The sequence below is a fragment of the Aphelocoma coerulescens genome, chromosome 2 (assembly GCF_041296385.1).
Source record: "Aphelocoma coerulescens isolate FSJ_1873_10779 chromosome 2, UR_Acoe_1.0, whole genome shotgun sequence".
Lineage (NCBI taxonomy): Eukaryota > Metazoa > Chordata > Aves > Passeriformes > Corvidae > Aphelocoma > Aphelocoma coerulescens.
In genome coordinates, this window is record NC_091015.1 from 127,980,056 (window position 1) to 128,124,234 (window position 144,179).

The 144,179-nt window shown below is 36.8% G+C and overlaps 1 protein-coding gene and 1 non-coding gene across 2 annotated transcripts; both read left to right on the plus strand.

The window, feature by feature from the left end:
* Positions 1-28,701: 28,701 nt before the first annotated feature.
* On the plus strand, positions 28,702-111,516 carry RP1 (RP1 axonemal microtubule associated). The gene is made up of 16 exons (XM_069004990.1): positions 28,702-29,340; positions 30,703-30,874; positions 33,694-38,760; positions 54,749-54,891; positions 55,485-55,563; positions 55,989-56,062; positions 57,844-57,928; positions 59,658-59,761; positions 61,677-61,850; positions 63,751-63,807; positions 96,973-97,198; positions 107,229-107,383; positions 108,019-108,097; positions 109,146-109,291; positions 110,691-110,767; positions 111,360-111,516. Exons 1-16 carry the CDS (start codon positions 28,702-28,704, stop codon positions 111,514-111,516), a joined length of 7,434 nt encoding a protein of 2,477 aa, XP_068861091.1.
* A 30,655-nt stretch (positions 111,517-142,171) lies between these two features.
* On the plus strand, positions 142,172-142,277 carry LOC138106946 (U6 spliceosomal RNA). Its single transcript, XR_011149210.1, has one exon. It is a non-coding gene; the product is annotated as a U6 spliceosomal RNA (small nuclear RNA).
* The last annotated feature ends 1,902 nt before the right edge of the window (positions 142,278-144,179 follow it).

Genomic DNA, 144,179 nt, shown 5'->3' on the forward strand with positions numbered 1-144,179 from the left:
AGTTTGTCTAGCTTGCAGCTAGAATACTATGTCCATTTTTAGGACCCCAGCACAAAAAAGACAACAATAAACTGGGGTGTGTTCATGAAGGGCCACTGAGGCAGCCAAGGAGCCTGTTTCATGTGACTTCATTGGGACAGTGTGTTTAAGGAGGAAAGGTCTCAATACTGATTTTCCTACACCACAGGAGAAACACACAGCCCTCTGACAGAGCAAAGAGATTCATTTCCCTGGGCAACAAAATGAACCATGAGATTCTGCCCTTAGTGTAGATGTGGTACTCAAGTATGTGAAACTGCACTTTAAATTTAGGATAGAACTTGTCTCAGGGCAGATTGCACTCCTCCCCTCACTCGCTGGTGACCTCTCTGCAGGACCATTTCTATTATAGGACTCTCAGACCATTAAGAGATTTTTGCATTTATGATATATTTATAGCTGCTGTAAAAAATGAGCCCTGATGTCATCGGGGATGAGAAGCTTTCTTTCACCTCCGGGTGGCACTGCTTAAAAAATGCTTCTGTGCTTGAAAGATCTCTGTAGAAACTGTCCATGACACGTTTCACAACTACAGTACGTGGCCTCATCATGCACAACAGATAAACTGGTGAGACAAGCTTCTGATCACAAACCACAGACACAGAGGGAGCTCCAGGGTTTTGTCACTTTACACCCATTGTCCATATGCCACAGTTTCAGATTGTTGTTTTTCTGAACAGACATTATTAGTATTAGGATTGCTTTTCTGTGTGTTACTTGATAAAAATTTTACTACAGTTTTTACATGCACTGTTTATATGAAGTTATGCTTACCTGCTGATAAAAGATCAGGGAGGAAACAAAACAGGAAATACCATTTTGATCATCTATCTGTTCCAGACAGACACTGTGATATATGCTCTTACATATATCAAATATTATTCCCTTCCACTATCAGGGAAAGACCAGAGTTACGTCTCCAAGATTCTTAAAAGTCATAATTCACCATCTGAAAAAAAATATTATGATATTAAAAAGGATTTCTGGTTTTCAATTTATTTGTGTCTGGCTTGCAAGTTCTCAGGGCACTGCTGGGTTAGTCTCTTCAGAACTGCCCATGTTCCACTGCTCCACAATGAGTGGAGATGCAGTTATTCTCCCTGAAAGCTGAAACTCTCACTTTTTGTGGTATTTTAAGGAAGATAACATAGGCTATGAAAACCACAAGAAAACTGAGATCACTGGTTGTGTTGCCTAGACACAAACTGTACAGATACTGTCACCTCTTGTACCTTGGCTTCCATAATCCCATCTCAAGAGCAGGTCCTTTCTTTAAAAGAGAGGAAAGGTTAGGGCAGATGCAGAGCTGTGGTGTTCCCCAGATTCTGCAGTCATTTACTTAGGTTGGGTTTATTCCTGCATTTGAAATAGTCTGTTACTGATCTGTTGATGGAATGCAGAGGTAGGATGTAGGAGGAGGTCTGAAGAAGATCAGATACTCAGTGGGGGAAGGAGGAATTCTTGCTCCATTTAAAAATAAAATCTTATGACCTGAACCTGCTACTATTTATTTATTTTAATGGTAGATCACTGTAAACTTTGGAACTCTTAAAAAAAATTAATATAGGTTTAATTTACTTTATGCTTCTCTGAATTTTTCCTTTTCTTCTGGTGCTGGAAAGAAAACCTGCAAAGAATATTGAAAAGAGAAGAAAAAATACCACAGGATTTGGCCAGGATATATAATTTGGTATCTCATTCTTCAAAACCAGTTTCTAGTTCAGACAAGAAATTGTTCATCTACACACTGAAATATGGATATGTTGTATGGTGAATTTTAGGCATTATATTATACTCTGATTCACCAGTATGTTCCTCCATTTTCATGTAACTGGAGAAAATTAAGTGAAACAATATCCTAAACTGCAGTGCTTCTCTGTAACGTTCTCAGTAATACATTATCATACCTGTCATGTAATTCCAAATGAGTAATATAGCCCTTTGTTACATAATTTCATAATTTGCCTAGATTTTTAGGCCTGAGTGTAGGATTTGGAACTGCTCCTAAACTCTCCTAAATGTGATCTTGGATTTCCAGAGTTCCTGAGCCTTCAGCAAGTCACATATTCTTGAAACAGCAAAGCTCTTTATCTGATATCTAACTTGAGCAAATAAGTCTGTATCACTGTGGTCAGAGGAATATGACATTTCTCAGTCACTCTACCCTCAAATAATTTGTCTCTCTGGAGCCTTAATCTCTGCCTTTTTCCACATTTAATACATCTAATATAGTTTTGCATGAAAATATCATAAAGCTTCACTAACTTGTGTTTGTGCAATGTTTTGTATGATACTTGTAAGCTATTATATGACTGTTGGAGGTGTAGAATAAGGTCTTAAATAAACAATGTTTTCAAAAGCTTAAATAAAAATTTTCTCCACAGTGTTGAACTGTATTGCAAAGGAAAACATTTGTACAAGGTAAAGTTTACAGTACAGAAGACACGGGTTACAGGATATCATTTGCATACCACTCAAAGATTAACAACTGAAACTATGATCAGGGAATAATCAGGCTGTTGCTGAAGTATTCAATGTGTGTTTGCTGTTGCTATAGGTGGTGTAGAACATGATACTGAACTAACATCAACATCTGTTTTCAGGTAGGGCAATAGCATTTGGAACACACTGTGGCTGGGATGTGTGTGAGCAGAAAGAAGCAGTATCCATCACTTAAACACCATCTGTGTGACTTTGGTTATTCTCTCACATATTATAACACTTCAAGGATCATGGTTGCTAGAAATTTGCTTTCCAGAGCATCAGGTAATACCTCTTTCACTTTTTTCCTGATTATTATTTCTATAGAGTGATAATATATCACAATGGATTTATATTCTGATTACACTGCAGCATATTATATTTGTGGTTGTTTGGCTTTAGTTTTTTAAAGAGATTGCGCCAAAATATTTGTTTTTAACATTTTGACAAATGTTAATTTTTTTTAATGCATACACTCTTCTACCTGCTATTTTCTCTGTCAGACTTAGGAAAGATGTGTACCAACACTTTTAAATTTGACTGGGTAAGTTAATCACATTACTTCATGTATGGTTTTCTTACTCTTTAATTCCATATCCACAGGATCACAGGCCTGGCAACTTTCTTTGACTTCAGTCGCAGCCTCTTTTTTCACCCAAAAGAGACTATTTAAATGCTTAACTTAGGTGCTACTTGAAAAATTTTATGTTAGTGATTATGAAAACACCTTCAAAATAGATCAGACTAAGAGATGCCACTTAAAAATTATAGGTTAGCACATTCTGCTAGAGCATGAGAAAGAACAGTTCATGTTATACTTTGTAATTGTCAACTGCATTTTTACCTATTCTAACTTTGCATTTGTAGTCAAGATGCAATACTTTGCTTTACTGAAAACATTTTTCAGGGTTGTAACCAATTTCCCCATTTGTGCATCTCAAATGAAATTAAAAGAGTTTAATTTGCAGAAAATTTGACTTAAAATTTTTGAAGAATCCTATAAATGATATTGGGATATAGACAAACCTAAACTATTGGCTTACTAGCTTAGGTGGTAAATTTTCTCCCATGTTTTACTGAGCTCATGAAAAAGATAGTGTCTAATACTCAGGGGTGCCAGCAGTGATCCTGAGCACAGTAATTGTCTATTTGGTCCTCTTTTTATTCTGTCGCATAGTGTTATTGCCTCTTGGCTGAATATGGGATTTACATTACCAAGGAATGGTAGCTATCTGTCAGTGCTGTTTTATAGTATTATAAATTCAAGTTCATGGATTTTTCCAGCCTGGCAAAACATATTAGGAGTATTCCATCCAAAATCCATGAGAAAGACATTGCTGAGTAGCAAGATACATCTTAAAAATTTTGCTTTCAGCGTTAGAAGAAAACAGACAATAAAGCCTCTTCTTTCTCTCTAGGAAAAAAAAAACCTTCCTGAAAGATTTGCAACAAAGTGCTGCATCTTTGTGCATCCCAAGCTCTTACTCTGGGAGATTGCATCTATGGCTGTGCACCTCCTTTAGGAATAGGATGACAAAACACACAAGCTGTGGCTCTGTGTGATTATTGGAGGAAAAACTTGGAAAAACCTCCTTAGAGGCCAGATATTTGCTTTAGAAGCTTCTTGATTCAGACATCGCCATATTCATGCTGTATTAGTTGGCCTTTACCATGAATTTCCAGTGATCTTTTTGAAACGTTCTGTTTTGAAAGGAGAAGAAAGTTATAGTCTTTCCATTGGAACTTATAGGGTTTTTTTTAAATTACACAAATGTTGCTCTACCAACCTTTCCCAGCTTTCACACAGCACGTGCTGATGTAGACCACTCTTGCCTATGCAGGAAAGCCATAATGAATGTTATGAACAGTTTAAGCAGTAACATGCAACTGCAGATGTAGAGAAAAGCCTACCTACAACTGTGAAATCAGGGTCTTACTGTGCTAGGCACTGTGTGAACAACTTGTTGAACATGATTTCTGTCTCAAGTTAAATATGGAGAGGCAAAGTGTGACGAAGGGATAGAAGCTTTTTACCTGCCACACCCTCTAGATCCTAGTTTTTAGTCTAAGTGACATGGTTTAGAAACATTAAATCATGAAGAAGTCTAAGGATTAAGGTTGTAAAGCAGACTTTAAAGATCTAAAAAGGTCATCTAATTGATTAGGGGGAACCTCTTCAGTCAGGTACTTTATCTTTGTTTTGTAGAGCATGAAGCCAGTTTAGCCTAAATCAATGAGGTATCAATTTATGGCTAACACATACAGTGGTTTCACAAGATAAAAGATGTATTTGATTGAAGGAGCTGCTCTGTGTAAGAAATCAGTGTATCAATTTTAATAGTATTAAACTGTTGCAAAAAAATTCTTGTATACAAGCCTTCAAAGTCCCAGGCTGGGAAAACTGTGCCTTTCCTTACATTTGGACTTGCATCTTGATGTAGAGAAATGTTATCCCCACTGCCAGTGAACAAAGATGAAAGAGCATGTTTGGATGACACTATCACTGATCTCACTTTTGGACTCAGTAAATTAAAATGGAAACCAGTGCATGAATGATCTTAGCTTTTTATATTGCTTTAGAATGACAGACCTGACTTGAGATTTTTTTGGAAGTAAAACTTAAACGTTTTTTTAGAAAATATGAAAATATTTGTGCCAGGTAGGACAAGAAACAGCAAGAAAAGCCACTAACCACTCCACAATAAGCAGTAGTAAATGCATTTTACTGGGATTGGGATGGTACAGACCTGCCTTATTGCAGAATTGAATTCAGCAGTACAATTTTATTTTGATTTTGCTCCAGCTATGCTATGCAGAGATAGATTTGAAGTTGACATACATCTCAAAGCTGAGTGTATAAACACAGCAAGTTTGTGTTTGCCTTTCTAGACAAACAATTCTGGAGACTCAGAATTCCCCTGTGAGGTTCCTAGATCCCTGTCTGGGGACTGCAGATGCAGTGGCTTAAGTGTCATTGATATGATTAAGAGGAAAATATATTTTACTTCTTTTGATTGTTCTTTGGGATGATTGCTAATACTAAGGGGAATGACATAGCCATCTTCATGGCTGAAGTTTGAAGAATGGTAGCAAAACACACACTCTCAGATGTTATTATCTTCTTTCCTATGATATAAACAATTCTATTTACTCATCAAAAAGAAAGTGGCTTATTTGTCCAGTTATGACCCTTTAAAAATGTCTTAAGGAGCCCCCTCCTTGTTGAAGTGAATGTTCAATGCATTCACTTCTTGTGCCATGGCAACACGTGCTTTCAGTTTCCTGGTATGTGTTCTACTGCCTTGGTATCAATTGTGTCAGCAGCACCTGCAAAATAAGCAGTATCCTTGGAGACTGTAAAGTGAACATGGGAGCACCCTATAGCTTGTGTGATTGCATTTTGTGTCCTGATATGTGATAAAGATCACCCAGGAATGGCTTGTCAACTCATAGTTGTACAGTATTCAGTGGTACAAGTTGCTATGCATGAGATCTGAGATTTGACCCGAATGATAGCACAGAAAAAGTATCTTGTGCTGTGCAAGGAACAGATTATGTTGTAACAATAGAAATATGACTAAAAATAGATGATATAAGAATTGTAAGATTGAGTTCTGTTTTTCTTGTTTGCCTTATGCTTTCCTTATAAAATGCTTCAAGCGAATAAAAAGTTGTAAAATTTCATTTTCTTTCTATCTGATGTGCACATTTTGTGTGGACAGTTCGAGCAGATAACGCAAAACCAACAAAGCAAAACTTGAGGACACATGGAAGAATTACCTGCTGATGGCTTAAAAGCACTTAGTAAAACAGAATTTATTTCCCAAGAAACTGAAAGTGTGCACTGCAGCTTTATTTGAGACACATTAGAGTATAATTTTAAAAAACATTTTAATCCTTATAGTTCTTTTTCTGTGTCTGTCCTGCTCTGGTGTTATGCTGGCCATAATCCTCCATATTTAATGAAAGCCTCTCCATTCAGTGGCATATTTCAGGAATTCTTTTCTGGTCCATTTAATCTCTCCCAGATCTTACTGGTGGGAGAGTGAGCAAGCAGCTTGGATGGTGCTTGGTTGGTCTGAGATTAAACCATGACAATGGTACATTTTTCACTGTATTGGAAATTGGTCTGTTCAGATCTTAAATATGACTTGATCTGTGTTGTGCCTGTTTAGTAGAGGAAAAGGAGTAGCCAAAAGGAATGAGCAAGAAAAGTAAATTAAAATAAATTCAAACAGGAATGATACTGAGAATAATTTTCTGTTTCTCACAACTGGGCTGATGTAGCTTTCAGGGAGCAAATTTGAAAGCAAAAGTTGAAAGGCTGGGGTTTTTCCCACAAAACTTGATATTGTGAAAATCTTTATCATACCTGTCATGGATGCTCTAATGTATAAACAAAAGACAAAAGAAGGAATAAAGAAAAGCTAATGGAGAATATATTCATCAACAGCTGTTGAACACTATGGTCTGTAAACAACCTCAGACTTGGGATACCTCTCATCATTTGGAATTTGACAAGTTAGATGGGCCAGAGAAAGTATCTGTGATAGATGCTATGATTATGGCCTTTCTACCTAAGACTCTGCTGGCAGTGGTCAGAGATTCTTGCTAAGATGTTTTTTTGGTCTGGCTTAGCCCCAAAGGTCTTAAGCTCAAAGATTTTTTTCTTCCCAAAGATGAAAAGCTTGCTTTTGCCACCCTGGCATAGGAGGATAGTAGCAATAATCTGGGTAGTGTTGCTGTGAAGGTCCAAATAAGTCACGCTAATTTATCACAACGACTTAAAGCTCTTTCCTCCACCCCCAGTTTTTGTTGCTGACAGATGACCCAACAGGATTGTTTTATTCTATCCACTTACCCAATGTGTCTGCTGATGAAGGATTTCTGAAGACTACATGCCAAGGTAGAGCTGTCCAAGAGATACCTTCTACCACAAATTGTTAGGGTGAGCCCTTTGAAACATAGCACATTAGCAGCAACCTTTCCTTTGAAGCAGCACATTCCACATAATTTCTCTTCTGTACATGCCTTCTCTGCCCCTTAGCCACAGCAGTCTCTGCTGTGTTTCGTGCCATCATTGCTCATTCTGATACATTCCTTTAGTAGATTGTAGGTGATTCAGTGCTGGGCCTTAGCTTTTTAAATGTCACAGAGGTGTCATGAATTTTTTCTGACCCTCAATAAGAACACAGTCATCAGGAGTAAAAAAAAATTATAGGAAACAATCGAACTGAGAAGCCCAAAGACAATGCAACAACATAAGAAAATACCTCCCAAAACTTCTGTATCTACTGCCTACAGTTTCCAACAGCACTTCTATGACACAGATCTTTTTCCCAATGGTTTACCTTTGCCAAGCAGTAAAAATGTTGTACTTTTTCCAACCGTTTGAATATGCAGGCCCACTCATCTTAAAAATAATTCAGCTTTGAGTTTGTCTTTTTGTTCCTTTGACAGCTCTGTTACAAAGCAGTGTTCTTCTCAATGTGAGGGTGCTTTGGTCCCCTTCTAAATGAGTACCTACTGAGCATCTTTTGTCAGTCTCTTCAGTCAGCAAAGGTCCTATTGTTATACAGTGATCTAGGTCCCCAAATTCAGATGGTACATTCTGACAAATTCAGACCATAAGTGTGTTTTGTTCTAGTAGGAGAGACAGTGTAATATGTTCAACATTAGATTTGCGCCTATTCTAAATATATTTTGACCTCGGTTCTCTGCAGGAAGGTGCTGAGGCCTTTATTCTAACAATAGACTTCACTGTTAGAATCAGGTACCTAAATTTCTTTTAAATCTCAAAATTTACAGGGAGAAAAGGTCAAATCAAGAGCTGAGAATTCAAACTCCAAAATTTTAAAAACTTAAAAAATTTATTTTGTTTTCTCTTTGTCAGCAGCCTAAATTGCAATTATTTTCTAAAGAACAGTTTTATCAGTTTCTGAGAATCCCCCAAAGAGAAGATTCTCTAGTGCATTGTAAAATTTTAGATAAAAGGATTTTATAATTTTTACATTGTTTAAGATACTGTGCTTTTAGAGCACCACTCCATGTGCTATTTTAGTAAATAGAATATACTGTCTACCAACTGTGTAATTTTCTCCTATTTAACAACTACACCAGTCCAGTTTAAGAAACTTGCTTAATCAGTTTCTTATATATAATTAGTCATATCAAGAATGTAGCTGTTTCTCATTAGTTTTGTGTTTGTGCATAATATCAACTCTGGTTTGTTACCATTTATGTAATCTTGGGTTTGAATTTTGAAAATGTTTGTGAATTTTCATTTTGGCATTTTTATGAAAATAGTTAAGACAGAAATGGTGTAGAGCTTCATTTATTGAAAAAAACCCCAAACTTTTGAAATTTTTCTGCAATTAGAAAACATTCAAAGCCTGCTATGGATAAACAGATGAGGGCATGTTTCATAGGAAGCCTGAACGGAGTAACATCTAGAAAAGTTTGGGCAGGGGACAAAGAATGTTGTTGAAAGATGCTACACTAGACAGCTCATGCTAAGTTTGATAGTAGCTGAAGGTGTTAAAAATTGCACATGATCTGCCTGACTTGACCTTAGGCTGTGATCTTGTTAACCACTTAACAGTTTTTTTCCCTTTAATTCTGACTTCAGGTAGGCCAGGCTATAAACATAAAGCCACCAGATACTTAATAATTTAATCCACTGGGTCTTCCTGTCAGATCAGTTTGTAAGGTATGATAATAGAAGCTGAACCATTTAGATAATGGTGTCTTATATCAACACAGGGCACAGTTCTGCATGTTTGGGTCATTTATAATGCTACATTTGTTATCATGTTTCCCCAGATCACTGAGTAATATCAGTTTGTGAATAAAATCCTGGGTAACTGAAGCAGGGCAAAATGGATACTGCTGATACAGGTGAACAGGAAATACTGAAAAGCTCTTGCCTGTAATGCAGTTTTCTTCACGTGAAAGTTGTAAATTCATAACCTACCTTTTAGCTTTGTAGTTGAGAATTCCTTCTGTATTCCCAGCTGATTCTAATTTTCTTGGGACTTGTTGGACTGTGGCCTGAGTGTTGGTCTGTCTGTAGGTAAGTGATGAACCTGGACATCACTGCTTGGGAAAGTGGCCTGCTGCTGAGATCTCCTCAGCAGTACCATGTATGGTGAGCGTGCCAGCTTGCCTTCTGCTGGCTTCCCATAGAATTTTCACTCAGGTTACCTAAAAGACTCTTGATGGCCAGGTCACAGATTATCTTAAATACAGATTAAAGCAGTAACATCTTTCATGTGGAAAAAGGAGCTCTCTTTAAAAAAGGCCTGGATTGTGATGGAAATAACACTTTTTTAGACTTTGTTCAAATATGTGAATAGAACAACTTCCACCTTTCTGACTTTTCATCTTCCGAGGACAAATTTCAGTAAAAAAGACAATTTGTTTTTCAGCTGAAAATTTACTAAGTATTTGTAGAGTTGAGAATAAAACAAAAGCCTGATTCAAAACCTGTCATTAAGGCAAGAGCCTGCATCATGCATACTTCTGCTTTTGGGAAGAGGAAAACAACATGTGGCACAGGAAAATCAAAGTATTCATTAGAATACTGGGAAATGTACATGCACTGTCTTGACAAGTACAGTTTCGTGCCTTTGATACGATGGACAAATATGCACATAAAAATTACATTTTGGCTACTGGAAACTTAAGGGATTTTGATCAATCTTGAATATTTTATTCAGACACAACAAATTCCAGTTTTTGTAGTAACTGAGTGGAAACTTAATGGAAGGGGTTTTTTTCTGTGTAATTTTTTTCCACCTGAAATTATTGTCAGTGCTGCACTTCTGTCAAAATCCCAGAACATTAGATTTACTTTATTACACCCTTCTCTTGATGAATGAGAAATGCAAGGTGTATTTCCAGCTACACTTTTAGGCAGACGTTTTGCTTGAAGTACGTTTTATCAACTTATAGGAGAACTTAAACCAAATCAAAATGTATTTTGTGGTTTAGCTTGTGACATTAAACTGTTGGCGTCTCTACCGTGGCAAAATGAAAAGAAATAAGTCTGTAACCATTTCATAACAAGGGAGAGTGCCTGCTAGGACAGATGGCTTACTTGTGTTCAGATAAATAATCTTTTTTGAAGCAGCAGGACACATAGCAGCTTAGATGATGCAGATTCTTGGCTTGCTGATTAGTCTTTCCAAAACTAACAGATCCAGGATTTGAATGTTCATTAGCCTTGTTGCATGAGCTGCTCAGACACCAGCCTTTAAAGGCTGAGACTGCAGTTGTTTCAGTGAAAAACGAGAATCAAAGGGTTGTGAGAGTTGCCTGCAGATTGTTTAATGATGGCTTCAAAATAACAACAAGGGTAGAGGAAAAAATAATTAGCTAATTTATTCAGATTCTGACACAGCTTTTGTGTTGTTCTCAGACTGAGCTCTGTGGTCCTTAAATTCCAACAGCTGTTATACAAACTTATATCCCATGACAAAGCCTATCCCTGTTTTTCTTTTGCAGGATTAAAAACTGTGAGTGAGCATGTGCTAGATATCTAACGTCCTTAATTCACAATTTTCTGTGTTAACCCCCCAGGCAATAATACTCATAACAAATGCTGCTGCCATTTGCACCTCAGTTTACTTGCTGTGTGATTAAGGATTACAATGAATTTTAGAGAGGATTGTTTGGATTTCTGGAAATGGGCTAGCAATAGACAAGTTGCTTTCTCTTCTATACTAATGTCTGTTTAAAAGTCTTTGCATTCCAATCCTCTGTCCAGTGTCACTCTGTGGAAAGATGTCGATAGGTAACTCCAGCAGCAATGGAGAGGAGGAATTTCTCCTCCTCCCTTTCCTAGAGACAGCTCTTGCTTTTTGGCTGTTTCTGTGGCCCTGACACCTTGACCCTCATCTGATACATTTGCAACAGAGAAGGACACGTGAAAATATTATTTTGCCTCTAGAATGTTACCTCGATGTGGATGAACAAGTAATGCCTTAAAGCAGAAGCGTCTGCCCTGCTGGTGAGATTACTTAAGTTTTTTCCCCTCCCAGCTGGGAGTAATTTCATTACATTTTGCAGTAAAATTGTACTGGTTGGCTTTCTGTAGCTAAAAGAGATAAAAATCCTGAGAACAAAGTTTACTTGGCAGTGGTACATATTTAATGTGTGAAATGTATGTTTCCCAATCTAAAGATAGAAGGAAAAAGTAAAAGAAAAAACGATTCCCAGAACAAGAAAGACATGGGCTTTCTGGCATGAGTCCAGCAAAGGGTCACTAAGATGGTTAAAAGATTGGTGGAGCATCTAATATTCAAAGAGAGGCTGAGAGACCTGGGTTTGTTTAGCCTTGAGAAAAGTCAGGGTAGGCTGTTCATGCATATAAATAGCTGATGGTCAGGGAGTGAAGAAGATGGAGCCAAACTCTCAATGGTATCTAGAAAAAAAAGGAGCACAAATTGAAATACAGGAAATTCCACTAAAATATAAGAAAAAGCCAATTTTAATGTGAGGGTGGTGAAACACTGGCACAGGTTGCTCAGAGACAGAGGCATCTCATCCTTGGAAATATTCAAAAGCCATCTGGGACATGGTTCCAGGTAACCTGCTATGGCTGACCCTGCTCTGAGCTGTGGGTTGGATTAGGTGATCTCCAGAGGCACTTTCCAACATCAGCTGCTCTGTGATTTCAAGTCAAAACCCTTACAAACTATGTCTTAATGGTCTGTTTCATAATGATCTGAATGGGCACCAATATCTGCTTGTTTGTATGTCTAAAGAAGCACCTGTAACAAGTAAATCAATTTTTGATGTACAGGCAATTTAGCCTGGTTATTAAAGGACTAACTGGTACTTGCCTTCTTTTTTGTAAAAAGGAACAATATTCTTTATTCTGTATGTGTAATTCAGTGCATTTGACTGTATGCTCTAGCCTAATTTTGCATCTATTTTGGAGTAATGATAGGCTATAACTGCTTTTATAAAGCAAGAATTTGCACAGAAATAATATTTGAGAAAGGGGTCTGCTCTGGGATCTCGGGTGCTAGAAAGCTGGAATATTTCCAGAATCTTATAAGATCTGTGTTTGTGTTATGATGTTCACATGTAGAAAGCTGGAATATTTCCAGAATCTTATAAAATCTGTGTTTGTGTTATGATGTTCACATGTAGAATCATAAATACATTTGCAGCTGTGCAACATCACTTTCTAAAATAATCCTCTAAAATTTAACTATCAACTCAATCTGAACAGATGCAAAAGGAGCATTTTTCTTTCTTTCTTGCCTGGCTCAAAACCCAGTATGATCAGTCATGTGAAACAAGTAAATAACTGTTTGCATTATATGTAGTTAAAGAATAATGCTACCAATCAATTCTGAAACTTGAGCCTGCAGTTCTATGTTGGTGTCACAGAAGTATTAATTCTCTTGAAGCTAGCATTCCTTCACAGGCCAAGTCAGAGTGAAAACCATATGAAAAATGTTGAAGTTTGCAAGTGAGTACACTGGGAAGTGATTTATCAGCAGGGAGGGAGCTAATCTCTTTCCAGTTTTTGTCTGGAAATTGATGGGTTTGTTTCATAGATAAGGCTCTGACATCAAAGACAAACTGAAAAGAGGCACTGCAAAAGGCTTATGGGTGTGGACAGTATTAGTTCTAGCACAGGAGCAAATTTTGTCATCAGTTATAAATATCTTGATGAAGTTAAGTGATATGAATAATTTTATATGACATTTCAAAAGTACCCCTTTTTTAGCTGCTCTGTCATTCTGATATTAAAAATATGAGCAAATACAGAATCACAAATGACTGAAATTACATTTTCTAGATTTATATGTTTTGAAGTTGTCTTTGCCAGAGGTTGGGGCTGAGATAGAAAATTTCCTGAGCATTGTACAACCTAGAGCATTTTGCACTATGTTGGATTGCAGAAATATAGCAAACTTTATGCTTTAACAAGTCAGTCTCCTTAGGTGTTAACAGAGAGCTCTTGAAAGCATTAGGTCAAATTCACTGCTGGCATAATTTATTTTACCAAATCTCTCCTTTTTAGAAAGAAACAGCAGGTTTCTGGAGGAGAAGCCAAATTGGCTTCTTTTCCATATACAGATTTTGCATCAGCATTTCTGTTAGCTGAAATTTACTCACTTTATCTTTGCTTCCTAGAATGGACAGGGTTGCTCCCTTGTGTTGCAGATCTCTCAGGGTTTTTTTTTTTTCTGTCCCTGTGAGGGACCTTGTTTTGATATAATCCTTTCTTTTGTGGATATTTAAGTATGCTATAGGAGTTTCTACTTTAGGACACTAATAACAGAATAAAAGCCTAGGCAATGCAATGCTACTACTTCTTCATAAACTTTGGGACAAAGATTCTTTTTCTCTGTATTTGTCCATTGACTTCTCATTAGGATTCTGAACTGAGTAGGATGTAGTGGCTAAATTTGATTCTTAGACAGGTGTACATTTGCTTTGCAGTGACTTCATGTGACCTTAAACTCAATTTTCTTTAAATAGAAAATGTTACCTTTTTAAATTGAAATGTATTAGTTGATTACTGACATTGTCATGAGGAGGAAAAGATTCAAGCAGTGATTTGACACATACTTTGTATAAAAGAGACATTACCCTTTATCAGCATAAAGATATTAATCCTTCTTTCAACAACGTGCACTAATAATTTTGAAGAAGGACTTTTAATACTGAATAATGTTCATTGGCTTTCTTTTGAGCATCTCTGTTACCACACCTATGCACTCCTAAAGTAATGCTTTACTTTTTCATGCATCAGTAGTACTGAGTTGCTTGTAGATATTAGTTGAACAGCATGCTTATAATATCACAGAAAGATCAAGTGGATCTTCTCTTGTTGTTGTAATTTGCTACAAGTCCCTGGGCATTTAGGAGAGTAAGGCCAGCTTATGTTAGCTGCCATGGGGCAGGCTCCCAGTTATGCAATTTTTATGCTCTTGGTTTAATTGTTAAGAAACACAGCATTTGCTTTTTAAGATGTGATCACAAAGTTGATTGTCCTGTTAAATTCATGTTTTTTTCCCATCATGCAAGACTTTTGAAATTTCAGTTGGTTATTTTTTCTCATATCCTGTGAATCCAGAGTTAAAGTCTCAAATGAGGGGGAAAAAAATTTGGCATCAACCAAGAAAAAGTTCTGATCAGTTTGAAATATTTCATTTAAATGGTTTGATATGTTATTTTGATTGTGATCTTTTCTTATTTTACCATTTTAAAGATATGGTAAGTTTCAAAAATAAAAGTGTGTTCAAACCAAAGAACTGAAATTTCATTTAAGAAATAGCAGAATAAGGTATTTGAGAACTTTTTTTTTTTTTTTTTTTTGAGAATGTTAAGTATTGGAATGCATCAAACCAAATTTCCTCTGAACAGTTTCAACTTAGACAACTTTGAGCCCAAAGCCCTTGGTCACAGTATTAGTTTCAGTTACTTGAATGGGATTACTTGGCCAAAGGACACAGTTTGTGTCAGTTTGTGGACAGGTTGTCTGAAATCGACCAGTACCAAGGGAAATAGTGCTATAAGTAAAGATTTCCTATTAGAAGAGTGAGGATTTTAGCTCTGAATCCTTTTGAAGATAACTAAAGCAAAAGTATTTTCAGCCTCATTTGTCCCTTATCTACATCTGCTGCCAGCAGGCATTGTGTTTAGAAAAGGAATATTTATGAGGCAGTAATTCACACAAAACACCTTGATTTTCATCTAGATGAGCTGCACAAGCGAGGAGATGCAGTTTCTGAATTCAGGGATCTGTGTTTCTCCTGGGGAGTGGCAGTGGGTTAGCCACTGCTAAGAGCCAAACACCCACCCAGCTGCTCACCCACTCCTCCTCAGGGGGCAGGGGAAGAAAATAGGATGAGAAAACTGGTGGGTTAAGATAAAGTTAGAGAAACTGCATACCAATTACTGTTGTGAGTAAAAGAGCCCTGACTTGGGGAAAAAGAATTTAATGCATTGCCAATGAAAATAATTCAGATAGTGAGAAACAAAGACAAGCAATGAAACAGCATCTTTTCTCTCCCTCTTCCAGGCTCAACTTCACTTTCTCTCAGATTCTACCACCCACCCCACAAGCAGTACAGTGAGGGATAGGGACAGGCACAGTCCATCTGTAGCAGATCCTCTCAGTCTCTCCTTCCATCTGATACCCTTCATCTGCTCCAGTGTGGGTCCTGCCATGAGCTGCAGTCCTACAGGGGAAAAAACTGCTCTGGCATGAGGTCTCCCCAGCCCACATTCAGATCCCTGCTTCAGTGTGGGCTGTTCAAGGGGCTGCAGGGGAATTTCTGCTCCAGCATTTGTAGCACCTTCTCTCCTTCTTCTCTTGTATTGTTGCCTACACTGCTGTTTCTCACTCCCTTTTTTTTCCTCCCCTGCCTGTCCAGCATTTTTCCTTTTCTTAAATATGTCATCACAGATGTGTGAACATGATGGATTCAGCTCTGTCCTGTGCTAGGTCTGTTAGAGCCGACAGGAATCACCTGTGTCCAGTACAGAGTAGCCTCAGCCTCCTTCCATTCCTCCCCTTATCCCCCCTACTACCAAAACCTTGACATGGACAACCAAAGCATGAGCTTGTCTGCCTGCAACCCTGACAATAGTGCTTTTAAAAATAAACCAGGGGATATATCTTTGCTATATGACATAAAAGGTAGCATGGTCTAAGACAGTTACAGAAGCAACAAAACTTTGAACTTGACGGAATAAAAAAGCCCTTCTATTATCTAATAACAGTCTGTCTATCTATCTATCTATCTTTCTATCTATCTATCTATCTATCTATCTATCTATCTACCTATCTATCTATTCTGAGTGCACATATATAAACAATTTGGCCCTTTTAAAAGGACTGTTATTACTAACTATTAAATATCCTGTTTGAGAGCAGGTTAATTATGAGTCATTATTATCCCTTCCATGATTCTGTTCTCTAGCTTTGAGATTTAGACTTCTGTTCCCACTTAAACTGATCACGTGCCATATAGAATGAAACTGAATTATTGATGATAGATGAAAGATAAATCAAAATGTATCAGTTCAAAAAAGCTCTGATATATTTAAAATTAAGAAAATTCACAACTGCATTGGGGATGGGCAAAAAACAGTGGTAAAATTCAAGCAAAATAATGGGAATTAAGGGCCTGAGGTATGTGTGGAGTGGACTTGGGTATGGTTCTTGTTTGGCACATTAGTTTACTAGCTGGTAGAAATGGTTCTCACAAATTAAAATGAGCCTATTTTGAATTAGCTCCTTTTGTAGTGTGCAGACACTTTGCTATTACTTAGTACTCTCTCATCTTACCTTCTTGCTTCTGCAGCTATTTTAGGTTACATCTTGATAGGGAGCTTTTTTTTTGAGTTGCAAACAAGTTTGTTGTTATTTATTGCAGTACAAACAGCATGTATGTTAGGAATTATCTCTCAATTTATATTTTTAGTCTGAGAAAATCCTAGGAAAATCTGTAATTTAAGGGATATCAGTGGCAATAAAAAGAAAGTATCTAAATGAAAATTTGTTTTTTAACTCTGTAGTGAGGTCACAAAATAATTACTTTTCACCTCCATTTCCTTCAGTTTCTGAAAGGAAATAAATGTTAAGATTATATTAAGATAATCCAGAAAACACTGTGAAGAAAACCTTTTACATTTTCTTTTTCTCTGTAGTTCAAAAAGGCAAAGGAGTAGCTCAGTTCAGCTTGAGGTTATACATCTTACAAAAATGATGCAATGACTGTAATAGCCTCTGATATCACCACAAGAGCATGGACGATGTGGCGTAGCACGTACTGCGTTTTTCAAGCAGCAAGTCTTCTTTCCAAAAGCAAAAATTAAGCCTAAAATAACATTAAACCACTAAGACAGTCTAATTGCTTAGAGACAGTTCGCGTGACCAGATTATAGTACGTCACTTCTTTTTAGATCAGTCTTTTCTAAGTAAACAGACATCCTTCAGCATCTGAGCATTTCCCTGTGGCAGTCTGCTGAGGAAAACCTGAGAAGAGACCTATCCGACATGGCTCTTCCCACTCGCCGTGATTTATTTGAAGTCACAGGGATTGCTTATCTGCCGAGATAGAGCCGCAGAGCCTGCGCCCGCCCGCTTGCTCCAAGTGGAGGGTCCATTGTTCTGTCACGGCACTGCAGAGATTGCCAAGGGTTGACCTTGGCTGGTGACCTTATCAGAGGTGATTTTGCAAAAATTTACTAGTTTATTTCAGTAGCATTGAAATAATTGTCTGCAAGTTGCTTTTTTTTCTTGATACGTTCCAAGTGAAAGCCACGAGGATTGTGATTCCAAGCAGAGGTCGCTCCGAAGGGGGTTTTGTGCTTCTGAGGAGTTTTTTATTTTTTTATTGTCTAAGGCCTTTGCTGCCTTCAGATTCTCTGAAGACAACGATGGTCGTGACTGCAAAAAGCGAGTGTCAGCTGCTGCTCTTCTGAAGAAAAGTGTAATTGCATAAATGTGACTTTAGAATCCTATGGAAGCATGGCAAATATTTTACTATAAAGCATTCTTTCTTTGTCACTTACGATATGTCATCATTACCAAAAGGTTTCAGGAACTGATCTGAATCTATTGCTCCAACATCTCTTTAGACAGTATTAGATCTGTATAAGAATACTGTTTTCCTTCAGTATGATCTGACAATCTGAGCATTTTTTCTTAATTAGTGTTTGAAATTGTCAAGAAATTAAGAGGCAATAATAAAAGTTAAACCATTGAAATTCATCATTTCTTTATTTAGAAAATAATTTGAAAATAGATACTGTTCAATATTCAGTAGAGTAAAGATGAGAGCATAAATATATTTCAGAGTAGCACAATATAAAGCAGTTATATCCTGAAGGGGAGTGGAGCATCTGAACATACCTCCTTTCCAGGTGCAGTCACATTCACAGAATCACAGAATCACAGAATCACAGAATCACAGAATCCCGGAAGGGGTCAGGTTGGAAGGCACCACATTGGGTAATCAGGTCCAACCTCCCTGGCATGGGACTACAGCCTGATGGTCTTTGAGCACCCCAGTGAGGGAGACTCCACAACCTCTCAGGGCAATCTGTTCCAGTGCATGGTCAGCTGCATAGTGGAGAAGTTCTTTCTTATATTCAGGTGGAATTTCCTGTGTCAGTTTCTGCCTGTTGTTGTTCTACTGGTTGGGACCAATGAGAAGAGTCTGGCTCAAAAACTAACAGTTGATGGGAGAGAAAAAATTGTTTTGTTTGTCTTAAGTGAAGAACAGTAGTAGTAAGAGGAAGGAAAACATGTCAAATTTCTGCTGCAATGAAGTAGCAGGAGCAGAAACATTATAAACCTGTATTGACAGCCAGGCCTTTCCATCACTGATCTCCTTAGTTTTTAATGATCGGCGATACATTGTTTTCTAAGTTAACTCATCTGCTTTTTCTTGGCTTTGTGATATTTTATCACTGGAGAAACATCACAAGGATCAGCCTGGAGTTCAGTCTGATGAACAGATCCTTTCCATTAAATGGAAAATGGACAGATCCTTTCCATTAAAAATTATATGTAGTGGATTATATCTGTGTCAAGCACAGAGTAAATGATTTGACTAAATTTGCTTAAGAGATAAAAAAAAAATAGTGGGTCACTTATTCTTTAACTTGGCCAATGTATGCTTTTTTAAAAAAAAAAAATTAAAATTTTTATATTTTATCTAGTCTAATATCAGGGTCTCACATGATGAAACTTAGAGTACTCTTTCTTATATTTTCCTGAAAGAACTTGAAAACAACAATGACACTTTTTACCACTCTGTGGTCATGTATTCATCTCACAGACTTCCTACTAGCAATATTTTTATGGCTTTTGGTAATTTAATTATAAATTGATTAAAAATTAATAACTTCAGTACAAAAGTATTTTATTAAATTAAAAAATACATAGTCTTGTTAATGAACATTTAATTAAAATGAAGTAGTAAGTTTTGTTCATGTATAACTTTTAGTCAATATTACTGTGTAGAAAAATTTATTGAAAACATATGGGGCTTCATTCAGACAAGGGAAAAGATTGATACATGGAAATTTGGTGGTGAGAACAGTTAATATGATTTGATTATTTTTGAAGGAGGTGGACATTGCCTTTCTATTTTTTGTTGAGTGTATGTCAAAATATCTTTATCAATCTAATGTCATCTTTTAGTACTATTTAGTACAGGCCCTATGGCAAAATTACAATGCAGAAATACAGGCTGAAAGTCTTCATTTAAAAAAAAAAATCATGGATCTAATTGGCTCAAAATCCTATATATATATATAAGATCCTTTGGTAAAACACCAGTTCAGCATATGAGGGAGTTTAGAGGAATGTATTTCCAAAACAAAATAAAATGGAAGGGAAACAACAGGTCTGGGAATATACAAGGAAGACACTGGAAAATTACTATTTAATCTAAAAGATATAAAAATAACTCAAGATATTTGAGTAGGGCTTTTCTGTGAGTGTAGGTGTGTGTTTGTGTATCTGCACATACCTAGCTAGGCATAAACATGCATATGCAGAAATATCTACTTATAATGTTTATATGTAAGTGAGAGTAAATGCAGACAGAGCAAAACCAAGTTATCTTGGAGCTACATTTACAGAGGTGGTGACTGACTCCAGCTTTAAATCTCAGCATGGGAATCCTGGGTTGATACTAGGAACATACATTTAGTTCCATTTTTTACATCTAATGCTGCAAGTATGACAGCCAAATAAAAGTCAGTAGTAGCACTTGTATTTTCTCAGATCTTCTCGCTTGTACCTACAGCTAACACAGCTGAGCTAGACTTGTACTGGGGATTCAGGAGCAGTGATACAGTGCTGGAGGTGGTTGGGTCGTTTCATCTGGGCATTCTCAGGGCTGAGTTAGGTACTTTGGCCTCTGAATCCTGGGTTGATATAGAGCCTTTAGATAGGGGTCTGTATTTGGCACTATTTTTATGTCTGTCAAAAAATGGGTATCGAAACCCAGGCTTAAAATTAGGTGTGTCTTTTGTAGCTGTGAAGTCTGTTGAGGAATTAGATGTTGTGCACTCATCAGTCTGTTCTTGTACACAACCTGGACAGGAGGAGGAGCACTGAGCTGGTTCACTGGCTTGAAGGCTTAGATGTAGGGACTTAAATCTTTGCTCTAAATCAAGCACTGAACTGGATCTCTAGAGTGGAAAGAGATCTCTTTAACTACTAGCCAGAGGGATGGAGGACAACAACAGCTGGCTGCCTGGGCTGTGAGAGGGGGTGGTCAGGTTTCTTCAGACAAGATTGGCAAAGCAGTGATGAGCTGGGCATTGCACCAAAGATAAGACATTAAGCAGCTTAGTGTTGTCAGAGCAGGAATAGTTGTACACGTGCCCAACAACAAAGCTGTACTGTTAGCAACTTGGGAGCCTCAGGAGCCTGAGCACCTACAGGAGTAGGCAGCAGATCAGAGCAAGGGTTTGAAGATGTAATTTTTTACTTTGAAACTTTTTACTTTAATTTTGTAGGAGGCAAAACTCTAAAACATCTAAGCCACATCTTTTCCTCTTTTTGACCTCAATTTATGAACTCACTCCCTCTAAAAACAACCTCTGAATGCCATTAAGGAATTAGGACCAGATCCTAGCAAAAGGTTTTATGATGTTCTCCAGAAGGAAGCAAAAGTTCTGTCCCTCATAGTCACTTGTGCTGCTGGAGTCTTCTTTAGTTTATTCTTCACAATGTCTCCATGAAAGAGGAAAGTTGGTAAGGCCATTGCATGGAATTTCAGATAGACAAACTGAGGCACATGCTAAGGTAAGCTGATAACAACTTGGCCAAGGAACTCATGTGCTGCCTGCTTAATTCTTTTCTTTGGCCATGCTCTTTGAGAGATGCAAAGAATAATAGTTATAAATTAACAGATTGTTAAGAAATACAAAGAAGGTAAAAAATAATAAAAAAAGAGATTGTGTGACAACCCTAGCTGTCTTAATGAGTGAAATTTTCAGTAAAACATCAAGATTTTGTAACCAATACAGTAAGAAACCAGTCTTTAATTAGCTGACAGCACTGACTAGATTTGCAGTTAGTTGTGACACGACTTTTTACAAATCATAATGTGTTAAGGTTGGTACACAGATGACTGTATTATTAATTTGGTGAAAGGACTGGGAGGGTCATGAAAGCAAATATTCAAGGAAGAGAAGAAACTCTTGAAATGTTGTAGAAGAAGAAAATCAGGAATATGGAAAAATCTCTAGTCACTTTTTTCCAGTTTAAAGAATTTGAGATGCTCTGTATGCATTCACATATCACTGCAGTGACTTATGTATATGCAATGCAAGCAAATAAAAATGCAGTCTAGGAGGGCTCTTTTTTTGGATGTTCACTCACAGAAAAATATGAGAACATGGCTGACCCTTCCCTTCAGTTAGTATATACTGCAGAGCAGAAGGTAGTTGTAGATGATTAAATACATCTGAGGCAAGAAAATAAGAAAAAAGTCTTCTGAGAATGGTTATGCATTCAAATCTGAGATAGGCTGTACACTCCAGAATTAAATTCTAACTCACTTAAAGATGATGGGTCAATTTGTACTTCTTCAAGGCCAGACATTTCCCAGTGGAATCTGTGTACTGAACACAAATGGGTGTTTAGATTTGAGTTAAATGTAGTGGTGGTCAAAAACCAGAGCAACTCAAACAGGAGTTTTTCAATTCAGCTAACTATCCAGGCAGAGTTCTCTTAAAAGCAGAGCTCTGCTTTTATTTTGTTTTGCTTTCCTCCCCAGAGGCATACTTCTTTTTCCCATTCTGCATCCTCAGCTGTTGGTTATCAAATCTCTGTTGGAGAATTTAATGAATAAAAGTCTGTGAGGATTAACTTGATAAGGAGTTCATGTATATCAAACAGTAAAATGCTGTTGTAATGTGAGGGTTCAAAATCTTATCAGTAGTAACATATTAATAGTGCCACATTTTTGGAAAGCTTTGCTGGAAAGGATGTAAACAGGCTGGGCACACTGAAGGGAACTTGACCCAGGGCCCTGCTTCTAATGTGATAATTTCCTTTTTAGCTTGATAGCAGTTTCCTAGTTCCATACCTTACTGTGCAGTCCAATTAAGAAAAAACCCCAGAAGTATAAGAGGTTGCAGGGACTTGGAAATATAAGGCACGTTATCAGCATTTTCTTGGGGCACGAGATCAACAGCAATAGTTTAACTGGTGGAGCAGCTGCCCTTTCTGAAGAAGTGACTCACTCTTGAATGATAAAAATACTCAAGTGTTTACTGCTGCTCCATATGGCTCTGACTTAAACAAAGGGTGTCGTTCAAGGGCCATAGGATTGCCAGGCAGGGAAGTCAGAGCACACACAGCTCTGACCCTGCTCAGACTCAGGATAATGCTGCAGAAAAGGCTGCTTATGTTTCTCAACCTGAAATGCTGGTTATCTGCTAAGGAAAAAAGGATATATCAGCAAACATGTGAATGTAATTGCTAACATACTTTTTCCTTCTTAAGCATCACTTTCCTAGATATGATAATGGTCTTGAGAAACACTGAGGACTTGTAGAAGGAGGTGGAAAGTGTTAGGTTATATTTAGGTACTTGTAACATTTAATCAGTTCAGTTACTGAAGCAAACTCCATAGAAAAGGAGGCCAAATAGGTCAAAATCAGAAAGAGTAGTGATAAAAATATTTGTTACAATTATTTTGATGCTGTGTTTTGCTGGTCTCATACAAAGAATTTTGGAGTCAATTAGAAACTTTTGACTTTGAAAGCTTCCACTTGAGTTTTGGTTCAGCTCAGGTTGGGCTGAACCCAGCAGGCCAAGTGTTTGCTTCGGGTGCTGGACTTAGGCCTTTTGCCTCACAGGATGGTGTTAACTGCAGGCACTGGACCTTCAACTGGCCATGTCTCTGCCACTGCTTCCCAGAGAACAACCTTTGGAATCAAAAGGAAAACTTCCACCAATGCCTGTGGTCATTAGAGTAGATCCTTTGTACTTATCTGACACTATGTTCACAAAGAGCCAAACATGAGTTTGCCTCTTTTTGCTTCTTTCCATGAGAGACAAGAACTGAAGTTAGTGACAGCCTCACAGTATGGCCATAATTTCAGTTATTGCCCAGTCAATAACCCTTAAAAAATGGGACCAACAGGGATATTGACTACAGGTTAAGTGCAATATTTAGTATCAGAACCTAAAACTGAAGATGTTTTGGAGATAAACAGGCTTGTCATTTGTGAGAATGACAGCAACTCAGAAAAATTGTAAACGTGCTTGCCATTACAATTTTAATCAGTGGTATGTTTTCTCATGTGGCCTGATTTTGCTTGCCTAAATTTTCTGGACTAATTTTATATTTCCCAATTTTTCTTTGTAAAAGGTTTATATGTAAAGAACAACTGTTCTCCACATATTAAGGCTGAATTATTCTTGAATAACTTTAATAATTTCATGGGTATCAGCCAAGCAGCCCACATGAATGGATGAAAGGTGTTTCTGTGTCAATGTTGATGCTTTAAGATAGTGATAATTTTTTTGTGGCTTGTTAGCTTTAAGCCTGAATAAAGCATAATTCTATTGATGCTCTTTTTACTGTAAAGTTGATGATTTTTTCTATCTTTTCAGAATATATAAAGTGTTTGGAGTACAAGAATGAATGCAATGGGCCTTTAAACTACATATGTCTGGACACAAGCTTTGCAAGCCTCTTGAAGTCTTAGAGAAATAAGAGGCATTTGCACTGTCAAATGGTGACACTTGACTGTCATCTTCACCAGGTCCCAGCAGTATGATCTCTTGAGTCCCCAGTTCTAGTGATACACAGAAGCTGCTGATGGATTAGCTATTTATTGAAAGTGTCTTTGCATGCACTGGAAAGTTAATGAGGGTAGCAATGATATTTTAAATCCCACACTGTTGAGAAATCCAACCCAATATAAATTCTTGTTATAAGCAGTTTAGTTTTAAGACATAAGAATAGAATTTGCACTTTTCATCTTCTGAACAAATGTAAACAACAGAATACTGACTAGAATACAAGCACATTAGCTAAGGTAGATTAAGGACCTAAATAATTATATTAATATATTATTTTTAAAAGCAATATTTATAGCAAAATATCTGTAAAATTATAATTTAATCTTTGTTCATACCTATGCATTTTATGAAAGTGGAACTGAAGTGGTATTTTACAACTTCTATAAATGTTGAATACTCTACTAAGGAGACTAGTTAAAAACTCACTACAGCATGTCGTGGTAGCATCTAATGAGCAGTGTTTTTGTTACTGTTCTACACAGCTAGTTTTGAGAGCTTGGTGTAATCCCGATTAAGCAAAGAAGCTCCAAATCAGATTATACTTCTGGTGGCAATTAGATGGAACAGTTACCATCTGGGAACATAGTATTTCCACTGGAAAAAGAAAAAAAAATTTCCACATTCCATGGTATAGCTAAGATACAGTTAAACATAATCCTCCTGTCTCTTCCTGAACTATATTCACACACATTAATAATCATTGCCCTTTTTCCAACATGTAGAAATAAAGAATGTCTCATGGATGACAAAACTCCTTCAGACTGTAATGTTTTACTAACTCTTGCTAAAGAAACTGTGGAACTATTTTCATTGTGTTATCTGAACAGAGAAAAATATGGGAGAATATTTAGCACAAAGAGGATCAACTTGAGGAAGTGAAAGAAGGAAAGCAAGAATTAGGGATAGCTAATAATTAGAGATAGCTAATAAATAGTCTCAGAAGGTGAGTGGTAGAAGCTCCATTTTTAACATATTAAAAATTTTTATCACCAAAGAATTTAGTTTGGATGATAAACCTACTCTGACAAGAAGGTAGATTAGATAACCTTCATTCCCCACCCTCATTTTTATTTTATGTGGCTTTGTGAGTCTCTTGAGAGATATAAGTAAATAGAAAATTATACAAATGAAATATTTAGAAGGTAAGCAGTGTTTTAACATCATATGAGAGGACTTGCTGGGTGAGATGTTAGACATTCTGCTCTGAACAGTGGCTGCCTGTGCTGAACCTTGTCTGGTGATTCACATTAGCTGAGATTAGGCAAGTGGATTATGATGTTTTTCCTGGATGAGCATACTTGGACTAAGACAAAGACAATCACATCTACAGTTTATAAATCTCTGAAAACAAGCAATACTCTTTTATTTACATAGGACTGGAGGTGAGTATGATAAAATCATATGCAATGCTTACCAGCTCTGTGGCATTGAAGGTATTCTTATGTATTTAGAATGAAGTGTTCCACTTAATGTCTTTATAGAATTTAGCTTTGTGCATAAACATTGAATGAGTGATTTTGTTTATGAGAATGCAGGGAAAAGGATTAAGTTCTGATGTCTGTTTGATTTTCTTGGAGAATAAATTTCTCAACATTTTAGTTGCCAAAATATCTTAATAGACATCCTGTTTCATGTAATATCAGCTATTTCTTAATTTTAGAATAATATCATTTATGCATGAAAATTGATAGTATATTTATGATGACATTAAGCTATTACAATATGGTGGCTTGTAGCATGAAAAAGTAACTTCTCCAATAAGTTGACTGTTCATTTTTGAAATGTTTTGCATTTGTAAAACGCAATTATAAGGTATCTGAAAGATGCATAAGCAATTTTTGCCATTAAAATTAATGCTAGAGACATGGTGTGCCGAACAAAGGTGTACCATCAATTTTGCTAAGGAAAACTTATTTTTCTTAGTTAGTTTTGTAAATTTAAATTCTTTTGTATTTACACTGAAAATTGTCTTTTTTTTTTCTTGATATGTATATTCCCTCTTTGTCTTGGATTTCGGTGCTTCCACAGCATCAAAACTAAGTCTAATAGTTATCTTTATGTAAAATATATTGTATTTCTCTTCCAAACATTGATGCTTATGTAACTGAATGTTTTGCACAAGCCCAAGTATCTAGAACAGCTTCTGAGCGGCTAATTCCAAAGTGATTAATGTCAGTGGTCTCATGAGAAAATCCACCTATGTTATCTCTTGTAAGAGTGAATAATCAAACCATACAGTTAGAGAGGAGCTGAGGAGCTGAGGAGCTGTGCCTGTTCATTTCTGCCTCTGGGCATTGTTGATAATAATACTTTTCCCCCAGAGATCCTGGACTGGACTACCACACTCCAGTCTTGGCCAGTTGAAATGGAGTAACATGATGCTCAGTTCACTCAAGAACTTTACTGCTGTCATTGCTGCTTTCATTGGAGTAGAACATTTGCTCTGCAAAAAGAGTAGGAAAGTTTGTGTTGCAGCTAGCAGCAAAAACACCCTTATAGATTTCCTCTAGGCATATCCAGCTAAGCAGAATGACACATGCAGCATAAAATGTCAGGTTCAAATTGACTCCCTAGTCTAAATCACCTGTCAGCCTCTCAATATAGAAGTATAGTGAAAATTTACTCAGCTAATGAGTAGATGTGTCAAAAAAGATGAGCAGCTGTAGCTCTCAGTGGTTTCAGTTGAAGTGGAGCTCCTCCCCCCTACAGGAAGTAAGCCATTTCAACAGCCATTGTGGACTGGGTTGCATAAGTTGCTGCAGCCAGCCTTGAAAATTTCTTCCTGCATATTCCTTAATTAAATGGTTTTTTTCTTTTTAATTTTTTAGGGTTTTTAAAATTTATTTATTTTAAACAGAATTGTGATTACATAGATCAGTTTTGGAGTACATCATTCTAGTGCAGACCTGCTTGGCTAACTTTTAGTTTTAGCACCTAGATGAGTATATTTTGCAGCATAAATTATGTCTTAAAAGGATACATTTCTTCCTGTGTTCTGATCAGTGTTCAAAATAATCAACTCCTAGTTCAGGAAAAACAGCTGAATCAGTGCATTATTGGAACAGCTGTAATAATACAGTAAGATAAAATCTTATCAAATCTGACTTTATTTGAACCTTCACTATCTTGAAACATAACTTTTTCTTATCAATTTCAGATATACGTAGTATTAAAATAATCAAAATACTGTTTTCCATAGCTTCGTTATGAAAACTATATAGTGTCCAGAGATTGTTCTATTACTCAATATGGCAGCTATATCAAGGTGATATCATTAAAGAATTGAATTTATATTATTTTGATGATAAATATTTACTGAGACTGCTATGTAGCTTTTCAGTAAAACTCTACTAAAACTGTTTCCTTGTGGCTAATTAGTTGACAGTTTTTAGCCTGTGTTCCAGTCAAGGCAAGCCAGCCATTAAGTTATTTTAGTCACTTAAAGGGTTGTCATTATAGTATCTATATTTAGATTGGATTAAAATTGAAAGATTGTTGTAATGGTGCTCTATTTACAAGCATGAAGACTATCTATATGGTTATCAGAAATAATTTGTTTTTATAAGACCAGTATTTAAATGTTCTCATTTCAAGGCTACTTCTCCTGAAGAATACCTGAAATTTTTGTGTCTTTTTGAGGGACTTAAAGACTTTTCTTTTACTAAAAATTCCTTATTTTGTCAGTAGGTTTTTTTTTCCTTCAGTATAAATGTGAGTGTTGTAGTAGATAGGCATCGTGAGATATAAAACTTAAAGTAGAAAACCAAATGATCTGTCAATTTATGATGCAACTTCACTTTAACACATTTTTTGAGCCTTATTGTGGTATAGTTTACAGTGCAGTAAATCGGGAGACGTTTCTCTGACTCCAATGGTTTTGCCTTGGTATGAAACTAGAACATAAGATCAGAATGAATTGCATTGTCTTTCAGTTTAGCTACTTTGGACTAAAAAGAGCTCATACCAAAGCACAGATTGCTCCCTCCTAGTAAGGACTTTTCTTAAATATCTTAAATGTGAAATGTCATTAGCTTCATCCTCAAGGAAGGATGGACTGACAAACCACCTCCTTCTAAGGAAAGGTCTCTTGTACCAAAATTATAACAGATTCGAAATGACATTGGAGGGTTTTGGGAATATTTGCAAGTAGAGGTATGCTGACTTAATCTGACAGTATTGGAGTCTTTGTGGAATTTAGTGATAACAGCTTGAATCCATTTAAATCCAATGATTTTTGGCACAACATGCTGCTGTTGGTTTCTTATAAATCCTCTTTCTGCACCTTTCAAAATGTAGATCATATTTTTACTAGTCATAAGAAAAGTTTAACATCCTTCTCCTCTTTCTTCCAGATTGCTGTCAAAATGAGTGAAACACCTTCAAGTAGTTACTCAGTGAATCATCCAAACTCATCTGAGAGTGAACAGAGTTTATCCACACGCCATTTCAATGTTACTGAACCTGTTGTGGCAAAACGGATTTGTTTCTATAAAAGTGGAGATCCCCAGTTTAATGGAATCAAAATGGTAGTTAATAGCAGGTCTTACAAGACATTTGATGCCTTGCTGGATAGTTTATCCAAACGGGTCCCGTTACCTTTTGGAGTTAGGAATATTAGTACACCAAGAGGGAGACACAGCATCACCAGTCTGGAGGATCTTGAAGATGGAAAATCCTATATTTGTTCCCATCAGAGGAAAATGAAGCCCATCAACCTGGAACAGGCCAGCAAAAAGCCACTGCCCTGGCAGATCAGCAGGCCTGTCAGCGCTCGTTGTCGAGCTGTGCAATTAGCAAGGCAGAATGAAGATGGGTTTGGCCATCGAGAAAGTAGGATAACAACTCCCAAAAAGATGCTTGTTTTCAAAAATGGAGATGTAAGACTTAGGCGCACCATAGTTTTGGGAAAGAAAAACACACAAACATTTGAGGCCTTTCTGGATTATATGAGTGAGTTAATGCAATATCCAGTTGCGAAAATCTATACCACTGATGGCAGAAAGGTGAGAATATCGATGTGTACTGCCTTTTTAAAAAATAATTTCTCCTAGATGATTTTAAATTAAATAAAAATTGTATCTTTTATAAGCTTGTAACATGGTCCTGATGTATGATCTGATGTTCTAAATTTCATCTGTCTACTTTCTATGCTTTTTCCCCCTTCAGAAGGACTACTAGCTTGGAGGAAATATACTGGAATCTTGGGAACAGAGAGCAGCTAGTGAGGACACATTTCATTTTAAGCAAAATAAAAACCCCACTTTTATTTCTCTTACTCAGGCCTCTTTCAGGCTTGCTTCTAATTCTATACTTTTACCCATTTACTAAAAAACTTCCTGTAGTCTTAATGTTGTTTATCTGGGATTTTTATGTCTTAGAACATGACAAATAGCATCTAATGGCCACACATATTTTTAGCATTGCACAAGTACAGAGTGATTTGCCATTAATGACTTGGAACTCTCTCACCTGATTGCCTATTATAGTTTTCAAACCATGGACCAGGTTCTGTACCTCTAAACTCAGATGGTGCAGCACTAATAATCCAGATTTTAATCTTACATAGTATTTTTATAATTTTAACTCAGTGTTTTTTCTGTCTGTTGTTTAACCACAGAAGAACACTGATGGTTACTCTTAACAGGTATCTAGAAAGAGAATTCCATGCAGAACTCCAAGATCTCAAGGGAAATCTTCTGTTAGCGCTCTACTTATTGAAATTGTGTATTGGGTTGGGAAACTGACCATATTACCTACTAGTTAGTGAAGTGAAGTTTGTAAGCATTATCTTGCAATATATTTTTGGAACATTCAAAACTGTCAGACAAGGCTTCGGAGCACCTTGATCCAATCAGATCTGCTTTGAGTAGAGGGTTAGACTACATGACCTTCGGAGGTCTTTTCCAAAGTATAACGCTCTGTGATTGTGTCCTATTCCTTTGTGGAAGTATGAGTCAACTGCTTGTGCTGTATTCTGAATTTTTCCTCCAAGTATGTCTTCATATGTATACCTACCTCCAAATGCATATTCATATTTCATGGCTATGAACAGTCACTGTGCAACGATGAAACAAAATTACATGTACAAACACTTAAATTTTAAGAAAATTTTCATCTGGATCCAAGTTCCTTCTTGAAGTAATTATCCAATATATTTATATAACAAGATATATCCTCACAGAAATAGGAATTGCCTTATAGGAATTGAAAAATTAATTCCGTTTTGTGATACATATTTAATAGTCTGCTGCAAATGAATGTAGAGGCTAAGAAGTGAAGATATTAAAGCTTGAAAGGGATAAACCTCTTACATTATTTTTTGGTGGTTACTAAGGTAGAGAATTTAATGTTACTTTTTTTTCCAGGTTCCTAATCTTCAGGCCCTGATATTGTGCTCTGGAGCTGTAGTTGCAGCAGGGAGAGAGCCTTTTAAACCAAGCAATTATGAATCTCTTGAGTATTTGCGGCCAGCTAAATTGCTTGGAATTGGAAATCGTGTGTACCCAAAAGCAAATGCCAAGTCAGAAAGTGAAAAGAGTAAGTTCTTTGAATTCATTAGTATTTTATTAATTTGTTTATCTCTCTCAGCTTAAGACATAAACAGTAACAATCTTACTAGGATCAAGGATGTTCAGAAAGGCCAGTTGAAACTGTTTATATCTGCTGTGACTCCTCTATAAGCTTATGAAAGATCAAAGTGTTCATTTTCTTTTTAAAATGCAAGTTTCTGCTAAGTACTCAGCTAGTACAGAATATTTTGTTTCCAACAGATTTACTTAGAACACGGATGCAAACCTATGAGTATATTTTATTTTAATTCATTTGGTTTCCATTGTTACTAATTTTTTGATGTCAGAATTAATAACAACAATGCTAAAAAAACCCTTAGACTACTTCAGGCTGTGACTGAATTGATTGGGCAAAACTTTTGTTCAGTTTTCAGAACTTAACAAGTGCAGGTTTCTCTTGTCTCATGCTCCACATAAATAAGAAAACTAGTACAGCATCCATCTACTCAAAAATGCATCCTGTTTTTGAAGCTGCTTTTGCCTAAACAGAGTGTTGTCCATTCCTACATCCTCATGGCTGTTCTATATATTTTTTGAATAAGTTTGGGAAAAGATACACAAATATGTACTTTCCCTTTGATTACTCACAGAGTTGTGCCACTGATAAGGTCAGGAAGAGGGTGAAGTGGCCAGTGGATGATCAAGAACATGAGGAGCTCTTGGAGAGAAGCTAGGCTAGATGAATAGCCTGAAGTTGAGAGAAATGAAATCCTGTAGTACCAGAGCTTTAAGTCCTGTGGGAATTCTTGACATTACAGCATCCTGTAGGGCTGAGGTACTGTCTACAGGAACTTGATTAATCAAGAGGTGCTCTGTACTCTTGCTACAGCTTCATGCTGTAGTGCAGAACCCAGGGAACACTGTAATTTTTGCTGTACTGGGACTTTCCACGGTAACCCTGACAGTGTAATGGAGTACATTAATATATAAGACATTTGATTTCCATTTGCTTGAGGGAGTTCCATTTACGTTCCTTGCACTTTATTATCTCCCCACCAAGCTATTAATTTTAGTTTTTTTCAGCCTTCATGAACTTTGATTTGCACAGCTTGAGACCTGTTTGCACAGCATAACTAATGAGTCAAGAGAGAATGAGTAAAAACATTTTGAGAATGAAAGTTCTGCAGAAACAAAAATCCTAGCCAGATTTTGCTTTGAGACAGAATGAGCCTTGCAACTGTAGAAAACCTGAGTTGCTGAATCTGATTATCTCCCATTTCTAATTCTTAGTTAACAGCAATTACAGAATGAGGGAGGAAAAACCAACCCTCTTTTTGTCTTTAATCTGAGAATTTCAAAAATATCAGGTGTAGGACATATCACTGATGATATAAAAGCAAGGAAAATGAAATTTCAGGATTTTTGTTTCAATTCCATTTCCTGAGACAGAGAAGCAGAAGTTCTGGTCTGTATTAGAGGAATTAGTGCAAATGTTTGTTTCTTACTCAGTTCATGGTAAAGCATATGCTTGAGAAACTTGCAAGGCAGTTTGCCTGAAGTTATAAGCATATCTCTATAATGGTAATATATTACTGTAAAAGTCTTGGTGAGACCACTTAAACAAACAAACAAAAAAAAGCTTAAATTCAAGAAATGTAGATAAGTTAATATTACATGTGTTAAAACTCTTTTTGCAAGTGAAACCTGTCTATTAAATGGTGGATCATATATATTTAGATATCAGTGGCAGTTTTGCAAACCTTTGTGTGGGTTTACCCGCACTGTTTCCCTTGCACATGCAGAAGATCTTGGAAGACAGCAAAACTTTATTCTTATCTCATGTTCTTTTAGCTCTCATCTCTTCAGCAGCAACTGTGAGAGAGAAATGAGATAAAATTTTTTAAAAGACCCAAGTTATTGCAGAGTTATCAAAACATATTGTGGGAATATACATTGTGTATGCTAACACATTTTGGGCCACATTCAAAATTCATTGAAGTCTAGAAGTATTCTCATTGGCTTTGCTGAGTTTTGCACCATTATCTACAGTACAGATACCTACCTGTGTTTCAGAATATCATGATTTAAGTTCGGATTTTACAAGGAGTTCAAGAACTTCAATGTTTACTTCCTTATAGAGGGCCAGTCGAGAGGACATGATATGAGCCATTTCCTCACGTGTCAGTGACAGTAATGTCATGTGTCAGTGACATTACAAAGAGTAGTTACTCATGTACAATAGATTGTTAGATTAAGCCCAAGGAGATATATGTTCACCTTGACTGACACATTTTAGTATTAACTGTAAGAACTAATAGAAAATGATATATTAATGATCACTAAAGCATGAAGAGGAAGTAAAGCTGGAAGCTTGCAGCCCAAACAAGTGAGGGCGTAGGAATCCATTGAAAAGCTCAAGGCAATCTCAGCTCTCAATTAAGTATAAAATGAGATCATCTAGTACTTTTTTAGGCTTTGGAGCTTCAAATAAGACTATGGTTCTGGCCTTAGAAAGAACTTATTTTAAAATGAGATTAAGTGGACAAGTATTTAAATGCTTAATTCTTTATTAAGACTTTCTTATATTTCTCTCTCCAAAAACTTAGATGAACAGCAAGATTAACCATGGGTTTTTTCCATACTTTCTATTGCAAAATAAATAAAAAAATAAAGTCTGTAAGATTAACACACTTCATTAACATCTTTAATACTAATTTTTCTTCTTTTTTCTTTTATCTTCCTTTGTTGCCTGTTTGCTGTCCCATCATCTGGATCCTTATCCATGGTATTTGTCTGCTCTACTTTCTACCTACTGAATCTGTGTTCCTTCAATGTAATTATTGGTAGTGAGAGCTGAAATGGACTCTAGCTCAAGATCTCAGATATTCTCAGTTTCTTCTGATAAAGGATCCAGCAATGATAACAACTCAAATGATAACAACTCAGATTCTTCATATGCTCTTGACAGTCATAATGGGATAGAAGGAAATCGGTCAGTTATTGGTGAAGACTTATCTGTGGCACAGTATCAAGATGACATTGAGAAATCTGTTCACGTTAATCAAGATGGCAGTATCACAGTGGAAATGAAAGTTCGATTCAAAATTAAGGAGGAAGAAACCATTAAGTGGACAACCACTGTAAGTCGTGCTGGCCTTTCTGATGACAAAAATATCTCCATTTGCGAATCTTCTGCAATGAATGTGGAAGACTGCTCATCCAATGTAAAGGCATCAGACTGTATAAACCCAAAAGATGCTCCATTTTTGAAGAGCTACAATAAAGAAGAGGAAGACTTGTTACAGCAATCCAATGAGGAAGTGTCAGACAAAGAATCAGAGTCGGATTTGAAAACTGCTGATTGTAATGTCTCTGAGAAGAGCAATTCTGCAGATTTAGATGTAGGCAATGTACCTGAGGAAGATATCAGGCCTCGCTTTTATAGGCCTCCCACCCCTGGGCCAAGGCGTGTTAGACAAAAGAAAGCAGTAGTTGAAAGTGTCACCTTGGTATCTGAGAAAGAGGTTCAAGAGAAGACAATAGGACAGTTTTCCTACAGTGAGGAAATAGAGAATGGAGAAAAGACATCTGAGTATTGCATGGTAGCTCACTCAAGCAGAAAAAAATCAAGTGTCAGCAATCCAAAGCTTAATGAGGTGAGTGACGATGGTTTATTAAAGCTTTCTTCAGAAAACATAAAAGAAGAAATGCTTTTTAAAGTAAGCCACAAAAGTAGTGAGTTAGTAGAAACCACAAATAGGAAGACATTAGAAGTGCCTGATGAGAATGAATTGGTACAGAATATATTGGAGAAATCAGCTGTGGGACAAGGTGCATATAGTAGTTTGGTATCAACCTCCAAAGCTAACAGCAATGGTTTCATACCATCATCAAAAACTTATCAGACAGCCAGGCCAGGCACAGCAGATCACATCCATAAGTCATGTGATATTAAACAAATAAAAAGATCAGTGAGTTCTTTCATTACATATTCAGAATTATGTCAGTCAAAAGAAGAAATAAAATGCCAAGCTGCTGATTTAATAACTATTTCTCAAGATTCAGTGCATTCAGCCTGTGGTGGACATAGCCAGATGAAGATGATGGCACCTCCATATAGTAAGGCCCCTACTGAGAAAGTAAATCCAACAACTGGATTCTTTCCTACTGTTTCTGAAAGTGAGAATCAAATCAGTGCCAGGACTGAATCTGTAATGAAAACACTCATTGAAAACAGCCAATCTACATCATCCCTCACCAAAAAGAAGAAGAAGAAAAGAAAATCATCTAGCTTTCTAGAGCAAGGTACATATGAATATCAAAAGCATCAGGACATTTCAGGGATAATTAAAAGTGAAGGATTGCATATCACACAGGAGTCCACAATAGAGGCTATGGATAAATATTCTGAAATGCCTCAGAAAGAAGGAACTGAATATTTTATAAAAAACAATGATGGTTTGGCCAATTCTCAAAAAAGCATGTGTCCTGAAGATGAGTCCTATCCCCAGGACTCAGTGGAACAAAATGGATTATCATCATCTAATAAAAAAAAAAGAAGTAATAACAAGAAGTTGGCCAAGGTAAAATTGAACTCAGGGAAAAAAAGTAGTATAATTTCATCTGCAAAGAGTGAAGATGGTCTAATGACAGCTGATTCAAACAATGAATCTGAGCTCAGTCAGGATACACTTAGTATTGAGAAAGAAGGCACACATCTTATAAGCGGTTCTTTTGAACAGACACCTCACTCACCAGTGACTTCAAAGCCATTGTCAGAAGTGCCAAAGAATCTTAGCTTTGAAAAAGAAAAGAATAATTTGGAACATTTGTCATCAAAGAAAGAGAAAAAGCAAAAGGCAATGAAGAAAAATCGAAGTAAAGGTGTAGATAAGAGAAATATGTCAGAGAGTGCCATTACACTAGAAGCTCTAAGCCAGGAGGGTTTTCAAGGGGAGGTTGTTGGACATTTGCGTGAAAACTATGTCCAAACTTGGCTGAAAAACTCATTATCAAATTCTGTCTTACCCCCAATAAAGAAAAAAGAAGGGACTGTAGAGAATAGCAATGCCCATTCTTCTGCTAAAGAAAATACTGATGCTTCTGTAGAAAAAGAAGCTAGATTTATCACAAATAATGTGCATGTAACTGGAGAAAAACATCTACTTGAAGATAATCTAACAAAAAAACCATTAAAGCCTATTGGTAAATTGAGAATTTCAGAAGACTCAGCCAAGGATTCAGATGAAAGACAAACTGGCTCTTGGATTCATTGTAATACCTCTATAGTAGAAGAAGCCAAATATTCACTAAAGTCAGAATTTCATCAGGATGGTAAGCTACATTTGTTCCATGAAGCACATGACAATGATAAAAAGATGGCAGAAGTTGACATTCAAATTACCAACCTATGTCACAGAAAAAAATCTGAAGTTGCTGTACAAGCTGATTGCACAATTGTCAGTGAGAAAATTGGAACTGATGTTCAGAATAATTGCATGTCTAGCATGTTGCTGCATGAACTACAATCAACTTTGCTTGGTCTGCAGAAAGAACATAGTGGATGTATAGGAAAAGCTTGCAGCTTTTCAGATTTTTCTCCTTCAGCTTTTGGGTCTTCCTCCAATGCTCTCCTAGCCTGGCTACTTTTACTGAATCTGAGAGAGCGTTTGACTGGGACAATCACAGATGATATGCAAAAAAATGCCTGTAGCTGTTCTGAAATATTTACACAGCTAAAATGTCTGAAACAAACTGCAGCTATAGAACAAGCTGATGAGCTGAAGGCTGTCTTCTCACATCTCCAACAATCAACAGAAAATAAGTTATTACACTTTAAGAAGGAACTTGAAAAGCAGGACTCCACTCATGAGAATATGACCATATCTGAAATTCCTAATGGTATACATTTGAATGAGCATGAAGAATCAGTTGACCCCTGTATTGCAATGGACAATGTCAATTCTGAAGAAACTCTAAAATTAACTGGGGAATCAGAAAGCTGTTTTGATATAGAGAAGGATCTTTGTAAAGAAACAGAGACTTTAGACATGATTGCTCCCAAAACACAACTAGATGGTCAATCTGCCAATACTAATTCAAATACCTGTAGCCTTCCATCAGCTATAGAGACACCAGAAAGAAATGAAGAAATGCCTGATAGCCTATATGAAAAAACTCAAGATACATCATTCATTAATGAAGAGTCAGAATCTTCAGTAGAACCTAATTCCACAGTTCATAGTGTAACTTCTAATGATAACAATTTTATTTTAGATCAGGATACTTCTGAGTTAGAAGGTGAAAAAGAAATTGTGCATGTTACTGCTGATAAAAGTGAAGATGAGGATGTTGATCCAAAGTCAGCAGATACTGACAAAACCCCAAAAAACCAACTTACACTAGATGCTGAAACCTCTGTAGAATATAATAATGAGGATTATTCTGTACAGGATGACAAGGAAGATGCAGAAATATCTGAGCAAACCTCTGAGAGGCTATCTACAGTCTCTCCCTTGTCGTTTCGCTATGAATCAAAGCAAATTACAGAATGCGACATGACCGAAGGAGAACAGAAATTGCAAGTAGAAGAAGTGGAGAATAAAATGTGTTCTGACACTTCTCCATTAAAAAAATGCTTAAAAAGTCCTGCTACTTCAGACTGGTCAGATTATAGACCAGATACTGAAGAGAGTGATTATAACTTTAGAGCATCCAGTGACTTGACCAATGAAAGTGGGGAGGAAGCACTTGAAAAACATTATAATACTGGCTATGTAAAGAGAACTATTGAACGACTCTATGGCAAGACAGAAGCTTCATTTAAACCTGACTTTCATAAAGGATTTCCTTACATGTCAAAAGTATTTCAAATGGATACTGAAGGATTCCACTCTGCAGTGGGGGAAAAAATAATTTATTTTTCTCAAGAACCTATGTCTTGTTCTGCAGAGAAACTGTCACATTCTTCACTACCATCACAAGAATATCCAGTAAATGTAAACAAAGATGACAGTATATCAAGAAGAGGAAATACTCCTTTACCAACATCACAATCTACTCCTAACAGAGAAGAGACAAGTTATCCTAATGACTGTTTCGGAGAATCTCCAAATCAACATTGTCAACCTAGCATTCAGGCTAGCGAAGATGAAGGAATATTGATAGATAAAGGTAAATGGCTTCTGAAAGAAAATCATTTGATAAGAAGATCACCACCTGAACGTATTGGAATGTATGGTAATCTAGATACAACATCAGTTGAAACTAACAGTGATGAAGCTCCTTACTATCACTTTGGCAATCTGGATCAATACCCCGCCCTCGATGAGATCCCTTCTTCAGAACTTGAAGACATGGTAAAACCCCCTGAAAATTTTTGCAGCTACTTCAATATGCCTCATAATAGTGATTCAGACCCCTTTCAGGATGAGTTAAATACAAAAGGCAAACGTAGTCGCAATGGTAAGATCCTTCCTGTAGCAACCAAAGAAAAGACTGATCCATCAGCCATGGTAGGTTCTGCTTCCACACAGGCTGACACCAATTTTCCAGCTTTTTCATCTGTAGAATTTAGATTGCCTGATAACAAGGTGCATCCATTGGAAAAGCCTCTAAATGCTGTACCCATACAGTCTCAGCCAACTAATGTTAGTAATGTTGATAGAAGTGCTCTTCATGAAGAAGATTCTCTGGATAGACTCCATGCTATATGTGGCCAACATTGTCCAATACTGATGGTGACAGTAATACCAGTTAATGAGGAACAGAGAGGCTATGCCTACCAAAAGGCATCTGATATTGAGAACCAGCTGGGTCTGTATTTGTTGGCCAAAAAGAGCGAACATTTGGAATGGTCAGGCCAAGACCTGACAGACAAAAATAATTATGTGACTTTGAAGAGTAACTCTATCAGTAAGATAGCCAATAATATCTTTAATAGGTTTTATGCTGATAACACCTTAGATTTTATTAGTAACTTTGGAATACTTGCATCCTCAACTTTGAAAGACACAAATAATTTAGGAGAGTTACATATTACCAAGGATAGGAATGTAAACCCCATGGACGCCAGAAATTGTCAAAATAATGTATCCAAACATACACCCAGTGATCTTGTCACAGGCACAAATACTGAGCTACCCAATGGGAAGACAAAAATATGTGAAACCTTAAGAATAAATTTAATTTATATAGTTGGAGAAAAATTTTCTCCCATGTTGGCAGATCCAGCAGAAACCTGTCATTCTGAAACATTTCTGAAGTGTGACACTTCTTTAAATAGCATTGAACACAAAACCTCTGAAAATATGAAAAACAAAAATGCCTTTCCTACAGAAGAGGAAGAAAACAAAGAAGAAGAAATGTGCTTTTGTACACTGAACAGTGGAAACAATAAAGATGAGAAAGACTTCTAATAAAGATCTTGGAATTTCCATTATGTTAGATTAGTGAAAACATCTTCAGAAAAAAAAAATCACATAATAAACTGCTGAATGGCACAAGCAATAAAACTCCCAGTGTGAATAACTTGATAAAAATGAGTCACAATTGTATATCACTGCTGAAATACAAATATTGATACATTTTTATGGGAACCACCATACAAAGAAAGTTGTTCTTCTAAGGCAATGATTTCTTGGTTAGAAAACAGTTTTTCCCTGAAATATCTGTTAAAAGGTAGTTATATACCAATCATCTAATTTTAGGAAAATGACGGCTGCTTGTTTTAACAGAGAACTGAAATTTGAAATACCTGCCCAAGTTTTAATATAAGATTTCTATATTCCATGACATTTGAGAAGGAGCTTGAAAACTGTCTTTCAGTAGAAATACTTTTCCCAGAATGAAATCAACTGGTACGTTTAATTTGAAATGAAAAGTAGGAAATACTATTCAAATGCTGCAATATAATAACAAGTAGGAAACAGAAGTCATTTTAATTTTATATAGATGTACATTATCAAATTGGTGTTTGAGAATTAAAGGCCAGCTGCAGAACACATATGTGAGTAAAGAGATTTTTCCACGTAGGATCATCCAGACACCAAATAAAGTTGGCCTCTTTAACCCAGAGGACACTACAAAAGGGGCATATTTAGGAACTGAGAATAGAGGCTGTTTGTTAATGGACTTCCTGACTGCTCTTGCCATATTTCCTTCTGAGGCAGCACTACTTACTCTTAAAATTGTTCTACATACACTACAAGTTTTTTTGTGTGTTCTTATGTAACCTCTGTACTTTAAAGATTGTCTATGTGTTTTGGTGTTGTTTTGGGTTTCTTTTTGTGTTTTCTTTTTTTTTTGTAAATATATTTTATTTTGAGAATCCAAGGCATATGCAATATGTTCTAGGTTCTTTCAATCTGTTATTAGAGTTATTTTGGATACCTGTTTACAGCATTTTTTTAATACTGCATGCACGTAGTAATCACTTATATGGTTTACAATTTTCAGTAAGCGATGTAACACATGAAATTGGAAAATATTTAATATATATTGTGGTTAGGTAGTGTTTCAGTTTTTGATTAAATTTTAATTCCTAATACTGCATAGTACCTTGCTTCAATGTCAATGAAGTCAGAGATATACCTGACAAAAGAAGGTGCAACTTTTCAGGGAGAGGATGAGAATTTTGCCATTCTGTACTCTTGAAGACTGTATCTAGAATAACTAGCATGTACATGCTGTGATAAGCCCTGGGTCATGATCCTTTGATTATCCAGATTGGGGACCTAATAAGAGTCCGACGCAAATTCCTCTTGGCCCAGAGGCTTTGATTGTGCCCGTGTGGGACAGAAGGCACGTGGAGGGGAAGTAGAAGTTGGACGTGAAGCAAAAGGGGTTTGTAGCACAAGTAGGAAACCTAGAAGCACTCTTCAGTTTTTAAAAGTCCAGTGGCTGATATATTTCCCCCTAACTAGCAGTTATGCTTCTGTTGTTTGAAGAGGTGTATTCCATGTAATAAACTAATGTTATAACTCTAAAGCAAAGTGTATTGTCTGATATTTTTCACACCAAATAGCTGTGTGTTATTTCCTATGCTGGTCTTGTTTCTGATGTTCTTCTGTCCATCTCCACTTTTGGTGTCCTCCTTCACATGTTTTAGAACTGCTCCAAGTGAAGATTCTTAATGGTATTTTTCCATCCCTTTACATGTCGATACAGAAATAAAACCTGTGTTTGGAAAATGCAACTCAGAATTACTAGAATCCATCTAAATGTCATGTAGCATTCTGTGCTGTAAATAATGTCTAAATGTTAGGCAAATCAACAGCTATATTTGTCTCCGTCACTCACAGTCTTTCTGTTGGGTTCACAGCACTCTGTGCTGCATTCATAGAACCTCAGTGTTTTCAGATCAAGGCTCAGGAACCTTTAATCAGATGCTTATTACTGAGTTACTGAAGGTTACTGAGCAAACCAAGCACTTGAAACATGAGATGTGAGGTACTCCCTTAGGTGAAAATTAGCAGAGACCACAGCAAGTGGTGAAATGAATATTAACTGAAAGACTCGGTTCTAATTTCTGTATGTTAACTCAAAGAGAAGGAATAAAATGGTCACCTTAGAGCAGGACAAAAGATTGACAATGAGATGAACCATAGTGTCATACAGTTTATATATTCATCAATTGTACAGGGAAGATCACAGAATTGTGGAATCATTTAGGTTAGAAAAGACCTCTGAGTCCAACCATTAACCCAGCATTACAAAGTCCACCATTAAACCACGTCCCCAGGTGTCATATCTACACATCTTTTAAATACCTCCTGGGATGGTGACTCAACTGCTTCCCTGGACAGCCTCTTCCAATGCTTGACAAACCTTTCAGTGAAGAAATTTTTCCTGACATCCAATCTGAAATCCAATCTAAACCCTCCCTGGTGCAACTTGAAGCAAAGATAGAGTATATTAGGTGTCTGAGATGTCCAGGTAAAATAAAATTGTTTTCATAGTTAAGACTGGAGAAGGCTGGAGAGAGAACCTCAGAATGCTAGAGCAACATACTGATTGACAGAGGCAAAAGAACCATGAGGAGTAATATGAGCTACTTTAATAGGATAGAAAAGAATTCAGTGAGCATTCAAGGGATTTATAGAGAGTATGCCATACATCTGAAAGGAATTCAGTATATGTCTTGCCATTATTAAAAATGAAACAGTCAACATAACATACAGATCACAGTCCCAGGAACTCTCAGGTTATCTAGTTTAGCTGCTTGCTAGAAGGAAATGATACAATTAGGTAAGTAATTCCATTTGATTACTAAATCTAATTTAAAATCTTTTTCTCTGTAGTCATTACAGCTTCCACCAGATAGATGTTCTAGAGCTTGAGTCCCACTTCTGATGTCTGTCTTGAATGTTTTCTAGTTTCCATCCTCAGCCTACTCATGGTTGGTTTATATACATGTGTCCCAAAGCCATCACTGTAACTTACTTAAGTCTTTTTCCTCCTTGGTATCTATCAACAAAATCAGACATTTTCTCGACTTTTTCTCCTACATAAATATTTTCTCCATTTCCTCTAATCATCATGCTTGTAGTCTCTGAAATGCATAAGTCATATTTCTCTTAATTCTAAGGATGTCAGAGGTAAAGAAGACCATTAAATTGTTAAATGTATCACTATTAAACAAGTAACTTGATTTTTATAGTACTAGTGATATCAAATACCATTAATCTAATTGCAATGTTAATCCACTGTAAGAGCTATGGGGAATATTTAATACAATTTCCTTACCTTATGTCACGGATTAACCCCAGTCAGAACTAAGCCCCACTCAGTTTCTTGGTTACTTCCCCACCAGTGGGATTGGGGAGGGTAAAAGAGAAAAAACTCATGGGTTGAGATAAAGACAGTTTAAGAGATAAAGCAAAAGGTGCACACACAAGCAAAGCAAAACAAGGAATTCAATCATCAACTGATTTCAGCTGTGGGAAAAGCAGATTACAACAATTTTTGAGGAGGCTCACACTGCTCTGTTGATAGAAAATGTGTTTCTGTCTGTTACTTCTCTTCCTTAGATCTCACAGTTGTTATTTTTAACTTATACTTTCAGTTTAATATGTTCCAGCTATGAAAAATCTGGAATTGATCAAGTTTAACTTGTTGATAAGAGTATTCCTCAGTGATATCATTTCCCTTAATTCCATGCCTTTGGTACTTATCTTCCACTGAATGAATGGTTGGGGTTGGAAGGTGCCTTAAGATCCATTTAGTTCTAACCCCCCTGCCACGGTCAGGGACACCTTCCGCTTAGACCAGCTAACTCAGAGCTCCACCCAACCAGGCCTTGAGCACTTCCAGAGATGACGCATCCACAACTTCTCTGGGCAACCTGTTCCAGTGCCTCACCACCCTCACAGTGAAGATTTTTTTTCCCTAATATCTAATCTAAACCTGTTTTCTTTCAGTTTAAAGCCATTCTCCCTTTTCCTGTCACTGCATGCTCTTATATATAGTTCCTCTCCATCTTTCCTGTAGGTTACCTGCAGTAACTGGAAGGCCACCTCGAAGCCTTCTCTTTTCCAAGCTGAATAAACCTCATTCTCAGCCTTTTTTCCTAGGAGAGGTGCTTCATCCCTCTCATCAGCTTCTTGGCCCCCTCTGGATTTTCTCCAACAGATCAAAGTCCTTCCTGTGCTGGTAAAATTTCAGTGGATTCCAAACAGGCTGTTACATCTGTGTGGCCGATCACACCTTCGCAGAGACACAGATCCATTCTTAAACAGTTCTTTTTCAGCAGACCTAATTTGTTTTTAGAGTCCCTAATGTTTGAAGTGATGAGTGCCAAGGCTGTCATTGCACAGCACTGCATTGAGCAGAGCTGATATATCCTAAGTAAAGAGAACCCCAAATTTAATACAATTTAATACAATATTTCAAAAATGCATTTGAAAGGTGATCTAGATTCATTCAAATTTGACTTGGTCATATAGGACATTTAGAGTAAAAGATATGAATGCAACCTGACATTTCTTGACATGCCCAAGATAGTAAACTCAACATTTGCCTGCTGTAATTCTGTGAAACACATATTTCTGTGTTCATTGACATGATATTATTCAGAATTTTGGTTACTGAAATGCATTTTATTTAAGAATATGGAGTTTAAGTAATTCAGTGAGTCTTTTTATCTTTTGATAGCTAGGAAATGGAATGTGTCAGTCCTGACCAGTGATGTGCCATCTGCAGGAACAAGCTCAGAGGTTTATATTACATTGTATGGGGATCATGGCAGTTCGGGTCCTATTTGGCTTGATGGAGAGAAGGGAAAATTATTTCAGAGAGGCAATGAAGACATCTTCACAGTAAGTAATATATATTCATTGTGTTGCCCTCTTGCTTCCTGCCAGATTGCATGACATTTCAAGCTCTATGTGATGAAAAGGCAGCTTTTTTGTACATTACACGTATTTAGAAATGAGAAACAGGACTTAAATGTAGAGCTAAATTTAGCATCCTTTCCCACTCACCTATCCAAGCTTATTTGATTCAACACGTTTTTTGTCTATTGAGGAAGAACTACTGTTTAATTTGCATTGTGCCCAAGAAAATACCAAGAAATATACAGCAATGGGTTTGGTTTGCCAATTTTTAATGTTGTGGGGTATGCCCAGCTCCCACCCTGGAGGGACGTCTGCTGAGATAAGGAGAGTGCTTAACCTCCCAGCAGGACTCCCTGGAAAGGCAGCTACTTTCAGTAGCAAGAAGACAAACCCAGAATCCTTCGGGAGACCCTATGCAGATCCTTTGTAGCCCATTGGCCTTTACCCTCTGACACCCACCCCCTGTATCCCTATAAAGCCAGCCCCCTGCCCCTGCGAGGGCAGAGATGTTTGTCCCTGGCCTCCTTTCATTGAGTGCAGACTAATAAAGCTGCCTCGTGTGGAACCAGCCACATGAGCCTCTCGTCTCTCTCTGGTCTGGCCTGGAGGCTGCCCTGCAGAGCTGAGCTGGAATCACGAGCTGACAATCACTAAAGAGCTGACAGCCTCTGCACAGGCCCTCCTGCCAGCAGCTGAGGGAGGACACCAGGCCCCGGGAAGACAATTCCTTTTGGGACCATCTCTTCAGACCGGTCACAGCTTCCTCGGTCAGAGCTACTGACCTCACACCAGCTGCATTAATGGGACTACAATATTAAAAATTAAATGAAGAAGTGAAGAACTAGGATATGGGGTAAAATTTTAACTTTGTTAAATACCTGCTGCTTTATTGAAATAGTGGCAAATTTTATACCTGTGGTAAATCTGTCAGAAATTGCTTCTGCTTCCAGTTACACAAAACAAATTCTTCCTCCTTCAGTCTTGTAATGTGGTGATTTAGGTGAGCCAGAATAGGTCTTTTATCACTATCTGCATAGCTTCAGTGTTTGTATAGGATTGTCAAGGGTTGTCTACGGGTGTCTGCTGTAGGGCCATATGACAAACTGGTGCTTCCATCATTAGTATTCAGCATAGCAACTTCCCTTCTGAGAAAAGGTGTTTGATGGCAGCATTGATGCAGAGCTCACCTTTTCCAAAATAGCCCTGTAGATGTTTGGGATGCAGGAAGTGCAGTTCTTATCCCTTTTCAGCCTATGGAGTTTCTCAAAAATTCCAGCACCAGTGATGCAGAATGCCATTCTCCATCTGTGATATCAAAACCTTTCAGATTGAAAGGAGTGGATAAAAAAAGTAAGGTGGTCCTAACAGATGAAAAGACCCTCTTCACCACTGATGTTGTTGGCTGTTTCCTGTTGCCATTATTGCAATTAATTTCATCTACAATGACTTTTAAATACAAAATATGGAGGACAGTCCCATTGTTTGGGATCTAGGGTTCCCCTGTTAGGCAAGTATCCATAGCACTGAATACAGTTAAGGAGAACCTACTCTGAAATTTATAAAAAGAGAAAAGACTTTGAGTGCATTGTATGTGCACATAACTGTGCTCTGTCCTCACTGCTCTGTCTCTTTATTGTTTATAACAGAGTTCAGGGAAATTCATGATACAGGGAACTCAGTTCACACCCCTCTATACAATGTCAATGAAAACATGAAAATTAATTCTATGGAAAACAACAGAAGGACAGAAAATCAAGCCTACATTTTTACAAAATAAATTATACAGCGAGAAGGGAAGACACTGATGGTGTACTTCCAGCTCCTTGAAGATAAGCTTTCTATTTCTATACTTAAGTTCATACTAGTTGTTTCAATAACCTTCACACAAAGTTATTCCCTCAGCGCCCTGTTATCTGTACTGGACATATTCATCCAGCCTGCCCAAGAGCTAATTTTTCAAATACAGCTTTTTAACTTGATTTAATTGAAATGATTTTAAAAAAGAAGCATCAAAGCTGAACACAATAGTTTCCAAAAAATTGTAAGGCATACACTCCTGGAGGGGTAGGGAGAAACTCAGAGGTGTGTGGGAGACAAAAGTAATTTTGGAGCACATCACTGGTATAGATGCTAAGATGAGATGAGTTTTAAGGTCAAGACACTTTTGCTTTTTAGTCATACATACGGTCTGTATTCGTCTCCCACTGAGGTAAATATTCAGTGGGGAATTACTACAGCAGCATCCTGAAGCTATTTAAATGGAATTGGTAGGCCAATGGGATTTTTTGAGGGTTGTCCTTTAGAAGACCCAAATGTCTAAGGATTATCTGAAGTAAAATAAGTTGGAAAGGCTTGTTTAAATACCAGAATATTTAATTCCTCTAATCAAAAGTCTCACCTTACTGTTACTAAATTAATTTCTATTGCATGTCTTTTCTTTTTAATAACTGTTCTTTGTTTCAATAGTTGTGTTTCTTTTACAGATCAATACTAGAAACATAAGACATCTCTACAAAATATGTAAAGGACATACAAATGCAGGAAGCTCCCCTGCCTAGCACTGTGAAGAGGTAAAAGCAGCGAGAAAGAATTTTATCTGCCCAAAAGCTGTCACTGTGACAGTGGATTCAAAATATGAGTAAGAAAAAAATCCCTGGGATGATATTAGCCTCATCAAATGCTTTCACCTTCATTTAAGGGATTACTTATGAAGGAATGGTTTTGTGTGGAATTAAAGCAGCTTATGATGTCTGGATTGGCTGTTAGCAATTTAATACATCATGGTGCTTTAAAAATGTGTGGCTGGGCAGCAAGGCAGACTTGTGTCAGACTTAGTGCTATAGTCTTAGTCTTCTACAGTCTTTGTATGCTACAAAGTGCCTAGAGATTGTTTAAACCCACAAAGTCATTGAACTCAGTCTAGCCAAGTTCTCCCCAAATCTGTGGCTGATGCTGATGCACAGCACCAGACCTGCACTGAAAATGTTTCTAGTTCTGTGTCTCTGATAGAAAAAGTCAATAAGAGGTTCTTTTCCCTCTTTATGTGAAAAATATCTTGATGCAGGTTAAGCAAATATAATAAAGCAAAGAAAATGAGCTAGTTCCATTTCAAGATTTGGTTGGGAAGCATAGTATATAGGTTTCTGGACTGGAAATTAAAAGATCTGAATTTTATCTTTAATGTCTGATGTGACATACTATGTGTGCCAATTATATGCTATGCATGCCTGAAACCCTTCCATCTTTGTGCCAGAGTTCCTCATCTTTCTGTTAAGAGACTGCAGTTTATGAAGAGCTTTAGAAGCTGCTGGCAAACTCAATGTTAAAATTGTATTTCATGGTATATATAGATCTATCTAATGCAAAGTGCCCACTAAAGTCAAATATTCATTGATCAGTGCTCAAACTCTGTGACTGTTTGATGTTTGTTTTTATCTGGGACTGTGAATCAGAAGGAAATGTTAACTGAAGTTTAGGCAAGATCCTGTGAGTTCATACCTCTAGCCAGTTCATGTCTACACTGAAATACTACATGGTAGTAGTAAGAGGTTTCATGATAGAATTATAGGGATTATACCTCTTTCAATTCAGGTGATGATTGCCTGGTTATAAATCCTAGGTATTAATTTTCCAGCTGTACTGAATTTTGGGGACAGACATTTAAATGGAGGGACTGAGGAAGTCTGACAAAAAAATAAAAGGAAAGAGAAAAGTGAAAAGTTGTTATTCTCCTTCTTTCCACCTAGGATATATTAATTGAAATCAACAGTGAAATTTTAAAAACCTCAGCACTTCAGCATGTTCCATTAGTTATTTATTTATAAATTTTAGTTGTCTCTTTACGGACTCTCAGTCAATCAGACACAGTTTTTAGGGTGTGATTCTTCAGCCAGGGTTATTCCCTCTTTGCAACTTTGGGGAGAAAGTCAAAGAAAAAAGAAAATACATTCAGTTGATCAAACCCTACAGGTAGTGTTTTTAATGGTTTAGAGACAAAGGAGTACAGCCATTGATTTCTAGACTTCACAGAAGAGAAACAACCTCCAGACACTTGCTCCTTGGGAAGCCTACATTTTTTTCAGGAAAAATTAAAATTAAAAGAGAATGTTATACAACTGCAGAGCTTTTCTGGTAGTTAGGCACGTTAGTCCTCCATTAGTGTCCCATGGTTTCTGTGCCTGTATCTGTACTGAGATGATATCAGACCAGGAAATAGCCAGGAAGGTGCTGCTTCACTAATCCAAGTTTCCCTTTCAGGTTTCATCAGCAGATGTCGACAGGCCAAGATGTGCCAGGTTTTTCAGACAAGATGAATCTTTGTCTTTAAAGTTTAATATTCAAGCAGCAAAAGAGATAAAAATGTTTCCAGTAATTCTGAGTTTGTTCAATATTCAAATTAAGGAGATTAGATTCTGCAAAGCACAGAGTGAAATTACAAGTAGGAGTGTCTTTCCTTCTCTCTGTCCATCCAAAATCTAGTGTAGATATGGGTATAAATTAGCATAATCAGGGACTATTAGAATATACAGCAGCCTCTGAAGTGCTTACTAAGGAATACTTTGAAGTGCTAAATAACCTCCTTTCCTCCTTCAGCTGGTGTGCATATGGTCCTTTTGCTGCTACATGCTCGAAGCTGGTCACAGAAGAAAATGATTTAGGGCATTGTATAAGCCTCCACTGGTTTTGGGGCTGGCACTTTCATGGTTTACTTATGTCACAAGGAGTGTTGAACAATCAAAACCTGTCCCTTTAATTCCTGTCCCGATAAGAATATAAGGAATAGAGATACAAGCATTAACAATCCTCCCAGTGAGAAGTTCCATCTTTGGGAAGCCATGCCACCTAGTGCCAGCCCCCGTGGATGTACCAGCTGGAACAACAGCTGTAGTTTGTGGGAGTGCTCCTGAGCTGACAAAAACCTGTTTCTTTTTTGCACTTGAGTTACTCTGCCCTGAGCTTTCAAATATGACTGAGTGAAAAGTCAGATTTGGGCATCTGGATCCAGGGAGCAGAAATGCTCCAAACCCATGGTTTTGTGGTCATCCACAGAGCTCTACCTGCACAGATTTCAACAGCATCCCACATGTTTCATGTTCTGTTCCATCTGGTCTGAGATCAGCAAATTAAATTGGAATTCTCGGTGCTATTTAGGTGTGATTGCAGAACCTTTTCTCAGGGGAGCAGTTCTCTTTCCCTGCACATCGATGGCTGGCCAAAGACCAGGCTGGTGGGGAAATATCTGTGGAGCTTCCTGTTTAACAGCAGGGTCAGCCTATTCTTCCAGGTAAGCACAATACCACATCAGCAAAGTCAGACCCCAGACTGATGTCGATAGAGGTGAGTTCATTGTTTTTCATCAGGCCCTTTATTACTTTCTGGCTGCTACAACACTTTTTCTGCTTTGTTTTCCTCTTGTTACTGTGCATACTCAGGTAAAAAGTTAAGAAGCACTGGAAAAGGAATGAGAGAGTCTTTAATGCTTTGAATTGCACGGATTCTTTGAGTAGACGCTTTGGTAAGATTTTCACTGCTTGTGTTTGGTTTAAAATAAAGGCAAGAGTAAAGAGGTGTCACACATGTAACCACCATGAAGCCAGCATATGAGTCACATCACAAACTCTGTTTTCAATAACTGAGGATTTTAGCTCCACTGTTACTATTGTAGCTGCTGTTTCAACTTCTTTCTGGTAAGTGGCTCAGACTTCCAGAATACTTTTAATTTCTGGACATGGAATAAAACTTTCAGAATAAATATTTCAGGAGGCTATAAGTGTTAAAATGTCCATTATTCACAGAGAGATTGTATTGTAATTCTAAAGGTGAATGATGCCAAAGGATATGGCAATTATTGGGTGCTGCTGCTGCTGCACTGTTTTAGTGTCCTGCTCTACCACACCAGTCCCTGTCACCCATGCTGGATGTTGCTATATGACCCCGCTGCTTGATCAATGGAAAGGGGCAGGAAATTCTGTGCTTGTTCTTTCCTTCTCTCCAACTGGAATTGTCCTTTTCTGTAAAACTTCTAAGAAAATTACAAGGGCATAGCAGGATCAGTGTGTCCTGGGAGAGATGTGGATGAGGGAGCAAGAATGCTGTGGCAGATTCTCATCCTATTGGGGTGTGATGCGAGAGGTGGAAAAGCCATAACACCACTGGTATTACTCGTGCTAGGACTACACTAGAGTAAGACCCACCTGGAATATGTCCTCTTCTCTTCCCCCCAAAATCAGCTGCAGAGGACAAAATTAATAGGATGTGAGAAACTGCCGTTCTAAGTTCTCTAAAAACTACAGAGCCCCTTTTTCAGAATATTTAACAGTTTAGCAGTGCTTGGTGGTATGCCTATGGTTCCTTGTGTTGATCTTGCCAAATTGAAATTGTAGCAGATTTTTCAGTGGTAACAGCTATTGGGGGTGCCAGCTAGAGGAAGGGGACAGGTACAAATAAAATCAAGGGGCAGAAGTCCAGAAAATGGCCCATGCATGTGGGAAAACATACCATGGACCTGTTACTCTTGTAATAAAGATATGGGTGGCTTGGACTTATGCCTCTCTGTGATGACTGAGCTCTGAGATTAAGAGCAGAAAAAACAGGTTTGTGCCACAAAAGTATGTTTTAAGCGAAAAAGAATTAATGGGAGATATTTCCTCCAGTGATGTACTTTGCAGCTGTAAGTGGCTCATAAAATGCTCTAGAGAGAGGCCCATCCATATTAACCACAATGATTTTTGATCTTAGCTGGTCATGATCTTCACAACATGTGAAGCCTCAGAGGCAGTGAGCCTGCTTCCCCACAGGTTTGGTCTTTTCAGCCAGGAGACTAATATTGTTTGTATAGAGGGGCATACAAGCACACTGGTATAAAAGTCAAGCACCTCCCCACCCTTTTGAATAACAGCTAGTTAATGATAATTAACATATTGAGTATGCTCCATTCCTCCATTTGCAGTGTCTGTTCTTCCCCAAATGTTCTCTTGTTTAAATATTCTGAGATGCAGATCTCAACAATCTCAGTTGGTTAGAACATGGTGCTAATAATGCCAAGGTGGTGGATTCATTCCCTGTATGGGCCATTCATTTAAGAGTTGGATTCAATGATCCTTGTGGGTCCCTTCCAACTCAGACTATCCTGTGATTCTCTGAACCTCCTAATTTTCAGGCTCTTTCTGAGTAGCAAGTTTCCTTGTTTCTGAGATAAAGATAAAATGAAAGATTTTTATTATCAAGTAATCTTCGTGTATGAAAAGCATAAAGGCACACTTACAACCAAGCTCTCAATCTGCATTTTGTAGTTAACAATTTCTCCCTCACACAAGGGAGGAAGAAAAGAGCTTCTGTGCATTTCTACCAGCTTCAGTGTAAAAGGGGTCATGCAGAAGGCTTTGGAGAAGGCAGTTTCATCTCTGACTTAGTAATTGAAAGACCGCCTCTGTGTCTTTTTGCCAGTGTTATATTTCTGCATGAGACAGTGGAAAGGGAACACAGCTTTTAACTTCAGAGAAGATAGTTTGATAACAACAGTGAAGGGGTCTGGATTCAATGTGAAAGAGAGATGATGAGAGGCACTTTAAAACCAATTTCTGAAAAAAAGAGGCTGAAACACTCTCTGATTTAACATTCTTTTTTTATTCAAAGGAAAAACATGGGAATTAAATTGTTAAGAGCTGTTGCAGAGAGACTTTGCTGCTATAATGCTGGAGGACTGAGCAGCATTCGTTTGACATTTTATCTTCTACCATCCCACTTTTGTCCCTGTCTGCTCATGGTTTATGCCACAATCATTAATTATATCCTGGGAATAAATCAGGGTTACACAGTGTTGGTCGCTGGTGGACCTTTGCTTTTCTTCTTGCAGAAATTGGAAAGTAGGTAAGTGTGGGGTATGCCCAGCCCCTGCCCTGGAGGGATCTCTGCTGAGATAAGAGATATCGCAATCACCCAGCAGGACTCCCTGGAAAGGCAACCAGTAGTTATTGAAGGAGGAAATTGTAGCAATAGAGAGGATTGTTGTGGTCCTATGCATGGAATTGTTGGTCTAGAGAAATTAATTCTCTGCCTCTGCTGTGGTCTGTTCATGGGGCACCTGCTCATGTGGGTGCTGCAAAGAAAAAATTGGGCAAGTAAATAGATCAGGTGGTGACATGTGAAATTACATGCATAAAATGCAGTATGAATTAACAGCTGCTAAATGAAAACTATTTTGAGTATTGAGACATGCATACTCTGGGAAAAATAGTGCCGGATTCTGCTGCTAACTAAAGAGTGTCAAAAGCTTCTCTGTGTTAAATGTGGCTGGCTTTTGCCCAAAAAATAGCTGCTCTGAAAAAAAACGTTTTACCTCCTTGTGCTATCTTTCATAACTCATAGGCATGAGTGAAATAAATCAATTTTGTAAATAATCTTATACACTTATACCTTCTAATTTCAGAAATATATAATTACAAATGTAACATTCTACAGTTACAGAGAAAATTAGATAGAAAGAAAACGGTTCCTTAATCTTTGTTCTGTGCACTTTTCCATGCAATACTTAAAGCAAAGAATCATAGAGTTGAGTTGGATATATATCAATATCTCAAGCTGGAAGGGACTCATAAGGATCATCTAGTCCAAATCCCTGCTCCTCACAGTACTATCCAAGGCTAAACCATATGGCTAAATTATCCAGACACTTCTTGAACTGTGCTATGCCCACTTCCCTGAGGAGTCTGTTCCATTGACCGAGCACACACCAGTGAGGAGCCTTTGTCCTAATGTTCAGTCTGAAATTCCCCTGACACAACTTCATTCCATCAAGAGAACCACAATTTCCTAGGATAAGAACTGTAAGCATTATAAATACTTATTATAAAGCTGGGATGAACCCTAGGCTTATGAGAGGTAAAAAGAAGTGTAAAAATTTGTGAATATTGCTTGAACTTTTAAGTTATCAATTTTAAGCCTCTATACTGGATTTATTATTAGCATATATCTGTGGTACAATACTTTAGAGGAGTTCAGAGGCTGTCATCTCAAAATGAGTTAGCTGTCATGCCAGAAGCAAACTACCAGTAGTGTTCTGTGTGGGCACATTAAAATAACCTGTGCAGGCTGTTTAATGTTTTAGCCAAATTGTTACCTCTATCCAAACTGAATTCTTCAAAGACAGCTTGTTTAGTAACATACACCAAAAATGCCATGTAAATAAATGAGAGATAATCATAAAAAAATTAAGGATGAAGGGAAAAATTGTAACACTGACCAGCCACCCAGCATAATACAGATATGGACTGATGGTGAATAAATTTTCAGTGCTTATTAAAGGAAGGTGTTTGGCCATCAGAAGAGTGAGATGTGGAAGCAACCTCCTTCAGAGAATAACATAGAGAATTACAAGCTTCATAATATGTTTCAAATAGAAACTTTAGAGTAGACATTTTCTGTTGTCTATTCTTTAGAATAGACAATAGAAACTTTCAAATAGACAATTGTATTATGATAATGTAGATGTTTTTTCGGATCCAGTGGCTCAGAAACTCTTCTTGCAAGACAGAGAAGCACAAGGACACCTACCCTTGGAAGAAGAGCTTGTGTACCAGAAAATGAAGTTTTTTCTTTCCTTTTCATTCTCTCTGTACCTCACCTAGTCTAACAAAATATTGTTAGTGTATGTTGGCATAAATTTTGCCATTCCTGCGATAATACTGAAGACTATAATTGCATGTTTTTATCTCAATTCTGAATTTTATGGAGTTCCTACCTCTGCATTATAAGGACCACAGGTTTTTTATTGGTAGATATTTTTAGGAATCATAGTCTTTAGTTTCATTAGATTTTGACTCAAATTTACTTTTTTTTGCCTTATCCATTTTTATTAAACAAATGATTTTTTGAAGTCCTAGTTTATCCCTCCTAAATTTATATACTTTAAAGAATTTCCATATGGAATATAGAGAGGTTACTTATCCCTGTAAACACTCAAAGTCAGGTTGGACATGGCTCTGAGCAACCTAATGTAATTGAAGATGTCCATGATCACGGCAAGAGAGTTGGACTAGATGGCCTTTAAAGGTGTCTTCCAAACCAAACCATTCCATGATTCTATCCTATAGCATGAATTGGTAAAATAATAAAACAATACAGTTTTCTGGGTTTTGAGGTCCTAGAAGACTAAAATTATGGTGCTAGATTTTGGACTATTTTGTTAACCAGTGCATTCGGAATGTTAATGGCTCCCATTGCTTTTTACAGCTTTGATCTCACCGCTTATGGTGACACATTGGATTTACATAATTTACTTTTCAGTTTGTGATGATTTCAAATGGTGCTGCAGGACTAAGGCATATTACTGGGCTTTTAAAATTAACTTCTGTTTGCATTCCCCACAAATGACAGCCCGGGATACAACCATAAATGTAACAACCACAAAAAACATAAAAGCAAGTTTGTATACTATTTTATTGAATAGAATTTTTAAAGTTTTATACCCCGCCCTTGACACAGATGTATTTGGACTCTACAGCCAGCTAGATGTTATTGTAACTATAGTAGTGTTTGTGATATGAAAACTTATCATCTTTTATTGTCAGTGACTGTCTATGAAGTGTGTGTGACAACAGGAGACCTGTGGAACGCTGGAACTGAGGCTTATGTCTGTATTTCTGTCTGTGGAGAAAGAGGTGATACAGGATCAAGAGAGCTGCTCAGGTCACAGAAATTTTTAAAAGGACAAGTAAGTGAAAGACAGGGCATTTTTTGATATCTTTGGCTGGCTTTTCTCTCTCTGGTGGGTGGTTATTCCAAGAAAGGTGCTACTAGAAAAGAGATCATTACTGCATTCCAATGGCTTCCCAAAATTCCCTAATTAAGTTCTAAATACTTTCTAAAGTTATACCAGTGTTTTTGGAAGTGAGAATTTTCATTTATAAAATAAGTAAACTGTGTACTTTTGGCTTTCATTCTTCTGAAAATTTGATTTATTAAACAAAGAGGAAAGGAAATTTGATTTTGTATCTGCATTTCTAATGTTGAAATCTGCTGTAAGTTGTAATTGTTTAGCCATTGAAGCGCTCAACAGGTTTCTCATTCCTGACTCTGATCCCATTCATTTGAAAGGCACTACTCCCATTAGCAAGGTGATCAGGCTTTCTTCTACTTCTGTTTTGGGAAACCCGACCTTCCTGGTTTGCTCTCACTTTATCAACAGCTAATATTTCAAATGATGGTCTTCAAAAGAGTCATAAGGGTTTATGGCTCTTCAGAATCTCGTGGATGAAGAACGCTCTGCTTTTTAGATTTTTCTGAAATTTTGTTGGTTGATTACAGACCAACATCTTAGCTGTTGAAGCTGTGCACCTTGGACATTTGTACAAGATTGTTAAAGGACACAGCGGGCTTGGATCAGGTCAGAAATCTCACTTTCACTATACTCTCAACCATTATGTTAAGGACACCATCTGATAGTAATTTTTTGCTAATCCCTGTAAAAAACTGTAAAGAGGGGGAATGTTTTCAAGTTAAGACATTGATTGTGTCTTGTATTAAATTTAAAATGATGTATTATAATTTTAGATGGAGTTGCATTATCAGTTGCACTGTAAAGATGCAATTGAAGATTTTGGTCACACTGTCCTGTCATTAGACTTCCAATTAATGGTGAAACTTTAAATACTTGCAGTCACAAGTCCTATTTTTCAAACTCTTGAGCCTAAATACTGTAAACATAGCAACTTATTTGGGGCCATCATAAGCTGCTATCTAATGTTTTGATGGTTTTTTTATATTTTGATTGGCAAAATGAATAAGTCTCATATGATGGCCATGTTAAAGGAGGGAGGGATGTAGCCAGGGAGAGACCCAGCACCTTGCAGGCCCATAAGGAAGCTCTAGAGTACCTAGAGCAGGTACTGTCTTCTCTCCAGCCATCAGGGTAGCTGTGACTCTTGCAACCTGACAGTGGAGCAGCAGATTTTGCAGATCCAATAGAAGAGAGAAAACTAGGATATCTAGCATAATTAAATACATCAACTTTTCTCTCATGAACAAACTTTTTTTTTGTTTCACTTTATTTCTTCTAAGGAAATTGATGGTTTCTGGACAAAGTTGTAATGAAGGATCCTATAGCAGATTTGGATTATACTTTTCTTTGTCACAGGTTGGTGGTGTTTGATTTGGGTTAGATTTTTAGTAAATTTGTAACTACTCTTAGTTTTTCTCCTGAAATGTCCTGTGAAGGGAACTATGTGTTTCCTAAGAAGTGAGCTGAGATGGTCTGATTCTTTTTACAGCTCTAGGAGTTGTATCTGCCCCAAACCTCTGGTCCATTTGAACTAAGGAGAAAGAAACAAAAAGTTCTGTGTCGGAATTTTCCATTCTTGCACCTTTTGAACTATTTAAGACAGATTTTTTCACACATTTCCTGTATCCAACACCTTGTATCTTCATCCATTCATCCATTCTTCCATGTCATACAATGCAAGGCTTTTCAGAAGAGTGGCTGGCTGTCTCTCTAGCAAACTGTTCCTGATTTACTGAAGTTAGTATGGAGATTAGCTTGGAGTTCAGTGAGCTCAAGATCAGACTTTAAGATCCTGCGAAAAGGCAATCACAAATTCAGCTAGCTGACAACATCTCCTTTACTCATTTGCTTTGCAGCCTGTCACTGAGCTGCAACGTACTTTGAAGCAATTCTAACTTCCCTGCCTTTTCCCCTGCAGATGCTGCTGCTATGAATCTTCTATTCACAGCTCATTTACAGTTTTATCTATGCCTGATTAATTCTCAACCCCTTGTAGAAAAATTTTAATCGATAAATATCAGTGCAAATATTACGAATGGTAAAGTCCAGTCACTTAAGAGTCTAGCTGCATCTTGCCAGTGGCACCCCAATTTTATTTCCTGCTCTCACTACTCTGAGTGAATAAATAACTGCCTGAGACAGCTCGGAGTGAGCGATGTGCACACTGAAACTGATTTATGTGTGAGTAAGGGCTTTCTGCCTATCAGATACAGCACCTCATCCTTGCCTGACCTAATTTTGAGTCTGTATTCTAGATGAGATGAACTGCTATGAAGAGATCTATAATGCTGGCTTCATACATAATTTAGGGAGAGTTCAAATCCATTTCAGGCAGAAAAATACAGGGTATATACTAGTTATTGTTAGAGCCTGATGCCGTGCTTGCTATCGTGCTCTGAGTGTGTGAATGCTTTTGAGTCAAATGGAGTTAACTTACATAAGTAGATGTGTACAAAGGCATTGTAAAAGCATAGTTCAGACATGGTGGAAGTGTTGCCATTGTTGGATTTGCCTCCTTGTATGTGGATTTTCAGGGCACAGAACAGTTTGCATCTTGCCATAGCCTTATTGCAGACAGGAAGAACAAACATCATAACCACTGCAAAATTCATGATTGACCTGGGATGAATATGAGCTGTCTGATTTGTAATAATTGGATTAGGCCCTTGTACCTCAGTCCAGGAAAGCATTTATTTATGTTTCACCAATAACAAGAAGAAAAAACATTTTTTTGCCGGTGTTAATCTCTTTTCACTAAAGACAGATTTTTATGTTGCTGTTTGTCAGCCTTGAGATTTTAATGCATAGGACAGCAAGTATTAAGTGCCATGTATACTATGGAAGTTGCCAATCACAGTTATTGCTGAAAATGCTCCTGGTTCTTAGGTGGCTGGACCAGAGACGGGAGACCAGGGCAACAGGAATGTTGCTAGAGAACTGCCTGTGACAGATGCCCACACGTTTCCAGGAAGTAAGTGAAAATTGGTGGGGAGGAGAACTGTCTCAAAGGGAATGAAGGATCCCTGCAAATTAATTACATTGTTTTTATCTGCATAGGACAAGAGCTGGAACTCAAGAGAGAAGAAACTGTAAGAGTATACATTTTTACCTAAATTTAAACTGTTGAATTTATGCTTTGAGTGTAATCAGGTCAGTTGAACACTATGTATGACAAATTCCTGTGTATCGTCTTCTCATAAGTCTTTCCTGTTTGTTGTTTACAGAACTAGTGGGCTGCAGAAAAGTGGAAGTTTCAGAAAGGCATGACACTTCAATTTTACAACAGGCTTACCTGTGGCTTTGTTTGCCTTTACCCAGATAGCAGAGTTGATGCTCTTGGTGGTAAAAAAACAAATACGGTAAAGTATTTTCCATGTGGATGTATGCATAAAAGATACAGGAAAAAAAGACTTTCATATAGAGACTCTTAAAATAGATAGAAGTAGATAATTGTAGTAAAAATAGATAGAAGTAGATAATTGTACTAAACATTTTCCTTACTTAAAACATATACATGTACTCATGACTGTAAGTACTCAGAAATTATATACCTAATTTACACACACACACAAATTCTCATATGGTGTCTTGTTGCTGGCTTTCCTTTACCAAATAGAAACTTCTTGTCATCTGCAGTTTAGTGCTTCTACTCACATGGCAAGGTCAGATACAGTCTTTTGAAACTAGATTCATCTAAGATAACAAGTTCAAATTTAGGTAGGTTTCATTAATAAGCAGTATACATATATGTGGGTGTGTACACATATATTTATATATATATATATGTAAATTCATTGTAAATTCCTTCTATTTTTGTAATTGATTTTACTGGCAGTCTACCAGTTCCACCTTTATCAACTTTCATCCTACTGCATTAGTAACACTTAACTCTAATACATGTCATATTAAGCACATATATTTTGTTCCCTTGGTAGTGATGGAGCTGCTTGGTCTTTCTGACATCTCACCAGGGACCTTACACAGATCTTTTTGGAACTGATAGAATCTTTCAGGACACACCAAAGAGTGCATCAGGAAACCACAGGATTCCTCCAGAGACAACTACATCTTGCAAAAAGGCAATGTAATGGACTGGTAGAACAGTCGCTTAAAAAATCGCTGTTGTCCTTGGGGACAATAAAAGTCCCTTTTTACCTTTCATCAGTATTTTACCTTTCATCAGTATTTTACCTTTCATCAATATTTTGTAGTTATAAGAGTTAATTGTTTGCAAAATTTGCCAGATTTAAAATTTTAGAAGCCATGAGCTATGTTGCAGGATTTGCTTTACAAATTCTAATATGGATGTAGAGAAAATGAAATCTCTTACCTGAGAGCTTTATGCTCCCTACACCATCTGTTATTTATCATCTAAATTCATTGCTAGAGCCCAGTTCATTATGCTGGAGTTCTCAGCTTGTTTTTATGGATTTTTTTTTAAACATATGTGCTGATAAAAAGAAATTTGTTCCTTATCATTACCTCTCAGGGCTTTTCTCCTCAAGACAGAAAAATAGACAGTAGTCCCTAGATACCCTTTCCTGAAAGAATGAGAGAATTTATTGATCAGAGAGGTCAAACTGTTGAGTTTAACACTTAATTAATTCTTTCCCTTTGAAAATGATAAACCATGGATTCTAATTAAATGCAAATATGAATTAATATACTTACTTCTAACATTTTTTTCATTTAACTCTTAGGTCTTTTTGACATAAATGTCAAAAGGAGAAATATATGTATATTCAGCAGTCATCAGATGCCATCTCATGCTCTTGCTCTTGTCAGAGGCCATGTAACTGGAAAGGTAGGGAATGCTGTTACTGATTTCTGCTTCATAAAGGCATGTCATCGTCTGATTAAAAAAAAATAAGTTTTTAAATCTGTGTAATAACTAATTGTATTTCCAATCAGATAAGGAGTGAAGAATTGCAGAACTGAGCCCAGGAAATTGCCAATAAATAGGTGAATTTAGACATAGGGCTTTGTTTTCTCACAATTTACTTTTTATTCTTCGGTTGATTTTTTTTTTTTTTTTTTTTTAAATTCAGAAATATCAGACCATTCCAAGATGTCATTTTTATTTGTTTGCCACATGTTGACAAGCTGCCTGGAAGGCCCTAATATCACCTCTTTTTCAATAAGGAAAAGTCCGCAGGCTTGATTTTAAATGCTCCTTTTTCCTTTGTGATTTTTTTTTTTTTCCTAAGTAACATGCCAGTCATAAGACAACTGTTAGAATCCAAGGTTTGTTTTAATGCATTTTGATTTGTTTCAACCCTCCTTCAAAGTCTTACTATGACCTTTCTTCCTCAGCACTTGTAGTATACAGATAGGTAAATGGAGTTGTAGAATTCAGTTCCTTCTGATCATAGAATCAGAGAAAAATCCTGAGTTGAAAGGACCCACAAGGATCATGGAAATCTGACTTCTGGCCCTTCACAGGACAGCAGAAGAGTCACACCATGTGCCTGAGAGTGTTGTCCCAACACTTCTTGAACTCTGCCAGGCTTGGTGCTGTGACCACTTCCCTGGGAAGCCTGTTCCAACCACCCTCTGAGTGAGCCTTTTCCTAGTATCCAACTGTTACGACCTATCCCAGGAGATGAGAGTAATTCAGGTTGTTGTTAATAGACTCCTTGGGGTTGATTAGAGTGAAAGGACACTGAATGATCAATGTGTGTAAATATATGCATATAGGGTTTATATGAGGAGTGTAGGTGGGAATGCCCAGGTACCCCCCCTCCTGCAGGGGAGCTTTCAGTCCTCTGGTGAAAGGCCTCAGAAAACAGTCTGAGAGTGCTTTGGGAGTCTTTGATGGTTTATGACACCTGCAAGACAGGACAGCTGTCTCTCAGGCATTGGAGCAACAAAAAGGCAACACAAACTTGCAATTAGCCTTATAATACATACTTAATACATACTTGTTTCACAACTCCTTCTAAAATTCATACAATTTTTCCATTACTTTTAAAGGTATATTGAATCTGATAGACAGTTCTTTTACACCTTGAAAATGAAAGATTTTCCTAGAAATAATGATTCTGTGTAGTCTTGAAAATTCTAAGAAATATTAGATGATGTAAATCAGAAGTATTATCAATTATTAGAGGGATTTTTAGCATTTTACATGGATTAAAATTCTAGTTTTATTTAAATATGAGAATGATGATGAGTTGATAAAATATTTAAATATGTATTAATATGTATTGATAAATGTGTTGATAAAATATTAAATTATGTATTTTATACAATGGGAGCATAGAGCCTGCCAACCTGAACAGGCAAACATGGAGAGCATGTTGCTTTACTCTTTCACGCTCTCTAAGGGCTTTCTGTGAGAACAGTATAAATGAATGAGGACAAATGCAAAGGCAAGAGAAGGTGGGCTTGTGGCCAAGAGTTACCATGGTTCATTTCCTGTCTGTGTCACTTTTATACTTCTTTGCCACATTTATAGGCTATGACACTCTCGCCAATTGAGGCACCCAGGCGTCTTTCAGATCTGTGTCATCTTACAACGAACTGTTTCTGTCAAATTCCACAGAGTCCACAAGTTTAGTCCTTAAGTATTAGGACTGCAGATCTGAAAAATGATTTTTGTACTGGACTGGTAGTATTGTGGGAACTCGAACAACACAGAAACTATATTGTGATACTCTCTGGTTTGGATTTTGCCATATAGTTCATCTAATTTATTATTTCTTCTTTGACTATGTTAGAGCAAAGTCAAGGCATGCTGTGAGCTCCATGTTCACCTTCAACCAAGTGGTTGTGCCATTCTTGAGTCAGCCAGCTACCCAGGTCACACTGTGGCTTTCAATCTCCAAGGCAAAGTAGCTGCTGAAACAACAGGATATGCTGGCCTTTCCGAAGAATTTGTTGTGCGTGTCAAGGTAAGGTGGGCAGAAGGAAGTTAGGAAGACTCTTCTGAAATTTGCTGTTGTAAAGCAGATTATCTAACCGAGTGTCAGAGGTTTGCAAGCTAAAAGAGGGAGCCTCTTCCACGAGGTGGAGCTCAACTACAGTTTAACAGGTAGGCGGCACTCGACAGGGTTCCCTTTGCTGCTCTCCCGGGACGAGCGATGCTGATACTGCAGCTGGTACATGCAAATAGGGTGGGCTGTAACACCGGAAAGATGAGACCCTAAACTTCCTAGTAGATCTTCGAAAAGTAGTACACCAGAGCTGCTGTTGGAAAGAGACAAGTTCCTTAATTTGCCACTCCCCTTGTGCTCTGGATGTTGTGCTGTGCTGCTGAGCAAGAAAAAGCATGGATGCTGTGCAGTAGGGAAGGATTTCCACTGCTCTGGTTACTGCCTGCACAGAAAACAGCAAATATTCAAAGACTGGAGATATACTTGAATTACCTGAGACCGACTCTTTTATATTTTATACAAGGGCATGCATGAGTAAGTGCTTAAAATAAAACAGTAGGAGCAGCATCAGTATCAAAGTTTAATATGGAGAAAGGCTGTGCTGTTCACAAAGGACTTTTTGTTTCTGATCTAAAGGGTGTGTTTCAACATGGTACCATCATTCTGCTCAACACAAGTCTCTGTCCCTTAGACCTGATGGGAGCTGCAGTGGAGCAGGTCAGCAGCAGCAGGAATCCTACTGGAAGGTGCATAAAATCGGTTCTGGACTCTGCATGTTTGAAAGTGTGAAAAAACCAAGAATGTATCTGAAGATCAAAGATGACCAGTGTGATGGAGCAGTAAGCAGTTCTTGTTTGTGTTTCCCTCTGCAGATAGTTTGAGTGAATTGTCAGTGATAAGAGAGAATCTTTTTTACTTGCTTGGATGAAAATGACATAAAACTTCATTCGGATTTAAAATGTTTCAGATCTTTTCCTTCATTTGCCAAAGAAAAGATAGAAAAATATAGCAAGAGAAGGTGTCTTGTCAATTTGGCAGTTGAGTGAATCAGTAAAGGTCTGATTATATTTTTAAACTATTGAGAATGTGGATGTAGTTAAAACTTATGTGCTGCTAGAGAGATGACGAAGATAAAACCTCTTAAAGAATAACTAAGATGTAAGCAACTGTATACTTCACTAACTTTTAAAGTGTGATTCTGTTCACCTAAGTTCAAATTCTCACATTTATGTGAGACATATTCTTGCATAAGTTTTATTTGGGAGTAGAAAACTGAATATGAAATAGAGCTGTGTAAGTACTCAAATATAAGGTGCATGAGAGCTTTTCCATTGCCTCCAATACACTTTCAGAGACAAAAATATTTGATCCATATTTTGAATATAGGCTTTGTGAGTATCTTATTTTTCAGCAGTGCTCTCACCAGTGGATCAGGAGGTCTGGATAAAAAGCAACATTGGGTAAAGGTTTTGAAATTAAACTTGTAAGTGCTATGAAATTGAGGAAGAATACAAGTTATATAGAATTAACAAATCTGTGCTATGTGTAAAATTTGTATAGAAATATCCTATGTGTTCTGAAATAGATATTTTCACATTCCTTAATCTTCTGAAAACTGTTTAAGTGGGAAACTCCTTTGAATATATCCTAGCTTTTGCCTAAATCCCGACATAAACCAGAATGCTTCACTTGGTCTTTCACTTACCTAACTTATATGATTCGTTTTTTTGGTCATAAAGGAATAAACAGGGATTAGGTGCAGGCATGTCTCCGTGTGTGCAGTAATGTAGCATGTCATGAAGAATGTAAAGTTAATCAGAAATAATACTGTAAAGAAGTAATAATTAAGACTTAAGGAACATCCTCCAGCTATGTTAATTTAATTGTTGAATTCATGTTTCTGCTTTCAATTTCTTAGGGCACAGGTGATGAATACTGTCATTTTAAAATTGAGAAGAATTTGGAAACGGGATCTGTGAGTCTGGGATAGGTGCGATGTAAAGGGATATATGTTGGTCTTCTGCCAGATGACCAAACCAAACCTGTTGTTAATACTGGAGAGAGAAATATTTTTTTCTACCCACAGATCCTCAAATGCATGTGATTTCTTGATAGTCTATGGTTTTATTTAGTGATTAGCCTTTCAAACTGGTGAAATTCAAAGCAAAAATTTAAAAAATACATTGGCACCATTTCCCTTGTTGGGTTTCAGTAATTTTAAAAGTGAAAAGTTTATTGTATGCACCATTAATTTCTCCTACATAATCGGTTAAGTTCATTCCTTTCTTTTTATAGTAGTAATAATAATGATACAGTAGATATCAATTGTTTTACTACTAAGCGTTTGAAAATGGGAATCAAAACAGGTGATGAGATAAAGATGGTATTGACTTCCTGGGTGTGTTCCCCATTCTAGTCACAGATTTTGGAAGCCTGGGAGATGCTGTCTTGCTGCCAGCTCTACCACAGTTCTTCCTGATTTTATAGGGGAATTAGTAGACTTTCAAGATGGCCTACTTGGCAGTGTTCAGTTTGTTTTTTTGGTGGCGTGAAATACATTGTACTCCCCACCCAGTATATTCATTATGTTGTTCTGTCCCATAGTCAGATTTGAGAGCTATTGCAGTCAAAATATTTCCTCAGTAGAGAACTGACCTAGTCAACTAGCCAGGACTCAGAAATTAGGTCTCAGCACCATCTGGATCACTGTCATTGGGTAGCCTGCTTGCCTTTTCCCCTTCAGGAGAACAAAGTTTTTAATTTGGTGAAAAACTGGCTACCAAAGATAGCCAGCTGACTTAGATTATAACTGCAGGAAACACTATTCTACAGGAAACATATCCTTGTCTGGTGGACTTCACTACAGAGGTCAGGAAATGAAACAACTCATTCAATGAAACAACTGGTTGAAACAACTCTTGAAAAGGCTAAACTGGGCATCAGTTTGCAACTGAGAAGTTGGTCAGATTTTTTCCAAACATAAGCAGAACAAACTGATTTTGAATGCTTTCACCAGCAAAAAGTATCAAAACATACAACCAGTCTTACTAATTTTTCCATGTATATTGTGGTCAAAGCATTAGGAAAGTCACTGTAAGCACATCCCTACTGTTCTGTCCCTGTTTGCTGAAAGGTGACAGGAATATTTTGATCACTGTGCCCTTGTAGAAATGAGGAAATTATTTTCCTTTATTACCTTTTGAAAGAACAGTGTTTTCAATAGAAATTTTCAACAAGGCAGTGCTTACTGATGCCATTAATTATAGCTAAATTTTACTTTGTAACAGGCTTCAGCCCTCCTGAATCCATGTTGCTCACTAAAAGGAATATAAAAAGGAGCTAATATTTTCTATGCAAGCAATAAATACTGTCTGTTTGACATGTTCATATTAACAGTATCAATTTGCTTTATATTATTCAAAGGGCCTCTAGCAATTTTCATTTCAGCATTCCCACTCTTAAGAAATGAAACATTTTGGGGGTGGAGAAGGTTATTTTGGGGAGAGCTACATTTTAACAAGTCATTTTATTCCTACACAAATGTTAAATTTTTGCTTAGATTTTTAAAACATTGAATGGACTTTAATTAGTATGTCAGGTTTTTTCCCATTTTTTGTGGCATCCTGCTAACAATAAAATCCTATTGCTAGTAGCTGTGTAATACATAGAGAAAAGTTTTTGATGTCTGCTGTGTGGAACAACTATGAGATCTGTTATTAGCTTCTGAGCAAGAAAAAGGAAATGGCTTGTAGCTAGTGACAGATTTTACATTTCATTGTTTTAGTTGTCCAGGAAAATGCAGGAAAAGCCTATGGGAGCATCTGCAGCACCCAAATAAGAGAAGAGAGTCTTCAGAGAATCTCAATTCCAACCAGCAAATGCCCAGGAGCCAGTACCTCAAAGGCCTTCAACTCCAATTGTGGTACATGTTTTATGCTTGTGCTCTGTGCAAGTTTGAAGAGATTTACCTCAGGAAGGACAATGAATGGCTTTTCCAGATTATCAAATTATGCAAACTAACATACAACATAAAATGCATTGCCAGTTACTCTTTTTCTAAAAGGGGCATTGGAATGTGGTTTATTAAGGCAACAATCACCAGGTTGAATAACTTGTTGAATAACTTCATTTTTATTTTTTTAAATTAACTAATAATCTATTGGCTATTTCTGTGGAAATTGTGAGGTTGATATGGTGCAGAGCCCAATCTAAAGCTCACTGAAAGTAATGGAATATTTCTCATTTATGCTCTCATACTCATGTTTTCTGCTTATGGTTTGCTGGAGGAAAGAGGAAGCGTTGCATGCTTTGATGCATTGCATGCTAGATACCTATACCTATACCTATACCTATGTTTTGGCAGGTAGGAATAAATAAACAATGTTCTGGTCATGCTTCTGGAGTCATGGTCTAGCAGATGCATTTTTCTAGAATAAAATGCATCTCTTTAGCTAAAGAAGTTGCATAAATGGTCTAAGACAACAATTTTTGGAATATTTAGCATCCTAGTAACCAAACTGAGGAACTAGACAACTAAACAAAACAGTGACTGATACATCTCTTAAAGAGTGGGGATGATCATGTTTGCTTCCTGCATCTCTTTTATTTCAATATACTCAAAGACCCTGACAGTCCGAATTGTGTCATATCACCATGAAAAGCAGATGGACTAAATGGAAACTACTGAGCTCCAAACAGCCCACTGAGGCACTTTCACATGGTGGAAAAATATATGTTACTTTGAAAGAGCTTTAAAGACAAGATTGTATTGCAACTTCCAGCATGAGAGACATGCTTATTCAGCTACAGGTATTCTCAAAGGCATTCATGTAGCAAATAATTCGGGTGGGTTGCTGATTTGGTTTCAAACTTGATCCTCAGACTGTTTCAAGGTGTACATGAAAAGTCTAGCTATGTGAACAAGACATCAAATCTGGCATACTTGTTTGTAGGATTTAATGGGAAGTATTAGGCAGGATTTTAATTAAATTCAGTTCAACCAAAGTATTCTGGTTAAATTCCAAGCAGAGGTGTGAATCACTATTAATACTTAATTCTTTCTGGTGGTATTTTTTTCCATTTTTAGCTCAAAACACCCAATTTCTAATTTTTCAGACTTCATCTTGTATCATTGTGTCACAAAGCCTTCCAAAAGTGTGGTGGGTTGTCAGCAGATATGCTGTGTCTGAAACCCATGGCAACAATACACAAGCCCATCAAACCTGTTTTCAAAGAAGCTGGATGTTTTTAGGGTTGGATACAAAGGATCTTTTTATAGAAGCAATATCTTCCATGAAATTGGTTACATAGAGTCTATAGCACTTTGTAAGTAGTTTTTCTGGCATTCATAAGTGTAGATTCTGCTTATGGAAAATGAATAGAAATATCAAAGTTACTCTGTCTTTCAAATAAAATGGTCATTTTTTTAGTAAGATACACTCACTCAACATATGTCATTTGACATGTACAGGTGAGCCTTGAGTTTTAGACTGATATTCATTAAATTCTCATTTGCTTTTTCTCACTCCCAGTTAATATTTGGAAAAGGGCTATCCTTGTACTGAGTGTACAATCGAGCAGTAGGCTTAGCAGGCAAACTCAGAGCAGATTAACTCTTAGGCTGACCACTCTCATTGTAATGTCTGTGTCTGCTAACTGGTAGATGTGTTTTGGTTTCTGTTTTCACAAACACTAATTGATTTAGGATTCATTAAACTGAAAACAGTGCTACAGCATTTGGGGCTTCTCCTGTTGCAGCCTGAGTTCAATGTTCCTCAAAAAACTTCTTTCACTGTACAGAGATGATGTCAGGTCCCAGCTTCTACTTAACAGCTCAGATGTCATTAGCTGCCATGACACAAATGCTGCCTGTGACCTTGAGAACATCTCTGTGAAGTCCTCCATGTTCCTTTCCTGTATGTCTGCTATTATCAGTTGCTATTAATTTTTTAATATATTTTACTTATAGGATACAAATAAAATCTGATCTCATTTCCACTCAGTTAACATTGGAAATGATGGTACACACAGGTATAATAAAAATACATCAACTTTATTGCCCAAACTTCTTCTCCAGAGGTTAATTTTTCTGATGGTTCATTTTAAAAGTGTCACTCAATCATATGGTCTTCTGAGACAAGATAATTTTCTTATGGTGATACATTTAGGATAAGTTACTAAATTGAAAAAAGTTATTTCTGTGAAATTGTGGGAAGGGTTGTGACTTCATCATTCTCATGCAGGCCTATTAGAATTAATTTTTGTCACAATAGATTTACAGCATGGTGTCATGAAATGTGTAAAATCCCATGAGTAATGCAGGGCAACCATCAAATCCTCTTTTCAGACTGGAATATTTTTAGCCTGTAGCAAATCAATGCTACCGATTTCCATTTGTAAGAAGAGCCAGTAATTTATGAAGCAAAAAGCCTTCCAAGCCTGTGAATTGTTTGTTCATTATAATTGTTCCAAGAGGTAGTAGTTTGAGGTTGCAGTATCTGCTTTGGATAGCAACTGCCCAAGTATGTAATTCTTCTCCTAAGCACACAGGGCAGCATGGGATTCCTTATGTTTCTTGAATACATGTGCATTTTATGAACACTTTAATCTCTTTGCTGTAAGAAAGATGTGGTTTTAGACAGCTGGAAGGAACTCTAGCTTTCAGAGATGCAGGTGAGAAGGTAGATAACTACAGTTACAGAAAATTGTATAGCCAAGTTCTCAAAAATATTTATCATACCAAAGCAATTACTTTGCTATAGTTCTGTTACTTCAGGCACTGAAAGACAAGTGTAATTAAGTTTTTATTCAGGTAAACTCAAGCTGTTTGCCTCTTGCTTTATTTTTGGGGTGTGGATTTTCTTTTTCCTTTCAGAATAACTTGTTCTCAGTCATGATGGAGAATACAAGAAAAACAGCCATTATTATGACAGTAATTCCTATTCTAAATCACTATGACCATTCCAAAGTCATATGACCACTGTTAGAGGCACTGCTGTAAAAGTTATACTACTAGACTTCTGAATTTCTTAAAAATTGATTAACCAAATATTAGAATCTTTACCAGTGTTAAATTTACTGTGATTCCAGAAGTCAGTCCTTATTTATTATAGAACTTTTTACTGGATCCTAATTCCTTTGCAATTCCTTGTGTAAATATTTTAAATCAGTTAAGATATCACTGCAAGTGGATCATAACTCAGTTTTGGTACTTTAGTTACCATGTTGATTTTAGTACAGGACAACCTGGTGATCCAACCAACTGTGTAATTCCTTTTGAGTGCAACTTTTAAGAAAAAAGTGCTGCTGGTAGTGAGTGATAGCTTTTGCATCACTTGTTTTTCTGTCTGGTTTTGGTTTGATTTTGTTTGGTTGGGTGCTTGGTTCAATTTTGTTTGGTTGGGTGTTTGGTTCTTTTCCTTTGATGTAAGGGTAGTGTAATAAGTGAAGGGAAAAACTCCATCCAGGGAAAACCAGTACAGTATTTTAATCAAGCAAATAAAAAAGGAAAGGACTCTAATACTACTACATAACTTATGTAGTGCAGCAGAAACATCCACAGTGATGCATTGGGAATTCTTCAACAAATTCATATCGGTGGCACATTAAAAAGTTTTTTGCACTCACATGGAAAGGTCTCATGCGAACAATTTGGGAACCCCTGGAGGACACAGTATATTGGCAATGTGTAGGTTCATCTTTTCAAATTTGGGGCTTTTAACTGCCTCTTGTGTCAGAACAGATAATAAATTCTTGGCAGCAAGGATTCCCTCTTTTGGAGAGGGCTCCATGGTCAGTGGTCCCATTACTGAAAAGTAGTGTTCCAGACATCCGATGTTTGTAAATTCCACTTTGATTAAATTACTCAAAACTAAATTCCTTTACCCTAATAGAGTCTGTTTTTCCATATCTCCTGTGCAGAGGTGTTGTTTGACATCTCTGCATTATGTATATTTCTCTTAAGGGTGGATGGAAGATCACTAGGTGCTGTTCTAAAGTGAAATTTATGTTTTACAACATTATGTTTGCTCAGCCATTAGAGCTGTGAAATTTATTCATAAAGTGCTACTGTGCTGCTATTGTCTCATTCACGCAGAGCATGCTTGAATCCAAATGATGGCACTGCGTAAGTATGGCTGGGCAAGGCTATATTGAGGTCTTTTCTGATTTTTTTTTACAGTATTTAGTGATATTTAACTTGAAGAAAGCTAATTTCCTGATTTATTTTTAAATTTGAAATGAAAATTGTCTATCTTCCCAGACATGTGACTCTGCTAATGATGTCCCAACGCAAGGCATTAGAGGAGTATTTCTACTTGTTTCTAAATGTCAGACTAAGGAGCCAGAAATGTCAGTTTAATGGTCATAGTTCTGCACCGTAACATCCTTACTCTGTTGCAGAATACATATAAAGAATATGATGATAGCATGTGTGAGAGATAACTTGTTATTTTCCAGCTGATTCTTGTAGCTCAACTAATCAGGACATTTTGGTCTAGACAAGAAACATAAATCAATCTTTCTAGACTATCTCACTTGGCATGAAAAAATACAATCCCCCTGCTGTTATGGCCTCCTTATGTGCTGAAGTTACAACAGTGACTGGCAGTTTCATGTCCATTTTCATCTCCCACTAATGTTCTGTATTTCACAGAGGAAATGAGAGATCTCCAAGGTGGTGAGTGTCCTCTTCCTTCAGGTGATGAATGGAAAGTGTCAATACTGACAGGAAATGCAGGAACTGAAGCAAGTGTCACTCTCTGGATATATGGAGACAGAGGATTAGCTGGACCAATAACTCTTGGCAAGGACAACAGGAAGCAGCTGTTTCTTCCCAGGCAGGAAGATGAATTTCAGGTAGCTAATGAAGGCTAAGAACATTATTTTAATGTTCTTAACCTTTCCCAGGATTTTCCTGTCATGTGAAAAGAAAAAATATTTTTCTCCTATATTTACTGCATAAAATAAATCTGTATCTAATCTCCATGAATTCTGTGTTGAATCAGCTTGTTATTTATAGTAAGCAATAGAAGAAATAATCTTTCTTTTAAACCCCCTCCCACATATAGTAGACCAAATGGGACAAGTGCAGAAGTAAATTGATTTCTTTAAGGCAATTGATTTGAAACTAGCTTTAAAAACTATTAATTCTGAAATAAACCATGGCTGATACAAGACTTGTATATTGTTTAGAGATCTTTAGTAATTAAATTTTCAGGCATGCAGTTTTCAAAGCGTACTTTAAAATGTATGCTGTGAAACTGGTTCATTTAAAGAAGAAAACTCATTTTAGAGCCGCCATATTATAAATGACTGAAATGCCAGAATGTTTACCTATGGAATAACTAAAAGTCCAATAAAATGTATGTGTTACCCTGTTGTGAAAACACTGGGTTTCTGCTTTTATTTAAGAATAACCCCACGTCTATTGTAATAAGGAAATTATGTCTAAGTAGGCTGAGAAGAAATTACCAAAGTAGCTAAAATTTCTGTTTTGCTTAAATCTCTGTCTGAGATGCATGTAACATTGCTTTCTTCAGATGGCTAAAGTAGAAGTTATATGTTTCATGATTTTTTTTCTGCACTCATCAACTCTTCTAATACAATCTTAGCACAATCCAAGATTGTTACTGTCAATGATATTAATAATAATACTCTCTATGAATAGGGCATAGGCAGGGAGATAACCTACTGTAATGTTCATTTTCTAAGCATGTAGGCTATGGATTATGATCCACAGGGAATCCTGTTCTCCTAATTAGTGAATAATTTATAAGCAATGTTGGATAATGGCATGTTTGCAAAGTTAATCCATATGTTCAGAAGAGACAGACTAATTTTTCTTCTCTAAAATAGATATGGCCCATTATGGCTGTGTGCTGCAGATATTGATCTTGTGAGAGTGCAGGATCTTGCTCTCAGCACCTGGGGCTACTACTATGATTCGTTACATCACATTGACACTATTGCTTTCAGGCATGAAACAGCAAATGTCACTGAAGTGCTTTTCACTCTTTGTCTGCAGTAGATAAATCCACAAAGAAAAAGGCTGTGAGTAAGAGCTCTTTCTTCTCCTCTTCCCTTTAAATTTTATCCTGTACTCTAACAGGATAGGTCTTGAAATGAGGATAGGAATGTAAGACATTTAAAAAGTTACATCTTCTTCTTACCATTTCTATCTTTGAACTTTTATGTTTTCACTGATATATTCTAGAACAGAGGATACAAAATTTTATTTTTGAAGTAATCAACTTAATCATAGCCCTGGCCAGGAGTTCTAGGAAGAAAACAGCTTCTGAAAGATAGTAATAAATCCAGCAATTAGGAATCAGGTTAAAGTTATTTAACCTTTCATTTATCAGCAACATGTGCAACTATGAAAAATTTGAGTAGAACTAACCTAAGAATTGAAAACCATTCATATGTGGCCTTCCCTTTCTTACCTCACCCATGTGAGTTTTCATTGCATGTTTAATCCATCCTGAGACTGTGCACGAGAAAAATCAAGACTACCAGAGTGCTCCTTCTGGAAGAACTATGCTTGTTTTAGGCAGAAGTCACTCTGCATTCTGCCTAAGTCTGCTACATTTTGTTTTGTGTTGTGTTAACGCATGAAATTATCATGCAACCTTTTTCTTTATTAACCAAAAGTCCAAAGAGGGATTTATTAGAATAAACAGACAACACAATAGCCTTGTATGTTTGGTGAACACCAGCTCTGTGAATGACAAGACCATATCTTGAGAAGTAGTTTGTTTCTGAAATGGGGGGAAAGACAATAGCTGTTTTTTCTTATTCAAGCTGAATATATGCTCATATTTTAGTACTGCTTTAATCCCAAAGTCTCCAGGTTACCTCTAAGAAGACTACTTTTAGAGAGCAATATTATGTAGCATAAGCAAGGATATCAGAATCCAACTCAGAAGAGCAAAGCAAAGCCATTTTCTTAAGCCAATGGAAGAGATGGGAACTATATTGTCACATCAGTGTTGCAAGCCTGGTGTTCACATTTATCTGGTTAATGGAATTCAGGTTGATGTAACAAGTATACCAATAACAATAACATGCATGAAACCCACAGACTTTTTCTCAAACAACCATTGTGAAATTTCAATGTGCATTTCAATATTCAGGAAATCCAGAGTAAAAGTTATTTGCTTTTAGAAGTCTTTGACTAAGCATGGCAATGCTGTGACTATAACAAAATTTTCTCATATAAAAGCACTAAGAGTCAAAAGCTGGTACGGGAAATGAGGCAATTATGACCTCTGAAAGGAGAAGGATGTTTTTTGTTAATGAAGGTAAAGAATAAGTAGATAGTATACTAGTAGGAGTTTTTAAGAGAATGAAAATAATTTTTGTACAATGTAAATAGCTTTTTGGATGTAAATGATGGAGAGGCATAGGCTGTTGCCAGTCTTTTATGAATAGAAATATTATTTGATGACATAATAACATACTTACTTTTCCTTTCCTAAAGGTACATTACAAATTATCTAAAATTATTTATGTTTGCTTTAAATACTGGCTAAACTTCAAATGAACCCTAGATAAGTGAGGGTTCATTTGAAGTTTTGAAGATAGGGCTGCATAGAGTATTTTTCATAAGTAAGATCACATATAATGCTTGAAAGTGCAAAGAAAGTGCAAATGAAAGCAAATCATAGTCAGAAAGCAAAGGTAGTATCAGTGACTTCTGAAGCTTTGCAGATGTTCTGCCAGCTTTTGGGAGCTATTCTTTAAGGTCTCCAAAAGTTTTATACCCTTCATGTTGGTATGCTAGGGTTTATGGTCACGTAACTGTGCAGAATTGTGAAAGATTTGTGACTTGTGTTTAGAGGATGTAATTTTGTTTAGAGGATGTAATTTTGTTTAGAGGATGTAATTTTGTATTGCTCATTGCTCTCATCGTCAACCCTCACCAACGTTTTTTACTCTTGAAATTTTGAAGAGTTCAAATACCTGCCAAATCGTTTTCCTGGCAAGCATTGTGATTCCACTAGGCTATAAGATGGTCAAACTGGGGTTCAGACAGAAATCTGCTTAGGCAAAATAGAAGCAGTCTGTTTTCTGAATCCTGTAACCCCAAATCTGCCAATCTAATATTATGCATTGTTCCTGAACACTCAGATACTACAGTGCTTCAGATAAATCTATAATCAATTGCAAAGATAAAGATGTAATTCTGTGTAGTTATATATTGTATTGTTCTGACTTTACTCAGGTTAAAATAAATAGCATTGGGAATATCTACAAAATAAGAATTAAACTTGATGGATTACCAAATGAACAACCTGAGTGGAACTTACAAAGGGTGAGATTTATATGGTGATTTTGTTCCCATTTTATTAATTTTTATGTGAACTAAAGGCTCATCTTTGCCTAAAGACATAGCTTCATGAATCAATAAATGCTGATTGGGATAAGTTCTTATTGCTTTGCGCTCTTAGATTGCTTTAGAGATGACAAAAACACTGATACAGTTCATCTCCTAAGGGATGGAAAATGCAGGATTATTTTGCAATTATTTCTAATTACTGCAGACAGCAATTTTATGGTATTGATGTGTTTGACCAAATTTTGCTTTCTGAAAGTTTGCCATACTCTTCAGTGTTTCTGTACTCTTCAGTGTGTGTTAGGGAGGTTCTAGCTATAAATTCCAGCTATAAATTCTAGCTCAAAAAATTGAAAATGAAGGAGCAGCAATCATTCTCTGGTAAGTGCATGCAAGGAATGAACAAAATTTGCTGAAAGGTAGGCTAAGCAAGTTATAATGGGCCCCACTATTCCTCACAATTATGAACATTTTCATGGAAAAAGAAGATGCTGTCTTTTTTCAATTCAGTGAATTAATTATTTTTCTTTGCTTTGTTTTAACTCTATTTTTCTCATGATATTGAGGGCTGCCCACCAGATTATTCTAAATCCTTTCTAACACTAACACCCATGTAAAATTTATTTCAGAACCAGAAAAAAACCTTTTTTGTCTCTTATGTTGAATTTATAAAGGACACAAGTTTATTCTTTTTCAGTAATCTTAAAAAGCTTGATTTGGACAATCAGAATTAGGCAACAACAACAGATTTTTACATTAACCCAGAGGTCTTAACTGAGACTGTAGTAAAAATGAATGTAAGTATAAACATTTTAGTTGCTGAAATGATTGCAGGAATCCCACTTTCCAGCCTGGTAGTTACAAAATATTTCTTTAACATTTTGTTCCAAATTTCATGGAGTAACCCTGGGATTTAAAACAGTTCTTTTCACACCAAGAAATAAACTGTGTTGAAAGCTGTGTTTTTCTGAAAAAGAAGTTAATCTATGCAATTGTTATGAAACAGCAGGGGGGGCTCTGCCAATAAATATTAGAGATTAGGAATCAGTGCTGCCAATGTATTTCACGTTAGAATAAATACATACTATGTTGTTAAAAGCAGTGTAAATTTTACATTAAATAATGTTTTATTGGAAAAGTGAGATAAAGACATCTATTGCCCTGATTCTCTAAGTGCTAGAATTTGGATGTGAGCACTAGTTTTCATAATTTTGTTTGCAAGGCTTATGCATATTATATGCACACTCAGAAACACAACTGCAGAAAGATAATTTTTGATTTCCTTTTGCTAGTCAAGACCTCTGGAAAACCCCTGTAGTGAGTATTGTAATTCAAGACCAACAAAAACTGCTTTCATAAAAGATAATAAAGAGTGCTGTAATTATAGGAAACAAGTAAGGCAGCTATCTTACTGTACAGCAGCAAATAACTTGAGAATTTGAATTCTAACCATCTCAAGAGGAATATAGAGATGGTGGTGGTACACATGTTGTCTTTTGTTCTGCTGTAGAAGAGCGAAAGACAATACAAATTGATTTAAGGTTTCAATGTACTTGCCAAAGTTCAGAAGGATGTAGATGATGAGTTTCATCCTGTTTTCATTCTAAAATAAAAAATGTGTGTCCATCTTTCCACATCTTCCAAAAGCTCAGTCTCATGTAACAGCAGCTACCAGAAGGTTTTCAGTCTTCAGTCCTCCAGGCAGTGTTACATAGAGGTGGTTTACTGATGGAAGCCAGACTTGGTGGTATTTCTAATGGCAAACCACAAATTTCAACTGCAGATTTGTTTGTTGCGTAGTAGTGGCCAAAATAAAAATATTTTCATACTGCAATTTTGTATGTCGCATTTACTGATTGTGTTACTGTTTTCTGAGATAGAAAAAATATACAAAAATATGTTTTGTTGTTGAAAAGCAAAGCACAGGAGAGAACTGAGTCATAGCTGGAATTACTTCTCCTTCAGGTGATACTGCAACATCTAAAGAGCAAGAAAACACTGAATTTTCCAGAAAACACGTGGTTATCAAAGAATAGTGATGATTGAGAATTTCTCTGTGAACTTCCAGTAGTGGAAGCTGGAAAACCTATCTATCCAAGTATGTGTGTACCATTACATATGTATTGGCTGCCTGGTTTGCAGTATTAGTACCAACTGAATTGTGGTCCTAGCAATCTTAAAAGCAAATAGTTTGACTGATTTCTGGAGAGTGTCTTCCAGAAAATTAATTGCAAATTAGACTTACTGTCATTGTTATCATTAAGCTATAATAGTGAGTAAAATTAATTGTGAATACATGTGGATACAAAAATGCTGCTAGCAGGGATTTTCTTGCTAATTTCTAAGCCTGTGAGAGACTTTTCTCTCTCACAGAAGAGGTAGCAGGGAATGTAACAACCAAGCCACCTGCAACCTTGGAAAGTCTTGTTTATGGTATAGTAGGAAAATATTTTGACAATGGATGTTTTAGGATTTTAGCCAATCACCCCAAGGGGTGGCTGATCCTTTGTCCAATTAGACTATGAAGAAAAAGTCTATAAAAGAGTTTGTAAAATAATTAAATAAATCAATCTTGCTGCACAATTCCTGCCTGCTGGATCTTCTCTCCTCCTCCTCCCTATGGCTGTGGGACACGGTGATATACCATAGGAACCAGGCCTGCAGTAATAATTACATATAACTTGCATTTTCTTCTTTTGGTTATTTTTGGAAATTGTTTTATACCATGTTTATGTCCACACTGGTGGTGTGGAGCAAGCAGATAGAGATTCTGCAGTTTATTTATGTATCTATGGAAAAAGAGGAGATTCTGGTCCAAGACTTCTGCATAAAACTGGTACACCAGGGACATTTCAGAGAGGAATGGTAAGTCTGAAAGACAATTTGCTTAGCCATATGAATATAATTAAGTATATACAGGTTCCTAATAATAATAAAAAAACCAAACCACAGAAGTTTAGATAAATAACTTTTAAGAACTAAGGAAAATAGCCTTCTACTGATGCAGGAATTAATTGAGTGAAAACATAGGCAGGAAAAGGGGAAGAAAAATTATTTGAGGGCCCTGCCCTCAGATGATGAGAAGTGCTGCCTATGAATTCAAAACATATCCTTTCAAAATATGATGAATTACAGCTTGCTCCAAATAAGTGTACAGAAATTGTTCCATGATTTCACATCTTAGTAGGTCTGTTTGTTATGTATTTCTTTTAATGTGTAATAGTAAAGTATTGTGACTAATACAAGAGAGACTTAAAGTAATTTTTCTTTCAATTTATTACCTCCTATCTCTTCAATGAGTAAAATATACATAATCCTGATTTTCTGCAGTATGGTTGAATTTCAGGAACTACTGAATTTAGTGTTAACTCTGCCACTGGCCTTCTTGTGACCTTCTATCGAGCCTGTTTCTTCCTTTGTGATCTATTGAGGATTAACACTTGTATGTATAACCAGTGGTATCAAACTGCTAGTGGAACACTTAATTACAAAATAAAAAGCAGTATCTAAAATGCTGGAAATAACCATAACCAACTGGGAAACTTTAAATGTATCTATATTATTTTAAAATATATATTTTTTTCTATTACTAATGTATGAGAGATAAAGTTCTATTCAAATGAAAATTCAGAATTTAAGTGGAATTTTCTAGGGAGCATTATTCTAACCAGATTGATATTAAATTCAGCGTATTATTTATACAGGGACTAAGGGGAATTGTTCAAAGTGCACTTTGTTATGGAAATGGGTGAGTAAAACAGTGGATTGTTTGGACTAGCAGAGCAGGGACTGGGACACATCGTTTTATGGCAGAGGTAGTGGAATGCTGGCTTGAACAACTTGATTTCATCCCTGCCACAGATAATCTGCATTATATTGGGCGAATTGGTTAAAATAAAACTTTCCTGAGTGACCACTTTTTTCATGCTTATGTGTTGCTGCATAACCAGTTTATCTTTTCTGAACAACCATAGTGGTAACTGAGTTTAAATAGAATTCTGCTCTGCACCTAGTAAGATCTTTGAAATGCTAAATATGCCAGTAAATTAACCCCTCTGTTTCTCAGTTGAGCACCCACACCACTTTGCATCTTTGACAGCTTTTGGCAGTAAACTCTGTGCTTCAACTGTGTAGTAAATTGAAATATGCAGATGGCCTTTCAAAAAAGAGATTAAGCAGTTGCAGAAAACCAGGGTGCTGTGGAAGAAGTGCAAAGGTGAAATCACTGGGGAAATCAGTTCTATTTCACTGAGCTCTTCGGGTGCTTGCAGTAAATAATGCATAGAGTCATAAAGATAATGAAGATAAAAAGAGATACTGAAAATCTGCCATCCTCCTGAGCACACTTTGAGGCAGGAATCTTTCAGGAAGACTAGCTTGTGATCATATATTATCTATACACAAGGGATAAGTAATCTTGCACAGGCAGTCTCCATTCTGCCATTTGCTGGGGACTGAGAACTTTGCAGATATGAATTTTCCAGTGTATTTCTTTCCTTCATTTTCTTTTTACTGAGCAGAATGATCTGGACCATTACATTTAGAGGCAGAAAGCTCTCTGCTCTTTACTGTGACAGAAAATTATCAACCTGAACCTGATCAGCTTCACGCTCCTATGAAAAAAATCTTTTCCAACTATAAGCACAAGCCTAAATGAATAACAAGGGGAAAATGGCATGTCAGGTTTCAGTTTCTTTCAGTAGAATAAAATGTAAGTAGAGGAGGTGAAACAGAAAAGAGAAAATGATCAGAAGGTCTGTTTAAAAATAATATAAACCAAGGAAATAACAGCTTTAACTCTTTCTTACATAGAGAAGATTAATGTAAATGACAAGGTATAGAAAAAAAAAAGACGGGTTGTGTGCAGCATTTTGCATGATGGCTGTAAAAGCCTAATTTATTTGGGATTATTACTGCATCCTGATTTTGGTTGTGCTTTCTTACTTACTCTGACACATCATCAAAAGACATTTAACTCTTGAGATCCAAACTCTTTGATTACAGTCCAGCTGTCATTAAAACCAACTGAAATCTTTGTACATTGTGGGAGTTGATCGGGCTTTTAACACTTCATTTTTTGGACTGCCTTAGTGGTGGAAAATTGCACAGTGCTGTCTCCTCTGTCTTCCAGGTCAGTGTTTTTGAAGTGGAAGCTGTATCTCTTGGGAAGCTGCAGAAGGTGCTGTTGCACTGTGAGGCCAATACCTAGTCCCAGCGTTGGTACTGTGGTAAAGTCATTGTCAGAGAAGCTGAGAGGAACTCAGAATATGTTTTCAATTGTGAAAGGTAGTTTTTACAACAATATTTTAAAATATTCTTCAATATGTATCACTAAAAGTATTATGTCAATCAATTTACTAAATGTGAGTTTTTCAGGCAAAGACACGCTTGGATTATTTTGCAGTTTCATAAAATCCACAAAATGTTTTTTTCCAGAACAGATTGCTTGAATTAATGTTCTGTATGGTCCATAGCAAAGGTTAAACACTTATATTGAGTCTGTGCTACTAGATTTTAAAGTATAGCCTTATCTGACAGGATCAGTGCTGTAAGTGTGATTTACCTTTCAGGAAGGAAAGATAAAGCACCCAAAATGTTCTAAATTAAGTGTATTTCTAAATGAGAAAGAAAACAGATATTCCATCCAGAAGTAGCATTCACTCTCTTTACAGCATGGCTGGAGAGACAAATATGAAGCCCAGAACTATTTCGTCATTGTTCCATTTAAGTTATTAAATGAGCAACTTAAAAGTCAGTTGATAAATACTGCATTTTGCATGTTTAGAAAAATATGGCAACCCCACATTTGGAATTTCCAGTCTGCAGTCTATCTCGTGGGTATGTGCATGATTCAAGTGAAATAAAGAAAGTTAAGAGAAACAATATGACTTTTTGACAAGGCACTGAAATGAATAATATTTAATTAATAATATTTAATAAATGCAGGTTGCCTAGTTATTTTTCTGGATTATAACGAATAGTTTACCTAACCTTGAACAGTTCCTTGCAATTCTTGATGTCACATCCTCAAAAACAGAAATAAGGGTCTTTTCTCACCTTGATCAAACTCTCTAAAACTGAGGTTTTCTTCAATCTGTAGCAAGTTTACATATAGCAGCATAATACTGAGGATTTCTCTGGGTAGATTTGGATGCAGACCAGCTGTGTTTGCTAGCTGTAGTTGCTACCTTTCTAAAATTATAGGTGGAATTTACAGTGTGTCATAGCTAGATCTAGTGAGTTACATGGCTTAGGAGTGATGAATGGCTGGACACTTTGCTGTATTAATTCTGTGATAATTAACACCAGATGTGGATCATAAAAATTTATTCTGTGATAGAGTGTGTTAAAAAGAAGCAAGAGTTTCTTTTTTAATGTCTAACTTCTCCACAAGGAAACCCTTCCATTGGAAAGGGATTAAAATAGGGATCAGGTGGAGCTTCCATGTTGGCCAAAACATACCTGTACTCTATTCAGGGAGGGAGAAGGTTTTTGCTCTTCAGAAATCTAATTCAGTAATCTTCAACCTCACATTTATTTTATTTTACATAGATATTTTCTGATCCAGGACATGAAAAAAGTTCTGTCTTTGTTCTCATTTAACCAAGGGAACATAAGCATTTTATCTGTCTTAAAAACCTGATATTAGTTTCTGATCATATAACAGCTTTTACTTGATTTGGACTATACAGTATTTACTAGTATTTACTGATACATTTAAGCATTTGAGTTTTCAGAAGATACCTCTGCCATCAGTGTATAGCAGAAGTGATAGAAATAAGTAGTTGTCTAGTAAGACAAAATTTATTTCTTAGGGATTAGCTCTTATATGAATCGGCCAACTAATATTTTCAAGCCAAAAAATAAGGAACCTTTGTAAAGGACTTTTCTTGTCCAGTTTATACTGGAATCCCAGCAGGCTTCATAGGAGACTGAATGATTTAGGTCATTCCTATAGAGTCCATGGAAGTGGACCGAGGAAATAAAAAACAACAGCCCAGAAGATTGCTCCATCTCTTTTCTGGAAAAAAGAGCCGATTTTTTTACCAAGCAAGAGGAAACAAAAGCTGTTGGTAATCCATGTTCTGAATGAAAAGCTTTCAAAATGATACATAGCCTAGGGTAACATGACTAAGACACCTAACATATGTTTGTCTTGATTTGTCCCTTTTTAGACTCATCGAGCTGCCCTCAATTAATAGGAGGAATAAGAAAGAGCAATATTGGTTCCATCTTTGTTTTTAACACTGAACTGTGATTTTAAGAAATATCTCAATAGATATGTACAAACTATATTTACCTCTCAATCCATAGTACTGAAAAAATGTTCTGTGCTATAGTCTTCTGTTTAGCTGTAGAAACAATTACAGTAGTGCCACATGAGTCTCTTAATCTCATACAACTGTATTTTACACCTATATAGCTCTTATTTTTGCACAAAAGATGTTCTTTGTTGAATCAAATAATTTCTACTTTAACATAAATCAAATAACTAAAATTTTAGGAGTAGAGATCCTTTGCTGTTAGGTGTTTTCAGTATGAAAATCAGATATGGATCATTCAGTTATATGGTAATACAAATAAAAATTGATCCCTACCTGCTTTCTTATTTTATTTGTTATTCTTAGATGATTTCCATTTATGTCCCAGGGTATAATCCATTCAGAAATTGAGCTGTACTCTCAAGGTAAGATTTATTGTAACTTCATGGAAGTAAGAACAGTAATTAGTAATTCTTTTTCTCTGAAGAAATCTGGGCAGATTTTACACTGTTAATATCAGAGTTAACAATTTTGCAGCTTCCTTTGCAATATTTCTGAGAGAACACAATTTATATAACTGCTATAGGTGATAGTGAGAAATTAATGAGGGAATTAATGAGAAAGAGTTTTCTCATATTGGCTAGAAAAACTAGCCAAAACTTTTTGATCTCTTCTTTCAAACGTTTTCTGTAATGTTAAAGGATAAATCCTTCATTACTGATTTTTTTTTTTTTTGGCAGAGTTTAAAAAAATCAACAGCTGAGAATGCAAGAAGCAAATGGTAAAGGCTGCTCTTATTTTTTGATTTTAATGAAGACTGTTTCTGTTTCAGAACTAATTGCTTTACACATTTGTTGCCATTTGTATTTATTTTAAAGCATTAATTATAGGAAACTATTTGAACATTTCAGTAAACTCTGAACTTTGTATTTTAATTTAAACAATAAATAACTTTGCTTATGCTTTCTTTTTATTCTGTCATTTTTCTTTCCACAATGTTACTTTTATTTCTACTTCTTTGAAAAATTGCTATTATTCTGGTACTTATTGGTGATCTATCTTAATTTCAGTTTTTTAGAGTTAACATTTTAAGACATAACTGTTTTTCCTGGCCTGTATATAGGTGTGGTCTCAACAATAGTTTTTCATTTTCTGTTTTACTTGTGATTTCATATTTTTTCAGGTTGACTTTTCTGTCCTTGCAACCAGAGCAGATTAAATTAAATTTCTTAATAATATATTAGAATTTCTCAGCTGTGAGAAGTGCTTCATGCTGTAGGTTGAACACTGATCTAAAAGGCACTGTGAGAAAGCTTGAAAACGTTTATTAAAAATTTGTTTTATCTATCAAAATATCCATGAAGACCCAAATACTTGTCCTAAACCTTGTTTCTATGACAAGGGGTTAATAATAAATTTTTTGCCCAGTTATTTTACAAATTATATTGGAATCCCACCGTGTAATAGGCTTTATTTTGAATCATAAGTATCTTTGTCCTTCTTCCTTCCTGTGCTTTTTTCAACAGGGAGTAATTTGCTCTCTGTTCATCACTCTTTGTGCTTTAGCTGTTCTGCACACCTCACTTTTGCATGGCCTGCTCTGAGAGATCCTGCTTTCCATAACTCAAATTGGTCTGCATTGTCCCTTCTGCACCTACAGCTGGGTCTCTGGGCTGTGTCATTTAAGCTGTGCAAAGGTCTCAATCAGAGTGAGGCAGCTAAAAGCTTATGCAACAAATAGGCTCTTGTTTGGGGCACTTGGTGACATGGATCAGTGGGAAGGAGACTTGAAATTGTATATCCTGCACCCAGAGGGACTGCTTCAATTCCTGGTTTAGTGGTTGATCTGAGAGTTTGTTCACTTACTTTTTTTCTCATGAGCTTTTAAATATATCTCATTTTCATTTTATTTGACTTTATGTTGTCAACAGAATTATTTTTCTAGGAAGTAGAACTTCCCAGTGTACTGTAATATTTCTAATGATCTAGAAAAAAAAAAAAAAAAAGATACCTAGAAAGTCATCTGTGGCAAGATACCACTATCTGATGTCCCCAGGGATGTACCTGGTGTTAGCTTGCACCTTTCCTCTATGTATGCTAAATGAAAGTCATGTCATAATACATTTATCTGTATTCTTTTCCCCTCAAAGTGTGTTTTTTTCAGTCATTAAAGAACTATTCGTACTCTACCTCATCAGAACAACCCCAGCTTTTTGTGCCGACAAGAATTATGTTTTTGTAATACTTACTGTTTCCCTTTTCTATTTGGAAGCATGCAATGCAATGCAATGAGGATTTCTGGCATCAAAGAGATTAGAAATTTAAGGATTCTTTTCCTATACCCACATTGTCCTTCAAACACAAGTCCTTTATAATTCAGAAGAAAGGAACAAGCCTCAAAGTCAATATAGAGGAGTTCAAAACAAAACTCTATATTAAAGTTCTTAACATGTTTTTGGGGAAGTTTGATTCCCTATTTTACCTTCAGAGAGGTAGTTGTGTTCAAAATAATTTACAGATACTAAGCTTATCCTTGGGAGGTAGGAGCTGAACTAGCTAGAAAATACAGCCTCAAGAGTAGCAATTGTATCATTTCAGAACCCCGTTGCTTGACAAAAGACAAACTTTAAGAGGGTAATACAATAGAAAGGGCCATCAAAAACACTTGAGGCATACTTAATCAATGAATATGTCAAAAAGAAAATATATTTCACCTGCTTTAAAATGAACATTTGTTTCTGAATGGTGTTTGAAATTTTAGGAAGAGTAGTGGGTCATATTTTACCCCTTGTCTGCACCATTCTTCATAAGCGCCTGTAAACGGAATTGTCCTTATTTTCCAATCAAATGGTTCAAAGGAACTTTGTCTTTAGGAATATTATATTGTTTGAAAATGGAAAAGGCTGAATTTTTTTGTAAACAAACTGTTTTTCTATGAGGCAGAGACCCCTTGCCTTACGCTCTTTGTTTCCACTATCAGTGTAGAGAGGCTTTTAACTCTTCTAATTGATGTTTATCCTTTTGTTTTTTGGTGCTACAGTTCTTTTACCAAGAAAGTGAGTCTATAGAGAAAGCTGTGAATATGCAGATTTTCAAAGGCACAAAATAGTTTCTTACAAGCTGGAGTCTGACAATTCTTGACGAAAATTGGATGGTTCCCTTTGTTTATAGAATTGTAGAATAGTTTGGGTTGGAAGAAATCTTTAAAAATATCTAATGCAGCCCCTGACGTGAGCAGGAACATCTTCCACTAGACCAGGTTATTCAAAGCCCCATCCAGCCTGGCTTCAAGCACTTCCGGAGATGGGACATCCACAACTTCTTTGGACAATCTGTTCCAGTGTCTTTCAATCTTTATCGTAAAAAAATATATTCTTCATGTCTTATCTAAATCTACCCTCTTTCACTTTAAAACCACTCCCCCTTGACATATTACTACATGTCCTTGTAAGAAGTTTCTGCTTTTCTTTTAAGCCCCTTAATATATTGAAAGGCTGCCAATAAGCTCTGCCTTCCTGGAACCTTCTCTTCTCCAAGCTGAACAACAACCTTTCATCACAGGAGAGGTGCTCCAGCCCCTGATCATTTTCATGATCCTTCTCTGGGCCTGTTTCAACAGGTCCACATCCTTCTTATGCTGGGGACCCCAGAGCTGGATGCAGTACTCCAGGTGGGGTCTCATCAGAGACACAGGGGGAGAATCCAATCCTTTCCCTCAGTCTGCGGGCCAGGTTTGATTGGACAGAACAAATGAGCTGTTGCTGCCTTCTGAATTCCCAGCTGTGTATTTATGTGTATTTAAAATGCTATCACCTTTCCAAACCAGACATCAGCTAGACCTCTAAAGACTTGGAAAACACGAAATCAAACTTCCTGCTCCAGTTCAATTTTTGTGGGGCAAATTACTGAGTGATAATGAGACTGGCTCAAGATAAATACTTCTGTCAGACAACAGATTTAAATCATGCAGGCATTACCAGACAGCTTTCCACTAAGATAACTGCAGTGTACGCTATGGCATTTATTTATAAGATGACTGTGGGCTGGTATTTCATTTGTTGTTTGCCTTGAACAGAATGAATTTAAGTCACTAAGTGGAACTTGTTTCACACAGACAAAAGCTGCAATCAATGAGGGGTGGAGAATCGTACAATCCCAGCTTTACAGATGTAGAAAAGCATTTTACAATTATGAATTGTTCTTCTTTAAAATCAGATTTATATTAAGCTGCTTTTGAATATTTAAATAACTTGTGTACATTTTATGGGAGCAGACATGACATTTTCGTGTCAGGGAGCTTTATATAAATTGATTTTCTAATGAGTCTTAATCTAGTTCAGAATTTTCTACAAAACTTTATTTTTTTCATGTTGATTTCAGTATGATGCCTCCATCCAGGCAAATGCAGCTCTGTTCATGTGCCACATCAACCTAAAATGAGAGGAAATTGTACTTAATTGCAATGCTTTGACATTTTTTCTGTTGCATTTCTTGGTTATACTGTTGTCATAATCCAAATTCTGGGTGTCAGTCTGTTTCTGTGTTGACCCTCAGGGTTATTGCTAGAAATCTCACTAAGCCCTGTGTTCATATTTCTGGCTTTAGTGCGCTGCAAACCACCTTGATCCTTGATCCATAACTTGCTTAAGATGAGTTTGAATGATGTAGGTTTTGGCCAATCCTCTGTTGCCTCTCCTGACGTCATTACCTTTTAGGAGCATTTTAGTCACTCTCCTTGGGCCAAACTATGCTTTCACTTATATCTTTCAAGTAAACTTCTTCATATAAGTTACATTTTTAAAAGCATTTTGATTTTGCTTTACAGAAGGAGCCTGGAAGATAACTGTACTCACTGGGAATTTTGAAACAGCTGGCACATCAGCAACAGTATCCTTTTACGCTTATGGGGAAAACAAAGCTTCTAGTCCTATTATTTTGGGATCTGGGAAACAGCAGCTGTTTAATCCCAACAGTGAAGAAATATTTAAGGTACAGTATGGCTGTTATATAAATGCCAGAGAATTAAAAACATATGCAAAATAGTTTTCCTCAAAACTAGGCAATAGAGGTAATAAAAAAGACTCAAGGAAACATGTAAGGATCATTAAGTATTTCTGAGGGAGTGGCTGACTTTTACAACAGTGAGTTTTGAATCAGGAAATATGTTCAGAACTGCATCAGGCAGACATGTCTCTCTCAGAATCTGTATCATACTTGAATCTTCTTGATGAAGAACACTTTTACACTGGTTTACACTAGTTGTTCATTTGAAGAAGTGAAAAGAACTTTCTTTGCATTTATGTATTAAGATAGTCCTGGTTATGGATTGTTTTGAATATCCATCTTTGGAAGGTCCACTGTAAATTCTTCCATGAACTTTCTCAGACTTCCACTGAAGTACACTGTAGTGTGAACTTTTTCTTGGAGAAAGCAAGAGGGAAAGGGAGGATGACAAGAAACTAGAGGTAAATCACAGAGATTAAGTCAACTCATGATTTAAACCAGTGTTATCTTGCTTCTCCAAGCAAATGGAGACATTTCTCTCTAGTGACAAAACAATCTCTGAGATGTGCTTCAGAAACATCACATTCCTCAGGACTTCTATAAGATCCTGTAATTCCAGCCATTTCCTCTAGTTCATGCAGTTCATCAGGAAGGGCTGTACCTGTTGCAGTAGTTAAAACTGTGATATGTCACTTAGGTTATATAACTTATGCATAATAAACAGATGATGGGGAATCAGTAACAGGACAGAAAGTATCTTTTGATGCCAAAATGAGCCAGACAGAAACTTTCTAGCACAGTTTTTTTAAAAGGAAGCTTTAACTGATGCAGGGAGCTGCAAGAGATCAGTGTAATATAATGGAAACAAAACACAATCATGCCTCACAAAAAAAATCAAAATACCATATAATTTCAAAATCCCTTTAGTCACACATACAACTGTAAGAAATGACAGAGAAGTGGCCCAAAAAAAGAATAAAACCAAACTGTACTGGATTGTCTCAATAAAAATTGAGAAAAATAGTCTGATAGAAAGCACAGTTAATGGTGTAGTAACTTGGATACCTAAAAGTATAGGATGAATATTCAGTAAAGTTAAAAATAATGAAAAAAGGAAGTTATTAAAACCTGAGTAAATCAACTGGTGCTCCTTTATATCCTCCTGAGATTTCATTCTAGAACTTGATTTTGATGTTGCTTGTATTGCTGTATAAAGCCAGTGTAACTTCATTAACCTTGGCTATCTCTGATTAAGGTTTTTGTAAATGAAATTAAAATCTGGCCAAAGTCCATTATAACACAGGTATAATGTAACAAGGCTATTACCCTTGGAGATTTCCCTGGGATGGCAGTACATGAAATTCATTGAAGGTAATTTATAGTTGTGTGATGGGGAGAATTCTTGTTTCTGACTGGAGTCTGGGGTTCTAGGCTTCCACAAGACAGTCATATGTACTCTGCACAACTTTTACCCTTGTGGCTTAGCAATTTTTCGTACCAGATGGGTATGTAAAGGATGAAAAATATGGGAACAGAAAAAAAAGGGAATTTAAATCTGATGGATTTCCCTTTCTGCTCTGAATTGTTCCTGTGTGTTCAAAGAAACTACTTCTGGGCTGCAGTTTTCTGCGTCTGTTACTCTTCAGGCATAATTTTTAGGGCATAATTTTCCTGTTGAGAGTCATTCCTTCTCCAGTAGAGGGATATCAATCTACCATAAGTTACAGCTTTCATCACAGCTCTGATCTGTTTCCTGCATCTTCCTCTGGTGTCATCACAGTCCCCGAGTATTTCTCAGTATTTCAAAAATACTGATTTTGGCAGAATGCTGAGTTGCTCAAGACACTGGAGCTTTAATTATATTGTAAATTATGTTCTCTGGGGCCCTGTATTCTGCATCATCATTCTTTGAAACATGGTGAATTATGTCTTATGACTGTACACACTGTTTGATAAAGAAATTCTTTTTAAAAGTATTTTTAATATTTGGTCATGCCAAATATTCCCTTCTGTGTCAAAGAGAACTAAGCAGAAGACTGTAAGCCTATTATCCTCTCTAAAAGCCAGCTGCCATCTCTCAATTTTTATTACTTCCGTACAAAATAATTCCGTACCTTCGGGTACAAGTTCTGCTGTTCTAGTAATAATGAAGTGAGTAAAAACACTGACTAGTTCAGTAGATCTGCTTTCAAAATAATGCTTGCTTTAGTGATAGTGGCAGGATTTAGCATTTATTTAACAAGACTTTTTCCATGATTTGCTTTGTAAGTTTGTTTCATTATGAGCTCTTCAGTCTCTTTAGGGCATGTCGCGGGTTGGGTTTGTAACCGGGCAGAAACACCAATTTAGTGTAGTGGTTTGGTCTAAAATACTCATTGCTGTTTATCTTCTGTGAGATAAGAATTAGGAGAAATGCAAAGCAGGCACCAACTTGAATGAATATAAAGAAGTTTATTAACAGACCTAAAAGAAGAAAAGAAAAAAATTATACCACCTTTAGAACTCTCCTCCTCCCCCCACCTTCCTCCCGTCTCCCACTGACAATGTAAAGACAACCCTTAAGATGTTCAGTCTGTTTACCACTTCCATAATAACCTGGTTCAGTCCATTTAGAAAGAGAAGTCTCTTTTTGCTCATGCTATGAAAACAGTATCACACCGAGACAGCCACCCACTTCCAAATATTGTTCAGTCCATTTAGGAAGAGGAGTCTCTCTGCTTGCAATGTGAGTCCCTTCCCCCGACTTGCAGCTTTTCCCGCAACTGCTTTCGAGGGTCCACTCTTGAAAGTTTTCTGGGGTACAATTTTAAGGTTGAGCTGTTCAGAAACAAAGAAAAACAGAGGCCCTTCTCCTTCCCTGGGAGCAAAGGGTCATCTTCATCTTTAAAACTATCTCTGGAAGCATCTCTAGGAATTGAGGTTTTTCTCCTTTCCTCTTTGGAGCAAAAAGTCCTCATCTGGTTCATCTGGTTCATCTCTCTCTGTCCAAACTTCTCATGAAATTACAGCTGCGTCAGCATCTGCCTATCTCAGCGCAGGTGCTTCTGCTTATGAGTTGAACACTCCACCCCCCATATCTTCATGAAATTACAACAGGATACTCTGATATATCATAGCTTCACAACAGACTTTCAGCTTTAAGCATCTCCTCTCTCTCTTCCCTCAGGTTTTCAGCTCTTCACAGCAATAAAAGGGTTAATCTCACCTCGGCCTTGCAGCTGGAATGTGCCTTATCGCTGTTGGTCCCCTGACCTCTGCCGGACAGAGGTGCCGCTTTGCTGAATCTCGGCCGCAGTGGAGGGGGGGGGTTCCGAGCCGCTCCGGCTGCCCACGGCAAGGCAGTGGGGGGGGTTCCACGGCTGGAACAGGCCCATGGCTCCAGGCTGGCCGTGGCCCGGCCCGGCCTGGCCCAAGCAGGGCCTGGCCGGGCCTGCTGGCCCCTGCACGGGGCCTGCAGCCACCTGTCCCAGCGCCGGAAACGAGAGAGAGCTGAGGTGGGAGTTTGTCTATTCTTAAGTGTGTATCACAGAGGTGGTCACAACTTTAAGTGGCTTAAAGAATTGTCCATATTCAAACTGGCCAGCTGATAGGTTCTATCAGGTCCCAGAGGAAGCTGTAAGCACCCCTTAGCAAGGATATCCCTTCCGGGACTATGCTTGCTAACCTATGACAGGGCAGTGTTGGTTTTATGAAGCTCAACACATTGTCAATTTTGTCTTAAATAACACTATATTAAACTACTAGAAGTGCTGGAATTTTTCCTAAGAAATCTTCAAAATCTTCAGTTTAACCTTCTATTTTGTTGGTGGTGGCTGTCTTTGTAAGGAAGGTAGTTTTTCCATGTTTGCTAATAGAGAACATGAAGTATGCATATTTTTGGAGCATTGGAAACTGAAATCCATCCCTGGCGTGAAATTTGCTGCATGAGCTCATTTTTCTAACTTTTAAAGCTGGTGCTGCGTCCATTTACATGATTTAGAGTTTCTTCATCTGCATAAACAATCCTTCAAACACTCCTATGATCTAGGGCAAATACCAGAAAGTAATATAGGGAGTGAAAAGCAGGGGTCCTACTCATACTTGCAGAGATACTTAATAACCATAAAACTTAATAAATAGTGCTCCTATGATGAGACTGATAAAGTGTTAAATCCAGCCTTTTTCCTTCCACTTTACTTTTTTTGTTAAGAACTGTGTTCATCAGGTGCACCTTTATGCTGTACTGCATCTTAGGAATGTGTTACACTTAGAGCTTTATCTGTTGTTTTTCATTTTGGTTTCCTCCTATTTAAATAAAATTATCAGTCATTTTAAATAACCTATACATGAATAATTAAACTCCTTTCTTTAGATTCAACCCTACAAACTCTAAGAATTTGTTGTGGTTCACTGTGAGTCTTTCGTTCCTGTACTCTGGATCCATAGTCATTCTTTCATCAGTCAAAACTGAGATCTCCAAAGATGAGAAACAGTGAGAAGAAAACTAAATGTTGTAAAAATAGGTTGAAACAAATCCATTTTCATGCTTTTGCTCGTGATGTTCAAATAAAAGAGGCTGAAATGAGCTCAGTTAGAATCTTTCCAGAGTGGGTAGATTACAAAAGTGAATATAAGTACTAATGTAGCTATCCACTCTCTTTAACCATGGGACTGACAATGACTAAATGCTGGACATCACCTGTGTCCTGCTATTTTCCAGCTGCTCCTGTTTTCCAGAGTGACCATTTAGGTCCAGAACTTAGAGAAGCCCAGGCTTTAGTCAGATATGTTTAAGGCAGCATAAAACAGTCATATTCATGACTGTTATTCCACTTGAAACTGTCACTGCCTGTGAAATGCGTATGATAACAAGATGCACCTCATCCTTTACTGAGATAAAAGGGAGAAATATGTAAAATGGTCTTCACCAGCTACAGGCTGTGCATTAAACAAAATTTAGCTTATTCCAAGAAACAACAGAAGGATTTTAAAGAGCTCACAAAAAATCTTGGAGAAAAACACAGCTCATCTCATCTTCAAGAAATGGGAGTGGGGAACGTGGTGCTACTTGTTCAGTAATTAAGAGTATGTACTGCAGTATTGAGTGTGTGTATATATATGTATATACATACTTGCTGTTGACATAATTTAATTAACCCCACAATAAAAGAGAAGTTCTTCCAGAGCTTGAGTGGACTGGAAAAGAAAGTGTTTAACAGTCACTGTGCAATGAGCAGTATTCATTTACCCAGTCTATTTTTGTGACCAAAGCAAGTATGAACAAGGAAAAAACAATGCTGATCTTTGTGCGACCTTTAATCCTATTCCTTACATGTCTATATCCACCATTTTTCATGACACTGTTATGTTTCTGTGTGAGCATCTGTGACATACTCTAATTCTTGAGTTAGTGTGCAACTGTGCCAAGTTTTTTGGGCACAATTAACAAATTGGTTGAATTCAGATATCTGGAAAAAGCAAGCAGCACGGGTGGACCCTGGGTACTGTACTGGACCCTGGGTATAAGAGTTATTGTATTTTTGGCAACAGTTATTAGCTGCATGTTCACAATTTAAAAATATCATCTACTTCAAAAGATTTCTCTATTATATGCCAATGCTGTACAAGTTAAACTAATGCAGTCAACGATTTTTCTTTCTTTTGGGAATCCAGCTGCTGTACATGACTTCCCTGAAATTCTGTTAATGAAGTGGCCTTACATGAAATTAATAACTGTCTGTCAAGCATATTCTCTGGTGGGTGTGTTAGACACTGGGATTTTGGTGCAGCTGCCTCTGAAGTGTTGATTTATCCAAATGATTTTCATGCTAGCCTGAGTTTATCTCAAAGAGATTGCAGGATACTTTCTGCACAACAGGAAAGCAGTGATATTATTTTGCTTATTCTAGTATATAAAAGAGAAAAGGAGTCATTACATATAATTTTTCCATCCTTTTATGGAAGTATCTTTTCACTGAACATTTTTTTGTTCAGACAAGGAACTTCACTTTCACTTAGTTAAATATCTTAAGTACATGAAAATAGGTCATACCGACTCCACTCAAAATATCACAGGCGTGCTAGGGACCAAAAAGTGTATTTGCACAGCTCATTTAAAAAGGGAATTAAAATTTAGTCCTTGCATCCTCTTTAGGAAGAACTTCTTGCTGACAAACCTGGATTTCAGTTTATGCTTAGAGACAAATTGTAAAATATGAGCTTTGTTAACTTCAGTTTCAGGAAGTAAGGCCAAGTTATTTAATGCATGATTTAATGAAAATGTTCCCATTGCCTTTGGTAAGAAGATGATTTAGTTCTATGCTTGTTCAAAAAATAAATAGTAGCAATGAGCAAAGGATATAGGTGTATTGATTAGCAGGTCAGTCTAGTTTAACTGCTTGCAAACATTTAGAATATGGCTAAAGCAAAGATGCTGTGTGTGAAAACATGGCCCTTTTGAAAGTGGTGGACAGTTTTTTGAATAATTTTTACTGGTACTTGTACTATGAAATATGATGTGTTGATATTATTGCCTGTGACAATGAAGAAAAAGGCTACAAACACAATAGAATTACCACCATCGTTGTAGTCACAATGGTATTTTTAAGGTTATTAAGTGCTGGCACTCTGTCACATAAACAAGGTCTAAATGAGGCCCATCCACTTTAGCACTTATTGCAGAGCTGAACACAAACTGGTTGATGCATCAGATGGAGTTTCACAATCAACCAGCAAGTTAACCATAGATGATGATTCAGGTGTTTTGTAAAATCTTTTTCTCGGAAGAGGTTGGCACTAGTAGATTTCTCTAACAGGCCATTCTTGAGAAGGTCACCATACCTGATGTTTGTGGCATCTAGATCCTTTTACCTCAGTCTGTGTTTCCTTGTCCCTGTTTGTTACCTCTGCAGTTTAGGTTTTATTTATGTTCTATAGGTGGCTGGTGTAAGCCACATCATAATGGCATTTCAATTTCCCTCCATGTCCAAACTCTACTACATCACTATAGTTGATAATTTTTGGTCTCTCAATTTAATTTTAGAAAAGTACAACTAACCCAAAATTAACACAAAATTTTAGAAAAAAAATATAGCATTTCAGAGTTATGCCTTTTTTGACGATCTCAAAATGTATGAAGGGAATTTTGCAATATCCCTGTAAGAGACATGTAAATGTTGTCCTTGTGGTATAGTTGAGACAGTGAGACAAAAAGGGCTTGTGAATTTTATAATGTTTTTCAGGAAGCCTAAAGCAGATCCAGGAATAAAATCTAGCTGCCTGATTTTCAGAGTGATGCTTTAATCCTGGAACTTATCCTTTCCTCTTTGGACATTTATTGCAGGTCTTTCAGAATGGCTGTTTCCATATAAAGAGGAATGTTACTTTTGCAGCCGTGGTGCTGGAACATCATAGAACAGCTAGACTAAGGTTTTTGTAAGCAGGTTGTTTATGAGGGCGACAAAGTCAACTTTGTTCTACAACTTTTTACAAAATGTTCTGGCTGTGAAAGTAGATTCCTAAATGCCAAGTTGTGTTCAAGTCATGCTGAAGTTCAAGGCAATTTATTCAACACAGGGAAGGAAGAAACAACCTCAAGACACTGTTTATGTTGTCAAAAGAATATTGTTAGCTCTACTGCATTATGAGAATATTTTCCTCTGCATTTCACTGCAAAGAGCAAAATTTGACACACATTTGACAGGATTCCAATTGACAAAATCTAACGTTAGCAAGTCAATACCACTGAGAGACCAATGTTATATCTGATCTGACATCAAGATGAATTGTTCCAAGCACCAAAAATGCAATTGGTACTGAAAATAAATTTGAAATTTATTATCTTTCAGAACATCATATACAGTTGATTTCCCTTCTGCCATTGCCTAGTCTCCACCCAAGAATAAACATGACTCTTTCCCTCAAGATCACCAACAAACAATTATTCAGAAAGAATATTATGCAAAAATATTAAGCTTATTACTAATCATGTTATCAGATGGGCAGTGTTCTGTGTATTGAGTTATTTTTGAGATTTTTCAGACTCTGAAATATGCCATTTACCTGTAAGTCCAGCAAACCTGTAAGCCCACCATTACCATTCCAAAAACCTTTTAATTTGTAAGTCAAGTAGACAAGGATGCTTTATACTGTTTCTCTCCTTAGTTGAAAGCAAGCAAATATACTTGACTTGAAACTGGGCAAATTCCCCTTTAGCACATGGTCATAACTTTCTTAATTTGGTTATACCACAACTGCTTTTAGAGTGCAAATGTTAGGGAAGGATAGGAAGTGTAGAAAGACACAAGAACATACATGTTTAGAGATGCTAAACAGGACTTCAATTGATCTAACTGAACTAGTTGCAACTAGATGCATCTCCTGGAGAAACCCAATGGTCTGGGTAGTGCTTTCTGTTCTCTATCGATTTTTCTTGAAACTTCATTTGATTAGATTTGATGGATTGCTCTGTTGCTTATCCAGTAACAGGAAGTCCCTGCATGCTGATATGGTGATGAATGGGTTTCATCATTTCCCTTTCCTTTTTCAAATTGCTTCATATTTTGTTCTTTATTTTTTTTCCTTTCCCCCCTTTTTTGATCAGCTCTCCCACATGTGCTTATTTTTGTGATATTTTCTCCAGTTGCACCAGTGTTCTGCCAAACATCATCTACTATGTGGCCAGCAGGTCAAGGGAGCGAATTCTGCCTCTCTATTGTGCTCTTGTGAGACCCCACATTCTACATCCATCTCTAGGGCCTGCAACATAAGAAGGGAAATGGATCTGCTGGAGCATAGCAGGAGGAGAAGGACCAGGAGGAGGTCTTTGCAAGGGGAATTCACCTGGAATCATATCTCCCATCTTAGACCTCCATCTGAAACAAAAAATCCACTTTAGCATAATGTGATAAATCAATATAATTTTAAAAGTTATAGCTTCACTTTTGAGCCAGCTCATATGATATCTATATATACTATAGATATGCAGGATTTGCTTTATTGATGTTTCAGTTTGCTTCTTAGCCAAATGCCTGATTAGATGCTTCAGAAATTGAAAGGGGCTCTTTGACAGAGTTTCCTGGTCCTGAACAAGAATCATGGTAATGATTATTGTATACAGTAATCTGTGATGGCTGTGATGCTTCTCTTTCAACAGGGGTTAAGCCAGATTTTAATCATGGACATGAGGTCACAAGGTATCAGTGTTTTTTTTACTAAATTGCCCTTTAATACTTCTGCACCACAAATGGCAGCCAGTGCCTGCATCTCAGGAGAGCACCAACTTTGTTGTTCACCAATACCATACTTGACTCAGTTTGCAATAAAGGTTGAGAGTTCTAATATATTTTTATATTTATTTGCATGGCAACTTTAGCAGTCCCTTGCCCACTGCATAGGTCTCTGTTTTGCAGCTGAGTGACAAATTTTTTAGGGCAACTTAGCCAATGTCCTGGCTGCATTTGTGGCTAGTTTCAGAGTGCTTTTTATCTGTTGCAGTAATTCTGCTGTGAGTATTAGCAACATGTCTTTGATGTACATGGTTTTATTGCATTAATGCTATAATTGTATCTTCAGTTGGCACATCTTACTTTAACATACTGTTTTAATATAGCAAAACCTACTACAATGGTCATAAGCGTGACTCTGTTCAGACTTTTTACTGCTAGCATACGTGTCATGCTCTCACCCTATGAGACTGAGTTGTGCCAGGCTTGCCTCAGGGATATTTGTTTCCTTTTAGTTTTGATGTGAAGTAGTACAGAATTGCTATAATAGTAAAGGAAACTACTATTTTTTGTTGTTTTTTACTTGTTGATTTTTTTCCCAATTGCCATGACCTTTTGAACACAACACTGATAAAAAAGTTTAAAAGAAAAGATGGAAAGTGGTTAATCCTGCTTTTGTGCTTAGATTCCTGCCATCAGGAAAATTGCCCAAAATACTCCTGCAACCCAAAACTTAGTGGGTCTTATTTCAAGGCTGCAGTATTCAATGTAGCATAGTCATGTTTTATTGTTTAAATGTGCTTCAGAGTGGCATCAGCACTTACAAAAACAGTTAATGCTGACACCAGTGCACATAAAAACAGGAGTCAAAGAGAAAAGTAGCAGACTGGTAAGTGGTAGGAATAGTTAATAAGGCTCTGCTGATGATGACTGTATGGACTCGTGCTATTTTGTGTGGCAATGACTGAACTTATTTCTGCTTGTTAAAGTATTTGTCTAGAAATAGAGATTTACGTTTTAACACTAGAAATTCTGTGAAGATTCTGTGAAGAGGTCTAGAAACAGACCAGATTGTCTGAGCCCTTTGCTCACTTTACATAATGCAGTACTGAACTCAATAAAATTACACTTGCAGACTACTCCATATGCTTTTGCTCTGTGTCTCTGGGATTCATTGTATATTAAGGCTTAGTTTTCCAGCAAAACCCATTACTCTCAGCAATGTTAGCTGCACATTTAGCTTGCATGCCCAGTATAAGAAGGATGACTAAAAGACAACAGTGTAATTTGTTATTAAAACCTGGATTTTTTTTTTTTCTTTTTCATTATTATTGGAGATTAATCTCAGAGGTCTTGGGCAGCTATATAAAATCCCCATTGGCCATGACAGCACTGGAAAGGATCCCAGCTGGTACCTGGAGGAAGTCAGACTTGAAAGAGTAGTCCCTGTTTCTGATGAAGAGATTTATCTCGCCATAGAGAGCTGGCTTTCCGAAGACAGGGATGAAGGTGATACGTGGAGAGAAGTGGCAATAAGAAACCCTGCAGAGGAGCTTTTGCCACGTACGTGCTCAGTATTTTAGATCATGTGTTCACTAGCCATATCCTGTGAGTATATGACAGTTTTTCCTGTTTCTTCCAGGGCAGCCTGCCCAAAAGCCAGTGTAACCATGAAGCAATCCCTTCCAGATAATTTCTAGCTCCGCAGGAGAGGGAAGTGATCATTTAACCCCATTCCTTTCCTTCCCAAAATCAGAATGATAGTTGTGGTCAGGGCATCTTACCCTATAAAATTTTTGATTTCTCAGAGTGCCCATACATCACTGATAAAAACTGCTCTTTAGAGAAAGACATCAGGTAGGAAATCAAGGTATGTAATGTCATGTGACACCCAGTTCCTTTCAGCAAATTCCAGATCATTCTTTCTTGTCCTGCATAAAACATACTTTACCAGAAATCCATGATCTGAATCATCACACGTGTGTTTTTTAAATCAGGCTTGAGTCACAGCCATTCACATAGAAATTGTTAGCTGCAGGGTGATGCTTTGGAACTTCAAGGTTTATGACAGCTTTGATGCACTTTGTTCTCTTCAAGTGAAGTGGGAAATAGGCCATCATATAAGGTTATTATTTAAAAAGTCCTGGGCCTTTATAGAGGAATAGGGATTCAGTATAATCATTATGCATGATTTTTTTTTAAAATGGATTCTCTTTACATTAATAGAATAACAACGATGCAGCTGAGGGCCAATAATGTCTGACAGTGTTAGGTCTTACATAGATAGGTACTACCATTTAGTGAATTGGATTCAAACTGATGCAGTGAATTTTGCAAGGTGTCTGGGATTCCGCATAGAAAAAGATCATCATGCATTTAGTGACAATCAAATAATTTCAGAAGAAAATATCAAAGTGAAAACCCTTAAGTCAAAAGAAGATAATTCTCTGAAAAAAATATTAAGTCTGTGATGTGTGAATGTTTTATTACAGAGGACAGAAGATGCTTAGAAACATGTATGACCCAGCTCACATTTCTGCTTTGCTCTTTTTTATTTCTTAATTTTTTTTTCAGAATCGTTACTGACTTCAATAACAGATTTCAAAAAATGGGACTGATCAGAATGAACCAAGTCCTATGATCACTGACATGTACCACAGTACTGTATGCCACTCACAGTGACATATATGTCGTTTACTGGTACAATAGAAAAATAGTGCAGAAGCCAAATAAGTTGTATGAACAATCCATTCAGAATCAATAATTCAAATCTGCATTATGCAGTCTGAAAAACCCATTCATAGAAAAGTACTAATATTCTGGTCAGTGCACTTTATTTATGTATTTGTATATGAAAAATTGAGTCAGTTCTAGCAAAGGCTCGGAATATATTTAAAATGGCACATTTATTTAGTCTTTAATCATTGTATTACTGCATATTTCCCTGTGTTTGCAGGAACATTATCTTTATTAAAATATATGTTTCAGTATGTAAGAAAAGATAAATTTCCAAAAGAACTTGGAAATTTCCCAAAAATTTAAGTTTTACTAATTAGTTATTGATTTTAGGAACATTTAAATTGAACATCAATACAAACTCAGCAAGGAGTCCAAAGCATTTCCCATTTATTTTCTCAAGAACAAGCAAATGAAACACTATCCATTTTCATTTCCCATTTAAAAGCTAATTGCTTACAAGTACTGAACAAACAACATCAAGCCACTTTCTCCAGCAGAAGAAACTACATGGTGCTGATTACTTAAAGAAGTTTTGATATGATTTAGTAGTTTGTATCCTGTACTTTCAATTTAATCTGTTATCTTCTGGTGATACTAGATTTGCTTAAGTATAAATGCATGTCCTGGAAACTTTAAACAAATCGACAAATGTAAACTAAGTGCAGAAGGCATTGGTCTTTTAATTGCTGTTCTTAAACACTTACCTCTTTGCTCAGCTTTCCTCTTAGAAGAAAGGGTAATTTTTCCTTACTCTTTTTCTCCCTTTCCCCAACCAAAGTTTTTAATGCAATCAATATGGATCCAAAGCCTTGGAACAGATTTTTGATTCCTTGGCTTTCTTTTTTTTCTACCATCTTGTCTTAAGATATGAATTTTTTTCCTGAATCTGTTAGCTTTTCCTTACCTTTCTCTCTGAACTTGCTTCTTTTCCATTCAAATTTCTCACCTTGGTAACCCCTCTTCGTTTTTCTGACTGTCCCTCAGCCACTTCAAAAAATTGACAATAATCTGGTCTCCTACTCCAAGTGTTGATTTCAGTTCTTTCTCAATCCCTCCATCACTCCTGTCTCAACTTCCTTCCCTAACTTGTGTTTCTTGCCCCTACCATGCATGTCTGCCTTTGTCTTTCCTTTTCTTATTTTTGCCACATTGCCAAGGCTTCTGGGTCAGTGGCTCCTTTTTCTCTTCCTATTACATCTTCTCTTTTACTTTTCCAGCCCTGGAGATTTAGAAAACTTCACCTGATCTGTCTTTGAAGTTGTCCCTGAATTCATCATGCTGTTGAACTGGGTGATCCCTGGAGGTTCGCTCTAACTTGTTTTGGTTCTTTTTTTTTCCTGTGATTCTTCTATGCAGTTTTGTGCTTTTTTTTTTTTTCCTGCCCTTTTTTTTTTTTTTTCTGGCAGTTCCAGACACTTTCAGTTTACCAAACTTTACAAGTATTGGATTTTTTACTTGTTGCTCTTTTGATTTGGTTGCATCCCCTAGTTACACTGTGATGCACAAAATAAAAGTTGTTCAACTATTTTCTAAGTAATAGGTATTGGAAATTAGTAATCATGCCCTGAGCTGGGTATATCTTAATCTTTTCACTCAATGAAAATAAGATAAAAGACTTTGAGTGCTTTTGACTTAGCTTTATAACACAGGAGTATTAGGGGAATCAGATGAGATGTGGCAGCTCAGTGTAGCTCAGCCAGGCTGCCACAGCTGCGTGGCCCCAGGTCCAACCAGCAGCAAGGCGCAGCACGTTCCCAGTCAGCACCCACAGAGAGCACAGGTATGTACCACACACCAAGGCCAGCTGCACAGATCACCCAGACACACAGAGCAGTTGCCCAAACACAGCACCAGCAGCCTCATCCTGCTCCCCTCTCTGCCTGAGCAGGATGGATGTCCAACAATGGGGCTATATATGAGTATAGATGTGTACAAGGTAGATCCAGAAGCTGGGCTCACACACCCTGTCTGTTCTGCAATTGCCCCTGGATCCCAGTGTCCCCAGTTGCTGGCAACTGGACATATGAGTCCCTGAGGCCACAGCCCTGCTCCAGCTGCTGATGCAGGCCATTTCCCTCATGCCCACCCCAGCAGGTCTCACCCCTAAAAATACCCATACCTCAGAGTGTCTCCGGCAGCTGAGCGAGACTCCCATGGTCCTTCCAACACTTGGCTGCTCGTGTGGTCTTGCACTCAGAGACATGGACCTCTGACCCCTGGCCCCACTCCACTTGCTGACAGTTTTATTCCCTCCAGTCTCTCCAGTTGCTGCCATGCAGGACTCCCAGTCCAGTTGCTGGTACTTAGACTCCTTAACCACGGATGCACACACACACAGAACAGATGTGATCTATTTTCTAATACCAGTTCCTCCCCAGGTAACCTAGATCCATCTAATTCCCTGACTTCAGTTCCTCTCCTAAATGTCTTGTAAGTCCTCTGCAATCACAAAATGCTGTTCTCCTCTGCCCTATATTGCGTCTGACACCCTTGGCATCAAACCTCATCAGTTTGATAGATGCTCCAAACTGTTTCATTGTGGTGGGTTTCACGCCCAGATTGAGACTCCATGGACAGCCCTGCAGGGGCTGGAAGATGGTTCCCTTTGTCTAAGTCTCTATAGGTTTCCCCCTGCCCTTGTGCACCTGTGATTGTGGAGATGGGTGCACAGTTCCTGTGATGGGCTTGGGAGAAGCCAGAGCAGGGTGTTGCCTGGACTTCCCCCTGCCTGTATTCTTCTGTACATGTACAGACCTTTATCACACATCCTACTATGGGCTGTCTTCAGATATGGCTGGACTTTTGTTCTAGAGGGATACCTGAGGCAAGAGGTACTGAATTTTCTTACTGCTGTGTTTATGTGAACATAAATGTCAGATGAGGATATAAATGGGTAAACGTATCCTGTTCTTGTTCACATAAACAAAGAGTAACTGTACTGAAATGAGATAAAAGACAAATACTGAGACTGAGGCAGGAAAAATTCCAGCTCCAAAGATTTAGTATTCTTTTCCACTTGGAGAAGTGTGCAGGCAAATACAGAAAGGTTAGAAGGTGGCCACTGACTGAAATAGTGCAAAAGATGACCAAAGCAAATAGTTATAACACAAGTATTATCACTACAAAATTTTTATTCCTGTTTTATCACTCGGGAGTCACCAGCTACATAGGTAAATAGTCAAGCTTCTCTTCTTTATTGTAAAATTCATTAGCAAGTGTGTTTTTTGAAAACTGATAATTTTCTTGTATGTCATGAAGAATACATATTTTAGACTATTGCTCCAAATAGTACTAGTGGAGATTAGATAGCATTTAGTAGAGATTATAGTGAGAACTGTAACTCTAACTGAAATGTCCTAACCTGATATTGTTTTTATATTTGTATCTTCTAAATTAATGTATGCACCACTTCTGAGGAAGATAGTCCCTCTTAACCAGTGTCAGCCATTAAGAATTTTTTCTCTTTTACCCTTAGCACTGCACTAACCCAAGTCTTTACCTTTCTGTCATGGCAAAATGCCAAACACCCTTTGTGATACCCAGGTAGTAAACACCAAGTGATAAAACCTGAGGTACAACATTCCTGTTTGACTGATCGAGCCAAAATGACCATTTAATTCAAGTGGGCATGTTATATGGAAAAAAGGCAGAACCTGGAGCAGTACTGTGCAATACCATTCTGTGATCTTCATACACCAGCATAAAGGGAGGACTGAATAGTAACAGTTGGACAATTTTAATGTTGTGTATCATTTAACATCTCTCCAGGTTTTGTGCTCTTTGACCAGATTGTCTGTTTACACTGGCAGCCTGGTGGGAGTGGATTTGCTTAGTGAAGTGCTTAGTGCTAAAAACCCACTTAGTTAAGTGTCCGGTGTCCTCTTCATGGGAGTTTAGAGGGAAGTTACTCCAGGTTTGTTCTCGTCTGCTCCCACAGACCGACTGCCACTTTGTGTCAAGATTGTCATCATTGTGTTCATGGAATGTTTTATCTGGTGTAGTTTCATCCAAGAGGAACCTAGTTCTTTGCTCTAAAACCACTCCATGCTGCACATCAGAAAGAAGGAAGAAGAGACAATGGGGGGATTCTGTGGTAGGCAAACCAGTGTCATTAGGCACAGACAGCTGAGGATCTTCAATTCATTTGCTCTTAACTAGAATTCTCAAATAATGACTGTACTTTTCTTTTAGTAGAATTACTTTGAAAAGAGCTGGCAATGGGACAGCAGATTGTCCTAAGTCAGCAGAAAGAGACCCGTGTTTCTGCCGTGAAAGCTTTCGTTTTCATATTCTCAACAATAAATTCATCTTTAATTCTATCAGGTTTGTTTTCTTCCAAAACATATCAAAATATTAACTTAATCTTTAATGCAAAGCAACTGGAGGTGTTTGTTTACTGGTTATACTTTCCAAAAGCAAGTGTCATAAGTCACTGAGTTCTGTACATCTTCAAAAGGAATTGATAATTTTATACTGTGCCTGCAAACTGGGACCAAACTATCTCTTGTCATTGGTGAAGGCTCACACATATATCTACTTTCTATATTGGAAGCCCTGATTCCAGTGCCCAGAATGGGAAATCTGGAAAAAAGGGTTCTCTAACTTGCATTCTATTGCCCTTAGTATGCCCTTAGGTTACGTCTTCTTCATAACCAGGAGAACTTCCTTTCTCTCTCTCTTTAGTCCAAGGTAGTTAATTTCTTATGTTATCAATAGATGCCAGAACCTGGAGCTGGGATTTTAAAAACACCTGAAGCCTCATGATAGTATCTCAGGAGATAGCATTTTTATAGACTGAGCAACTAGAAATTTGGTACTGGTACACTTGACTGCTCATGTGACTCCCACAGTATTTTTTATATATTTGGTTCTGTCACTTCTTGGCACAGTTATTATACTGCTTTGAAATCTGCCTTTTAGAAACTCCTCACCACTTTGCCTCCCCTTTTTCAAATGTTTCCTCCATGCATCCATGTTGCACATTTTTCTGTTTGGTTTATAGAGCTTATCTAAGGTTGCCCTGTGAGCAATTTGAAGATTTCAATCACTTATTTTCTGAAAGGTCATTTTCTTTTTTACTGAGTGCTAGCTGAGATTTTTTCCCTGCTATTCTGTATTAATTAATCCTCTTATATCCTTTATCAAAGTTACTGTGTTTTCCAAGACATTTTTTCTATTACTTTGATGTGCTCCACATTGGAAAGATGCCTAGATATGAGTCTCACAGGTCCCTCACAATGCTGAAACTGTTTCCTGACTTCTGTTGAGTGGTTGGCTTTATGAAATAATTTTCAACTTTTTTTGCCCCCCTTTTTTTTTCCTTTGAGTTTACGTCTCTCTGAGGTTTTTGTCATGCCATTTTTCAGCTGATGTAGCTTCACTGAATCAGCATATAGTAAAATGAAATTACTTTTACAGAATAGGGGATCGGGCTATACAGCTCTGATTTTCAGAGTTTTTGATATGGCTTTTTCTTCCTGCAGTGAAGGAAGTCTCCATTGCAGATGGGCCTGCAGCAGGGGCCTTAGAATAGGTTAGTTACTCAAAAGAAATGAAACCACAGTCACAAAGGCTGAACACATTTTCTAGGATCATTTTACTTTCTACACAACAAACCATGTTTTGTCAACAATATACAGAAAACTACAAATGGAAAAAATTCACATATGGTGAGTCTTTTTGTCTCAGCAGTACATTCAATGGGTAGGTTTGTCCTCCAGATTTGGTCATATTGTCCCATCAAACAATTGGGGTACCTTGCCTTATCTGTTACAGAGTGGCACCATCGCTCTTGTTCTTAGTTTTAAGCAATCTACAACTCAAGAGCCATTAGCACTAGCACCTTTTGTAGCTGTTCTGCAATCTAGAGGAACTATATGATAAAATTTGAAAAATGTGTATCCTCTCAGGCTGGCCTGTGCCTAGATTTCCATTTGCACAGAAAAAGCTTAATGTCCACAATCTATTTAGTGAATATTTATTTGAATGTGCAGGCATTTCACCATAGTGTCCACGTTCATTCACCATGCTGTAATTAGGCATGTGTGTTTTGGACAATATTTTCCTTGCTTAATTTTTTGTGTGATTCCTGTGAAATGCATATACTCAAGTTAAGGGGTATAAACATTCCTTTTATTATCCTAAGATAATAGCCTGTATTGTAATAACTTATATTTGTAGAAAAAGACAAGCTGGTCTTTTTTTGTTAAAAAGGTTCCTGTATAAATAATGCAGATTGTGTAGCTTAAATAAATGTCAGACCTAACATTTTACAGATGATGAGAGATGTATAGACACAAGAAACTATGGAAAATATTTTCCAGGTTTTTGCATTGCAGGATGTGCACGCTGTCTACTTCAGACTGATTTATTTAGGCTGGTAGCAAAAGAAAGCTGTATTTAATAATTAGATCAGTATCATCTCTCTGGTTACCACAGAGATGTACAGTGCTACAAATTGAACTGTAATTTATCTGTTAATATCTTTTTGTTGTGTTATAATTACCTCTTGTTCTCTTCTTGTGTATCCTTCCTCCATAATGAAAGGACTTGTTGATATTGTGTTTTTTTTAAACATTTATTGTTAAAATGTTTCTTTAAAAAAAAGCCTCGAATATGCTTTAAAATTGTGCTTATAGTTACCTAAATTATTTTTATTTTTGATCATGGAAATTACTTGTAGTTTTAAGTAATACAGATACCAGTCTTTTTATGTAAATAGCCATAACATAAGCAGTCTATACCCTTTCCTTTCCTCCTATAGGTGTTTTGCATTTTCAAAACTAAAAATGTAAGTAAGAATGTAAAAGTGTGGAGGAGATTTCATGTCAATATGTCACTTCTTTTACTACCTGCAGCATCTTGCTTCATGGGTAGTATAGTCTTGTTACTAAAATTTATGGTCACAGATTATTACAATTTTTAGGGGTTTTTTTTCAAAATGTAACCTCTCCACACTCCTAAAGATTTTTCCCATTCATGATCAGTGTGGCTTTTTGCTTTGCTGCACATTTACTGTCATAGTTTGCTGCCACCCCTTATCCTCTGCCCTTTGGCCAGCTATGATTATATTAACAGCCATGATATAAAATGTAATTTGGATATATAGCTCAATTACGCTAATTATCAAGTCAATTTATCTTTGCTACTTGCTATTCATATCTACAATTTGTTTTAGCATGATTTTTTAATGTTCAAAACTTTGAAACCAATTTTTATAAGGCTCTGCCAAACTTTTGAAGGTGTGTGTGTGTTAGTGACGTCAACTATACATCACAGACAGTGTTGATACATTAATGCATGGATGTGAGAGCTGCAGTGAATGCTTGGGATTACAGAAAATAATAAAATTAGGCAAGGAACACCACTCCTATTTAGAGGCCCAGTTATAACAGTGATAAGTTTGGAGACACTGTGTTTTAGGATAATTTTACACAGATTAAAAGAAATACCCTAATTTGGTTAAGCATAGAGTCTATCCATCAACATTTCTCCTATCTTTGAATACATATGGGGCTATTTTTTTCTCTCAAGTATTTGCAGCACTATTTTACTACTTCTCCACTGGGAATCAGAAATAGCTGCTCGTCAGTGATGCTGGATGACACGATGTTTGAGTTTTATAAGCTGACTTGGGACCCAGTGAATAAAAAAATTATGGAAGTATCAGATTCTAGTAGCTACTTGGTGGTTTAAGGGCAACAGTACTTTAACTTTAGTACAAAAACTTCAGTTTTTGTAGAGCATTGTCCAGTTTCAAGCATTTTGTTATTATATTATGTTTTTATCTTCGTTCCTTCTTAAAAGGAACTAATTGTGTTTGTTAGGACTTCTATTACCTTTCTTCACTTCCAAGAACTGTCAAAATTACACATAAATGAAACAGTAATCTTCTCTGTGATCTGCTACATAGCAGCAGAAATGGGCAGCTGTGATTAGAATAGAAACATTGCATGGAAAAATTGCCATTAACATGTAAACAGGAATTATTATCTTTTAATAATAACAGAGAGAAAAACTGAAATAAAATATAATAGTATATGATCACTGCAAATAATTGTTAAAAATAAATTTGCACATCTGGATAGTTATAAAAATAATATTAGTGTGGTATAGAACATGCTAATACAGTAATTCTAAATTATATTCCAGAATTCTTTGAAGACATATGTATTTTTTGTATGTAAGACTTTGCTCTAGACTATAAGGAGAGGCATTAAAAAGTTGTAAATATATTTTAATTGAGAGTTGTTTTTGAAAGTGCTCTCATTCACTAGTGACAGATGTTGAGACCTTCAAAAGCAAGATGACTGTTCATTTTTTATAGGTGTGGGAGCTGTTCATCTGCTTGCGCACCTTTGTATGTGAGGTGAAAATCTAAAACCCCTAGGATTTGTTATTTTTATTCCTCTTTTAAGATGAAATGAAGGTCCACAATCCAGATAATTGTTTTGCACAAATCTGGAGGTTGAAAATGCTTTGGTACCAGTGAAAAGTAGCTTTTATTTCAGATGATGACTAGACATAGATAGGTGGTCTCCAGATAAATTGCTAAGAAAGACTTTGTGAATTAGGTCCTGAAATCATGAATAGACAACAGGCAGTAAGAGAAGAAAACTGAGTGCTTGCTTGATGAGCTGCTTTGCCCAGCATAATGTGGTTTTTCTAAATCTTAATGTTTTCATATTTTTGTGAAGAGAATTAAAATATTTGAACCTAGAAGTGACAAATTCGTGGATAGCTGTTGCTACTTGGAAACTTGAAAATCAGTACAGTGTTCTGGCAAATTTTGATGAGGAAACTTTTGAATCTTGCGCAAACTGCAAGGATAATCTCAAGTTTTTTCTTCTTTTAGTGTTGGTGTATGAGGTCCATGTATACACAGGTGCTAAACTGGATGCTGAAACAGATTCCAATGTTTATATCAACCTAATTGGGACAAGAGGAGATGCTGGCAAAAGGAAGCTTCACAGATCTAAGAATAATAATGTTAAATTTCGACATGGACAGGTGAAGTAAAAACTGCTTCTGATCAATAAGAGTAAATTATGACTAGAAAACTGTTTCATCAACAAATAGAAATATCTTTTTATTTACAAAGTTTATTCAAGCATTTACCATTTTCCTTATTCAATATTGCTTACATAACTGCATCATAGGGATAATTTCTATCTGCTTGATCAACCATTTGCTAAGAGCTTTAGGTATTAGAATTTGGGTATTCTTGGTTATTTGTATTGCACATATAGCTAAAATGGTGACAATAGCATTTATGTTGTCCTGAACAGATCACTGTGAATTTTAGAATCAAGTTCTAAATCTGTGTTCCTAAGTATGTTTTCCAATCTTGGTGAGGCAGATAGGGCTAGAAAATATGATATAGACACGACCAAATAATCGCTTGAAACGGATCATTGTTTCATGCCAAAGGTATTGGTGCTGACTATGTCCAGTAAATTTCAGGTGTTGTTCACTGTAGAAAGTTTTAAAGGATCCTCTCTGTCTGGTCAAGACCAATATAAAATTACTATATTCATGTTGGAAAAAAAAAGAAAAAAGAGAGAAAAAAAGCCTTTCTATACTGTTAGAGTCAAAGAAATAGCTATGTTTAAGACTTTTATAATTTTCCTTGTATGATTCCACAGATGGATATTTTCTGCATAAAGGCTGTCTCACTGGGAGACTTGGAGAAAGTTCTGATTAGCCATGATGGAGCTGGTCCAGGTAGGATTTAACTTCCTAAAGACCAGTCTGTTTTCAAGTCCTTTTTAAACCAAATGCATTTTGTTTATATTGCATCCTTCATAGAAAATGTGACAGAAGGTCTTGCAGTGATAAAAAGTCTTCCTGCAGGTTGATCCCTGTGATGAGATGATGAAAAACTGTGGTAATGGGCAGGAAAAATGGCATGAGTTTAATGTCATATATTGTCATTCCACTCTTTGTTTTCAAGATTATTTATAAGAAAGCATGATTTATTTGCATGTAGAAAACTCTCAGAAATGTGGCTCACACTGGTAAGATAATCTTTCTTTAGACAAACAGTGAAAACTATCCAGGATGGAATTAAAGATATTCAGGAGCTGATTTGCTACCTGACAAAATTTGAGTAGCTATAGCACAATGTCCTTGCTGCTTTGGGCAATTGTAGAAGATTTGATTATATATTTGATCTGTGCAAGTCAATGTAGAGCTGTTCCAGTGAGTGACCTTGCATTCAGCTTGCAGGTTTTCAGAAAAAAAAAGAGAATTTGGTGATGAGATGAATTTTGGGTATCAGCCCTTGAAAAAATGTGCATCTCTGGAATGATGTAAATGAATAGAAAGCTAGCATTTAAAAGCACCAAAGATGTAAAAATTGCAAATATGTTTGCAGATTAATATCTAGGAAGAAGCTAAGTGAAGAGAAGGATTTTTAAGGCAGTTCAGGGCTCCACTGATAGCAGATTTGAAAAGCCCTTTTACCCTACTCTGTTCTGAAGTGGCCCCAAGCAGCACCCATCTTGCAGACTGACTGTACTGTCTAAGGCTCTGAGCAGCTTTGTGACTATTAGAGAAATAGCCAGAACAGTACAGTCTTGGAATGGTTGTTTCTTGTATCTGTAGTTCCACAGAGTTTGCTGCCCTCAGCAACATGGATGATTGTACACCTGAGAGCTTCACTTTGTAGTAACCCAAGACGTAACACAAAAGGCAGTGTGGTGGAGCCCACCTTCCCTCTATTCCCCACAGCACCATACCATGTTCTCTTCCCTCATCTCTCCTTTAATAGGAAGTGTGGATCAGCACTACAAACCTGTAACCCAATTCAGCTATCTCAAGGTGTTCTTTGACACTGGAGTTCAAATCTGTGGGTTTAAAGAACTGCCTAAACAGGAAAATGGATTAAATTCTATCTGTAACAAAGTATATGCCTTGGTAATTCAGAAGGCTGTTCATTGTGCTCAGCACAGACAGATCTCACAGACCTCTTTTGGACTGTAGCTCGACATAAACCTAGCCTGAGGTGACTGAGGGGGAGAGACTCAACCTTTTGAGGGTTGAGACAGAGGAAGGAAGGTGAATGAGGAAAGTAAAGGATTTTGTCCTAGAGAACAGGATTTGCTCCATGGACTACCTGGGGATGCCCTTCTTATGTGACAGAAACTGCTGCCTCCTTGGGACTTCCAGACTCAGATGCAGCCAAGGAGGCAAAGGATGATTGTTTGCTTCTGACCAAAACATCCCTCATGCTGTTTTGCTGCAATGTGCTGATAGGTAACAGTATGAGCTGGCAAAACCTCATAAGCAACATGGCAAACTGTGACTGGTGCAGGCACAGTGAGAACAGGATGTTTGAGAAGGGCATCGCAGGACAACCAGACCAATCACTAGGATGGTCATTGGAAGAGATCTAAAATATCAGCATTGGTGTGCCAGTGGTTACTGCAGTTAGGGAGGAGATGAATTCAGTAGCCCAGCAGACGTGAGATGCACAGCCCCATGCCTGCTGGTCTCATAGTAGCAAGGCTGAGTGTGTGCTCCCAGTAGACATGCACACAAACACATTTATAAAACACATATGTGTGTGCACATGGCTGGCCATGCAGATCAACAGACAGGAACTCAGCAAGTACACAAACAGTACAAGTGGCCCTGTTACCCTCTCCAGCTGATCAGAACAACAGTCCATCAATGTCAAATATAAAATTACATTCGTACTTTTACAGTATGGATGTAGAAGGCCTCCAGTAGCTGGCCTTTGACAGTCAATCTGGTTGCTGGCCCTGGATCCTTGGATCCTCAGTTTTGTCAGTTACTGGCACCAAGACATACAAAGCCCCTCCAATGCTGCAGCCCCACTCCATCTGCACGAGAGCATAAGTTTTAAAGATTTGCTAATTAATATTTTTATATATGCAGTAAGGCATTCACTCACAGAGGACCAAAATTTCCAGCTTTCACACAAATCTTGATTATTGGCATAAACAGATTTGTCCCAGCATCTTTGTGCCTGATTACAGGGAATCAAAAGATGTAGGCTGGGATGTGAATGGTGTTGACAGTTCAGAGATGTATGCATGTATTTTTCTCCAAGGGAAAAAACCCCACCCCTCTTAAAATTAAAACAGGCTAAGGCAGACAAGAATTACATCTCTTATGAAAGACAAAATGATAAAGCTTTCATTCTGTTAATATATCTTATTTATTTAGATGAGATCTGTCTTAATATGATCTCTGTTTCTGCTGGAAAAAGATAATCTGGGCCTTTTTTCTTAAAACTTATTTTAAAAAAAGTATAATTTCACATGATAAACTTTTGTCATTTTGACACAAGTGTGGATGGTTTCTGGATAAGATTGTCATCAAACATAAAGGAGAGGATGCTCAGGAGGTTGTATTTCCTTGTAATAGGTATGTCATTCATGGAGAAAAAGAATTTGTTACCTGCCAGCAACATAATGAAAAAATTTTAGAGCAGATATGTGCACACAACCTAGATGTTTGAGCAATGCTCCGGGTTTTTCAACATACAAGTGATGCAAAATATTACAATTGAAGACAAGGAAAAAATTCCTGTATTGGCATGGGAGGGAATCATAGCCAAATGAAGAGAAGCCCCAAACCAAACATTGTGTAAAAGGAAAGGTGCATTGAGCTTTTTTTTTCAATCTAAATTTTACAGTGATCTTGTGAAATGAAATAAGCTTTCTGTTCTCAATCTTTTAAGAAGTGTTGTGTATAAAGATCTGAAATGACGTAGTTGCCATCACAAAAATATGGTGGTATGACTTGCACAGCTGAAGTGCTGCCAGGGATGACTATAAACTCTTCATCAGGGAGAGGCAAGGAAGGAGAGGAGGTGGGGTGGCCCTGTGTGCAAAGGTGTTTCTTGATTGTCTAGAGCTTGATGATGGTGATGATAGAGTTGGGTGTTTATGGGTAAGAATCAGGGGGAAGGCCAGTAAGGCCAGTGTTGTCATGGAAGGGTCTAGGTCTGTTACAGACCAGCCAGCCAGGAAGAAGAGGCAGATGAAGTGAGCAGCTGGGAGAAGTCACCAACCGTTGGTCTCATGAGGGACTGCAAATACAATACAGCAGAGAAGGAGTTTAGGAGGTTCCTGGAGCTGGTGGAAGAGATCATGGCACAGCTGGTGAGGTAGCCAAGTAGGGAAGATACCCACTGGATGAAGGAAAAGCTGAGCCACCTAATGTGTTCTTCCCCTCAGTCTTTAACAGAAATACCAGACCTCTGAGCAAGAAGAAAGGGGTGGGAAGCAGAAGGAATTCCCCACAATCCAAGGGGAAATAGTCAGAAACCTGCTGCAGCACTTAGACATATCCAAGTAAATCTATTGGGCTGGATGTGATCCACACAATGGTACAGAGGGAGATGCACCCAGGTCTCAACAGCCCCATGCAGTGCTACAGACTTGGGAATGAGCAGCTGGAAAACTGCCTGGTGGAAAAGGATCTGGGAGTTCTGGTCAACAACTGGCTGAACACGAGCCAACCTGTGCCCAGGTGGCCAAGAAGGCCAATGGCATCCTGGCTTGGATCAGCAACAGTGTGGCCAACAGGACCAAGGCAGCGATTGCCCCCTTCCCTATATGTGCCACTGGTGAGGCTGCACCTCGAATCCTGTGTCCAGTTTTCACCAGAATTTGCTTTTTACTTTTAGAAACTGCTAGTGATCTTTTGTTTCTTAGGATGGAATGAGGAGAAGGTCTCAAAAGTTAATCAAGTTATTTATTGCAGCAAGAGTTGAAATACAGTGGAGTTGAGACTTCATGCATAAGAGATTTATTCATAGGGTTTAGTTACATGCAAGAAATGAAATGTGTTATGGATCCTTGGGTTTAAACAAATACAACATCAACATGGAGTCAATAGAACAGAAGCTGATAGCGAGCACATATTTATTTATTTTTAAATAAGTGAGGTTGTTGGAGATTGGGAAATAATACGTGAACAAGGGAGTTCAACTGAAGGAGTATAAATGTATGTTTGCAGTGAAATGAAATTGCAGAAAAACTCCTTAAACTCATCAGTATAAAAGAAAAGTAAAGTAAGAACAGAAGTTCAGTTTGTTGCTGCAGACATGCAAAAGTTTTAGAAACTTCCAGAATAGCAGGTTTTATACATAATTTTAAGTACAGTGAATATAACTAACCACTGCAGGTTATATAATTCCCTTACATTTACACCTGAGTCTCTGAACCAGTAAATAATTAGTATTTCTTATAATGTACTCCATACAGTACTACAATACTTCATACAGCTACCATAAAATTTGCCTGGAGCAAATCGAACCAAAATCTTTTTATATGAGTAAGGCCAACTGTGATGAAGGTATAAAAGAAAATTTGATCTTGGAAGTAGTTTCAAGGTTATTTGATAAAAGAACTATAAAAAATACTATTTGAGACAAAAGGTAATGGTCAGATGATATATACTATACTAATAATTTTTATTATTTCATTATTTTTGTTTTTGTAATGAAAGATGGTTAGATGAATATCAAGATGATGGGAAGACTGAGAGGGAGCTAACTGCCAATAGTCAGTATTTTGTTAAAGAAAATTTGTTATAACACTAAAGTATATGTTATATAATGCCTAGTTATTTCTGAAGAACCCTTCCAGGTAAGACTGTAGCTTAAGAAAAAGTGATAATAAAGCTCGCTCACAATTACATTTCTTGTTCATATTTTAGAGGATGGCAGTTCAATGAAGGCATTCCTTAAAGGTAAGAGCTGTTTTCCAACCATTTTTTTCTACACCACAGTTTTTGCTGTTTGAATTTAAATCAGTATTGTGAGAAATATGTGAGCAAGTGACCTCATTTGTATATGTGTTGTCTTGTATATCAGCTGCAAGAGAAAATGACAAGTTGGATGGCAATAGTCTACAGAAAGGACTAGACAGACCTTTATAAGCAGTTGAGAAAAACATCAACCATTTCTGGTTTTCTTCCTATTTCTACTACTCTGTCCTGAAATCAACCAGGAATTCCTCCGAGAAGAGATTCAAGTGTTGTTTTGTTTACCCCAATGTCACTGTCATTTAATACTTGGGGGCAGGTCCCCTAGCAAACATCAGCAAGTTGAAAAATGTGTTGTGAAGTGTCAGTGGAAAAATTTTCAGGTCAAAATTCCAAAGTAGCCTTTGAAATGAGTCCTGCCAGAAATAATGCAAGCTTAAATTCCAAATCCTCCAGTGAAGCTAAATGTAGTATATGCATTCAGTTGGCTAAATCTTCTTGAATTAATAAAAAGATATTAATAAAAGGCTCCCCACTCAGCTTTCTGTTTTCATACCTACAAAGACAGTCTCATCCCTGTAATGCACTAGTTCCTCCCAAGTGTTTAAAATTTGAGATACCATCTCCATGTTTCTTCCTAACCAGAAACGAGGAACAGACTGACACACACATTTTTTATGAACATTTAACTGTAAATGGCTATTCCATGCAACTGTGTCTGGGAATTTTATGGGAAAAACTAAACTGAAAAAAGTAGTGTTTACATTTGTCTCTTGAAACAGTGACTTGCTTTCTGTAGGATGAGTCCTAGTCTCTCAATCTAATTCCAGTTTCTAATTCCAGAAAATGGAATCATTTGCATTCAATCAAACACCTTTATTATTCCACAAAATCATAATTTTGACAAGAGGAGACTGATGAACTCAGGTAAGTAAAGACTTTCTCACACAGAAAGTTGATTTTCATTAGTGACTTGGAATTGGATTCTGCATTCTGCTAAGTGCACAATTCTGAGAGGCAACCATAATATCTGTTTCACCTTATGTTCAGAAAGTAGACTATATTTTACTACCAATTCAAAATTTTTTCCAACAGAGCTTCATTCTTCATTATGTTATAGTAATCAGGCACAGATCCACAGGCTGCTCAGTGCCTGTGAGAGTCAAGGGTGATCAGACTCAATATACTGATTATGAGGAGGAAGGAGTGGCTTATTCTTAACCAGCTTTTGAACCGACTCACTGTCTAGATGTCTAGGAGGATACAGAGGTTGTTGAGATCAGAGCTTTTGAAAAAATAAGTTACAGAAGAGAAGATTATTTTTAGGAAGTTATCTGTCAGTTAGCTATGTGACAACTTAGCTTGAACTGCCCTTCATCCATCTTTGTTTTACCTGTGGGCTCATTCCAGTGGGGAACTGAGATAGGTTAGAGACAGGACTTTCATGCCTTATGTGAAAAAGAGGATGATCAGGACTGATTTTTCACAGTTTAATTTTTGCTATCATAATAGTGATCTCATAGACCTTGCATGACTGAGCTTTACAGGAGGGTAACAATCACAAGTGGTTTGGAAAGATATCCTGTAGTCAGCTCTGTGTCATTCTCTCATGACACAGTACCAATGCCAGGGCTGGTAAGAGAACATTCCAAATATACAGAGTCCTAGGAGAAAAAATAATTCCCTTAGATTCTCCCAGCACCTGTAACAGTGAAGATTTACGTGGTAGAATAGTGATAAGCAATCCCCTTCAGAGTGGAGGTGAAAACTTTCCATGTAACATATGTTTACTGAATAAGAGGCAAGTGGAAGTTCTGATGTTAGGGAGCCACTGTTTTAGGCACTCACCTGGTCATATTCTGTATGAGCTGCACTCTTCAAATGAGCTTCAGGGAAAGTCATAAAAAGCTGATTTGCATAATTCTGTGTTTGCTGATTTTCAGGATAAGATCAATGTGCTTAGGTCAGGTCTAAGGCACCAGTTGCAGAACAAAATACTTTATAAATCACACTGAAGGTCAGAAATCTCATTCACTTTGGATGAGGCTAGTAGCCTGTTCGACCACCTAGCCAAAGAGGAAACTTGACTTGAAACTCATCATTGCTGGGTAGGTTACTTGAGGGCTCTTTGTCCTTTTTCAGCCAGGCTAGCATGATGCCAGCTTTAATGAAGTATAAATCCCATATCCCTGTGACTGCTGCTGCTGGTTATGAATTCTGCCAAAATGCAGTCTGCCCATATCAAGTTTTCTCAGTAACCTTTGTACATTTGTACATAACAGAGAGGCTCTGGCAAATCAGGCATAGGAATAGATTTATTTGTATGCCTCTGATTCCTCCTTGTATGTTTGATGCAAGATAACTAGAGAAAGTGTATTGCCCTGATAGGGAAGGCAGATAGGTGGTCTCAGCTCTCAAATGAAGTTGATTTGAGGGATTTGAAGTTGATTTGAACAGGACTTTATGTCACTCTCTATAAGTTTCCTACATGGTAGGGGTATTTTGCTACTTTTACCTTCTGTTTTCTCTATTTATTTTCCTTTTCTGCCTCAAAATAGATGAAGTATCTTAATAGCACATACAAAAGAATTTTCTCTCAAGGCAAGGAGAAAAGACACAATATGTTCCAGTGATATCCTCACTGCAGTCAGCTAAAAGGATCTGGGTTCCTGTAATGTGATCCCTGTAGGGTGTCCTGAGGTTTTGTGGGTTTTTGTGGGTGGTAAATAAAGTATTAATTTATAAATAACAATAACAGAGTTCAGTTAATAGATATTTCTATGTTGGCTCTTCTTGTGTTGTGAAAGGTTTTTGGTATTAAGGCAGGTTTTTTTGGTATTAAGAAAGTTCATATGAAAAGGGAAAATATCCAGTAAATTCTGCTGTGACTAATTTTTTTTTTAATTATTCCCTTCCTTGCAAGTACTTGATAATGGACTAAGAATAATCACAGAATTCCCAAATTTTAAATGGAACGGACCTGCTTCTATAAAGCAACAACTCTGTGTTTGCTTTGCCAGATGGAGGTGGAAATCCCTAAGAAAAAGAATTAAGCAGACTGACTGCTCTGCCTTAAGCAACACAAATTTCTACAATCTTCAGGAAATAAGCAACCTACTCCTACGTCTTGAAAAGTGTGAATGTCTTTCTAGGTCTTTCGACCAAAAAACACCAGAGTGAAAAAAAACCTGAAATAGTATATTGTAAAACCAGTTTTGGCAATCCTTTAAAAACACATAATTTACTCATATTTTTAAAAAATCCAGAAAATAAGCCTTCCTTTTTCAGCTTTCTGAATTATGTTATGAAATGTTGACTTCAGGTTTTGCCATACCCAGATTTTTATGTACAGAAGTCATTGCAGGTTTGCTTTTCATAGTTTTACTGAAGGAACTCTCAGGTTCCAGACTAGTGGTTAAAAGAATTTCTGGCAAGAAATTGTTATGACTGATTCCATTTAACTTCTGAAAGTCAATAAATGATCCCTAATTCTAAAATATCTCTGTATAAATATCTGTAATGTGAATCAGATTCTTGGTTATATCATTATAGAAAAGAGAGAATTCTGAGACTTTTTTCCCCCCACAATTCTGTTTTTTTCCCCTACAATTCATTTCAGTGATTCCCACATTGATGTCCCAAAGTAAATGGCTATAACTTTACACATAAGCTATGAAAGTACAGTAACACACTAATACACTAATCACTCTGAAAGGAAGTTAACACAGTTCAGTAATATCAGGGAAAAGTCTCTGTTTTAATGTGGCCACATATACAAAATGCAGAAAATGACCTACTGAAGTCCAGCTATCTCATTTCCACAGATTCACTCCTGAAGAGATGTGGAAATCACTGAACACAATAAAAACTTGGCATCAGTCTTCTGTCTCATGTATCCATACTCACCAAGTAGATGTCTAAGTGAATAGAATATTAGACAAAGAATTTTCTGATTCTTCTGGCATGAGCAGGTTAAATGAATTTGTTGAACTGAGAGAAAATGCAGTCAGTCTGTGTTAGCTCACTTACCAAACTGAAGAAGCATTAAAAGTAAGTGTGGGAGAATAAAGAATCACAGGCACTAAGAGACCTTAAAGCTGTAACCAGTGATTTATTCCCTGGAAAGCTCCCAACTGGTGTCTCGGCCTTCCTATTGAAATAATAATTAAACACACAATAATGGATATTAATTAAAATAAATCACCTTGCCTGAAATACGTTCTCTGAACATGCTGCCTCTCTGAGGAGGGAACAGGCAGTTATGCATTTGTGCTTTCTCTTAACTTAGGGCTTGCTCTCTCCTGGAGCAGAGGGATATTGCAAAGAGAAAAAATAAAGTTCCAATTGGGAAATACAGAACTGCAAAATTATCTTAATTTCCACTCTGCTGTGTTCCTGGGGCAGCCTTCAAAATGGGGCATGGTTAGACAGGATAAGAGATTCAGGGCTATGTTGGGAGTCTTTGTAAAAATTTGAAGCTCCTCATAAACCCTTGGAGTGCTCAGGAACAGCAAAAGCTCAAACAATGCTTGACTTCACCAAGTGTGACACCCTGAAGAGTACCACATGCCAACCTGGCACAAGGAGATAAAATTCAAAGCTGGCATATATATCAAACAGCAAAAGTTCCTCATTAGGCAAAGTGTGGATCTTCTACACACTACATCTGACTCATTGCTGGAAATGACCTTAAAAAAAGAGTTCAGATGGAAGGATCCTTTCAGCTAGTGTGTTACTCAGAAGACTAGCTGAGAGAGGAGTATTTGCCTGCTGTTTTCTAGCTGAGCCCAGAAGAGTCAGCGAACAGTCAGATGTAATGCAGAAACACGTTCTATAAAAAGGGGAAAAACAGGATTAGCTAAAAAACCAATATAAAAAAGAGGAAAATTATAAATCAAGGAAGCCAGATCAGGTTTTCGTCTAGTTTCCATCTTTAGGCAGGCAGAGGAAAACAAAAGGTAGGAAAAAAGCACACAGTTCTGTAAGAAAAAGTCACATCCTATTTATTTCTGAATTAAATGATTCTAAAATTAATTTTATCAATATATCATACTGTAGGCTTACACACAATCACGAAATAGTTCTCTTTTATATCAATCCCATTAGCAAATGATTGTATTTCCACAGTATTAGCCACAGTCTAAACAAAAGCTTTTAATCTGCTTCCACTATTAAATTCCTTTTGCCATGCAGAATCAATTGTCTTTTCAACAAATCATTCCTTTGAATTCAGGGGATGATTTACCTTCAAGCACTTAAGTAGCTTCCTAACCTATGCTGTCCATCGAAGATACTGTATTTTTCCCACACCTGGAACAGCTTCCCAGTTGCATACTGGACTTTTAACACTGTTATGAGTACAGATGATTTACCAAAAAACAACCTCTAAAATGCCCAAGACATGAGCTGAGGGCAGTGCAAACATCCTTCAAAATTTCCTGAATTTTGTATTCAGCCCTAATGAGTGATCTGATCTGACAAATGAGCAGACTGGACATGACAAATTAAGTCAGAAAAATCTGAGAAAAAAAAGGTTTTCGTTTAACTAGTTGTGTATTAACCAGCAGGTCTTACAAATGGATCACATACAAGTCTTTCAAAATGTTAATTTTCTTTTCATGTTACATAAGAAAATGTTAAGAACTGAAATTTATTAAAATAATTACTGTAATTTAAGTAACTATTTTATTACAAAGAAAGCAAAAAACATGCCTAGGCAAAGTGTCTTTTTTCTGTTTCCTAGGTGTTAACTGTTTTCAGACCCACTTCAACAGTTGTCTTGTGTTTATCAAGCCTGAATTATACTTATCTTCCAGAGATTTTTAAATTATTAAGTATTTATTTATATTAAATGGGATGTAAACTCATGGTAATATATAATTCTTTGTTGTGATAGTAACAAAGTCATCCATTGCTCTCTACCATTGATACTAAAACCGTTTAATTGATGCACTGATGCTAAAAATGTATTTTTCCTGTTTTAGCACAACAGTGGAGAATGCAGGTTAAAACAGATGGAGATTCCCCAGGGCCAAAGGAGTGTAAAAGAACCCTTGTGATTTATGGCTCAAAGGGCAAAAGTGATGAGCTTCTTCTTTCTCCACAAACCCCAGGATATGTGTGCTTTTTCCCCAGAGCAACTGATGAATTAATTGTAAGTCAGAAATATACAGTACCACACAGAACTTATAATGACAATTCCCTCTAGGATATATAGATATATACATATAGAGAGAGAGAGATAGAGATAGATATAGATATATGTATATATATGTGTGTGTGTGTACATAACTAGCACTATATATAGACAGTTGATTTGTCTGGTAAAAAAATGATGTGATAATTTACAAAGACAGAATGATGTAAGTATAGGTCTTGGGTCATCTCCTACTGCTAGTCCTGTTCTACTGTAGCCAGCTCCATGGACCCTTTTGTGTAATTTATTGCATTCACCAGCTCATCTTGCATTTTTTCTAATTCCCTAAAGATTCCTGAGTTGAAGTTCATACAAAAGGCAATATACAATTATTTGTGAATGCAGAAGATGAAGGATTGGGCAGCATTCCCAGGGGGTATAAGTGGGCTTTTCTTTCCTTCACTTCCATCTTTGTAAAGTAGTATCCACTCTCCCCAGGATAGTTCTGCCTCTCAGGCCAGCAGGCAGAGGATTTTTCTGGATAATCACAAATCACTGGAGAATGCATTCATGCATATCAAAGTGTGGTGAACTCTGAAGCAATAGCTTATACCAGGCCAGTATTAAAATCAACCCTAACACAGCCCTGGCTGCCCATACACCTGACACACATGCTGCTGCTTTGAGAGGATTCATCTGAGGCATCTTTTAAATCTTCAAATTCTGTCCTGGCTTTCTAGGCTAAGTCATTGCAAATTCTGTTGATTGGCATGAAGTACAGCTTCTAGCCAGCAAGATGAGAGAAACAGCTTGCAATTCAAGGCAGTTTTATACAGCTCAGAAAGACTTTTCAATGGCTGCAATAAACATTCTGAAAACAATGGCAAAACTACGTTTAGAAAATTATGTCAAAGCTTCATTGTAATACCTGATCCAGGCTGAATTTTTAGTTTAAATAACAAGCTAAAGCAATTTGAGAACTTTATGGGGAGTAAATGAAAAGATAAATGCCATTTCTTAACAAAAAGGAAGCAGCTGCTTATCAGAAAACACCCAGGAAACACACTGAGCAACAAAACGAGCTTCCTATCCTATGCCATGAACATAAACTGAAGAGGTCAGGAGAGGCAGAATCTATCTATGGAGCAGCAACGCCAGCTGACTGAATTTTGGCAAGCATCACTGCATAAAGCAGACCTTTGCTACACCCAACGTGTTGGTAATTTCCCAAATGGCACGTATTCCTTGTTAAGGCTGCCTGGTTTCAATGATTGGGTATCACACTAGGGGAAGTTAGTATGTCTGTGTGTCAGTCTTGGTTGTCCCTCATAGTTTACCAATGTACACAGCACATTATCCACTGTACCCTTCCACCCCAGCAGCTTTCTGAAAGATTGTTCATACTTTGGATAGACTTTGGGTTAGTGCCTGTATTTTCCTAACAGCTATTTGTGTCCTTGTTTTTATTGCTTTGTATGGAGAAGTTAGTATTATTTGATTATTTACTGTGTATGACATTTATCTCTTTGCAACTTTGCTTACAGTGCAGCTTACAGAATAGCAGCTCTGGTATAAAGGGGCATTTGGGGATTCACAGGTATCTCCATAAAGACCCTCATACCTCTTTAGGTGCTTGAGCTAATAAATCCAGTTTCTTTTTGCTTTCCCTTTCCTTGTTCTCACTAAGACTATGCAGAAGAATGCAGAAGCTTTGCTTATGTTCTCTCACTGTAGCAGCAAGCTGAAGGCATAAACGTGATATCACAAGGAGGACAAGCTGTGAATTCAGCTTTCCAACAAGCAGGAATAAATGAACTTTTAACCTCCCCCCAAGATCCAGGTCCTAGAGAAACATACTTAATAATATTGTGCAGTAAAAAGAACAGATTATGTGCTATAAGCAGCTCACATAGTTTTGAAACAGTAGGCTTAATTTTGATCTCAGAGATGCATTTACTGCACACTGAGGACGGAGAGGCATGTAAATTCCTGAGTTTCCAGGTGTTCTCACACAAGTATATGTGCAGATGTGTATCGTATTCAGAATGATTATTTGATCCAAAATATGTCCAACCAACTCCTGCGAAAGAACAGGTGTAGTTTAATTGCACATAGCAAGCATAAAGAATAAATTAAAAGAAAGAAAATAGCAGCATGTTCTTAGGTACAGTTGGGTTTCAGTGGTCTCAGAAATGTGTGGTATGGTAGTTGAGCTGCTTAAATAAGAATGAATTTAATGAGAACACCTTAGTTTTAAAAAGTAAATTGAAAAATAGGTCAATGTGCCAGTGTTATGAAATCTGACAGGAGTTGTAGCATTGAAGGCAGCATTGCAAGAAACCAGTGAAGAGGTGGAATTTTTTTCCCTTTGTAGTCTGGTGATGATTGGAATCAATCACTGATCTCCCATGGAATTAATAGATTTGTAAAGTATGCAGATCTTTCTCACAGTCATCTCTCTTTCTTGGTTGCTTGCACAGTAAGCTTGTCAGAGTATGCCTTTGGAAAGTTCTAGTGTATTGTGCACATTCTATTCTCCAGAGAATCATAAAATACATGGGACAGAGTATGAGATTAGGATCCCCAAAACTATTGTCCAAAACACTAGCACAGATAGTACAAAATGAACAATAGTGCTCTTCAAGAAGGACTGCTGGTAAATACACAATAAATACTGTATGTATTTTGTGTTAAGGACTACAAAGGTGACAGAAAGTTTCAAATCACATAATACAATAATCCATGTGTTTTCCACAGTATGAGATGATGCTCCAAACAACAAGCAGAAGGATTTCTGGAGTAAATGACAGATGGCTGTCCAATTGAATTTTAGGATGCTTTGACCAAACCCTATTAACTAGAATAATTCATGGGGTGTGTGTATGTGTATGTGTGTGTGTGTGTGATTTCTTTGGGGACTTTTTTTGTTTTAACAGGGAAAAAAAGGAAAAATAATTAAATTTAAATATGTACCCAAACAGTAAAATTTATAAAGCTTTAATTACCTTAGGCATGATGTCTTTGAGAAGCCCTGCGTGAATCAAAAAGGAAAAGATTTAAAATGTTATGAAATTCTCATGAATTAATATCTTTATCAGTTACCTGTCTCTGAGATCTTCAGAAGCCCAGTGGCTCCTCCTGATTTTAAGAGCCATGCTCCTTCATTCACGTAATGGAAACCATATTGTGTTGTTTAGAATATGACAAATCACACCAACTCAGCTAAGATTTCAAGTTCTGAATATTACATAAAATTATTCAGAAGAAGTAAATGTGAAAAAATTAATTAGGAAATTATGATAATGAAAAAGGTAAAGTATCCTCTTGCAAACATTCAACAAATTTAAAACCATGATATTCACTGGATATATATTTTGAGATGGATTACATGTCTGTCTCTGCTTCAAAGTTCATGTTGCATCAATTAATAGACATCGATGGAGGGAAAAGACAATTTTGGGATCAAAGAATATCATATTCCAAAGAAAAACTGCTTGTATTAAACTGTTCAGAAAAGGATTACAAGAATGATGTAATGGCAGCACTGGATACAATGATGGATCTGAACAAAAAGGCTAATGCTGGCAAGAACTGTGAGGGAAGAAACAAATCCATGAAAAAGGGCATCTAATACACTCAATTGAAAATAGGTGTTTCATTCCACAGATCAGAAACAGTATGATTATTAGTACTTGCTGGTTCAAAGGCAGTCAGAGAATTAATTGAAATTGTGATTCTGGAAACAAAATGGACAATTGTGGCTTCTAAATAGTTTGTCCTGTATTCTGGAATTATTTTTCTGTAAATCTCTTCTTTGCATTTCCTACAAGGATTACAGCACATGTATTTATGATAACTTAGAATCCTAGAGAATTGCAAATTTGGGTAGCAGAAGACAAAGTAAAATGTGAATTACAGCTTGCCCTGTCACATAAAAATAACCGAGTTCTGTACTTTTGCTAGTCCCAAACAGAGAGTTTTATGGAATAAGTTGGTCACAGCATTTAGAGTAGCTGTGTGATACAGCCATGGGGTCCATGTATGAGAAAGAAAATCTGCAGACAATCATTTTAAAAGTCAGTAGTCTGGTTCTGAAAAAGAAGCAATGATTTTTTTGCTTGTGAAAGAACCATAGTTTAGATGGGTGAAGAACCTGTGCACTCTCCTCTCAATGAACCCAAATAACTCCCTTTAAGTTTAATCAGGTGGAATGCATATTTTGAGAGGAATTAATCCACTTAGTCCACCACAGCTAATGATAAATAGCTAATGATATCCTTTGCAACATACACAGCATGAATGAAAAAATCTTGATGTGATATTTTGCCCATGCATTTCCCTTTTCACAGTGCAGGAGTGGCAACCAAGTCAGGGACAGCTTTGAGCTCTGTAAGCACCACGGCAGGGCAGACTAGGCTTAGAGAGAGGACAAGTCTGGTGCCCTCTTCTTTGGTGTAAAACTACTGCTGTGTATCTTTTATGAGTACTGTGGAGTTACAGTTCAGGAGCTGAGTGGTTCCATGCAGCCCCAGGGCTGTTATATAGGCAACAGAAAGGAGTTTTTCTCTGGTCCTTAAGCAATGCCCTGTATCTTGAAATTGTGTAGGAGGGGCATGGCAACCAGTTAAAATACTTACCTTAAGAAATTCAGACTGGAAGGGATCTTTTAACCCATCAAGTGCAATTCCTTCCTAGCAAAGGCCTCTTTTCATAAGTTCTGCATCATAAACCATTCATAAAGTTCCTGTAAAATGGTTTGGATGGGTTACTTTATTTTCAATTAATTAGTCCTCTTCATACCCTGGTATTTTACTATTTCTTATTTGCTTAACAGTTAATAATGGTGACCAACTCTCCCAAAATGACAAAAGCACATTTTTTTAATATAATACCTCTCTAATAAGAATAAGGCAGCTGATACTTCCCTACATGCATGTGTTCACTGTGCAAATGCACATGAGCTAGCTTTAAGCAGTGAAGGGCTGTCACATTCAGAGCTCTGCTAAGAAGCAGAATAAATGAATCTGTTAAGAGGTCTGTGCTCTGTCTTGGGAGCCAATCTGCTGGTGGTGCTGCCAGAGCCAGGGCATAATTGTGTAAGGCTAATTTCAGTGTCTCATTGTGATGCAACAGGATGCACAAAGGATTTATTCCCTGGAAAGTTACCAAATCTTGTGTTGTGACAGGTATTGGGGAAAAAAGCAGCAATATGGGAGAAGAACAAAGACACTGCCAACATTTTCTGTATGAAGTATTTTTTTTTAAATAAAAATATATTTTTTAAAATAAAAATAATTGTTGTCTTTAAAATTGCTAGTTTTCAGTTGTTTCACTCAAAAATCACTTCCCATCCTGTCTTTCTTGTAGTTGCCCAGTGAATGGCTGCCCCATTACTTCCTGCTGTTCAGAAGACTTATCATGTAGTGGTTAATATCATGCAGATCATTATCCACAATCAGCAACCAGTTGTTGAATTTCCTACATGTAGTATGGGAACAGGGCTGTGTTGTCCTACAGAGTTATTTGTGTAACATCAGTGATTTATTTTTATTCAGAAATATCCCTTTCCTTTAACGAAGAATTGGTTATAAAGTAGTTTTATGTTCTAGGCCAAATCATTCAGCAAATGAGAGTTTAGTTAAAACTTCTTCACCAGTGGGGTTTTCAAGCACTGGGACAGGCTGTCCAGGGTAGTGTTTGAGTAACCACCCCTGGAGGTATTTACAAACATGATGTGGCACTCAGAGACATGGTTTCGTGGTGGACTTGGCAGTGTTGTGTTAATGGTTGGACTTGATCTTAAAGGTCTTTTCCAACCTAAACAATTCTGTGATTCCAGACTCATAGTAATCATCTTTAAATATATACCTCACTTGGCTGCTGATATTAGAATCTTTAATTGTAATTTAATGCTCTCTTTATCCAGTAGAGCCACAACTTTCCATGTTACCTTTTGTCTAAAGAGCCTAAATGCACAGATCTTACTTATTTTAAGATCAGATCTTGACTCACTCTAAAGGTAGAGTATCATACTTACAATACTCATAAGGGAGACAATCTCACCTGTGATTATACCATGAAAAAAAAAGCATTGATTCTATCATAACACTTATCCCAGCCTCAAACTCAGCTTTTCCATTATTTACTGTTAAATTTAGGAATTCTACACTGGGGATTGGGGAAAATCTCTCTAAGTGAACCAGACAACAGTACACTCTTCCTCGTGCTATTTGGTGCAGGTTGAGACTGGAGATCTGGGGGTTGTATACAAGATTCAAGTCAGCTGTGACAATGTGGCAGCCTTTGAGGGCTGGCATCTGAAGTCTTTTCACTTAGAAGAGTTGCATACAAAACAAGAACTTTGAGTGCAACTGCTGGCCCACTCTTGAGAGAGAAATGAGGAGCTGGTAAAAGAATTCCCTACAGTCACTGAGGACTAGAAAACTTTACCAGGTAAAAGCACCAAGAAGACATAAACACTGTAAATTAACTGCTTGAAAATAAATCAGTGTCACAGATATAATACAGTGCTTTGTCTGGGTTCGATATCTTCAGGGGCTCTATTGGCACCTGTCTTCATGTACACCCTGCAAAAATGCTGACCACTTAAATTTTAATTTTCCAGCAAAGTTGCATATTGGATTTTACAGTTGCTAAATCTTCTGCATGATTCTAAGTGAGGAAAACTGAACAATATAATGGGACTTTTTAAGGAAAAAAACATGTTCAAAGCCATGGAAATTAGCTGTTCTAGAGTTACTATTGAATTACTTAGTTTACAGTAACTTTACTTGCTAACACAAGTATCAGAAGTAAGCCTTATTGCACAGAAAAGGTTGGGTTTTTTCCTAAGGATTACTTTTTTTGCCATGCTGAGAGTTTCAGAATGAACTCAGAGATGCCCTTGGAATGTCAAGGCCTACAGAAGTCCTGCGTTTGTTCAGAAAAATTAGCAGTTACACGTGAGATAGAAGTAATTAGAGACATGACTGCTTTGCTAGACTAAAGTTCCAGAAGTTCTGGTCCCTGAATACTCAAACCTATTCACGACCTTAAAAGAAAGTGTAATGTTACATTAGTTAAATGTTAACTCAGCAGAACTGTGCATTAAAAATGACATTTGGAAAATTTTGGTTCTTTTTGTATAAGCTTGAATACATGTGCAATGCAATGATCTTCCTTAGAAGAAAATCTGATCTGACCATAGAAATTCATTCATACAGGATCAATATAGAGGCAAAGAGTTTGTAGTTTGCTTCCTTAAGTGCATTTTGTAAATTTTTATGCTTATATGTCATGTCATGCATCCAGATGCTATGTTGCATCTGTTATTTAAATTTGCATAACTTTATTCTTATTCTTTGACCTGCGTTAGTTATTATCTATTGCAAAGATAATTCAGTTTCTAAAAATCCCTGAACTCAAATGAGTTCTTATTTTCCAGATCTTGCACAACAAAACAGAATCAGGCAGAGTTTGTTCAGATTTATCAGTCTAAATTGTCCAATTTCCTTCAAATTTCCAAGAAAGTGGATGGAAAGTCTTCATTGAGCTTAGCATGAAGAGATCAGATTAAGAAAGAGTACCTTGATTATTTCATTCACTCTTTAGCAGATTTTTTTCCTAGCTGCAGAAATAAAAAAAAAGTAGTCTTACTAAATACTCTGTGTTGCTGTTTTATTTTAAGTGCACCTTGTACTTAATCAGCTTTAATTAAACTTTTTCTTTTCTTTCTGTACAGTCTTTAAGTATGTTGTTTCTGTACATATTGGCGACTGCTGGGGAGCAGAGCCTTTTCCAAATGTTTATATCACCACTCTCTATGGCAAAAGAGAGGACACAGGTGTGAGGAAACTTCATATATCTTTAACAAAAGGAAGAAAATTTCAAAGAAATAAGGTAATGGCACAATAATGCAGTCTTACATGTACAGGGGTTAGTACTGCATCAAGTATCACTTAATGCCTGCTCAGAAGGCATCTGGCTGGATAGGCAAGAATTTGGAAACATTCACAGAACTTATCTTCCAGATATTCACAGTAGACCAATGCCAGTTTTATTTACTTCCTGCACAAGAACACACCCATGTGGCCATAAAGGCTCCACAAAGCAGTTTAGTGGATCACAGAACCTCTGTGATCATGCTTGTGACTTCTTCTGTTCCAAATTTAGGACAGAACAGGTAGTAAACAATTTAAAAAATCAGTGATTCAAAATAAGTTACAGAAATTTCCGTGAGACTTTTGCAGTCTGTGATGTTCCTGAAACCACAATCCCACATGAAACACCAACTCAGTATCAGTAAGTTTAGACAAGAAACAAAAATTCCACTCAGAAAAAGAATGCATGTAAACCCAGTGTTTCTAGACAACCACTATAAATAAAGTTCTTCTCTTGTGAATTAGGCTTTCACTCACTGCACAAGGAAGTTTGAAAAAACTCACTGCCAAAGTGTACATTGTCAAGGAGAGGCTTAGATTTTCGTGAAATAATTTTATTAGACAATTACCACAGCACTTGTTAGGATAAAAGTGGAATCAGTAATGAACTGAGAGAATTTCTAAATTTCATTTTGTGTATTTCTCAGAAATACACCTCTATACAGAAGACAGCACTCTATTGACATTATTTTAATTTGTGTTCATACATGGATTTATTTCCTAAAATATCTTAATTAGCAAAGTTAATGATTTCTGCTCACATTCTGCTGTTGAGTTTTGACTATTATTAAAAAAAAAAAAAAGATTTTTTGGTCGTATGAAAGTACTTTCAATATTAGTAGCAGAAAATCTACTTCTCTAATATTTTTATTTAAAAAGTAATAGGGACATCACATAGGACTTTGGCAACCACTGTATTTTTTTAGGAATAAGTTTCCTAATATCTTGGGTTTTTAATTGTTTCAACATTCAGTTTAGTAAGCTCCTACTACTGAATTGTTTTATTCGAATTATGGTGTTAATTATAATCCTAGACCTTGCTGTTCAAAATCCAACTGTTCATAACTTTCTAACCTTTACCAGTTACCATGAGGTCCATCTGGCCCCTGGCAAGGCCTTATACAGAACATCTGGATTTCTTACAAAACAAGCAAAAATTTAGTGGGGCATATAATTTCTTTCTCTGCATTTCTCATTTTTCCTTATCTTGCTTTTCTGGTTCCTATACTCATCTACTGCTGTTTGTGTTTACTTCTCTCTTGTCCTTCTCTGCCTTCTCCATTCTGCTTCCCTTCCCATCTCTCATCTTTTACTCTTCACTTGCATTTTAACTTCCTGCCTTACTCTTTTCTCCATTTGCTGTTTTCACAATTTTCATTCTGTAAGGCAAGCAAAAAGTCAGGTTTTCTGACTACTGGAGAAGAATTTCGAAATTATCTTGGAGTAAACACACTCTTTTTAGATCTCGAAGTTTTCTTGAGAACTATTAATGTATATCTATCTAGATTTGTAGGATAAGTTTTAGAAACTAGATATTTGAGAGAGAAATTTGATTAGAACCAAAGTCTTGTCAAAACTGTCTGACTGTCAGATGGTTGAAGTATATCGATTGTAATGTAATAGGAAGTGATTGATGCAGTGATCCCTATTGTCCAAAGACCAAATGAAATTACAATGCATCATTAATCATGAATATAGGACTAAATGTTGGTATAATCAGTGTGTGCTTTCTTAGATTCAGCAGGGAGATGCTATGTTAAATTTTACAAAGAAACAGACACAAATTTTAATTTCTCAGATGAATCCAGGAGTATATTTTCCCTGAAATTCAAGTCAAAATTCTGTTTTATTAAGTATTTCCCTGTTTTGCAGGTGGATTCATTTTTGGTGGAAGCTGTTTCTCTGAGTCATTTGCAAAAAGTGCTCATATGACACGATGGAGAAGGCTGCAGGGCAGGGATGTACTTCAAGACAGTAACAGCCAAGGAATCACAAGATTCAGACAAAGAATGGGTCTTTCCATTGTGGAACTGGCTTGATACTCATCTGGGCTTATGTGAGACTGTTTGTGAGATTGTAACTGTTGGTAAATTCTTCTGCAAAACTGACCTGCCCATTTTATATATATTTGACTACAGCTCTTCCAGATCTCTATCGTATCTTTCTTTTATTGAAAATGTGAATTTTCAGTTTGATATTAGTGTTATAGCATACCTAAACCTGGATGTACTTGGCAAAAGAACAATTACAGCAGGACATCTACTCATTTAGAAGTAGTAAAAGATTTCTTCCTTCAATCCTGTGAAAACAATTCAATGCAAAGGAAATGAACTACAGAACTTTGCCCAGGGGGAGTAAGACATCAGTTGTCCTTGATTCAGTTGTGTGGTTTTTGTGAGGTGTAGAAAGTACATTTTTTCTGAGCTGTTCCTCTTCATGAAATCATTTTCACTTCGCCTAGAATGGTTAAAACAGAATTAAAATGAAGAATTACAGTAATTAATGAAGAAAAAGAGATGAAGATAGCAATATTGATCTTCTGAGGATCTGGCAAATAATTTTTTGTGTTTATTGTGTTACCTGTCAGCCTCACAGTATTAGAGCACCTATTATATTGCTAGGTAACATCTAGTTACAAGCCAAGTTAGTTAGAATTGTTCATTTCGCATTAGGTGCCTACATGCTACATATGGCTACATGCTCTTAAATGATAAATTTGCTTTAGTAACACTCATTGCTTTTTAAAGAACAATTACTTAGACCTCTAAAAGGTGACTGAATATTCTCTTAGCAATTACTTCCAAACATGACGAGGAAAATACACTGGCATCAAAAATGCCTTTGAAACTAAATTTTAAACACAGAAAGAACATTAAGATTCTAAATTCTTTGCAAAAAAAATCTAATAAAGATATTGATGTGTTATTCTTAGTGAGCAGTTGCTATAGATACAACATAACCTGCAAAAAGAGCTTTGTTTGTGTACTGAAAAGGCTACGGTCCTGCTAGATTATGCCATTCTCTCATGCTGTCATTTTTCCTTTCTCTTTGGAAATTTTTAAAGGTAGAAGGTCGACTCTTAGTCCTGAATTGCCTGAAATCAACATGAAGTCGTCAAGTCTCTGGATAATGGATATCACTGGATCTGACTTAAGTGGTGAAGAGGATCCAATAAGCCTTTCTTTTATCTTCTACGGCAACCTGAGTCACAAAAAGTTGCCACTTCAAGTCAGAGGAAAAGCAATTCAGATCAAAGTACTTCAACCTTTCTCTGTTGCTAGAAAAGCCTACGAATCATGTAGCCAATAATCCACTTAATTCTGAGATAAATTGTTTCTTTAAACTAAACTACCAAATTGATTTTTAAGTCCTCTGTGTAGTTTGGCACAGATCATCATTTTTGTTTGTAGGTAGAAACACATGAACAATGGTTTTTGAGTGAGCAAATTCTCCCAGTGTCACATACTGAGAATGTTTAAGTGAGCGAATTGGTCCCTGGGTGCATATCACAGTGTATGCCATGCTGCAGGTACTGATTTACAGCCTTTGCTGATCTCACAAAAATCAGCAATTTGTAAGCATACAATATGCCATGGGATACTGTGGAGCTTTTGGGGCTGATGATAGAGAAGGAAGAATCATAAATGAGATGAAATTTACAGAAGGTTAATTTTTCTCTTTTCTCTCTCTTGTAATTTATTCATCCCTGCCACTAGTTTCTCTGAACTGCTTTTTCTAGTATGGTTTCTTCTTTTTTCCCACTGTTATTTATTGTCTCTTCCTTTTTCTTCTTAGTAAATTGAACTTTATGGTTGAGCTAAAGAAATCATTTGTTGTATTTTGACATTCCTCTTTTCTTTAATGGAAGAGGAACTAAGCAGACTAGACTAACCACAAACACGATCCAAGATGAGGAGTACTCGGAGGGTTTTCCTAAATTATTTCCAAGAACCTGTGGTAAATACCAAAAAATAGTATGAAACTGGAAGTGCCCTGTCAGAGGAAAGGCTGAAGTCATGGACTTCTACTATCTGAGCATATTTAAAAGGAAAGAGCAGGGGAAAGAATCCAAGAAGTATTGAATAGGAAGAGGAAAAGACAACTTCTGTTTTCTCCCTTTTTTATCTTACAGGGAAAAAAATATTGATTATAAACCAATAATTATAATATCTAAGGCCTCCTCTGCTTTCACTTACTCAAGCAATGGTATGTCCTAGAGATGTTGCATTATCCCCAGTAGAACCAGATTGGTTTTTTCCTCAACTATGAATGCAAGATTTTACTGTATAGTTTCTGAATGAGCTAGAGTAAAGATGGAGGAACTCTTGGATGTTTCCTCAAAATTGGATTAGCTCTCCTTCAAATTTATAATTAATTGTGCCATTTTTTATTGGTGTGAGAAATATTTCCAATAGTGTCCAAAGTTTTAAAAATTTACTAAAGCTTCTGTTCCTGAAAGTAATCAACTGAATCCTTGTAATATATATGAACATTGTGCCTTGTTCTGTGTACAGATTTCAGCAGTGACTGCCATTGCTTGTTCCCTAATATCACACCTCAAGCATTCCTCATTCATGTTATTAAATCAATTTTGTATTGATTAGAAAGGGGAAAAATAGTGCTAGTTATAAATCTGCCCCAATTCTTTAACTACTGAACTTTGTTCAACTGTTGCATACAGCTGCCAACTACATTTGTTCTGGCATGACTGAAATGAGATCCATTCATCTCTTTCTCCTCTCGTAGAATGAACTGGCAGATATTGGCTCAATACACAAAGTTCAGGTAACTGGCCCACACAGTGAGCTAAAACAACCATGGCACTTAGATTTATTGCATATGAAGCACACGGGCACAAAGGAAGAGATGTATTTAGATTCTGACTGCTGGTTCAACCCTAAGGAAGACAAATGTGGAGCTGCCAGCTCTCTATGCAGATCAGGAGCCTTTGCCTGGTAAGTTATGTCCTTTTTTTGTTACTGGGGTCAGGATCTGTCTCTGAAATACCAGCATACCTCTTTTGGGCCTAAAATACAGTGTGAGGATTTCCATAAGAATTTGATATTAAGGAATGTGATGGTTTTGCACATGCATTTACCACAAAAGAGAAATCGTTGGTATGAGTATTACGAGAGATGCTGTAAATCCTGATACCAAACATAGTATTTGACTTCTTCCACATTAGATGATGTTCCAGTTTTAGATCTTAATTATTATCTCTTCAAATTAGTGTTATGTCAGCTGAAGATGAGTACAAAATATAATCTACTGTGTGATATTACTTATCTCTTCCTATTCACAAAGAAATATAGGTGATCTAAAAACATAGTAAAGGGGAGAATTGTAGACCCTCTACAAAACGAAGGTAGAATTTTTAAAATGCATCACAATTAGCCAGCAAAGAGATATCCAAGAGTTTCAATTACATTAGTGTTTTATAGATGTCAATGAGAAATTTATAGTACAGTGCATAATATTCTACAAAAATATACATGAAGTTGCATGTTTCTCTGCTGTTGGTAACACACGTGAATGGTATGATGCCAGAGAGATAATTAAGTGATTTCTGCCAAGCACCCCCACCCCTCCCCCTGGAACAACCAGTTGTATACTGATAACTTGATCACTAGTACTTAAGAACAGGCTTCCCATTTATTCAGCTCATTAGAATAAAGAGGATTGAGGGAGACAGTAAAGATCATATATTGAGGCTTTTAGTGCCAGTTAAGAGCTCTATTACTAGAGGCTATAGTACAAAGAGTGTTCTGCTTAAACAGAAACTAGTAGAATAAGATGGAAGCAGCCCAGAAAAAGAAATAAAATAGACCATGTGGACTTCTGCTGACCATTCTCTAAGGAGAGTTTCCTAAATATTTCATCCAACTTTAATTTGAAACTTGAACAAAACCAGTGAAGACTTTTTAAATTTCTGGTTTTGTGTGGGTTGGCATAATGAAAAAAATATAGTCACGTTGTATTCATTTACTGAAAAATCTTACAATTTTGTGCTTTTGATCCACCAGATTCAAAAAAACATTGGATGTTGGATGTAATATATGCTGCATGTACAATCATGAATACAGTAATTCTAGACCTTATTAAAAGGCCCTATTTCCCTAATTTATCTAAGAAAAAATGGGAAAAACTATAAATATGGACAATTATTTTCTGAATTCAAACTTGTTAAATTTTTTACTGCATATAAAAAGTCCAGAAATTAAAAAAAAAAAATTCTTGAATACACCTCTCAAAGCCTCTATTATGCTTTGAGTCAAATGGAATTACTCTCTGAAAGCATTATTCTGATATGTAAAGTAATTAATTATTGAGGTATATTAGAAAGTTAGGGTGTTTTTCTTGGGAAATTTCTGGGAAAACGTGTATATACTCTCCCTCAAAAATGAATATATAGACAGGAGTATCTACTAACCTAAGAATTTTCTCACAAGCCATTTTGTGGAGCCCAGTGATTTACAACTGGAAGTGTTAATATCAGTTTTATTCTTTGTGGCCCCAATACTACTTCAGTCTCAAATTTCTTTTTTGTTATATTCTGGTTTTATTCCTAGACACACACACAAGAATTTAATACAAAATAATAATAAAAAAAATTAATATGTATTTACCCTCCTATCTTTAATTAATTGGGTTTTTTTCCCCTTTTTGAATGAGCATTGGGTGATTACTTTCAGTTTTGCACTATATTATCTTTCAGATGTAAGAGAATTTTTATAAATAGGATTGGGAAGAGACAAAGAATGACAAGGTTGAATGAAACACCTTAGTAGATTTTTGTTGTTGGGGTATGTTGTTCATACAGAACACAATCAGAATGGTCCCAAACTCAACTTAAAATTTTTTACCCCATTTCCCAGCATCCCCTTTCTCTTATGACTCCTTTCATAGAGGCTACTTTGTATACTTTTATTTCACTTAAATGGTCGAAAAATAATAGGAAATATTTGCTTTGACTACACTGAGCTTTAAATTATGCATCAATAGATTCAGCAGATTCAGCTGAAAATAGCAACTCAGCAGAAACACTATATACGTTTCTCAGCTAAGCTCATGATTCTGTATATTAATGATTCTGGACAAAAGCAGTAATGATGTGAGCACTGTGGTCTCTAATCTACCCCCACAGGAGTGGTCAGACACCTGGACCAAAGTATTTTGATCTTATTCATACATGTAGCCTTTTGACTTCAACGAATCTGCTCCTATGGCCCAGTTACACAGACAAGGCAACACTGAATGAATAACACAGAAACTTGCCTTCATATCCTAAATCCCCTGAAACAAAAAACTGCCATTGGCTAAATGCTAACAAAAGTGTCACCTGGACAGCTCATGCATTTTCAACTATCTGGAACTCCAGAAATATCAAATCTGTGTAGCTGTGCTGACTTCGATGAAGCTATGTTGTCTTTTACCTGACAAGGCATATTTAACTGCCTTGAAGAAAGGGATGAGATATGTTAGGGCCCCAGGCTGGGAAAGCTCTTGTTTTACTTCTTATCATCAAACATGAGTGAACCATCAATTATAAGAACTTTCCCAGCCCTTAGTTTAAATTATTTTTAAAAAAATAATGCCAGGGGGTGTCCCTGAAGTAAATAGTGCTGCAGTGAAATAAAGCTATTTTAAGCAAACAGATTTTCTCAGACATCATCCTCATGTAGTAAAAGATAAACAAATACATTTCAGAAGTTTATTGAAACAAGCACGCTTTTATTAGCAGACTTATACAGCCCTTATTATTTAATGTATCCTTTTAAATATTAATTTTACATTCAGTATACACACCCACTCTTTAAAACCATTAATCCAGTTATGTGACCTTTTTATTTTAGAAATAGAAAAATAGCTATATAAGATGTCACAATATTTGAATTCAGACCTTTTGATTATAACACTCATCATGAATAGCACCAACTTGTGAAAAGAACTGTAAGAAAAGCTTAAAAATAAATATACTCAGAACAATTTTTTTTTCCCTCCCTGTTTTCCTATCACCTACGCATGAAACTAAATGACAGCTTTAGCTTCTGGGCTCATGGAATCATTCTTAACCCTACTAGAAATTTCTCATAATTATAATCTTTTTAAAGAATGTACACTTTGCTTAAATAGACCATTTCTATCTTAGAAAAAATTTGATTCAAGAAGAAAAATATTCTGAAAATATAAAATTTTCCAGGATGTATACTTGAATATTCATATATCCTATGATGTACATTGGACTGAAATATATGTTTCAGACTTGAATATGTATCTCCATGCTCTCTGGCTTGTAATATCAGTTGTGCAACTGAATGTGCTTAGTTTCTCCTCGGTTTCATGTCCATCTAAAGCACCACTCCCCTTCCTTGCACACATGACTTTCCTGGGAAAGCAGATGTTGTAGATCTAGCTAGGTTCCAGGGAGGGAAAAGAGGCAGAGTGAGGCTGGAAGACTTTCTCCAGCATGCAAATGTCCCATAGTCTAGATGTTGTCTATGTTTTACTGCTACAGCGATGAAAGTTGTGGGAGTAAGGGCTGATAATTTGTGGTAGTCAAAGACAGCTCAGTACTTGTAATGTGCTGGATTTTAAGGCTGCTCAGTTCTTGAAAAAAAAAGTCTTTAAGTTTGTGATTAAAAAACAGTTCAAGAGATAATACAAACATTTTCAAATACATTCTTGGTACAAATGCATTTCTCATTACCTGTATCCCATTTTACAGTGGATAAAGATGTTGTCCCTATTAAAAATATTAGACAGTCATTTTTTACAAACATGTTGCTACAAGAGCATAGCTTTTATTCTTAGGCCTGTGGTTGGAAGCAGAGGAACATTTAGACCATCTAAGTTTAGATTCCTGAGATCTGGTGTTTATCTCTAGAATACATGGGAACCCATCAGAGGTGTTTTCTATAGCACCTGCCTTTCTCTGCTAACTACATAGGGATCTCAATCCTAATTTAGCCACCAAAGTTAGATTCCTAAATTGACAGTACCAGCTCATTAAACAAATGGGCCCAAATGAACACACTATACAAATGATATTTACTATTATAATTTGAATAAGAGCATACAGCACTAGAAGGAAAATAAAATCAAACCCCCCCAGAAACCCTTCCTATTTTTTCCTGGGACCCTTGTTGCTAAAATGATGCAAATAACAATGAATATTGAGATTGTGACCTACTTCTGTTTAAGTATTTTCTTGTTTCCATGATAAACTCAGGGGCTAAAATAGGTAATTTTAAAAGTGAACGTAGGAGATTTCCACGACGTTTGTTTGGCATTAATTCAATCTGATCTCATTTGCACCACTTACCTATGTATTGTGACAAAAAGAGGCAAGGAAGCAGAAGCTTCGTATCGGGGACATAGATGTCTCTTCTAATCTCTATATATGACCACAGCTGAAAAAATCAGGAATGCTTTCCCTTAAACTCAAAATTCACTTAGCTGACCTGTATTTGTGGGCTATTATATCATTAATAGAAGGTTCTTTGGAGATACAAAACGTGAGAGGAGACTTTTCTATTTATACGTTAAAGCTGATGTTGAAAGAATTTCTAATTCTTTATTTTTGTTTCACATTAACAAACTTAAGAACATTGTGATAGTATAATGGTCTAACTAGTGATAAATAAAAATGGAGGGAAAACCAAAGAAATAGCAGTAAATAGTCTTAGAAAGAAAAAATTAGACTTTCTGAGGATGATGTAAGTATGGCTTTTTTCTTAGAAAGGAATTTCCTACCTTAGAGGGAAGGGGACAGCACATAAGAGATCCTGTGCCCCAAACAGCAACCAGTAGTGCTTATTTTCTGGGAGTGGTGTCAGAGCAGAACAAATCTATGTTCTGTAGATTGCCATCCTGTTATGCAGCAGGAATATGTTTGGGTTATATATGTCACCAGGACTGAAGAGACCTGTACTCCTTGTTAGGTGGTACAGTATGGGATTTGGGTGAAATCTGCAATAGTTTCTACCAGGAACTGGTATATAATGCAGCTGTCAGGCAAGAGGACAAGGACTGTTTTCTCCTGCTGACTTTTTGGGGGATTTTTGTCTATTTTTTCTGAAGTTGTGGAGTATGAAAGCCATTTTCACATGGGAGACTTAAAGAAGGCAGATGCCACTGGAGAGGTTTATCTTCATATACAAGGAGAAAAAAGTGACTCAGGAAGAGATGGCTTAACTTGAGAAACAGCCTGATCACTTTCTCTAGAGGGCAGGTAAGATAATGAGGAAAAATGTAACTGAATCTGTCTTTTTGTTAGAACTCATGTTCTCAGAAAACCACTCATGGACAGAGTATCAAGAATATTGATGTTATATATTCCATATAGTGGCTGTCTCCATAGCTAACATATTGTCTTTAAGCATCATCACTATTGTGCTACAGTAAAACAGTTAAGGTGATGAAGTAATTTTGAGTTGGAATAAATGACCTCTAAGATTTCTGTTTTAATACTCCAGACTTTTAAGGCCAGGGAGGCATCACTGCTTTATTAAAATATGTCTGATTGTTAGAACTGATAACATTTCTGCAGGATAACTTGCATTTGTAACCACTCCATCTAAAGTAGTCTATGAACTTTTCTTGTTAACTTTCCTGAACACTGTCAGTGTTCCAAGAAGAGTCTTATTTTTTCATGTTTCCTATTTTTCCACCCACTTTTTGCTTTTAACCATGGTAAACATATTGTTGCTTTTTGAGATTAAATGGCTTTTCCTAGAAGAGTAATTCTTTGAGTAGTTATAGGCATAAGAACAAAGTAACTAAAACAAATTTCAGCTCAAAAGCAAATATCTTTCAGATCAAAAGGACGTGTTTAGCTGATACTTTACTAGATCCTAGTGTTTAGAATTTCAGCTAGGAATTTTTTTTTTGTTTTAAGGATATAATGAAATCATTGTGATGTACCTAGAAATCTTCTTTTGGGGAAAAAAAAAAATCTTCTTTTGGGGAGGGTGGGAGAGAGTATTTCACTATTGCCAGCCAGTCTAGAATAGTTTCTTCTCTGGTGCAGAAAGGTAGAGAAATCTACTTGATACATGCTTCATTTATTCTTTACACATACCTGTGTTTATTTTATCTGCCTTTCTCACTATTTTTAAAGATTCTAGAAGATACAAGGCTTTTGTATGAAAACAAACCCAGGTCTTAGTAATTATGTCCTCTTTATTCCTGTATTTTCTTTCTCCATTGTGGAAGAGAATATGCATGCCCAATGTCATGCTCGTCAAGAACTAATCAAACTGGTAGCTCAGACTTCACAAGATAAGTCTAAAAATAATGACAGGATAGTAGAGCTCATCTTGCTTTAAGAATTAATGTAGGAAATTGTATAGATTAATCTTTTTGATGATAGATAATAGTCCTATGTAGTATGTCTTAAGGATAAGACTGACTGCTACAACGGATAAGGTATCAGTACAGACTGGAAGAGGGACAGATTCCTGTTTCTTTCAAGAAATCAAACTGTCCTGACCTTTTAAAAAATTCTTTATTTTATAAGAATGTGTTACATTTTTGCTAAGAATAAAACTTGTAGAGAAAAACCTGAACAATAGCACTTGGCTTCTGTGAATACTCACTCCTGCGGAAGTACAACTCATCTGCAAATTCACAAGGATTTGTTCTGTATAATCCAGATTCTGTGACAGTTTTTGAACAGGCTTGTTCAAGATGCTAAATCCTTCCTCTGAAATTCTAAAGGGTTTTTCTACAGCCTGGGCTGTAACACCCTAATCTTCTTCTTATAGAAAAGACTTTGAGTAACAACTCCTTGGGTATTCTCTTTGGGCAGTTCTCTTTACTCCAATTTACCCTCAAATGACTAATGCTCTGTTCTTGGTCATTGCTCTTTTTTTTTCTAGATGATTCTTTGGATCAATATTATTCTCACAGAATTTTGGGAACTATGGCACTGTGGGAACAATGCAAGGGTTTTATTATTTTTTTTCAAACCCACAAATTAGTCCTCAAGTGTTCAAACTTGCGCTTTCGACCCAACTTCCCAAGACAGCTGCTTCTGTGTACAACAGCATAACTCATGAAGTCACATGAAATAAAAGTCTTAGCTGTAGAGATTTAATTTCGCAGCTGGTTCCCAAAAGATTATATGAATCCATTCATGAATAGTATGTTCCCAAACCTGATTTCTTCAAGCCCAATTAAAAAAAGCCAATGAATACCTATTTTAAGCAATGTGTGTTCCCAGTGTCAGTGTGCATACTTATGTGAGCTTTCCCAGAGATTATGAAGATGACTGCTCAAAGAAGATGAGCATATATAGGCAAGAAGGTGAATAAACTATGAAGATTTTTGATATGGAAAAAAGGAAAGACTCCATGCAATCTATTGATCATTCAAGTCTGTGGTATGTAGAAAGTTCAACCTATTATAGAGATGACTTCAATGAGGCATTCTTATCCCACAGTGACTGAAATCTTCCCAGATACCATTCACTTCATTCCCATTTACATGCCTAATTCCCACAAAATTAATTGTGAATTTTAGAGAAAATGAAATTGCTCCAGATTTTCAGAATTATTATACATCTATTATTTATCAGTTTCATTGCAAGGTAGGTTCTGGACCAAAGTAACTTTTAACACACTAGTAATTGATCTGATTTGTTTATTTCAGTCCATGAAGGTAGGAGAAATGAGAATTTTATTGCTAGTGTGTGTATCTGATGTTTCCAAAATTGCTTCCTACTAAATACAGAGGCATTCTGAAATTCATAATTCATAATATTAACTGGATAAGAAAAGGTAATATTTAGTACATAATATTTAATTATGAAATCAGAGACAATGAAATGGCATAAGTGAGATAAATTTGCTTCCATCGCAATAGAAAACAATGACCAGACACCCAAGGCTAAACTGATAAATACTCAAAACCAGATCACTATTATGTTTAACTAAAATATCATTTTGATTATTTTCATATTGCAGGTGGATATGTTTAAAATCAAATCAGTATACCTTGGCAAGTTGAATCAAGTTCTTGTTGGATTTAAAAGTCTATGAAAAGGTCGGTAATTTTTTCAGTTAATGTAAGGTAACAATAACGTAGATTATTAGATTTAGGTGATCCTAGTACTTCAGAAATGTCTGAAATTTAATGCAAAAGTGGTTACTTTTTAAGTTCTAGAAAATATGAAATTGCTTTCCATTTTCTGCTGTTCATTATTTCTGTTGGATTATACATGTCAAGCATCCAGATCCAGCTTACTTTTACTAAAATGTGCAAGGCGTTCCAAGGAAATGTTGTGACAATGTAAAATGGTAAAGGTATATATGAAACTTTTCTTCATAGAAGTTTCTATGTTTTTATAAGCACAGTCAACAAAGCCTTTGTTTTTCAGGAAGCAATATGACATCATGCTTTTGTAATGTTTGTAAATTTAGTTTTCCTGTACATTTTTAGATGATGGATAAGTAAAAATTAAAAAAAAAAGAATTTAATTTCAGGGCTATATGCTTCTAGGTAAAGATAAGAACATAAAATCAGTTCATTAGATTGTGAAGTGGAGCACAGAAGAAAGGCTGTTCTGGCCTTACAGCTTCTTTCCTTCTAATCCATGCAAAATATTTTTTAAGGGATCCTGCATTTGTGAGGTTGACTGGCAGATAAAAAGGCTGTATTCCTGCAGCATTTTTTCCCATCCTGCTTCTGGCTCCAAAGCAGCTGTTGTAGCTAAAAAAACCAATTGCTTATTTCTTGAAAATAAATAGCAACAGCAAAGAATATCATGAACTGGTATTTTATTCATTCCTTTGCCTACAATTTTGGCCCATTGTTTTTTAAAGGCAACAGAATAGAGATTCTAGAGATATTTTACTCCTGCAGATAATGTTCATAATGGATATAAGATTGTTTCAGAGTATGATAACCTTGTCTTGTCTCTTGTTCTTTCCTCTTTTCTGAAAAAAAACAAGGTTACAAAATGACTCTGTAGGTTCAACTCAGACTCGGAAAAATGGGCTGGGAGATTATTTCCTAGATGTTAACATTAAAATGAACAATCAAATTTTCATTCACTTCAGCAAGACTGGGAGTGTAACCAAGTTTACCAAGACACGGAGATCTGGCTCTACAAATGTTTTGTTTCCAAAGAATGAACACAATGGTCTCAATCAAGATAAAACTAGCTGAAGTTTGCTCCTTATTGGATAAAATTGAACCTCACCAGAAAGAAAGTTTGTCTTGAGTGGATTTTCTATGGCTAATGTCATAGAAATCCTGATCTTTTTTCCGTTAGAACACTGATAATATAATTTCTTATTGGGGTCTTCTTGTGTCTAGAGATTGCATACAGAAGTCTTTCCATACTTTTGGAAATACTTTCCATACTTTACTTTGAGATGTAATCATTACAGCAAATCTATCCCTATATTTAGTTTCACAAGGTCTGTAAAAATCTTGAATTGAATATTTTGGAGTGGAGTGGACAAAGACACATATACACATATTTTCAGAAGTTTTATTCCCTTAACAAATCTGTCAAAAGAAAACCTTTTATTGATTTGATGAAGGTAGAGACTTATGACTGAACACACAGAATATTTTGTTGCTTAAAAGGTATAAATTAATAATGTCCTGTTTCTTTTCAATCAGATGAGTGGTTTTTGGAAAAATGGTTATAAAAGAAGTCCTCTACCCTTTTTCTGCACCTTATTTTTCACAACTGCTGGATCAATAAATGCTCCAAGAAAGATTTTGTAGAAGTGGCAATTCTGCTCAAAGGTAATACAAACAGAAGTGTCCTTTGTTTCCATGAATCACTCCTGTGTGGCAGAGCAGATCACAACTGGTATAAGATTACTTCACACAGTAGGAAGAGCTTAGCATGGATACCCCAACGGTGAGGGGCACAGGCCTGGACCAAGGTGATCATGCCTTCTTTAAATAAAGAAGAAGAAATTATGCCTAGGATGGAGAATTTGGAAATGGCAGTACTGAAAGGTTCTCCTCTGGCAGGACATTTCCTGTCTTTGGAACAATACAAAGAAAACAGGCATGGCCTCTGCATAAGTGTGACATGGACCCATGAAGCCACTGCCCTGGTTTTGTCCCCCTCCATGGGACTAACATGAGTAATGAGGGGTTTGTGGCTTTGTTGCCTGAATTTCCTGTGCTGGATCCAGCACTACAAGGCAGTGCAATCTCTTGGTTTATACAGCCTTATAACTTAAACACAGGCTCTGAATATAGGTTTGTTTTCGTTGCAGAAACATCTGTGACATCTCTTCCCACAAAAAATTTTTATATGAAAAGTAGAGGACAATGGCAAACATGGGTGCACTGCACACAAGTACCAGAAGATGTTCCTAACATTCAAGTTGTTGTATTTGGAAGAAAATGGAAATCCCCTGCACAGAAAGTTCAAAATCTGAGTGATACTCCCTTTTGGTTGGTTTCTTTTCTTTTTCATACAAGTCTTACCAAATAGTTACAGTAAAATAAGAATTGTAGCCAATATGTATGACATTATGTGGACTGATTGCTAGTCAGAGTTAATGTTTCTACCTCCATGTCTTAAATAAACACAGCTTGGAGAACTTCTCACTTTTGGGCCAAAGCATATCACTTACAAAAAGTCTCTTGAGGAAATGCCAAATATGATGTGAAAAACCTCATTAACTTTGAATTAAGACTTGTAGGCTTAACAGTAAGACAATCAATAATGAAGCTGTTCCCTACTTCCTATACATTCTACTTCTCAAACCACAACTAATCTGTTTGCACTACTTAGAAGCTGTGTCTCTTTATAATGAACTTGCACCTGGGCAAATATCAATTCAGTAGTTTGCATACAAAGTTTATGGCAGCTTCTGCACAGCTGTATGAACCTGAGCTACCCCTTTTGCAAGGTTTTTATTATTGAATATGTGGGAAAAAACCTCTTTACCCATCTTTTGCAAAATGGCAGTGTAAACATCTCTTGCTTAACTTTTGCAAGATGAAAAGCTACAAGCAGCATCATATGATAGGACTTGCAGATAACAGCCATCCTTTCTTTTGAGCACTAGGATAAACAAGAATAGAACCAATATTCAGGGATAAGAATCATCATGAGTTCAAAATTTCAGTTCAGGCTTGAGAAAAATATGTGGTGTAGAGGATATGAATAGGAAAGTGAGGAGAAAACTGGTCTTGAAAATACAGAATTCAGTTATACATTTCCTTCTTTTTGTTGTGTTGGCCTTTGCTCTGCAACAAATTCTCTCTGTAAAAAATAGACATAATTTATGGTAAAAACGTCAGTCCAAATTAACTGGAACTCTTAATAGGACTTCCTCACCCTAACACTAACCTCACAAACTAATATTTTTACCTGCTATATTTAGCTTTTTGTTGGATTTAAAGTATGTCATACAAACTGTTACATACAACATATAGTTATTTATTACTATTTTTTTTTCTTACAGTTGACCATTGGTGATATTGGAGATATTAAAAAAGTCTTCTTTGTGTCATGTGGTCCATCCTTGAGAAGAGGAATTAAACTTCACAAGGTATTCCAAATACACCACACATAAACTTGCAATATTCTTCAACATAGCAGTAAATAACTTTTGTTGAGAGACAGATGGTTAGCTTTGCTTTGTGACACACCAGCAAAGCCAGGCATCTCTTGTCTCAGTTACCTGGTACCTACAGATGACTGCCTACAGCTTGCAGATCTCTTTGTGGGCAGACTGACCTTCTTTGCACCTGCTGAAGTCCATATAACTATAGCTCTTCACTGGTGTGCAGAATCATTCTGCACAGTTCATTGTGACAAGGAAGGTGGTATTTCCTGCTGATGTTAGGAAAAGTTAATCCCTTCATGGAAATACTGACAGTCTCCAGCCTCAGACCAACCTACCAGTGGAAGCCAATTAAGCCAATACTTCAGTATCAATCCTTTGCAATGTGGCCATCAGTGGGCCTTAAACCTCTGATTGCAGTTTAATACATCTTTAAGAAT

Excerpts from the sequence above, each read along its gene's own strand:
- RP1 (XM_069004990.1), top strand. The coding sequence starts at position 28,702 with ATGAGTGAAACACCTTCAAGTAGTTACTCAGTGAATCATCCAAACTCA. Across the intron at positions 55,564-55,988 it reads ACACAGCGGGCTTGGATCAG|GAGGGAGGGATGTAGCCAGG; the intron begins GTCAGAAATCTC and ends GCCATGTTAAAG. Across the intron at positions 59,762-61,676 it reads GAGGCCATGTAACTGGAAAG|AGCAAAGTCAAGGCATGCTG; the intron begins GTAGGGAATGCT and ends TGACTATGTTAG.